Source organism: Apodemus sylvaticus, chromosome 13, assembly GCF_947179515.1.
Source record: "Apodemus sylvaticus chromosome 13, mApoSyl1.1, whole genome shotgun sequence".
Taxonomy (NCBI): domain Eukaryota; kingdom Metazoa; phylum Chordata; class Mammalia; order Rodentia; family Muridae; genus Apodemus; species Apodemus sylvaticus.
In genome coordinates, this window is record NC_067484.1 from 37274279 (window position 1) to 37418457 (window position 144179).

The window sequence follows — 144179 nt, forward strand, 5'->3', positions numbered from 1 at the left end:
ACCTGCCTCAGCCTCCCAGAGTGCTGGGATTATAGGCGTGCACCACCACCGCCCGACTTTTTTTGAGTTAATTTTAATTCAGCCACTTTGCTGAAGTTGTTTAGCAGCTGTAGGAGTTCTCTGGTAGTATTTAAGGGGTCACTTAAGTATACTATCAAATCATTTGCAAATAGTGATATTTTGACTTCCTCCTTTCCAATTTGTATTCCCTTGACCTTTTGTTGTCCAATTGCTCTGGCTAGACCTTCAAGTACTCTATTGAATAGATATGGAGAGAGGCAGCAGCCTTGTCTTGTCCCAGATTTTAATGAGATTGCTTCAAGTTTCTCTCCATTTAGTTTAATGCTGGCTACTGGTTTGCTGCATATTGCTTTTACTATGTCTATGTATAGGCCTTGAATACCTGATCTTTCCAAGGCCTTTTTTTTTTTTTTTTTTTTTTTTACCATGAATGGGTGTTCAATTTTGTTAAATGCTTTCTCAGCATCTAATGAGATGATCACGTGGTTATCTCATTAGATGCTGAGTATAGACTTTTGTTGAGTATAGACTTTTCTTTGAGTTGCTTTATATAATGGATTACATTGATGGATTTCAATATATTGAATTATCCCTGCATCCTGGGATGAAGCCTATGTGCTCATGATGGTTGATTGTTTTGATGTGTTCTTGCATTTGGTTTGGGAGAATTTTATTGAGTATTTTTTGCACTGATATTCATAAGGGAAATTGGTCTGAAGTTCTCCTTCTTTGTTGTGTCTTTGTGTGGTTTAGGTATAAGAGTAATTGTGACTTTATAGAATGAATTGGGAAATGTTTTTTCAGTTTCTATTTTGTAGAATAGTTTGAAGAGTATTGGTATTAGCTTTTCTTTGAAGGTCTGATAGAATTCTGCATTAAAGACATCTGGTCCTGACCTGTTTTTTGTTGGGTGTCTTTTAATGACTGCTCTATTTCCTTTGGGTTATTGGACTATTTAGATGGTTTAACTGATTCTGATTTAACTTTGGTATCTGTTATCTGTCTAGAAAATTGTTTATTTCATCCAGGTTTTCCAGTTTTGTTGAGTATAGACTTTTGTAGTAGGATCTGATGACTTTTTAAAATTTCCTCAGTTTCTGTTGTTATGCCTCCCTCTTCATTTCTGATTTTGTTAATTGGATGTTGTCTCTGTGCCCTCTGGTTAGTCTGGCTAAGAGTTTATCTGTCTTATTGATTTTCTCAAAGAACCAGCTCCTGGTTTTGTTGATTTGTTGTATAGTTCTCTTTGTTTCTACTTGGTTGATTTCAGTCCTAAGTTTGATTATTTCCTGCTGTCTACTTCTCTTGGGTGTATTTGCTTCTTTTTGTTCTAGAGCTTTCCAGTGTGCTGTTAAGCTGCTAGTGTATGTTCTCTCCAGTTTCTTTTTAGAGACATTCAGAGCTATGAGTTTTCCTCTTAGGATTGCTTTCACCGTGTCCCATAAGTTTTGGTATGTTGTATCTTCATTTTCATTAAATTCTAAAATGTCTTTAATTTCTTTCTTATTCTCAGACAAAGTTATCATTGAGTCTGAGTTCCGTGTGTATGTGGGCTTTCTGTTGTTTTTGTTATTATTAAAGACCAGCCTTAACTCATGGTGATCTGATAGAGTGCATGGGATTATTTCAACCTTTTTGTATCTACTGAGGCCTCTTTTTTGTGACCAATTATATGGTCAGTTTTAGAGAAGGTAACATGAGGTGCTGAGAAGAAGGTATATTCTTTTGGATGAAATGTTCTATACATATCTGTTAAATCCATTTGATTCATAACTTCTGTTAGTTTGACGGTGTCTCTGTTTAGTTTGTGTTTCTATGATCTGTTCATTTTTGAAGTGGGTGTTGAAGTCTCCCACTATTATCATCTGAGGTGCAATGTGTGCTTTGAGCTTTAGTAAAGTTTCTTTTATGAATGTGGTTGCCCTTGAATTTGGTGTTTTGAGTATTATATGATGGTAGAAATTTCTTTCCTGTCCCAGTCTATTTGGAGTTCTATAGGCTTCTTGTCTGTTCATGGGTATCTCTTTCTTTAGGTTATGGAAGTTTTCTTCTACAATTTTGTTGAAGATATTTATTGGCCCTATATGTTTGGAGTCTTTGCTCTAGTCTATACCTATAATACTTAGGTTTGGTCTTCACATTGTGTCCTGGATTTTCTGGATGTTTTGGGTTAGGAGCTTTTTGATTTTTGCATTTTCTTTGACTGTTGTGTCAGTATTTTCTATGGTATCTTCTACACCCAAGATTCTCTCTTTTATCTCTTGTATTCTGTTGGTGATGCTTGCATCTGTGATTCCTGATCTCTTTCCTACGTTTTCTATTTCCAGAGTTCTCTCCCTTTGTGATTTCTTTAATATTTCTATTTCCATCTTTAGATCCCGAATGGTTTTGTTCATTTCCTTTACCTGTTTGGTTGTGTTTTCCTGTAATTCTTTAAGGGATTTTTAGTGTTTCTTATTTAAGGGCTTCTACCTCTTCACCCATGTTCTCCTGCATTTCTTTAAGGGAGTTATTTATGTCCTTCTTAAAGTCCTCTCTATTCATCGTGAGATGTGGTTTTAAACCTGAATCTTGTTTGTCTGGTGTGTTGGCAGTATCTAAGACTTGCTGTAGTGGGAGATCTAGTTTCTGATGATGCCAAGAAGACTTGGTTTCTTTTGATTTTGTTCTTATGCTTGTCTCCTGCCGTCTGGTTACCTCTGTTGTTAGTTGCTCTCATTACCTGTGACTGTAGCCTGTGAGCTTGTGGGCCTGGGATCTTAGGTGTTTCCTGGGGGACAAATTCTCTCTAGTTGGGATGTGGGTGTGGAGAGCTGTGTCACAGGGTTAGCTCTGGGTTGCTATGGAGATTGGAAGGATCCTGTTCTTGTCTGTTCCACTGTTCCTGTGCCCTGTGCATTCCTGGCAGGTTCCTGTTTCCTCCAGTTCTTGGAGGAAAAGTGTTGGTCCTACCTGTGTACTTAGCAGTGACAGCATTCCTTGGAGACCATCTCTCTGGGTTGGATTGGGGTACATAGAGCTGTGCCACAGTCTTAACTCTGATCTATTAACTTAGTGAAACTTAAATAAAACATCCTGTCTAACATTCCTGTAATTGTAAGGTTTTCTGATACCAATCTTAAGGAAAAATACATGGAGTTAAAAGAAAACTGATTTCATCCTTATGTTAATTTTTAGTTTTCAAGCATTTTGTTCTTTGTTTGCTTTGCTTCTTTTCTATGCTTAGGTAATCAAGGAAGGTTGTACCCTAAGAAATTGTGTAATCAATGATTAAAGTTTTTAAGGAGATGATATTGTATATAAATAAAGCCTGTGAGAGACACAGATTGTCAGAGTAGGTCAAGCCATACTGAGATGCGCTTCATCTCTGTCCTGTCTCTCATGAAAAGAATCTAAAAGCCATTGTGTGCTTGATTCCTCCCTCGATGCTCTTGCATCGCCATGCTTCTAGTCTTTAGCTCCCTGTGGAGCTGGACTCCAGCAAGTGAAGTCACCTATCCTGCCATGAGGACAAGAGGAGTACCAGGTCTGAGAAGTGGTTATTCCAAGGATGACCACTCTTGAGTTTGGAAGTGCATCCTTCTTCAATAGAGCCTTGAAATAATTGCCCTGCATCACTTAAGACTTAGCAATTCCTCACACAAAGCAGCAAAATGCCTTTGTTTGAATGCATTAATGATAAATGCAGATCTCCCAACTACATGTCAGTGTCTCATTAAAAGATGGTCCACGACAGAAGAATGGAGACAGAAAATGTGGTTCATTTACACAATGGAATACTACTCAGCTATTAAGAATGAGGACATACTGAGTTTTGCAGGCAAATGGATGGAACTAGAAAATATCATCGTGAGTGAGCTAATTCAGACCCAAAAGGACAAGCATGGTATGTTCTCACTGATAAATGGATGTTAAAAAGTACAGAGTACCCAAAATACAGTCCACAGAACTCAAAAGTTCAACAAACTGAAGTGCCAAGTGAGGACACCTCCCACGTGGGAGGAAGAACAAAGCAATCACAAATGGGGAGAGAGGGAGGGATCTTGGAGGGAATGTGGACAGGGGAGAGGGAGTTGAGGGTGGGGGGAAAGGGGAGCATGATCTGGTATTGGCCAAGGGAAAAGGACTGAAGCCCTGAAGGCCAGCAGAAACAAGCAACCTCAGGAGATAGGAGGTTGGGTGGGACCCTCCAGAATTCACCAGAGACCTGAGAGGTGACAGACCCTCAGGACTCAAAGGGAGGGACCTTAGATGAAATGATTGACAGTAGAGAGAGGGAACTTATAGAGCTCGCCTCCAGCAGGAAGACAGGGCATCAAATGAGGGAGAGGGGGGCCATCCTACAGTTACAACTCTGACCCATAATTCTCTGAAAGAATTACAGAAATGGAAATGGAGAGAAGCTTGAGGAAAAGAAAGTCCAGTGACAGACCCAAAGTGGGATCCAGCTCAAGGGGAGGTTACAAGCAGCTGAAAGAGTCAGATGCAGATATTTGCAACCAACCAATGGACAGAAGCAGCTGACCCCTGTTGTTGGATTAGGGAAGGCTGAAAGAAGCTGAGGAGAAGGGCGACTCTGTAGGAAGCAGTTTCATTTAATCAGGACCCCTGAAATCTCTCAAACACTGGACCACCAAACAGGCAACATACAGCTGGTGGTGATATGAGGCCCTCAGTACACATACAATAGAGGACTGCCGGGTCTGTGTTCATTCAGAGATGATGCACCTAACCCTCAAGAGGATGGAGGCCCTAGGGAGTTTAGAGGTCAGGTAGGGTGAGGGGTGGGGATATCTATGTGGAGACAGGGGGGTGGAGAGGAGGTATGGGATATAGAACAGTCAGAGGGTGGACTGGGGTGGGAGTGGGGGGAATAAAATATGGAGTGTGAAAAATAAATAAATAAAATAACAACAACAACAATATTAATAATAATAGTTCTTCCCCTTGGAGTCATTTAACCAAAAGCAAACCCAGTTTTAATTCTCTACTTTCGTCTCCCACTGTCTTCTGTTGCCTCCTCTGTCTTTTGAATGACTCTGAATCTGTGGCTTCCTGTAAATGCTGTCCTGCGAATCTGTCGGTCCCTGTGTGTCTCTGTGTGTGTCCCTAGCAAAAGGCCTTGTACTTTCATTTGTTGACCATCACAAGAAGCATCACATGGGGAAAGAATGGAGGATACATTACAGAAATCTTAATAGAGTTTACAAGGGATTAGTCACTGACTCCACCTGACCCCACAGACCCAGAAACCAAATAGGACTGCAAACATCATTGCTTATCAAGCCACATCTGTATGTTCTCTACAAAGTTTTATAAGGTTGTATTTGACTTATTTGCTGGGTCTAGTATTTACTATTATAACATACAGACACACATGCATTATGCTAGGTCAGTGGCAAGAAAGAGTACATGACTTAAAATTAAAGTTATGCTGTAGCTTAGGTTATAAAAGGTGATTATATGGGAAGTCCAAGGCAAGTAAGATTAGTTGTTGTACTGTTGTCTTTAAGGCATGTTAAGCAAACAGGCTAAGTACACAGAAGAACAGTAGTTCAAAGCTATGAGATCTAAAGTTGAGTTATACAATAATAACTTGACAGCTACAAAGGTTCTGGTCTCTTTGAATGCAAGAATTATTTTTATAACTTACTGTCACACTGCCCTACATTTTACTATAAGCTCGTGTGAGACTAAATCTGAACTACTCAGATTCTTCAATTACAGAAACTGAAGCAGTAATTGTCTATGGTGTTACGTTGGATACCTTGCCACATAGCAGTAGAGAAACCTGTGTTGCTAGTTACTGCTCTGCATCCTGCATCAGAATTACACCATTTTGTTGTTTCTAGTAACAAGAGTTTCTGTTTCCTATAAACCCTAAACTTTTATGGGGTAACAGATAGGAAATGGTATCTTACCACAGCTAGAGTTCTTTCACATGAAGGGCTCTATACAAAGGCAGCTTCCTGTCAGTAAGCATAAATGGCTCCAATGCTCTTCCTGTGGTTCATTTGTGGTTTATGCCTATCACCTAATGGTAAATACACTGAGAAGTGTCACCCAATGAAACGGTATTGGAAGGTGTGTCTCTTTAAGGAGTAGGCACCAAGGAAAGTAATGAGTTCATGAAGCACTACCCATTGCAAGGGATTAAAATAACTCTCCAGAATTAAGTGACTCTCCTGAAAGCAGGTTAGAATGAATCAACGGCACTCTTGTGTACAGTTATTTCCTTTTCTGCCTCTTTTCCATGTTATCATGTTGCAATATGTTGGTGTCATGCTGTTGGACTTGCCAGCCAACTGATATTATAAGCTAAATTAACTTCTCTTTTAAAAATAATGTGCACAGCTGTGGGGACTTTGTTACAGCAATATACAAAAAACCAAACCAAACCAAACCAAACCAAACCAAACCAAAAACCAAAAAACAAACAAACAAGCAAACACAAACCAACTCCCACAGCTCTCCAGAGAGTAAAATCAGAGTGTGGCCCTTTCCTTTGCCTACAACTTCCCTGGTGTCTTATGCAGTGGCTATAAGCAATCAAATATTGATGTGACTGGTACAGATTCACACTCAGCCATTGCTTCTTACCCTCAGTTTTAATTTGGCCTAATTTTAGTCAGCCTCCTGTTCTTGTTATGGGTCAGGGGTCACTCAGGGATCTACCATGATTAAATCCACCTTATTAAATTATACAATTTAACAAGAAGAGGCTTCTTATTAAATACTGGTGCTTGGACTGATGAAGGCCAGGTCTGTACCTGAGAGAGCTCCCCAGATGTAGCAGAGAGCCATATCAGCCCTGGCCTTATAATGGCAAAAAGCACAAGATTAAACGCATCCTGCCTATGTGCAGGCAGGGTCTTAGTTCAACATAAATAACTTATATTTTAACATATGTAACTTGCATTTGTCCCACTCATCTTTTGAGTCAAGAAAGCAAATTTGATTTCCAAAGCACAAGTGAACTTAACCTTAGGACCCATTCTTTTGCAAGAATAGCAATTTTACAGGGTCAGTCTGTTTAAGAATAGTTGTTAATGTCAAGGAAAAAGGGAAATAGGCTGCTGGGGTAGAGCCTGTACAGCTAGGGGCTTACATGTTAGATGCTTTTTGGGTTTTGGTCTCTCAATCTTAGTGAGTTTAAACTTTAAATGGAATGTTAACCATGACATCCTCCTTGTACCTCCAAAGTGAAATATGCAGTCAATAAGATGCATGAACAGCACCCTTCTTCACACTTTATTCTCAGAACCCCTGGATCATAGAAACAATTGCACGCACACACACAGACACACACAGACACACACAGACACACACACACACACACACACACACACACACACACACACACACACACGCATACCTCCTCCTTTAGAACCTGTTGACCATTCTAACTTCTTGTAAGAAGATCTTTTTCTGGTTGATTGCTGCTGTGTTTACAGATCTGAGACTGCAATGTTATTTCTGGTGGAACTACCAGAGCGAAACCCCTCATTTGAAGGCTGGGTTTGTTTTTAGTGTGAGAAACAGAACTCCAAATGGTAAAATGCTACTTATTTGTGCCCCAAATTTCAGGTCCATTTATACACAAATGTTTGTTAAAATTCATTTGTAGGTATAAACATTTTATGTATGCCTGAAAGTTAACTTAAGTTACTCTTTCTTTACCATGGATTTTCTTTGTTCTCTTTTTACTTTATTAGTATTTTTCATTTTCATTTTTGTTTTTTATTGAAAACAAAATATATTTTGTCATACAATATATTCTGATCATGGTTTCCTCTGCTTCAACTCCTCCCATACAGCCCCTTCCCCACCCACCCAAACCCAAATCCACACCCTTTCTTTCTTTCATCAGAAAACAAAAAAGCAATAGCATAAAGACAGAACTGGACAAAACAAACCAATGAGCAAAAGAGCCAAAGGAGAAGCACAGGATACACACACGATACACACACACACACACACACACACACACACACACACACACACACATATTTGCATACACAGAAAGTCTCATAAGGACACAAAATTGGAAACTGTAATATATAAGTAAAAGACATGTAAGGTTAAAAAAAATGCCCAAAGTATTATGAGACTTAAAAAAACCAACCAACCAACCAACCAACCAACCAACCAACCAATCAATCAACAACAAACTCCAAAACCAGCATTGAGTTAATTTTTGTGTTGGCCCTCTACTGCTGGGCATACCCTTAAGTATTGTGTGCATACCCAGTGAGATTCTGTTGGAGAAAAGGAAAATTAATATCTTATTTGAGAGCAGTTGTATTTGAAGACAGCTCCTGGGTTAGGGATGGGGGCTTATGTCTACTCCTCTGGCTTAGACCTATTCAAGCCCTGTGCCTGCTGCCAGTCTCTGTAAGTTCATATATGTGCCAGTCCAGAAGGCATTGTTTCCTCAGTGTCTTCTATCCCCACTCTTTCTTATCTTCCTGCTTCCTCTTCTACAGAGTTCCCTGAGCCCTGGTTGGAAGGTTTGATGGAGATATTGATTTAGAACTGAATGTTCAGCCAGTCTCCTTGTGGGTCTCTGTATTTGTTCCAGTCTGCTGCAGGAGGAAGCTTCTCTGATGCTGGCTGAGTAAGGACCTGATCTGATTGTAACAGAAAGTCACTAGGAGTCATTTCATTGGTATGTTCCTTTAGCAGAACAGTAGTATTTGGTTCCCCCCTAGGTCTGTGGCCTATCTAGTGTAACTATTTTGATTATCTGATATTTATACCAATAAAGACATGGAAAGCCTAAACTGAGGTAAAAACCTGTTAGCCCAGCCAGGTAACTATATACAAAGTATCTATTTATAGGCCTGATTCTACAAATAAACTGGCAGCTCTTTAGGAATCTCTGTCTGTGCCAGTCTTCTGAGCTAGTCCACCTTTTTCTTGAGCTCTTCCAAACCAAAGAGAGCTCCTTAGTGATTTTTCCTAGAACATTGTTCTACCAGTGTCCTTCCAGGTGCTTCTTGGTTGTTCTTGTAAGCCAAAGAGAAGATCCCTCTCTTAATGAAGCTCCTTCCATACAGGGTTAGTACAGGCCAACGTTAGTACAGGCCAAACTGTTTTGCCTTTACAGTGGTTAGCTCAAGACCACCTTTCTGACTTTCCCTTAGGGCACAGAGCAAAGATCACAAGACTTCTCCTAAGCACCTATCCTTAAAATAGGCAGGACTTTTCCAAGCCTTAACATTCTTATGTATGGAGGCTATTAGAGCCATACCCAAACTACATCTCTTCAGGACACTTCTAACTGCATCTGACAAATGCAATATCTACTTAAGTTTTTATGTTTCTCCAAGGTTCCTATGTACAATAATCAAATATCCTGTAACAACATAGTTTTAGGTTCTGGGCCACCTAAGCAGGGCTAGGCAAGGGTTCCATCTCATGGAATGGACCTTAAATCCCCTTTTATTCCACTCCGGCATTTGTATATTCTGCAGGCAGGTCACCATTGTAGATCATAGGACTTGTAGTTGAGTTGGTGTTTAGCTTTTCCCGTTGAAAGCATGCAGAGTACTTTTCAGTACCATCAACACTAGTCCACAGAGGTTAAGGCTGTAGGCAGGAAGCAGCTCAACTTCTTTGTCTTCCATGAGTTGTATTTAGAAACAGGGTGTTGCCCTCTGATTGTGGAGAGCAATCAATAGCCTTAGCAATCTCCTGGATTGTTTGTGAGTTTCCAAGGTGCACCTTGGACCAACAACTTCATTATATGTAATCCATTCCTGGTAGTGAAGGTGCAAGAGATTGCAGTAGTCGTAGGTTTCCATGTCTCTTCAAATGGTTCTTAGTTTTAGACTTTCTTTCCTGTGAAATGTATACTCCATTCTGTGATTTTTTTTTCATTTTTTTCAAAACTCATCTATCTTTCAGTTTTTGTTTTATGCCTATTTTGTTTTTTCTTTGTCTCCCATGATCTGTCTCATACCTTCCCACCATCCCCAGTTTCTTGTTTGCCCCACCAGTTTGCTATCTTTTGTGTCACCTCTGGGCCAGCACAGTTCTCTTCTTTCCACAATTCCTCTCTACTTTTATCTTTTGTCCCTTCTCAAATTTCTTCTTTCCTTCAGTCAGTGAGGGGTCTGTACAGCTTGGGGAGAGGTGAACTTCGAGGCTCAATCGCAGTAGGAACAGACAGATATGAGGAGGCCTAGGCTGCCACCAGGGTCATGTCTGAGTCTGTGGTCCTGCTGCAGCTGGGGTCTGTATGGATTTTTGTGGAGCAAGTTACTACCAAAGGTCGAGTGGATGTCTGTGTTTTGGGCTGCCACCAGAGACCATGTGGATATCTGAGGGCCATGCTTCTGTGGGAGCACATGCTGAGCTGCCTTGCCTGAAAAGCCTCTTGAGCTTGGGATATCTGGGCCCAGGCTGCTGCTTGGGGCCATGTCTGGGTCCATCGGCCTATGGCAGCTGGGGTCTGTGATTATGTCCCAGGCTTGGGTTATCACTGAAGGTGATGAAAATGATCCTGGTCTGTATATTCTGCAGGCAGGTCACCATTGTAGATCATAGGACTTGTACTTGAGTTGGTGTTTAGCTTTTCCCATTGATAGCATGCAGAGTACTTTTCAGTACCATCAACACTAGTCCACAGAGGTGAAGGCTGTAGGTAGGAAGCAGCTCAACTTCTTTGTATTCCATGAGTTGTATTTAGAAACAGGGTGTTGCCCTCTGATTGTGGAGAGCAATCAATAGCCTTAGCAATCTCCTGGGTTGTTTGTGCCATCTGAGGTTCTGTGCTGAGCTGGCTCTGCCTCTCATAGGCCAACCCACATTTTGGAGAGCTGGTCTACCCATTGCCTGGCAGCACAGTAGAACTGGCTATGGTGGTTGGGATATAGGTGAGTCTGCCATGAGAACATGAGAGCAGTAGAGTTGACCTTGCCTCTTGATGGCTGTTGCATTTTGTTACAGTTGGGGCAGTGCTGGAGAACATGCCCTGGTAGTGCAGAGGCAGGAGAGCTGGCAGGATATCTCCAACTCAGCTATCTCCAAAGCCCACATCCAGGGCTTTGAGTTGATCCATCCCAACATCTATCCAATCCATGATCTGCTGGAGTGTCTGAAAGGGCCAGTCCTGCAGATCCAAAGTTGTAGGATCTCCATGACACAGGGGCAACAACATGATATCCTAGAGAAATCCTTGTAAGAAACTAGTATAAATGGCGGAGTGGAAGCCAGAGGCCTCAAACCAGACCAATGGCTCATTGCAACAAAATTTGTAAGTAAAGATATGTGGACAAAATGTATACTGTATGACATGCTATGACACACTGCAGCTTCCACAACAAGATTTATTTATTTTTATTTTACTTTGTTTTCTTTTTAAATTTCAGATAGCTATTTTATTTAGGATATTTTTTACTATCCCACTGTTAAGAATGACTTTTTCACAGAAAATGCAAACCAATCATAACAAAAGTTTATTAGCATGTTAGAATTTTGACTTGCAATTAGAGAATATGAAGGTATTAAAAAGTGTGTATTCAAAGTCCACTCTAAGCACTTATCCAGAACATCCTTCTTTTGACTGTTTGACCCTTATGCTCAGCTTCCCTGGCTAAATGCCAATACTCATATTGCTTATACATAAGTGGAGTTTGTAAAAAAAAAAAAAAAGCCTTTATAGTCATGCTGTTCCCAGAAGCAGTAAAACTGATGCAGTTTAGAATAATAGTATTGTTCCTATACAGAAGGTTAAGTCCCTGGAAATTTTCAGGTGTGTATAGTGGTTTGAAAATCAAATTTAAGAGAAAAGGCATGCGCTTATTTTTTTCCCTAAACATGAGATGTGTTTTGTTATGACTAAGCTTAAAATACCACTGAAGAGAACAGTGGTAGAGCATAGCGTACGAATGGAGGATTCTTGAACCCTAAGAAATCTCCATTGCAAGGGATTTTTCTCAGCTTTTGTTAGTATCCACATACTTCATGTTAAAAGAATAAAATATCTCCCAAAAACATTGAAATCCCTAAAAATGAGAAAGGTTTTAATTGTTCAACACCTATCACTGATAAAATCCGGGTTCATGGAAGGGCTTAGAGGGAGGAGAAAGAAGGGAAAATCATGTAATTACAATCTCAAAAAATTTATAAAAGTAATCAAAGAAGGAAGGAAATAAGAAGTGAAGGAAGGAAGGAAGGAAGGGAGCAAGAAAGGAAAAGAACAAAGGGGGATATCAAAGTTTAATACACAAAACCATGATGCATATTTAGAAAAAGTAATGAAAATAATTACAACGGAAATTGGGAAGTCAATGACAATAAATTTTATAAACTCTGTAATGATAACTACCTCAGAGAATCTGAATGCATGAGCACTATTAAAAAGTCAAGTCTTCTTACACTTAACTCTGTGAACAAAGTAAATGCCACTGATTTAAAATTTATAAAAATAGTAAAATAAAACTTGATCTCTTATCTCTCTTTTGTATAGCCACTGATAGGAGGCTAAGACCAATATTCTCACAAACCCTCCTGGAAACTACTTTCTGCTAATTTCATTTCTGGGAATAGGTATATAAAATTAGTAGTCACTGCTTTGTTACTGCTTTAATGTCCCAATGTGTTAGTTGACATGTCCTAATAATTTGTAAAAACTCTAGAATTTCTGTAAATTAGTTGCAATTCTTACCTTTTTTTTCAAATGTCTGGCTGATTTTTATTTAAGATTTAGGAGAATAAACGAAATTACTCCTTTCCTGTGGGTAGGATTCTGTAAGAGGGTCAATCTCTCAATTAGAATGGGAAGAGTATAAGGGTTAATTCCTTCTCTGTTCATGGGCAGTAGGGTCTCTTCACTAGAGCACTAGAGTCTGTTCCAAGGGTTCGAGAAACCCAGCCATAAACCATATAACATGTGATGATTATTCTTGTCTATTTTTCGGGATCTAGAATCAGCTGTAAGTATGCCTATGAAGGTATTTTCAAAAAGGCTTAACAGAAGAGTGAATGCACACCCTGTGGTGCTGTGAATGACAAATGCCTTGTAAGTCTCAGGCATTTGTAATTTGGTCCCCAGTTGGTGGCTATTTGGGGAAGATTAAAAAATGTGAACTTGTTGAAGGTGGTATGTTATAGGAACAGATTTGAAGCTTTGAAAGCCTCGCTCCATCCTTGGTGTTCTCCCTCCATCCTGCTTATGGTTGAAGATGTGAGCACTCAGCTGCTGCTCCAGCACTACACCTGCCTGTCTCCCTCTGCAATCTCCTCACCATGGTGGTAATGGACTACTATCCCTCTAGAACTATATGCCCCCAAACCATGCCTTGGACATGGTATTTCATCACATCAATAGAAAGTAACCAATACACACCTTAAATGTGGGACACACCATTTAGTGGTCTGGTGTCTTGTACTAATTAAGAAGAAGAAGCAAATCAATCAACAACATTCATCTTTTCTGTTCTTGATGTCCGAACTTATTAGCCATAGCAGACTATCTTCAAACTAAGAGCCAAAACAACAACAACAAAAGGCCTTCTTTTCTTAAATTGTTTCTGTTGAATATTTTGTCACAACAGTGAGAAAAGTAACTTATACATAGGGAGAATCACATGAGACCTGGACCCAGGGAAGAAGCAACAATGTAGTAAATGATAAGATACTTCTTGTTATGCATTTCATAAGGACTTGAGAAACATGGAGAGACTTCTACCTTTTAAGTTTCTTAATTAATACATATCAAATTTTCTCTTTCTTTTCTTTAAATTTCTTTATTGAATATATTCTTCATTTACATTTCAAATGTTAAACCCTTTCCCAGTTTCCCCCCTCCCAGAAAACCCCAACCCATCTTCCCACCCCCTGCCTCCAAGAAGATGCTCCTCCACCCAACCCACTTCCTCCTACCACCCCTCCATTTCCCCACGCTGGGACATCTATTGAGCCTTCATAGGGCCAAGGTCCTCTCCTCCCACTGATGCCTGACTTTTGGCTGGAACCATGTGTACCCCTTGGTTTGATGAGTTAGGCCCAGGGAGCCCTGGGGTGTCTAGTTGACTGACATCGTTGTTCTTCCCATGGGGCTGTAAACCCCTTCAGCTCCTCCAGTCCTCCCTCCAACTCCTCCATTGGGGGCCCCGTGCTCAGTCCAATTCTTGGCTGCTAGCATCTGCCTCTGTATCTGTAAGGTTCTGGCAGGGCCCCACTGGAGACAGTCATAACAAGCTCCTTTTGGTATGCACTTCTGGTTATCCATAATAGTGTTGGGGTTTGGTGACTATTTATAGGATGAATTCCCATGTAGGACAATCTCTGGGTGGCCTTTCCTTCAGTCTCTGCTCCACACTTTGTCTCCATAATTGCTCCTGTGAGTATTTTGTTCCCTTTCTCAGAAAAACCAAAGCACCCTAGCTTGGGTCCTCCTTTTTCTTGAGCTTCCTGGGGTCTGTGCATTATAGCTTGTTTATTTTGAGCTTTTGGGCTAATATCCACTTATCAGTAAGTACATACCATGTGTGTTCTTTTGTGATTGGGTATCTCACTCAGGGTTACACTTTCTAGTTCCATCTATTTGCCTAAGAATTTCATGAATTCATTGTTTTTAATAGCTGTATAGTACTCTATTGTGTATATATACCACAGTTTCTGTATCCGTTCCTCTGTTGAAGGGCATCTGGGTTGTTTCCAGCTTCTGGCTATTATAAATAAGGCTGCTATGAACATAGTGGAGCATGTGTCCTTATTGCATGTTGGAACATCTTCTGGGTATATGCCCAGGAGTGGTATAGCTGGGTCCTCAGGTAGTACTATGTCTAATTTTCTGAGGAACTGCCAAACTGATTTCCAGAGTGGTTTTACCAGCTTGCAATCCCACCAGCAATGGAGAAGTGTTCCTTTTTCCCCACATCCTCTCCAGCATCTGCTGTCCTCTGAGTTTTTCATCTTAACCATTCTGACTGGTGTGAAGTGAAATATCAGGGTTGTTTTGATTTGCATTTCCCTGATGACTAAGGATGCTAAACATTTCTTTCAGCACTTCACGGCCATTCGAGTTTCTTCAGTTGAGAATTCTCTGTTTAGCTCTGTATCCCATTTTTTAATAGGGTTATTTGACTCTCTGGAGTCTAACTTCTTGAGTTCTTTGTATACATTGGATATTAGCCCTCTATCAGGTTTAGGATTGGTAAAGATCTTTTCCCAATCTGTTGGTTGCTCTTTTGTCCTATTGACAGTGTCCTTTGCCTTACAGAAGCGTTGCAGTTTTATGAGGTTCCTTTTGTCAATTCCTGTTCTTAGAGCATAAGCTATTGGTGTTCTGTTCAGGAAATCTTCCCCTGTATCCATGTGCTCCAGACTTTTCCTTACTTTCTCTTCTATTAGATTCTGTGTATCTGCTTTTATGTGGAGGTCCTTGATCCACTTGGACTTGAGTTTAGTACAAGGAGATAAGAATGGATTGATTTTCATTCTTCTGCATGCTAGCCGCCAGTTGAACAAGCACCATTTGTTGAAAAGGTTATCGTTTTTTCATTGGATGATTTTAGCTCCTTTGTCAAAGATCAAGTGACCATAGGTGTGTGAGTTCATTTCTGGGTCTTCAATTTTATTCCACTGATCTACCTGCCTGTCACTGTACCAACATCAGGTAGTTTTTAACACTATTGCTCTGTAGTACTGCTTAAGGATACTGATTCCCCTAGAAGTTCTTTTACTGTTGAGAATAGTTTTAGCTATTATGGGTTTTTTGTTATTCCAGATGAATTTGCGGAATTGCTCTTTCTTTCTTTGTTTCTTTGTTTGTTTGTTTCTTTGTTTGTTTGTTTCTTTCTTTCTTAACACTTTTTCTTTTATTGAATATAGATTTCCCCCCTCAAACAATGTATTCTGATTACAGTTTCCTCTTCCTCTACCCCTCCCAGTTCCTCCCCACCTCCTCTCCCACCCAGTTTTACACCCTTTCTGTCTCTCATTTGAGAACAGGCAACCGTGGAATAATAATAAGATAAAATGCAGTAAGATAGATCAAAAACCAAATCAGAATATGACAAAACAATCAAACAGGAAAAAAGGCCAAAGAAAAAGCACAAGAAACACATACAGACAAAGAGACACACACGCTCACATTCACAGGGATTCTATCAAAAAACACTATATATATATATATATATATATATATATATATATATAAAATTTTATCATACCATGTGTGTATATATATATATTTTAACCTTACACATACACACACACACATACACACATATATATACATATATGTATATATATATATGCAAAGGAACTGTAAGGTTAAAAATAAAAAGAGCCATGATTTAACATAATGAAACAAAGAACCTCCAAAGATACCATTGAGTTCATTTTGTGTTGGCCATCTACTGCTGGACATAGGGTCTTGCCCTTAAGTGTGTTTTGTTTCCCCAGTGAGACTCCCTTGGAGAAAACTAATTTTTCATTTGCAAGTGGCTATCAGTTGGAGATAGCTTCTGGGTTAGGGAAGGGGACGTGTGTCCACTTTCCCTCTCAGGTCTAGGACCCCATCTGGTGCAGATCTGTGCAGGCCCTGTGCATGCTGCCTCCGTCTCTGTGAGTTCACATGGGCACCATCCCTGTTGGGTCTAGAAGGTCTCGATTCCTTGATGTTCTTCATCCCCTCTGTCTTTATAGTCTCTCTGTCTCCTCAAACCAACAAAAATCAAAGCAAACAAGCAAAAAATAAGTGATAAAAATTACCAAAAACAAAACGAAAAGCGCACACAACCCATGGAGTTTGTTTCATGAGCAAGGGTCAGTCCTAGAGTATGGCTGGTAAATCCAGTGACGCTCCATTGGAAAAACCTGATTTTCCTCCTCCCGGTAGGTAGTAATTGCTAATGGCGTCTTGGTTAGTGGCAAGACTTTGTATCTACCTTGTCTGCCTTGGGCTTGTGTAGGTCTTGTGCATGCCTTCACAACCTCTGAGTTTACATGTATGCAGACCCTGTTTAAAAGACCCTGTTTCCTTGGAGTCTCACACCACCTCTGGCTCTTACATTGTTTCTGCCTCTTCTACATAGATCCCTGAGCCCTGAGGGGAGAGAGTTTTTTTTTTTTTTTTTTTTTTTTTGTTTACTTCTTACCTGTCCGTTCTGGTGTGCTTCTAATAATATCAGAATCACCTGGGGCAATGATAGCCCGTTGACATTCTCTGTAGTATTTTCCACACACTGTGCCCAATTCAATATTATTGCCAATGATGGACACCAGTTTTAGCCAACACGGCATAGTACTCTATTTCAGATTTCCTCAAAGCTGGGCAGTTGTTGGTGAGGATAACCAACTTCACTTTGCTTTGTCTGATCATCTTCAGAGTCTGTTTGTACCCGGCGTGTACTGTCTACTTTTCATAACAAGCTGGAGCCTGGAGTTGATCGACTCCAGAGACTTTTTCTCGCCTTCTTTGCGGCCACCAGCCTTAAGTGCTGGACAACCCCCAACCAAGATGGCAGGGGGAGCGAGAAAGGTGAGGGGAGAGATTTGATATGACATCCACTTAAGGCTGAATGCTTCAATGTCTCTCACTCTTCACACATTGCCCAGTCATGAGCCTCTGTTAATTCTCTGATGGGAGCAAGCAAATCACTGATCTTGGGCACAGCAATATTTTATCAGAAATGATTCTATTGCTAGGTTTCTCCAGCAGAATAAGAGGTTTCTCTCTAAGACTCATGACCTATCTAGTGTTTAAGTTCTTGGTCACTTTAGCAGTGTCACATGCATGTTCTATGTCATGGAGGGTCCTTAAATCTAGTCCAAAAGAGATTGGTCACCCCCATAATATTTATGCCAATGTTGCACCAGTATATACCATAGGCAGGTCATGGTTGAAGGTCAGAAGATTTGTAGTTGGGAGATATTGATGACTGATGATTCTCTAGTGGTGTGCTCAGTACTATAAACTCCAGTCAGAAGAGGTGAAGCTTCTAGTCAGGCACCAGCTTGAATTCTCCATGTTTGATGGCATATGTAAGTTGTGTCTTCAGCAATGAGGCAGGCCTCACCAACAGGTTGTGGGGAGCATCAGATAGCCTTGATAATAGTCTGTGATGTTTGGGGGGACTCCTTTGGCCAACAGCTCAACACAATGTAACCTGTACTTGGCATCAGGGGTTTTATGTGGTGTTATAAGACATCTAGTTAGTCATTGTCTCCTGCAATAGAAGGTAACTCCATTTAAATCCTTTTCTTATATGTATGTAAGGAAGCATCTGCAGAAGTAGGCTTCATACAACTTCTCAAAAGCTCTCTAGTATGAGTGGTCCCTCTCTGTATTCCTCTCTTTACCCTGTTCTCCCACCGCCCCCTGTACATTCAAAGCTCCTACTTTCCCCCTTTATCTCTTTATAATTCTATATTCCATTTTTCATTTCTTGGAAGATCGCCTCCTCTTTCTTACCCTCACTAGCTACATAAGCTTGTGGCTATTCTAATTGAAACACATATATCTAAACCTTAGAAGCTAACGTCCACACATAAGAGAAAACATGCACTATTTGTCTTTTGGGGGTCTGGGTTACTTCACTGAGAATGATCAACTCGATCCATTTGCCTGCAAATTCCATTTTACTTAAAAGCTTAATACTTATCCCACTGTGTAAATCTACCACATTTTCACTGTCTATTCATCCGTTGGTGGATATGCAGACTGTTTCTAATCTCTGACTATTATGAATGAAAGCAGTAGTGAACATAGATAAACAAGTGCCACAGAAATAAAACACAGAGTCCTGTCTTAGTTTAGGTGACCATTGCTCTGATGAATAACAGTCAGAAGCAAGCTGGGCAAGAAAGGTCTTCTATGAGTTTTGTTTCCACATTCGTAGATGATCAATGAGTGAAGTCAGAGCAGGAGCTCAAATGGGCAGGAGCTGACACAGGGGCCACTGGGAGTGCTGCTTACTGGCTTGCTTACCATGGCTGCTCAGCCTTCTTTCTTGTAGGACTCAGAACTACCAGCCCAGGAATGACACCACTCACAGTGGGTGGGGCTCTCCCCTTTCAATCACTAATGCCCTAAGGCTGGATATTTATGGAGGCTTATCTTTTTCTTTTTTTCTTTTTTCTTTCTTTTTATTCAGTATATTCTTTATTTACATTTCAAGTGATTTTCCCTTTCCTGGATCCCCCCTCCATGAAAGTCCCATAAGCCCTCTTCCCTCCTCCTGTTCCCCAATCCACCCCTCCCACTTCCCTGTCCTGGAATCCCCTGTCCCTGCTGCACTGAGCTTTTCCAGGACTGGGGGTCACTCCTTCCTTCTTCTTGGGCACCATTTGATATGTGCTTTGTGTCTTGGGAATTCCAGGCTTCTAGGCTAATATCCATTTTTCAGTGAGTGCATACCATGAGTGTTCTTTTGAGACTGGGTTACCTCACTTAGGATGATGTTCTCCAGTTCCATCCATTTGTCTAAGAATTTCATGAATTCATTGTTTCTAATTCCTCCGCTGAGGGACATCTGGGTTCTTTCCAGCTTCTGGCTATTATAAATATGGCTGCTATGAACATAGTGGAGCATGTATTACAGCATCCTTATTACATGCTGGGGAATCCTCTGGGTATATGCCCAGGAGTGGTATAGCGGGGTCCTCTGGAAGTATCATTCCCAGTTTTCTGAGGAACTGCCAGACTGACTTCCAGAGTAGTAGTACCAGCTTGCAACTCCACCAGCAGTGGAGGAGTGTTCCTCTTTCTCCACATCCTTGCCAGCACCTGTTTTCTCCTGACTTTTTGATCTTAGCCATCCTGACTGGTGTGAGGTGAAATCTCAGGGTTATTTTGACTTGCATTTCCCTGATGACTAAGGGTGTTGAACATTTCTTTAGGTGCTTCTCAGCCATTCAATACTCCTCAGGTGAAAATTCTTTGTTTAGTTCTCTACCCCATTTTTTAAGTGGAATATTTGGCTCTCTGGAGTCTACCTTCTTGAGTTCTTTGTATATCTTGGATATAAGCCTTCTGTCGGATGTAGTGTTGGTAAAGATCTTTTCCCAATTTGTTGGTTTCTGTTTTGTCCTTTTGACAGTGTCCTTTGCCTTACAGAAACTTTGTAGTTTTATGAGGTCCCATTTGTCAATTCTTGATCTTAGAGCATAAGCTATTGTTGTTCTGTTGAGGAAAATTTCCGCTGTGCCCATGTCCTCAAGGGTCTTCCCCAGTTTCTTTTCAGCTAGTTTCAGTGTGTCTGGTCTTATGTGGAGGTTCTTGATCCACTTGGACTTGAGCTTAGTACAAGGAGATAAGAATGTATCAATTTGCATTCTTTTGCATGCTGACCATCAGTTGAACCAGTACCATTTGTTGAAGAGGCTTTTTTCCATTGGATGGTTGTAGCTCCTTTATCAAAGATCAAGTGACCATAATTCTGTGGGTTCATTTCTGGATCTTCAATTCTATTCCATTGATCTACTTGCCTGTCACTGTACCAATACCATGCAGTTTTTAACACAGTTGCTCTGTAGTACTGGTTGAGGTCGGAGATACTAATTCCCCCAGTTCTTTTACTGTTGAGAATAATTTTAGCTATCCCAGGTTTTTTGTTATTCCAGATGAATTTGAGAATTGTTTTTTCTAACTCTATGAAGAACTTAGTTGGGATTTTGATGGGGATTGCATTGAATCTGTATATTGCTTTTGGCAAGATGGCCATTTAACTATGTTAACCCTGCCAATCTATGAGCATGGAAGATTTTTTCATTTTCTGAGGTCTTCTTTGATTTCCTTCTTCAGAGACCTGAAGTTCTTGTCGTATAGGTCTTTCACTTTTTTGGTTAGAGTCACCCCAAGATACTTTATGCTGTTTGTGGCTATTGTGAAGGGTGTCATTTCCCTAATTTCTTTCTTGGTCTACTTATCCTTTGAGTATAGAAAAGCTACTGATTTGCTTGAGTTGATTTTGTAACCAGCCACTTTGCTGAAGTTGTTTAACAGCTGTAGTTCTCTGGTAGAGTTTTTTTTTGAGTCACTTAAGTATACTATCATATCATCTGCAAATAGTGATAGTTTGACTTCTTCCTTTCCAATTTGTATCCCTTTGACATCCTTATGTTGTCTAATTGCTCTAGCTAGGACTTCAAGAACTATATTGAAAAGATATGGAGAGAGGGGGCGACTTTGTCTAGTCCCTGATTTTAGTGGGATTGCTTCAAGTTTCTATTTAGTTTCATGTTGGCTACTGTTTTTCTGTATATTGCTTTTACTATGTTTAGGTATGGGCTTTGAATTCCTGTTCTTTCCAAGACTTTAACATGAAAGGATGCTGAATTTTGTCAAATGCTTTTTCAGCATCTAATGAAATGACCACGTGGTTTTTTTCTTTGAGTTTGTTTATGTAGTGGATTTCTGTATATTGAACCATCCCTGCATCCCTGGGATGAAGCCTACTCCATTGTAGTGAATGATGGTTTTGATGTGTTATTGGATTTGGTTAGCAAGAATTTTATTGAGTATTTTTGCATTGATATTCATAAGGGAAATTGGTCTGAAGTTCTCCTTCTTTGTTGGATCTTTGTGTGGTTTTGGTATCAGTGTAATTGTGACTTTGTAGAATGAGTTGGGTAGTGTTCCTTCTGTTTCTATTTTGTGCAATAGTTTGAAGAGTATTGGTTTTAGGCCTTCTTTGAAGGTCTGATAGAATTCTGCACTAAAACCATCTTGTCCTGGGCTTTTTTTGGTTGGAAGAATTTCAATGACCACTTCTATTTCTTGAGGGGTTATGGGACTGTTTAGATGGTCTATCTGATCCTGATTTAATTTTGGTATTTGGTATCTGTCTAGAAAATTGTCCATTTCCTCTAGATTTTCCAGTTGTGTTGAGTGTATGCTTTTGTAGTAGGAGCTAATGATTTTTTTGAATTTCCTCCATTTCTGTTGGTATTTCTCCCTTTTCATTTCTGATTTTGCTAATTTGGATGCTGTCTCTGTGCCCTCTGGTTAATCTAGCTAAGGGTTTATTTATCTTGTTGATTTTCTCAAAGAACTAACTCCTGGTTTTGTTGATTCTTTGTATAGTTCTTTTTGATTTTATTTGGTTGATTTTTTGTATAGTTCTTTTTGCTTCTATTTGGTTGATTTTAGCCCTGAGTTTGATGATTTCCTGCCTTCTACTTCTCTTGGACCTATTATCTTCTTTCTGTTCTAAAGCTTTCAGGTGTGCTGTTAAGCTGAAAGTGTATGCTCTCTCCAGCTTCTTTTTGGAGGCACTCAGATCCAAGAGTTTTCCTCTTAGCACTGCCTTCATTGTGTCCCATAATTTTGGGTATGTTGTGTCTTCATTTTCATTAAATTCTAAAAAGTCTTTCATTTATTTCCTTATTTTTTCCTTGACCAAGGTATCATTGAGTAGAGTAATGTTCAGTTTCCATGTGTATATGGGCTTTCTGTTGTTTTTGTTGCTATTAAAGACCACCTTTATTCCGTAGTGATCTGATAGGAGGCATGGGATTAGCTCAATCTTCTTATATCTGTTGAAGTCTGTTTTGTGACCAATTATATGGTCAATTTTGGAAAAGGTACCATGAGGTGCTGAGAAGAAAGCATATTTTTTGATTTAGGATGAAATGTTCTATAGATATTTATTAAATTCATTTGGTCCAAACCTTCTGTTAGTTTCACTGTTTCTCTGTTTAGTTTGTGTTTTCCTGATCTGTCATTGAGGAGAGTGGGGTGTTGAAGTCACCCACTATTATTGTGTGAGGTACAATGTGTGCTGTAAGCTTTAGTAAAGTTTCTTTTATGAATGTGGGTGCCCTTGCATTTGGAGCATAGATGTTCAGAATTGAGAGTTCTTCTTGGTAGATTTTTCCTTTGATGAATATAAAGTGTCCTTCCATGTCTTTTTTTGATGACTTTTGGTTGAAAGTCTCTTTCATTGGATATTAGAATGGCTACTTTAGCTTGTTTCCTGGGACCATTTGCTTGGAAAATTGTTTTCCAGTTTTATACTCTGAGGTAGTGTTTGTCTTTGACACTGAGATGCATTTCTTATATGCAGCAAAATGTTTGGTCCCGTTTATGTATCCAGTCTGTTAGTCTATGTCTTTTTTATTGGGGAATCGAGTCCATTGATGTTAAGAGATATTAAAGAATAGTGAATGTTGCTTCCTGCTATTTTTGATGTTATTTTTATGTTTGTGTGGTTATCTTCTTTTGGGTTTGTTGAAAGAAAATTAGATTTTTCTTTTTATAGTATGTGGTTTCCCCCTTTTGTTGGTGTTTTCTATTCATTACCCTTCGAAGGGCTGGATTTGTGGAAAGATACTGTGTAAATTTGTTTTTGTCATGGAATTCCTTTGTTTCTCCCTCTATGATAATTGAGAGAGATTTGCTGGATATAGCAGTCTGGGTTGGCATTTGTATTCCCTTAGAGTCTGTATGACATCAGCCCAGGCTCTTCTGGCTGTCATAGTCTCTGGTGAGAAGTCTGGTGTCATTCTGATAGGTCTACATTTATATGTTACTTGACCTTTTTCTCTTACTGATTTTAATATTCTTTCTTTGTTTAGTTCATGAGTTTTAATTATTATGTGATGGGAGGAATTTCTTTTCTGGTCAAATCTATTTGGAGTTCTGTATGCTTCTTATATGTTCATGGGCATCACTTTCTTCAGGTTAGGGAAGTTTTCTTATATAATTTTGTTGAAGACATTTACTGGCTCTTTAAGTTGGAAATCTCCATTCTCTTCTATACCTATAATCCTCAGGTTGGCTCTTCTCATTTTGTCCTGGATTTTCTGGATGTTTTGGGTCAGGAGTTTTTTGCATTTTGCATTTTCTTTGACTGTTGTTGTCTCGACCACCCTTGCCAGCAAGGAATGACGCAATGCAGGAAGATCTTCTTCGAGCAGTTTATTCCCAAGGGGATTAAAAAACACAGACACAGGTCATTCTGCAAGGAGAATGTCCCCGCCCCCCCACCTTTACTGAGAGACCAGCAATATATATACTAGAGGCCAGGGAAGAGAACAGGAAAAATCAATTATAGTTATTGGTCAGGCACCTGGGAAGTCCGGGCAGGATGGCAGGAATCAAGCTAAGCCACGAGATGTTTTGCTCTCAAGAAACCTGTGCAAACAGCTCAGCTAGGGGCGTTGAGCCAAGCTCTCTGGTTCCCAACATGTTGTGTCAATGCTTTCTGTGGTATCTTCTGTGTCTGAGATTCTCTCTTCTATCTCTTGTATTCTGTTTTTGATGCTTGGATCCATGCGACCTGATTTCTTTCCTAGGTTTTCTATTTACCTTTGTGATTTCTTTATTGTTTCTACCTCCATTTTTAGATCCTGGATGGTTTTGTTCAATTCTTTTACCTGTTTGGTTGTGTTTTCCTGTAGTTCTTTAAGGGCTTCTCCCTGTTTACTTGTGTTCTCTATTTCTTTAAGGGAATTATTTATGTCCACCTTGACATCCTCTATCAGCATCATGAGCTGTGATTTTAAATCCAAATCTTGCTTTTCTGGTGTGTTGGGGGTACCCAGGATTTGCTATTGTGGGAGAATTGGGTTCGTATGGTGCCATGTTGACTTGATTTCTGTTAGTAACTTTCCTATGTTTGCCTTTTTCCATCTGGCTATCTCTGGTGTTAGTTGGTCCTGCTATCTCTGGCTGGTGCTTGTCCCTTCTATGTGCCTGCAAGCCTGTCTCAGAACCCCTGGGTGAGCAGCTCTCCCATGGCACAGAGTGCTGTGGCACTGCCCAGCTCCTGGGTACAGGTCAGCCCCTGGTGGATTGTGTCCCACGTGATCTTACACTCGGTTGTTCTCTGTGTTCCTGGTTGCACCCATCTGCTCCATCACATGAGCAAAAATGGCGGCCTCACCTCTTAACATGGGACTCCCTCTAAATGGGGGACTCCCTGCAGGGCAGATGTTTCCTGGCAGGATAGGTGTGCAGATAGCTGTGGCACTACCCATCTCCTGGATACATGTGGAGTCCTGGCTGACTGTGTCCGAAGTGATCTTACACTTGGGTGTTCCCTGCATTCCTGGCTACACCCGCCTGCTTAGTCCCAGGAAGCAGTAGTTTTAAGGCATTGATTTTTAGTCAAAATCTACAAGTAAGTTTGATATGGTCCCTGTTCTGTGTGGCATGTGTACCTGTGTGCTTGTGTGCCTGTATGTATGTTGTATGTGTGTGTGTGTGGTATATTTGCATGTGTGTATGTGTATATAAGTATGGGTGCACAGAAGCCAGAGGAAGATGCTAGGTGTCCTATTACTTCATACTTCACTTTCTTCATTTGAGAGAGTGTCTCTCCCTGAATCTGAGGCTATGTTGGTGGCATGCCAGAAAGCCTTGGCATCGCCCTTGTCTTCACCCTTTCCCATGGAGGCATGTTAGTCTTTTACCTTCTTGCACATTTTCTTTGCACTCACATCCTCATTATTTTGTGTTACTCACTCTAAGCCATTTCTCCAGCCCAGCTTCTGAAATATCTGACAGACATAATGACAACAATAAAATGTTATTATTACCTCAACCATGTGAGGTATTGAGAGAAAAATTACTACAGTAACAAGAATAGTGAGAAGAAGGAAAATGGGAAAGATGCTGAGGTGTGTGATAGGAAAGAGGTGAGGAAGGCTCAGTAGAAAAAAAAATACTTGCCTTTCTGCCTGACATCCTGAGCCTTATTCCAGAACCCACGTGGTGAAAGGAGAGAACCAACTCTATGCATTCTTTGTATCTTCAGACTTTGTTAAACAATGAGAATGCATTGCAAACTTTAGGACTCTTTTGTAAACACATAACTAAGAAATAATAAGCCAGAAATTGAAAGTATCCTGTTTATTAAAAAGTATTCAAGGGAAAAAAAAGAACAGGTAACAAAATAAAAAACAGCAAATTGGCAAACATAGGTATGATCATATCAATACATAAATAAATTGTAAATGGTTTAAGAGGACCAATTAAAATGTCAATTTTATTGAAAGAAAAAATCAGTTTCAAATGACTCTGAGAATCTACCTTAAACCTATCAGAATGGCTAAGAGAAGATACTCAGGACACAGCACATGCTTGAGAGGATGTGGAGTAAAGTGAACACTACTCCATTGCTGGTGGGACTTCAAACTTGTACAGCCACTTTGGAAATCAATTTGGTTGGTTTCTCAGAACATTGAGAATAGTTCTGGATCTTTCTCTCAAGATCCAGCTGTACCACTCCTTGGCATATACCCAAAGGATGCTTCACCATACCACAAGGATACTTGCTTAACTATGTTCAAAGCCATTTATTTGTATTAGCCAGAAACTGCAAACAACCTAGATGTCCCTCAACTGAAGAATGGATGAAGAAAATGTGGTTCATTTACACAATGGAATACTACTCAGCTATTAAAAACAAGGACATCATGAATTTTACAGGCAAAAGGATGGAACTAGAAAATACTATCCTGAGTGAAGTAACCCACACCCCAAAAGATATACATGGTATATATTCACTTCTAAGTAGATATTAGTCATAAAGTACAGGATAACCATGCTCCAATTCACAGACCCAAAGAAGCCACATAATAAGGAGGGCTCAAGGGAGGATGGTTGAATCTTTCTCAGAAGGGGAAGTAAAGTAGATATTGGAGGTGGATGGAGGTGGGGAATTGAGTGGGAGATGGGATGGTGAGGGGAACAGGGTGGGGGTATCAGGTGTAGGGAGAGCAGGGGAGAAAGAAATGAAATATTGGTGGGAAGTGGGGGCATTTCTAGGATGTGCCAGAGACTTGAGATGGGGTTGGGTAGACCTCAAGGAGTCTATGGGGGGAACACTAGGTGAGACTCCTAGCAGTGGGGGATATGGGACCTGAAGTGGTCACCAGTTGTAGTCAGGCAGGGTTCTCAGTGGAGGGATAAGGAACCAAACTGCCCAAAAACCTTCAATCCAAAATGTGTTCTGTCTGCCAGATGTGCAGGGGAAAGATGAAGGGAATGGCTAACCAATGACTGGTTCAAATTGAGACCTATCCCATAGGCAAGAACCTATCCTTGACACTATTAATAATGCTCCGTTATGCTAGCAACAAGGTGGCCAGCATAATTGTCCTCTGAGAGGTTCCACCCAGAAGCCAATGGAAAAAGATGCAGAGACCCACAGTCAAATATTAAATGGAGCTCCAGGAGTCTTATGGAAGACTTGCGGGGAGGATTAAGGGTCTTGAAGGGCATAGGACTCTATAGGAAGACCAAAAGAGACAACCAAGCTGGACCCTTGGGGTTCCCAGGGACTGAACCTTGATCCAAAGAGCTAGTATGGGCTGGACCTAGGCCCCTTGCACATATGGAGCAGATGTGCAGTTTGGTCTTCAAATCTTGTGAGTCCCCCAACAACTTTAGCAGGGGTTGTCCCTGAATCTGTTGCCTGTCTGCCTGTGGATCCTGTTCTCCTAACAAGGCTACCTTGATTGGCCTCAATGGGAGAGGATGCTCCTAGTTCTGCAGTGACTTGGTGTGCTAGAGTTGGGTAATACCCAGGGGGACTTCCTCCTTTCAGAGGAGAAGGGGAGGAGTGTGGGGGGAGGAACTGTGTGTGGGGTGAGCCTGGGAGGGCAAGGGGCAGATATTGGAATGTAAAGTGAATAAATAAATATATGAAAAAAAATGTCTGACTCAAGGGTCTCTAAAGTCAAGTGTTAGCCAGATTCTCTTTAGACATTCTTTTTCAGGAGAGTCCACTTGCTTGTTTCACCATCTTGCCAAGTTCACTGTGGTTTCAGGATGGTGGTTCTTCTATCATCTTCAATCTGTGAGTGCTGTAACTCCCCAACCATCCTTTAGCATTCAAGTCCCATTCAGATACCTTCTTCTGTTTCCTTCTTCTGAAAGTAGTGGAATGCTACAGTTGGGGTTTAAGTGTTCCCGAAGCCAGGTACATTGATGACCAGTCTGGTGCTATTCAGGCATGACAGAACCTTTAAGTAATGGGGCCTAGTAAGAAGGTTTGAGGTCATTAGGGGTGTGCTGTTGAGGGGACATTGGGACTGCTCCATGCCCGTGATCTGATTTTATGTGTTCTCCACTCTGAGGTTTTACTGCAGGTCCACAGCAATGGGGCTGTCTGATCACAGACCACAGACACTGAAACTATAAGCCGAATGTAAACATATTTTCTGTGTATGATGATTAGCTCTGATATTTGTTATAGTAACATTAAGTTAACTAACACAAGGCCTCTTGGTTTATAGTATGATAATCCAAAGTAATTTGCTTATTTTAAGGTAATTGATTAACAAATTTAATTTCATGGTCACCTTAAAGGTTCTTTTTCATTTGATTGAGTATATTAAATAGTTTCACAGCTCAAAAATGTAGGCATAGTTCTTTGAGTATCCCTATCACAAGAGGATAATATAGGAAAATGACCAGTTCATATCTGTCAACAAATTGGACAACTTGATAAAATAAGTAGTTCTTTGAATGGTATCCATTTTCAAAATGTTCCCCCCTGCCCCCAGGGAATAGACTACCTGCACAGCCTTTTGTATAATAAACATATTCACTCCAGGCCCAGATATGTTTGCTCATTAGAGATCTACTTTGGTGTTTAATATTATCTTGGTAAGTCATATATATTTAGACATCTCTCCATGTATTTCTAATTTTCCACTAGAATTGGGACATGACAGAACCTTTAAGTAATAGGGCCTAGTCCCACTACTGGAACATAGATTTTCAAAGTATTTCTCAATGACCTGTCTTTCATTAGTATCTGTTATAATGTTTTCATCTCTAATTTTTATAATTTGTATCTTTTCTATTTCTTTTGGCTATTTTGGCCTAAGAAGGTCTGTCAATTTTCTTTATCATTCTGAAAAAAAAAAACCCAAACATTTTCTTCATTTGTGTCCCCAAACTTTGGTGGATGCATATTTATAATTGTTATGTGTCCTTGATGAATTGATACTTTATTAAGGTCGGTCTTCATTATCTATTCTGACAAATTCTGACTGGAAGTTAATTTTGTCAGATAGCAGAATAGCTAGCTATGCCAGGTTATCTTCAGTTTCTTGCGAGGTTAGGAGATGTGGGGCATGGGGTGGGGTGTGCTCTTAACAGCTAGTTTTTTGTGTACTGGCAGGTTGCAGGCATAAAGTTCAGTATGTAAGGCAAGTGTACACACTGACTTTTGCAGCTGGATTATTCTTATTCTTATTCTGGCTGGGGTTGCTTTTGTTCCACCATCCATGTCTTGCCTAAGTATGTTTGCTTCTGTGAGCTTGTGATCAGGTGAACTCCAAGCTGGTGTTTGCATGACCTTTGGGGTCTCTGTTCACTTAATCTGTTGGGGTGCACTTGGCATTATCACTGAACTTTCCACCCTCTACTGCTGGGCATTTTTTCATTTCTCTTGGTATCCTCAACCTCCTTTGTGCTAGCCCAAGGTATAGAATGTCATGGAACCTCTCTCCAGGCAGGTCTTTGTTCAGTTTATACCATGATTATCACAACATCATTACACTGAGGTGTGTCTGTGCCTTACTAATTGGGTAGGAGAATTAAGCAGGAAAAGGTTTTCTCCTGCAGATATTGTGTATTATTATAGAGGCTGTGTTGGCTTTGGTTCTATTTGGATATCATTGGTGTCTCCACAATTATATAACTGATGACTCTGAGTACTTGATGAATGTGGTAACAAAGTCAGAGGCCCTGATCTGCATGCAGTAGGTCACACAGGGTGATGACATTCCAATAGCCAAAGAGATAAGTACAATTTGTGGTGCCAAGACTGAGGCAATTAAACAGCCTTGGAGGGTGTACTACATGGAAGCAAGGGTGAGGTATGGTTATATTTTGTCTTAACATAGCACCATGCAGCAATCCCTTACATAGGGGAGGGAACTATGTAAGTAGAGGTACCCATGTGAACCAGTGCAATGGTATGTATTCCATTACAACTCCTTGTGGAGCTCAAAACCATTGGTGGCTGCAATATTGCCTTAAAGAAAAAAATGTCTTGACTCTATGGTGCTGATGTGGACAATTTAGGGTCTACTATTTACAATTCCTGAGTTGTGAGATGACTTTCCATATCTAGACAAGTTCAGGCTGAGAATCAAGAGCATTCTATGCAAGGTGCTTTATTCGTTTTCTTGACCTGACTATTGGGAGTTACCATTTTCTATAATTCTCTTTCATGTGCATTGTATTCTACTGCACATTTTGGTGCACATTTACTTCTTAAATGGAGCATAGGTTGTCTGGTGATTCTCATTAGCTATCTTTTTTGGCAAGTACCTCAACTTTATGGCAAAAATACTTTGGAGTAATTGGTGTTTGTGAGTGGCATAGCTTCTAGTAAGAAAGCAAGTCAACCACCAGCATAATTTGCATAGCCGGTTAGGGAGTGATTGTTTTTCCTTTTTAATGTTAATATGTTAATCATATGTTAATAGCCCAAACCCTCAGTGGATCCTGTTGGGAGGAAAGTCTTTGGGAGCATATATGCTTGAACTAGTCCATGAAAATGGAGCCCAAATGATGAGATCATAGGAAGAAGAGACAGGAAATCCTTCTCTGCACACACACTGTGGAAGACCAAGCGAAGTCATTACCAGAAAGGATTTGGTAATTACCTTTCACTGAGGATTTGGCCACATCAGTACCTGGGTCTCAGATATCAGTCATTAGAAGTGTGAGAAGAAACTTCTGTTCTTTAACTCACCTAGTCCATAAGGTTATAGCTGCTCAAACAATTTAAGAAACCATTCTCCACCATGAATAATTTTTCCCTTTATTCTGTGTTTCCCTTTCTGTCTTACTAATACATGTGCTGTTTATTTGTACTTTGTTTTAAGGAAGATAAAATGTAGACTAGGGAATGAACAATGAGATAATCAGCACCTAACAGGAATACTAAGGACAGGTTACTGTGAAACTATGATGGGTTGTTGGGGCTGTCAAGTAGCAACAAATGCCTTTATTCAGAAAGAATTTATTAAATGACTTTTGATATTGATGTGGATAAGAGCAGCCATTTACTATCACAGCATTCGAAACACCAATCATTTTAAGGCAAAGAAATTTCATCATCTCCCCTAGTTCTTGCATTGAATTAGAGAGCTTCTTTAGTATTTTCTCAAGGATTCCTTCTAAACAGGATTTTTGGAAATTCTTGGTCATTATTAAGGCTATTGTGATCTCTAGATTTTTGTTTCTCTCCCCCTTTAATTTAATCATATATTTAATTTTTTCTTAATTTAATTTTCTTTTATAAGTACTTGCCTTATATGTATGTCTGTTTATCACTTGTGTGCCTAGTCTGTGTGGAGGTCAGAAGATGATATGAGATCCCCTGGAAAAGGAATTGCTACTGTGTGGGTTCTGTCAATTGAATCCTGGTCCTCTGCAAGAGCAGCTAGTATTCTTAACCTGTGAACCATCTCTCTTAATCTCTAAGCCATCCCTGTACCCTGCCCCCCTTTTGCCTTTTTCTGGATCGCTAGGGATTGAACTTGAGGCTTCATGAGTGTGAGGCAGGCAAGTATTATACCACTGAGTTACTGCCCCAAACCTTCATTCTTTTTTTTTTTTAAATGAAAAAACTTTTTTTGTGTGTGTATTTCCATGTGTGTGTACAGGCATGACCATGACATGGCATGCATGCAGAGAACAGAGGACAAGATGAGTGTTGGTTTTCACCTTCAACTTGTTTGGGCCAGGGCCTCTAATTCCCTGATACATGTGTTAGGATAACTGGTCTCCATGATCTTCCAAAATGTTACTCTCTCTGCCTCCCATCTCACCATAGAAGTATGTGGATTACAGATGCTTAACTGGCTTCATGTGGGTTCTGGGAATCAGAACTCAGGGCTTCAGACTTGCAAGGTCTACTTTATTGAGCTACCTCTAAAGGTTTCTCCTTTAATTTCTCTATCTAGAGAGTCTACAGTATCAAGTTTAAGGTTATGTGGATCATTATCAAGAAGTCACAGCAGTGTCTTGAGTCAGCTAGTGCCAGTCTTTCCACAGGTAAAACAAAAGCAAAAACAAAAAACAAACCAGAGAGCTATGAAAGCGTGAAAGTGGGCTGCTACTTAGCCCTCTCTCCATATACACAGTAGTTTTCAGCTAGGGAATGATACTACCCACAATGGGAGGGGCTTCCTATCTCAATTAACATAAGCAAAATATTTTCCCAAATGCAAGTACAGAGGTTCATTGTTCATGTGACTCTAGATTTGGTCCAGTTGACAATTAACCACCATAATGCTAATCCTGAACATGGATGTCAATTTTTAATAAACAAACTTAAATATAAACAAAATTATTTGATCTGAGAGTTTACTCAAAGTGAGGAGATATATTTTTTAGGAATCAGCGTATTTATTCATATCTGATTCCTCTTGCTACAGCTAATGTGGATACATTATCACTAACTATGGATAAAGCCTGAATAGCCTGGGCAAACCCAATATATTGTTTCCTAGTTTTCTGTTATTGATTCTGGTTTTTTTGACAGTCACAGAACTTCAGCCTAATTAGGAACCAACTTGTTTCTTAAACATATCTCTTTGAGAAGAGTTTTAGAGTCCTTAGTCACCATGTCAAGGAAATAAAATTTCAGGTAAAATATTTCTCTAAGATAAAGATTTTTGGAAACTAAATACCCATTAGCCAAACAGTACTCCTTATAATATCTTGAAAGCCTTTCTTGTACTGTTTCTTCATCTGTAAGTTTGAACACCTTTGGAGATTTCAACATGTCTTCCACCTGATCCATTGGCATTTTCCAGTCCATAGCCAAACTCTGCAAAGATTCGTCATCCACTCCAAACACAGTGCGGTAGGACTTCATGCTTTTCTCTAGAATCTCCAAGTCACTGTCCAAGATGAAGGTCAGTGAAGGGATGATACTCAGTAGGTCAGCTGCAAAGGCTTCCAGCCAAATCTTCTGTTTCAGAAATTGCTGCTTCTTTTCAATGGCTGAATCTGTAATATTGGGTAAGGAGAGCATAAAATTGTGTCGCTTGTATACAGGGAGGTCACTTATCAGCTTGTCCATCATGATTGGGAAATCATAGTCAGAAAAATTTCTATTAGAGATCAAGAAGATTGGCGGCTCATTCATGTCATTTTCCCTAAAGTTCTTTACACAGTTAAAGCGGATGTCCTGCAGGACTTTTTCTCTGTCAAAGGTTCGAGGTTTGCATTCCTCTTCGTTCCTTAAGTCAGAGTCCACCTTAGTTCTCACGAAGTAGAATTCCTTCTTCATCATGCTGATTGCTTTGGCGAGGTCTATATCATTTTTCTTAAAGCGCGTGGCCGAAATAATAATGAAGAAGTCATACTCATAGAACTTCATTTTCTCCAGGTAAGTTTTTGGTGGGAAATTTGTGGTTCCAATCCCAGGCAGGTCCCAAAAAACCACATTGGGCATATTGGGGTGATTGTATGGTTGTCTCTCCATGGTTGTCTCCACCACCCCAGTTTCAGCTGCACCTTTCTCTTCATGCCCAATGCCTCTCAGGGCATTGATGAAGCTGGACTTCCCTGATCCAGACTCCCCAGTGACAGCAACATTGAGCGGGGTACTATCGATTTCTTTTAATGCATCTCTGATTGCAGAGTTTGCCCCCTGAATGTTCCCTTTTGTCATGCTTAATTCAACTGAAGTGATGATTTCCTGAGAAATGATTTTGTTTCCCGTCTTAAATTTCTTAAAATATTCAGTAAAGCTGGAGGCCAAATCTTGGTGCTCATTCTTAGGCGAAGAGAACAGCTGACCCATGACTTCAAGCAAATAAAGGCACTGGAAGAAAGAATGGAGAACAAAGAGGGTGTGAATGACAAGTCAGATCTTCACGGTAGAAAACTTCATGCACATTGCTACATATACCATTCTTAGTAGTTGTAATTATGCTTTTAAATTCCCTTATGTTTATTTTACACAATTGGGACTTTGACTAACATTACCAATTTTATTTTTCCCACAGCCTGGTGGATTACCACCTTGCTTTTCCCTTCTATGAGGTTGTCTACTCTAGTCTTCACCTAAGAGTGACAGAGTAGGGTCATTCTTTCTGCAGGTAGCTGAGATCATCACATGAGGCTTTGATGGTTTATTCTTTACTGTCTCTTCACAAGTCCATTTTATCTTTCAGGCCCCTCTGTGCTTCTGTGACATGTAGATCACAGCAGCAGAGGCCCCTCCCCTTCCGGCTTCCAGTGTGATTCAGTTGTACCTGCTCACGGGCTTCCTGTCGCCCTGCTTGGGCTGCATGTCTGTAACTGTGTCCATAATACTTATAATCTATGCAATTTAGCCATTGTGAACTGTTCACTTCTTATGGTACTTTAAGGGAAGATACTGCCATACTCTTCTTATTCCTTCCGCTTAGACCTGGTAATAGCCCCTTATACTTTCTGGCTTCTGGTTGTCACACAGTCCCTTATTTATCTGCTCAGGCTATTCAACATTCTGAATTTGCCGTTTTACTGAAGTCTCATCATTTGAACATTTATTAATGGTTCCTACCTGATCTGTAATACACAACACTTTCCCAATAGAGTTGGATTGAAGGCCAATGGCCAAGCCTCTTTCTAAGGTGGAATGGGACCAATCATTGCAAAATGTAATGCATATTTATATGGGGTGTAGTGTCTGCCAGTCCAGTCACTAATGTCACAAAGATATGTTTGGTTTCCTTTGAAGAAACCTAGCTTCCCTTAATAACAGCAGGGGAGCCAGGTAACATTCTATAAGGGACATCACCCATGTCAGCAGATGCTTGGTTCACAGATGGTACAGCCAGGGTATCTGTACATTAAAAATGAACACAGGCAACATATGCAGGAGTTAGGACAAAGAGTAGTCAAGGCTGAGTTGGTTTAAATAATAGTAACTCCTGAAACTTGGATTTGACAATCTGTATTGACACTTGGGCTATACCCAGAGGCTTGGCTTTATGAATATCCCAGAGGGAAAAGGAGGACTGGTAGGTACTGGATCAGATACTATGGAGATAACAGATGTAGAAGGACACATATAACTGTTCTATAGCAGTCAAAACCCCAGGTAGTATTTTAGGTAGCATTCCATGACCTACAGAGTCCTTGAAACCAAGAAGCAGATGCCATGGGCAAAGTATGCACTATCTACCCTTGGATGCCAGTAGACAATGTTCCTAGGGTTCATCCAAAATCTGAGCAGAAGCCTGGCAGTGATGGCAGTCCTTTAATACCAACACTTCAGAGGCAGAGGTAGGCAGATGTGTGAGTTTGAGGCTCGTCTAGTCTGCAGAGTGAGTTCCAGGACAGCCAAAACAACAGAAGCTGAGGAACTGTGTTTTGATAAATAAAAACAACACCCCAAAATTTTGGACACATGACGCTAATGTGAGATGGAAATATGTAAAGCCATTGGCGTTCCTGTAAAATACTTGTGTATTCTGACTGCTGTGCAGTCATGTGAAGTCAGCCCCCATGTATGGATGGTCAGAAAGGACAAGAGCAAGTGTCAATCAGTTACTGACTAAACAAGGCAGGCACCTTCATGGACAGGTGCCATCAGCCATTCAGCACCTTCAAGCCATTCTTTTCTTTATTGTCAGCTAAAATGTTATTGTTGACAGATGAGGATTCCAAGAGGCAGTTCTGTACATCACTTTAAGATGAGCACGCTCAGGGAATGTAATCCGGAAAGTTCACACATTTCTATATTAAGATGTATGCACCCCCTAGATAAAATTCCTATGCTTTGTTTGTTGGGGAGTGAGTTAGAGCTTTGCTTTGGAAATGACTCCTGGACCAGCTTTGCCTGACTCAGGTATGAAGTATTTCTCCATGGAGAAATACTTACTATACGACTTGTTTATTTTGGGTTTGTACTCACTAAGAGGCAGACTCAGTGGATCAGGTTGCATATCTGTGTTACCTAGATAAAAGCTTTTAATTGATGGTTAAATTAAAGAGGCTTGGTTCAGGAAAGACCCTTCTCTACTGCAGGAAATAAAACAGAAGGGAAGCATCTCAGTGACCTGGATTTCAGCTTGCACACAGCCAGGCGGTCCTGAAAGCTTTGTTGTCTCTCTGCCTCTTCAGAAGTTGTTCCAATCTTATCAGTGTTGCAGGACCCTTGAGCCAGCTAACAGTTCTGTGACCAGATGAATCAGGGAAGCGTGCAGAGGCCCAGCCACAGGTATGAGACTGCATCTTGAGCCTGGGTTCTGGAGAACTGAGACGCATTCTCGTCCACACAGGCTCCATGGAGACTAACAGGAGTTCCCTTCATCTGGAATGGGAGGCTGGTCAGGGAAACTTGACTGTGATAGCCCTCAAAGGAGGTCTCAGGAGATTAGAAGCAATTTTGGGTCTAACTTCTAGCAATCTAAAGTGTTAGCAAGGGCCACATTATTTCGTTAAGCAACCACATTTAGGCTGAATTATGATAATTTGAAAATGATAGGTCTCCATGAATAGAATCACCCCTAGATTTTTGTACCCCACACCTGCATAGACTGCTTGAGTGGGAGCACATGCTACAGGCTCTTTATCTGGCACATGGCCCAGAAACTCCCCCTTTTCTCTGGGATCCTAAAAAGGGATTTCCCTCTCTGCCATGTGGGCTTGATCTCAGAGCCTCTGCTGTGCATTGTCTGCCTGTCAATGGCATCCACAATTCCTTCTGTGCCCCAGTATGCTGCTTGAACCCCAGACCTGGCATCTTTCCTGATGGTAAGGAGGTGGAATTTCTCATCCTATAGATCTGCATAAAGGTAAATCTTTTCAGGGTATGTGTGTGTGTGTGTGTGTTTGTGTATGTGTGTGTGTGTGTACTTTTTTTGTCTTATTGATTGGATGGTTTCCTTTTCATGTTCCACATCATCTAGTTATGTGATTTTGCAACTTAGTTCTGTAAACACCAAAGCCAAATTTCAACTGAGTAAAGAAAAGAGTTTGCGGTTAACTACTCTTCTCCGCCCCTACCTCCCAAGCCCACAGTGCCATACCACTTCCTGTTTAGTTATCCTGTTTACAGTAAGGGCTACATGCTAGGATACAAGTTTTCTAATTTTCTTCAACTGAAAGTTAAAACTTTAAAAAAAAAACTTTTAAAGATCGAAGCTTACCTAGAGATATGGGTAAAAAATCAGAAGAGTAGAGGACTTAAAAAAAATCCTGACATGATAAATTTAACAAAAGAATTCTTGTGGTTTTCTTCAAGTGTGTTTGATGTATGTTTTCATGTATGTTTTCATGCATGTGAATGTTGTGTCCTGTCTACATGTATGCTTATGTTCACATACTGCTTACATGGCAACAAATTGCCTTGCAGTGGGCATTAAGCTAAAGTATAACTAGCAGATTAGCTTAAATGCCTTTTAGTTCACATAATTTAAATAAATCTTTGAGAAATAACTTAGATTTGTTGGTAAAAGGTGAGGCTGCCTTCAGAATTGTTAATGTGTATTCTTCCTGGGCTGCTGACCAATTGGGTTAATAATTGTCTCTTAAATGTTATAATGCTCCTTGCTTCCCTGAGACAGATTGCAGCTAGAACTACTATGATTAATTCCGTATAAGATAAAGCTCCTACCCAGAGACAATGGAGGCTCATCTCTGAGCCTGCCCAGCCACAGGACAATAGCATAACCAATAAAACTGAGCACAGACACTGCCTAGAATAGCATCTGAAAAAGATTTGTTTATGTTTCTTAAAGGTTTATAACTGTTTTGAGTTAAAACTTATCTGACTTCTAAGTTAAATGCACATATCTATTTTATTTTGTCCTCTGAGGATATGAGCCGCGTGGCTTCTGGCTTAAGGTATCTATGTGCTCTGTTCTCTGCTTCTTTCCAGAGCCCTGACTGTTGCAGTAGGGGACATAGTCTCATTTTTGATTAGAGCTTCATGGGGCCTGTTCTGATAAATTGGTCTAATTAAACTTATGACCCTGTGATAAAGCAATCATTCAACCTTGCCAGGTCTTTAGGGCAAAAAATACCTTAGTTTTTTTTTTTTTTTTTTTTTTTTTTTTACATCATTATGCTTTACAATATTACAAAATAAAATCAGGATCCAATAAGTAAGAGAAAAAGTGCTTAAACAGTCATAAGTATGTGGTTACATTTTTAAAGAAAATGTTTAAGAAAAGGAATTTTAGCTTGTAAATGGGATTTGTTCTACAAGGATCATTCCAGGGTAAGGGGGTGAAACAAACGAAAAACCCCAAGTCTAATCTGCCATAAATATTTTATAAAAGCTAAAAAAGCCCATGGGTGTGATTAAGTTGGCTATAGCTAAAGGGTTTCAAAAATTCCCAAGGTCACAGGTCACTACACTGAAACAAATCTAAAAATCTAGTCTTGTTCATAGCAAGGAGGCTTCCTGAAGAGACTGATATGCTTTTGGTTTCACTTACAAAAGAAGAATTTAATTAGAATAATATTCATGAGAGCAATGAGTTAGAAACTGTAACTCATTAACTAACAAAATGTAATGTAACTCACAAAATGTAATGAGTTACAAAAACATGAGATTCAACAGTAACTTATGGGACTAGTAGAGAATACATTTTTATTTAATGTTATGGGATTCAATATCTTAATACCTAAATTCATATGTAGCTTTCTTGTAAAATGATCTGAACTTAATGTTTCCTTAAGATAACTATTTGTGTTTTCTCCTGACATGTGACTGCTGACAAGGACAGGCTCTCTGCCCCAGCACCGTTGTTAGCAACACAACAAAGTGCCAAGCAACAGTGGTGACAAAGCCAAAGCTCTCCTCCCCATACTCAGAAAAATGGTGGCCTTACAGAGACATAACACAACATGCTCAGGTGGGGGAGGTGCTAAGCCCCTGGCCTCCTGGCTAGGTAATTCCTACTAAAGTATCCATGAGACTCCATGACTGAGTCCCCTCTGAATTTTGTACCCCAAGCTGGGCAGGTATCCAGGTTATATTCAATCAGCTTTAGATAAAACTAATGGGGGGAGAGGGGCCGATTTAAGCTTTCCTGATAGTTACTGAAATCAATTACTGGGTAATACATTTGGTCAATTACAGAAGCTGACTGGACCCTGACAAAAAATGAAAACAATTAAATCTATCAAGGCAAGCAAGAGCCTGCACACACTGTACATAGCTTGAGTGGAGGGAGAAAGGCATGAAGACAAAAGTTGCTGGAGATCTTTTCACAAATGATTCCCATTCTTTTAGTTTCCATTCTCTGTTCTAACTACACACTGAAGTTTGTCTTGGGTCAGCAAGATGGCTCGGTACTTGTCACTAAGCTGGGTGATCTGAGTTCTAGTCCCAAGACTCACATAGTGGGGAGAGAGAAGTGACTTACACAACTTGTCTTTTGACCTCCACATGCATGCTATACCATGTGAGTGTCCAGCTTCAGTACATGAACACACACACACACACACACACACACACACACGAATAAATAGATGTAATAAAATAGGTAAAATGCATTGTACAATATTCTCAAAGAATTACTAACATGATAAAGAGGAAAATTAACAACAGAAACAATGGTCTTCAATGTCTTTGCGCTGCAACTGAGCACAACAAATGACAGTGATATGAAATATCAATCCTTGCAGAGGGATGCATTTCTTTATTAGCACCCCAGTTCTGTACTAAACCCCATGAAGTTAAAGAGGATTGCCCAGTTAAAAATATCGGCAGCATCTACTACTATTGCGTTGGTAAATGGACCTGTTGTCAAGCTGCCTTCTGCACATTTCTGATTATGCCAGAGGTGAGTGATGTTCTCAGCCTTTCTCACACAAGGGGTTTGTTGCTGTTCTTTGTGTCCCATTTGTTTTCTTTTTTGCAATGGGTAGGACTCTAATGCTCAGTCTCATAACTGGTCAAAGGGCTGAGAATAAGAGACTGTTAAGTGCTCATTCCTAAAGAGAACAGGGAGGGACTTCTATATCAACCCCCTGCTCCTCACTGTAGTCAGAACACATCATGGAAGAGCCATGGACTGGGGCCCCGGCAGTGGTGTGACTTAATGTCTTACTAATGTGATGTGGAATCTGGATGCATGGCAGCTGCGCGAGACTTACTTGAGATTCAATCTGTCAACATTTTAGCATTCATGAGACTAGGGGCACGGGAGGCCTTATCCTTAGCTGAGGAGATAGTAGCTTAACCTAAGATTAATGGCTGGTGGGGGGAGGAAGTGCCATTTTTTTCTCTTTACAGCTGTAAGTAACTAGAAAGCTGCACCAAGAACATGCAAGTGACCATAAAATCAGTGGAGTATCAAACAACAACAACAACAAAAAAGACAAGAGAACAGAGCAGCAGTCACTGGGAAGGGGAAGAGTCCCGGGGAGAATAAGGGCGAGAAAAGAGAAGAACGATGGGGAAGATGATGACAGTATTATAGCCACGTATGAAATCTTCATACAATAAGTAAAAATACTTTAAAGCAAAACAAACAGACAAATCCTAGGATTGCTCCCCGGCAGGTGACAGACAGCAGAAGCAGTGCTCAGAGTGCATCTTTTCTCCAGTCTAGCTTCCACTGGAGTTTAGAGTAAATCTGCTGAACTGGGTGGAGAGACGCAAGAAATCAGTGCTAGGAATAACAGGATCGAGCCACAGCAGTTTTCATAGACTCTGTAGTGACAATTCACAACACATCCTGAACGCTTCCTTTTCAGCTGTTACAGGAAGTAGAGAACAAAGAACTGCCCCCCACCCCAAACTAGTTAAGTTTAAAATAATACTTAGGTCATTCTGTTAGGTCAATCTGAAGAACATCTATAAACAAGTCCTCACTACCTCTATTCGAAGGCCCCTAGCTTCCAAACTGTGGATCCCAGCTCTGAGGCTGTGTCTCCAAATGTCTTGTTACCCACAGGCTCCTTAGGAAAGAGAAGATGATAGGGAACAATGGGATTTGAATGCTGAGTTACCAGAAAATCCTGTGTCCAGTGAATGCACTCACTGCTCCGGAGAGGAATTGTCCTTGGCTGTGCTGGGGTCTCCTTCTGCTTCTTCAGCAGAAACAAGAAAGTTGGGCAGGATTTGTATACTCTTCCTGCTTTTGTCTCCAGTTCAGAGTGTGCTAGCCAATCACGAGGGAGGGTGCAATAACAGGAGAGGAGTGCATCAAGTCTCAGAATACCCTGCATTTCCAAGAACATGAAAGTGAAACTAAATTAGCTTTCATTCTTCTAAAGAGATTCAAATAAGTGGAAACTATGTTATAAACAAAGCTGTATTAACACTGCTTTAACGAGTGACAGTAGCTCCAGGAGCAACTTAAATGCCTAGGTTGGAAGATCCTCCATGGCCCTTAGAATTAATTTCCCTTTCATCCTTGTGCTAGATTGTTTTATGTCAATCTGACACAAGCTAAAGTCTTTGAGAGGAGGGAACCTCAGTTAAAAAAAATGCCTTCCTAAGATCAGGCTGCAGGCAAAGCTGTGGGACATTTTCTTCATGAGTAATTGATGAGGGAGGCTGCAGATCATTGTGGGTGGTGCCATCCTTGGGCTGGTGGTCCTGGAGTCTATAATTAGCAGACTGAGCAATCCAGCAAGTGCACCCCTTCATGACCTCTACTTCAGCTCCTTCTCCAGGTTCCTGCCCTGTTTTCTTTCAATGATTAACAGTGATATAGAAGTACAAATCCAAATAAACTCTTTTCCTTCCCCAGGTGCTTTTGGTGATTCATCTCACACAAAGACATCACAATTTCTGATTCCACAAACACATCCTGAGTTGAAGTGACATAGCATAATTTCAGAGTCCTGGGCAACTGCCAGTTTTAGTTGCTCCCCTGCCCCCCAATTTTGCCCTCTGACTACAATCCTATTTGGCCCTGTGACTATAACCCTATTTTCTGTTATGGTGTCATATTCTTTAGTTGTTAGTACTACTGTAGCAGACTGTAGGGAGAACTGGATCATGGGTGTAGAATTTGGGAATGAGAAGACATTCAGGGTTGGAAAGTCACCGTGGCAGCTCATCAGGACTGCACACATGGAGATCCACACTCCCGTCCCTTTTCTACAGTTCTCCATAAATCCAGGAGTGGGTAGTGTTTATGAACATTTCAGCAAATTCTAACAATTAAGTCATTTGTCCCAAATTACATAGGATGGCATCTTAGGCTTATTACTGCTGTGATGAAACATTAGGAGCATAGAGCCCCGAGGAGGGAAGGGTTAATTGGCTGATACTTCCACATCACTGCTCATCACTGAAGCCAGGACTAGCAGTACAGGAGTATCCCTGCTCACAATGGACTGGGCCCTACCCCACCAATCACTAATTAAGAAAATGGCCCCACGGGGCTTGTCTGCTTATAGCTATGTTTCCTGGAGGAAATTCCTCAACTGAGGTTCTCTCCTCTCAGATAACTATAGCCTGTCAACTATAGTTGACATCAAACTAGCCAGCACAGAGGAAGAATTTTCCATCATTTAAAAATGACTGCCATTCAGTCACTGATTAATTGAAGCTTTCCATATGATAAAACCAACCTTTGTGGATGGAGATTCAGAGAGAAGCAAAGCCTTTACCCAAATTGGTTTTCCTTGCCTCGAATTGAGTGAGAGACAACACCTGTGATTAATGATAGTCCAGTCTGTTGTCTAATGTGTACCTCAAGAAAAATCTCCTGTGTAGATAGCAAGTAAGGTCAGGTTAAAAGCTATGAGCCTGACACTAATAAAAATATATGTTGTGGGCACTGGAGGGATGGCTCCATCATTAAGAACATCATTACTGTTCTTGCAGAGGACCCTGGGGTGTGTTTTCCAGCACCATTATCAGGTGACACAGAACCGTGTGTAACTCCTGTTCCATAGAATCTGATTCTCTCTGGCCTCTGTTGCTGTACCCACATGGTAGTGATAGCCTTACAAAGGTGCATGTGCATGCACACACACACACACACACACACACACACACACACACACGCACGCGCACACACACACACATCACATCACATTTTTATTTGGGGGGCACTGACCCTCAGTGTTTGTAATGGTTCTTTTAACTCAGGATGTGCTAGTGAGGATTATTCTGATAGTACAAGGAGCCCAACAGTCTTTTTTCTGTCCCTTCTCCTCTTCCTCCTTCTTCTGATGGTGTCCAGGGATGAAATGAAGGACCTAGCTCCTGCTGGGAAAAAAATCTTATTTCCCAATTATACCTCCAAACTTTCAGTCATCTCTCACTAGTACATTTGTTGAAAATGCTCTTTCTTTCCACTGGATGATTTTAGCTCCTTTGTCAAAGATTAAGTGATCATAGGTGTGTGGGTTCATTTCTGGGTCTTCAATTCTATTCTGTTAGGCTGCCTTCTGGTCACTGTACCAATACCATGCAGTTTTTATTACTATTGCACTGTAGGATAGCTTGAGGTCAGGGATGGTGATTCTGCCAGAGTTTCTTTTGTTGTTGAGCATAGTTTTCGCTGTCCTAGGTTTTTTTGTTATTCCTGATAAATTTGGAAATTTCTCTTTCTATGAAGAATTGAGTGGGATTTTGATGGGGATTGCATTGAATCTGTAGATTAGGCAAGAAGGCCATTTTTACTATATTAACCCTACCAATCAATGAGCATGGGAGATCTTTGCATCTTCTGAGATCTTCTTTAATTTTTTCTTCAGAGACTTGAAGTTCTTGTCATATAGATCTTTCACTTGCTTGGTTAGAGTCACACCAAGGTATGTAATATTATTTGTGGTTATTGTGAAAGGTGTTATTTTCCTGATTTCTTTCTCAGCCTGTTTATCCTTTGAGTATAGGAAGGCCACTGATTTGTTTGAGTTAATTTTATATCCAGCCACTTTGCTGAAGTTGTTTATCAACTGTAGGAGTTCTCTAGGAGTTCTCTCATTTTTTTGTGGTCACTTAAGTATATGATCATATCATCTGCAAATAGCGATACTATGACTTCTTTCTTTCCAATTTCTGTCCCTTGACCTCCTTTTTGGTCTAAATCCTCTGGCTAGGACTTCAAGTACTATATTGAATAGGTAGGGAGAGAGTGGACAGCCTTGTCTAGTCCCTGATTTTGTGGGATTGCTTCAAGTTTCTCTCCATTTAGTTTGATGTTGGCTTCTTGTTTGCTGTATATTGCTTTTGCTATGTTTAGGTATGGGCTTGAATTCCTCATTTTTCTAAGACTTTAATCATAAGAAGGTGTTGGATTTTGTCAAATGTTTTCTCAGCATCTAATGAAATGATCATATGTTTTTTTTTCCTTTGGGTTTGTTTATGAACAAACATTACATTACATTGATGGATTTCCTTATATTGAACCAACCCTGCATCCCTGGAATGAAACCTACTTGATCATGGCGAATGATCATTTTGATTCATTCTTGGATTTGGTGGCAAGAATTTTATTGAGTATTTTTGCATCAATATTCATGTGGGAAATTGGTCTAAAGTTCTCTTTCTTTGTTGGTTCTTTGTGTGGTTTAGGTTTTAGAGAAATTGTGGCTTCGTAGATAAAATTGGATAGTGTTCCTTCTGTTTCTATTTTGTGGAATAGTTTGAAGAGTATTGGTATTAGGTCTTCTTTGAAAGTCTGATCGAACTCTGCATTAAACCCATCTGGTCCTTGGCTTTTTTTTTTTTTTTTTTTTCGGTTGGGAGACTATTAATGACTGTTTCCATTTCTTTTGGGATTATAGGACTGTTTATATCACTTATCTAATCCTGATTTATCTTTGGTACCTGGTGTCTGTCTAGAAAATTGTCCATTTCTTCCTAGATTTTCTAGTTTTTGTTGAGTATAGGCTTTTGTAGTAGGATCTGATGATTTTTTTTTTTTTTTTTTTTTTTTTTTTTTTTTTGGATTTCCTGAGTATCTGTTGTTATGCCTCCTTTTTTTTCTTTCAATTTTGTTGATTTGGATATTGTCTCTGTGCCTTCTGGTTAGTTTGGCTAGGTGTTTATCTTTCTTGTTTGGAATGAAGTTTTTCTTTTAATATCTTCTGGTTAAAGTTTGAAGTCTCTTTTGTCAGATGTTAGAATAGTGATACCTGCTTGTTTCCTGGTTCCATTTGATTAGAGTACTTTATCCATCCTTTTATCCTAAGGTGGTGACTATCTTTAAAGTTAAGCTGTATTTTTTGTACTAGATAATAGATGGATGGATTTTGCTTCATGATCAATTCAGCTATATATCCTGACTGGAGAATTGAGGCTATTTATTTTTTAAAGTTATTAATGAAATGTAATATGTTTACTGTGGTTATCATGATGTTGATTTTTGTGTGTTCAGTGGTATTTTGTGTGTTTTTTAATTTATTTATTTTCTATATTCTTTGTTTATATTCTAAAAGCTTTCCCCTTTCCAGATTCCTTCCCTCCATATGTCCCATAAGTCCTCTTCTCTCCATCCATTCTCCTATCTTTCCCCCTCCCTTTTTTCTGTCCTGGTACTCCCCTACAATGCTGAATCAAGCCTTTCCAGAATTAAGGTCCTTTTCTTCCTTCTTCATGGGAATCATTTGATATGCTAATTGTATCTTCAGTATTCACAGCTTCAGGGCTAATTAATATCCACTTATCAATGATTGCATTCCATGTGTATTCTTTTGTGATTGTGTTACCTTGCTTAGGATAATATTTTCCAGTTGCATCCATTTGCCTAAAAAATTCATGAATTCATTGTTTTTCATTGCTGAATAGTACTCCATTGTGTATATATACCACATTTTCTGTATCCATTCCTCCATTGAGGGTTATCTGGGTTCTTTCCAGCTTCTGGCTATTATAAATAAGGCTGCTATGAACATAGTGGAGCATGTGTCCTTATTGCATGCTGGGGAGCCCTCTGGGTATATGCCCAGGAGAGGTATAGCAGGGTCCTCCCGAAGTGTCATGTCCAGTTTTCTTAGGAACCGCCAGACTGATTTCCAGAGTGGTTGTACCATCTTACAATCCCACCAGCAGTGAAGGAATGTTCTTCTTTCTCCACATCCTCGCTAACACCTGCTGTCTCCTGAGTTTTTAACTTTAGCCATTCTGACTGGTGTGAGGTAAAATCTCAGGGTTTTTTTGATTTGCATTTCCCTAATGGCTAATGATGTTGAGCATTTCTTAAGGTGCTTCTCAGCCATCCGAATTTCTTCAGGTGAAAATTCTTTGTTTAGGTCTGTACCCCATTTTTAATAGGGTTATTTGGTTCCCTGGGGTCTAACTTCTTGAGTTCTTTGTATATACTGGATATTAGCCCTCTATTGGATGTAGGGTTGGTGAAGATCTTTTCCCAATTTGTTGGTTGCAGTTTTGTCCTTTTGACAGTGTCCTTTGCCTTACAGAAACTTTGTAATTTTAAGAGGTCCCATTTATCAATTCTTGATCTTAGAGCATAAGCTATTGGTGTTCTATTCAGGAACTTTTCCCCTGTGCCTATGTCCTCAAGGATTTTCCCCAGTTTCTTTTCTATTAGTTTCAGTGTGTCTGGTTTTATGTGGAAGTCCTTGATCCACTTGGAGTTGAGCTTAGTACCAGGAGATAAGAATGGATCAATTCCCATTCTCCTTCATGCTGACCTTCAGTTGAAGCAGCACCATTTGTTGAAAAGGCTATCTTTTTTCCACTGGATGTTTTCCACTCCTTTGTTGAAGATCAAGTGACCATAGGTGTGTGGATTCATTTCTGGGTCTTCAATTCTATTCCATTGGTCCACTTGCCTGTTCCTGTGTCAATACCATGCAGTTTCTTACACTATTGCTCTGTAGTATTGCTTGAGGTCTGGGATACTGATTCCCCCAGAAGTTCTTTTACTATTGAGAATAGTTTTAGCTATCCTGGGTTTTTTGTTATTCCAGATAAATTAAAGAATTGCTTTTTCTAACTCTGTAAAGAACTGAGTTGGGATTTTGATGGGGATTGCATTGAATCTGTATATTGCTTTTGGCAAGATGGCCATTTTAACTATATTAATCCTACCAATCCACGAGCGTGGCATATTTTTCCATTTTCTGAGGTCTTCTTTGATTTCCTTCTTCAGAGATCTGAAGTTCTTGTCGTAAAGATCTTTCACTTGTTTGGATAGAGTCACACCAAGATACTTTATATTGTTTGTGGCTATAGTGAAGGGTGTCATTTCCCTAAATTCTATCTCAGCCTGCTTATCCTTTGAGTATAGGAAAGCAACAGATTTGTTTGAGTTGATTTTATAACCTGCCACTTTGCTGAAGTTGTTTATCAGGTGTAGGAGTTCTCTGGTGGATTTATTTTGGTCACTTATGTATACTATCATGTCATCTGCAAATAGTGATAATTTTACTTCTTCCTTTCCAATTTGTATCCCTTTGACCTCCTTATGTTGTCTAATTGCTCTAGCTAGAACTTCAAGTACTATATTGAAAAGATATGGAGAGAGAGGGCAGCCTTGACTAGTCCCTGATTTTAGTGGGATTGCTTCAAGTTTCTCTCCATTTAGTTTGATGTTGGCTTCTTGTTTGCTGTATATTGCTTTAACTATGTTTAGGTATGGGCCTTGAATTCCTGTTCTTTCCAAGACTTTTAACATGAAAGGATGCTGAATTTTGTCAAATGTTGTCTCAGCATCTAATGAAATTATCATATGGTTATTTTCTTTGAGTTTGTTTATGTAGTGGATTGCATTGATGGATTTCTGTATATTGAACCATCCCTGCATCCCTGGGATGAAGCCCCCTTGATCATGGTGGATGATTGTTTTGATGTGTTCTTGATTCAGTTGGCAAGAATTTTATTGAGGATTTTTGCATCTATATCCATAAGGGAAATTGGCCTGAAGTACTCTTTCTTTGTTGGATCTTTGTGTGGTTTTGGTATCAGTGTAATTGTGGCTTCGTAGAACAAGTTTGGTAGTGTTCCTTCTGTTTCTATTTTGTGGAACAGTTTGAAGAGTATTGGTGTTAGGTCTTCTTTGGAGGTCTGATAGAATTCTGCGCTGAAGCCATCTGGTCCAGTGCTTTTTTTTTTTTTTTTTTTTTTTTTTTTTTTTTTTTGATTGGGAGACTTTCTATGATCACTTTTATTTCTTTAGGGTTTATGGGACTGTTTAGATGACCTATTTGGTCCTGGTTTAATTTTGGTGTTTGGTATCTGTTTAGGAAATTGTCCATTTCCTCCAGATTCTCCAGTTGTGTTGAGTATAGGCTTTTGTAGTAGGATCTGATGATTTTTTAAATTTCCTCAGTTTCTTTTGTTATATCTCCCTTTTCATTTCTAATTTTGTTAATCTGGATACTGTCTCTGTGCCCTTTGGTTAGTCTGGCTAAGGATTTATCTATCTTGTTGATTTTCTCAAAGAACCAGCTCCTGGTTTTGCTGATTCTTTGTATGGTTCTCTTAGTTTCTACTTGATTGTTTTAAGCCCTGAGTTTGATGATTTCCTGCCTTCTACTCCTCCTAGGTGAATTCCCTTCTTTTTGCTCCAGGGCTTCCAGGTGTGTCATTAAGCTGCTAGTGTATGCTCTCTCCATTTTCTTTTTGGAGGCACTCAGGGCTATGAGTTTTCCTCTTAGCACTGCTTTCATTGTGTCCCATAGTTTTGGGTATGTTGTGTCTTCATTTTCATTAAATTCTAAAAAGTCTTTGATTTCTTTCTTTATTTCTTCCTTGACCAAGGTATCATTGAGTAGAGTATTGTTTACTTTCCATGTGTATGTGGGCTTTCTGTTGTTTTTGTTGCTATTAAAGACCAGTTTTACTCCATAGTGATCTGATAGGAGGCATGGGATTAATTCGATCTTCTTATATTTGTTGAGGTCTGTCTTGTGATCAATTATATGATCGATTTTGGAGAAGGTACTATGAGGTGCTGAGAAAAAGGTATATTCTTTTGCTTTAGCATAAAATGTTCTATATATATATATGTGTTAAATCTAATTGGTCCAAAGCTTCAATTAGTTTCACTATGTCCCTGTTCAGTTTCTGTTTTCCTGATCGGTCCATTGAGGAAAGTGCAGTGTTGAATTCACCCACAATTATTGTGTTAGGTGCAATGTGTGCTTTGAGCTTTAGTAAAGTTTCTTTTATGAATGAGGGTGCCTTTGCATTTGGAGCATAGATGTTCAGGATTGAGAGTTCTTCTTGGTGTTTTTCCTTTGACCAGCAAGAAGTGTCCCTCAGTGTCTCTTTTGATGACTTTAGGTTGAAAGTCAATTTTATCTGATATTAGAATGGCTATTCCGGCTTGTTTCCTGAGACCATTTGCTTGCAAAATTTTCTTCCAGCCTTTTACTCTAAGGTAGTGTTTATTTTTAACTCTGAGGTGTGTTTCCTGTATGCAGCAAAATGTAGGATCCTGTTTAGGTATCCAGTCTGTTAGTCTATGTCTTTTTATTGGGGAATTGAGTCCATTGATATTAAGAGATATTACGGAATAGTGATTATTGCTTCCTGTCATTTTTGATGTTATCTTTTATATTTGATTGGTTATCTTCTTTTGGGTTTGATGAAAGAAGGTTACTATCTTGCATTTTCCAGGGTGAAGTTTCCCTCCTTGTATTGGTGTTTTCCTCCTATTATCCTTTGTAGGGCTGGGTTTGTGGTAAGATATTGGGTGAACTTGGTTTTGTCATGGAATATCTCGGTTTCTCCATCTATGGTGATTGATTGTTTTGCTGGGTATAGTAGTTTTGGCTGGCATTTGTGTTCTCTTAGAGTCTGCATGAGATCTGCCCAGGATCTTCTAGCTTTCATAGTCTCTGGTGAGAAGTCTGGTGTGATTCTGATAGATCTTCCTTTATATGTTACTTGGCTTCTTTTTCTGCCTTTAATATTCTTTCTTTGTTTAGTACATTTTGGGTTTTGATGATTATGTGACGGGAGGTATTTCTGTTCTGGTCCAGTCTGTTTGGAGTTCTGTAGGCTTCTTGTATATTCATGGGCATCTCTCTCTTTAGATTAGGGAAGTTTTCTTCCATAATTTTATTAAAGATATTTGCTGGCCCTTTAAGTTGTAAATCTTTGCTCTCATCTATGCCTATAATCCTTAGGTTTGGCCTTCTCATTGTGTCCTGGATTTCCTGGATATTTTGGGTTACAAGTTTTTTGCATTTTGCATTTTCTTTGATCGTTTAGTCCATGGTTTCTATGGTATCTTAGGCATCTGAGATGCTTTCTTCTATCTTTTGTATTCTGTTGTTGATATTTGCATATATGGCCCCTGATTTCTTCCCAAGGTTTTCTATCTCCAAAGTTGTCTCTCTTTGTGATTTCTTAGTTGTTTCTACTTCTGTTTTTAGATCCTGGATGTTTTTGCTCAGTTCCTTCACTTGCTTGTTTGTGTTTTCTTGTAATTCTTTGAGAGAATTTTGTGTTTCTTCTTTCGTGACTTCTGCCTGTTGATCAAAGTTCTCCTGTATTTTTTTAAGTGATTTTTGCATTTCCTCTTTATTGGCTACTATCGTTTGACCCATAATCTCCTGAATTTCTTTAAGTGATTTTTGGTTTCCCTTGTAAGTGCGTCTAGCATTTGATCATCTTTCTCCTGAATGTCTTTAAGATATTTATTTATGTCGTTTATGTGTTCCTTTAACAGCTTCATGACCAGTGATTTTAAATCCAAATCTTGCTTTTCTGGAATGTTGGGGTATCCAGAACTTGCTGTTAATGGAGAATTGGGTTCAGATGCTGCCATATTGCCTTGATTTCTGTTAGTAACATTCCTACGTTTTCCTTTTGCCATCTAGATCTCACTGGTGTTAGTTGGTCTTGTTGTCAATGCAGGACTCACCTGTGCAAGCTGCCTCCCTGCAGCAGGCCTCTAGATGCACCGCTAGCTCCCTGCAGTGCTTGGGGACTGGGTTTGTGGTCCTGCCTGCTCTCGATCTAGAGGTGTTGACTGGAAGGCTCCTGCCAGAGGCCTCAGGGATGGATCCTCTTCTCTGCTGGGTCAGAGGGACTCACCTGAGCAAACTGCATCCCTGTGGCTGGCCTCTTGATGCACTGCTGCCCCTCTGTCGGTATTTTGTGTTTTTTTTTTAATTATGGCTTCATGCTTCTTCCCACAGAGCCCCTGCCATTCTCTTTCCTTACTTACCCCTGAATATTGCTTCATTTATTTTCTTTATGTTTGATTTGTTGGATATATATGTTTTTATGTCCATTTTTATTCCATGACTTTTTAAAAATAACTTGATGGAAAGTTTTTCTTTCTTCTTCAATAATGATGGACAGTTTTGCTGGGTATATTAACGTAGGACTTGGAATACATTGTTTCAGATCCTTCTGATTTTCAGTGTTTCCTTTGAGAAACCAGCTGTTATTCCAATAGTTTTCCTTTATATATAACTGGGTTTATTTTCTCTTGGAGCTTAAACTATACTTTCTATGTTTGCATATTTAGTGTTTTAACTATGGTATACTTTCCACCAGCTTTATGTTTGTGCTTTCTCAGGTATCATTCAGGTAAAGTTTGTTCTCCTTAAGTTCCTTTTTCTTAACTTCGTTGAGATGTTTTTAAATATGTGTATGCTTTGTTAAATTCCTTGAATTCTTTGATGAAATTTGTAGTTGTTCTTATGCATGTCCTGAGTTCATCTTGGTAATTCTCATTGGAAAACATTTATACAGAACTGGTAGATTTCAGAGAGAATATACTGGGTTGATCTTTTATATTGTTGGCATTTTTTTGTGATGTGATTAGTCAACAACAACTTTTTTTGTTGTTGTTGTTGTTGTCCTATGTCTGATGTAGATAAGCAGGTTGGGGCAAAAGAGAGGATGTTTGGGCAATTTGAGCCCAGAGGTTGGAAATGGCTTGAGTGGAATGAAGTCAGATGGTCAGAGGGGACTGAGATGGTGTACAGAACATTTCTCCTGGTTTATGTCTGGAGTGTGGAGTAGATTAGGCTGAGTGGAAAGGTTGGATGTGGTGTGGGAGGGTCCTCCATGCAGAATATTAGAAATGGCTACCAGTGCAGGCAAGGGAGGCAAGAATAGGCCAGGGTACTGGATATAGAACCCTGGCTAGATCTGTCAGGTTGGGGAGAAGTTATGGGCTGGGCCATTCAAGGAGACTCACGAAGTTCTCACTGGGCTACACCTGGAGAAATAAGTGGGAAGTCTGGTTGAGTGGAGAGGTTGAATGAGCTGCAAAAGGGACCTGTGGATGGTGGTATGTAGAGCTGGTTCTAGCAGAAGCCTAGGGGTTGGTTGGGGCATAGAGAAAGGTCTTTGTTTCTTTCTCAAGTCTTCTTTCTATAAAGGTATTACAATGTGGAGGAGGAGAGTAAGTCTCTGCAGGGTTGTTGTATCCATTTTTCTTTGTGGGGTTAGTGTACTGGGGTCACACAGGAGGCATTAATCAAGGGAAGCTGTGGTTCTCTACTTGGTGCAGGAGGAGATGAGAGATGAGCAAAATTCCTGAAAAATGTAGATCAGCCTGGTAAAGGGAGGTTTTGGGGTTAGCGTCTGAGGAGTGGCAGCATAGGAAGGTCTCAGCTGGAGAAGCTAGCATTTCTCATATGGTTTAGAAAGTATCTGTGAAATGCAGGCCTCCATATGAACTTTTAAAACCTATCTATCACTGTACTGGCCTTATTCATGCCTCATATTGCTGTTTGATGTCCTTTGGTGCCACCTACAGTAGAGAAATATATAAGCAACTATTGCTTTCTATCTATTGGTAACAAAAATTATAAAAATCTATATTAATATAGACTAACACACAAGGAGGAGGAGCAGGAGAAGGAGGGAGGGAGGGAGAGATAGAGATAGATAGATAGATAGAGAGAGAGAGAGAGAGAGAGAGAGAGAGAGAGAGAGAGAGAGAGTTCATTTTATTACTCTATTTTCCTGATTACATTTTTCTGGTTCTGACAGTTGACTGTTAGAGGCCTGTTTCCCAGGCTCCAGCTTTCACTCTCCCTGGAGAGATTGTGACCTCCCTTATGAGAGGGGATTATCTTCTTTTAATCAGCCACATATACCTGGCCCCAAGTATGTTAGCTGAACAAGTGAGTGTTTTTTGTTTGTTTTGTTTCCAGTTCAACTGTTTATTCTTCCTCCATTGGTAGATAAAACCTAGTGTCCAGAGAAGTGAAGTCATTCTGTTCTAGGGTGCCTTGTTGATCTCCTCCCTGCATCCTAACTGGGCTCTTCTGTCTTCACGTGCCTCACTGCTAACTGACATGGTGGAGTGCCTACTGTTCTCCCATTCTCTATTGTTTTACCATACCATAAGGACTGGGGTCATTATGAAGCAGAAACCATGAAGTGTGAGAATTCTTCAGTGGGAACTGGAACTTGCTGAAGGTTGTCTATGGCATCAGGGAGACTGTCAACATGGTATCCAGGATTCTGGGCAATGTCTTTGGCAAGATGCTGGAAATGGCACTATTATCAGCTTGCTTTGGAATATAGATGGACACTTGGGGATAAAGGGGGAATAAAGGGGAGAACTTGGCTTACATCTGGATGGCACACAACCAGTCATGTGCCTTGTGATTATATGTGATGCTATGGGATCCCTATGGTACCAAAGTTTTCACTTAAACTCAAAAATCATAATTGAAAGAAATTGCAGTTTGACTAGTTTTGTTCACCATAACTGGATTGGAAATACAGGAGACATGGCCAGATTGTTGTGGTTATGAAAGACATTCTATATTGTCTGACTAAGTGGATCCTCAGCTCAGGAGTCGCATGAAAAACCAGCTATGGAAGAATATCCTGGAAAGTGTTCTGAAGGAGCGAGCAGGTGAAGCCTCAGAGTTTCTGATCTTCAGCCTTGAGCCTTTCTTTCAGCACCATCTCCACCTTTCCTTAAGCATCAGCGTTAATATCCTTATTTCACATGTGTGGATAAGAGAAAGCTATCCCAGCACACACTAATCAAATGATGTCATGCAGACATGCATGATTTATTAGGACTGATATCTCATGTTGTCATTGTTAATGATGAACAGTTAGAATAAGGGATGGAGACAGAAAAAAATGAGATGAGGAAAACAAATAGTCTGATGGAGGACAGCATGCATTCCTTCAGTCTGGTGGAGAACAGTATGCATTCCATCAGCGGTACTGTGTGTGTGCCTGGTGGGAGTCCATATCCTTTCTCAGTGACCCAGGATACATCAGATTTTTAAAAAATAATTTCTGTGGTGACCTTCAGACTTGGCTTCTCTCTCTCTTTTTTTTTGCATTCCGTTTTATTCATATCCTCTTGGTTAAAATTGTGTGAAACTCTTGCCTTGCCACTATGGCTGTGAATACTGCCTTCCCACTTTGGTCCTCCAAGCCCCAGCATTCTTACAAGCTTTGAGGCTGGATCCAACCTATGATAGTTACATAACTTACTGGATTCCCATAAATGAGCAGCACAAGCAGCATGGAGGGGAAAGATGTCCTGTGGCATCTTGTGTTCTTTATCATCATTCCCATCACCCAGTCTTCTCTGCACACTGCTAGGAGTGAGACCCTCATGTGGCAATTAGCAGTGTCAGAATTTGCATAGACTCTGTAGTCTGGCAATTGGTTGCCTTCTAATGAGGTCTGCTAGTGAGAGCTCTGTGAATTAGATAGGCAGACACATTAGATGATCATAATTTCTTTCCTAGTTGCCCGACCTATCCACCCTACCAAGGGACTGTATTGTTCACTATGGTCACAATGCAGTGCAGACTGGATAGCTGACTTAATCCTATGACATGCATTTTTCCAGAGTTTGACTTGTGTGATTTTGGGGGGTATTATAGGACTTTTGGATTCTTATATGGGTTAGGAGGCATGAGGAGGCCTTTCTCTCTTATATAATAATACTCAGCATTTTACAATATCCCTTGTCTCTGCACAAGAGATGTCACTGCCATCTCAACTCCAAACTGTGAGAGTCATAAACATCCTCAGGAATTGTTAACTGTCCAAGGGAACCAGACTAACTCAGAAGCATTGTAGAAAGTACTTGTGGGCCTTCACATCGACTATCCTCTTACCACTGGATGTATCGTGTATCTCAGAGTTCTGGTGTCCTCTCTTGAATATCTTTTCTATTACTTTATATTGATAAGATTCCAGAAACCACCCTAAACCTTAGTCAACATCCCAGTATTCACATATTTAGTCTTTGACTTAGCTTTGAGCTAATGGATGCTTTATTCTTCCTCCCAAAGTACTTTGCTTTTATCTTTCTTTTCTTTTAGTCCTTCCCCCTTTTTGACAAATGGACTTACTGCTAGATTTCACTGGCTGCGCATTTCCTTTATAACTCAGAGTGGCCCCAAATTCACTGTCCTCCTTTCTGTGCTTCTCAAGTGCTGGGATTAGAGATGTGAGTCCCCACAACCAGCTTGATCTTTTTTCTTCCCATCTGTGTGCATTTTGTGCTTTTCTGAGCAGTAGGAATGTATTATAATTTTTTTTTAGCTTTTCAAATTGCCCTTTATTTTGTGTATATATATTTTATGAAATAATAGGCACAATAATGATACTTTCATACATAACTATAATATACTTTGATCATATTGACTCTTACAATATACTTTCTTATCTATCTTACTCCCTCCATTTATCTCAAAGTCTGCTTTTTCTTGTCTTTCCCCTTGGATTCTACATTTGAGAAAAATGTGGTACTTTGTTTCTCAGTCTGCTTATTTTCCTTAAAATGACGACCTTCTGTTCCATTTATTTGATTTGCAAGTGACATTATATGATTTTTTAATGAGTAATAAATACTCTGTTATTAATACCACACTTTCTTTATAATATATTTTTTGATGAATGCCCAGCACTAGTGCAAACCACAGAACATAAATTTGGGTATAGTGGTGTACTCTTTTTATCTCAACACTTGGCAGAGCAAATCAATGGGAAGAACAAGGTTTGTTTCTTCTTCTTGAACCATTGTGCTAGTCCATGTGTTAACAATGAGAAATGCCACAGGATATGGGTGTGGGGTTTTGAAGCATTTACCTCCCATAGGTTCATATGAATAAGAATTGGTACCTAATTGGTAGAACTGTTTGAGAATTATTAGGAAGTGTGTCCTCATGGGAGGAGGTATGTTTCTTAGGATGGGCTTTGAGGTTTCAAAAGACTTGTACCATTCCTAGTGTTGTCTCCTGCTTCTGTAGGATGTGCTGTGAGCTCCCACTGTTCCTGTCACATGGCTTTGCTCTGCCATCATGGAATCTAATCCTCTGAAACCATAAGCCCAATCACATGATTTCTTTTAAGAATTGCCCTGGTCATGGTGTTTTGTTGCAGCAGCAGAAAAGTAACCATGACAGTGGGTTTAGGAAGAAAAGAAGGTAAAGATGCCAAATCCAAGCTCATTTAAAAGGGATTTTCTTTAGAGCATGGTGGCATGTGGTTCTAAATGCTAGCACTGAGGTAGAAGGATCATGGGTTTGAGGTAAGCCTGGGGTCCACAGTGACTATAAGACAACCTGAGTTACATTTCAAGACACTGCTTTAGTAAAAGACTAAAACATATTTTCAGTTACTATCAGTTCCTTCTCAAGTGTCACACTCACCTTGAGTGTGAGTTCTATTATATTTTATATGTAGGCACATATGTACCTACATATGCATATTTATGCAAGCATGCATGTATGACACTCAAGGGGTTATGGAATCATTTAGGATGATTTTGTAGCTGTAATTATAATGAAGATTGATCTGTTCTTTTTCTTTCTTTTTTTTTTTAATTGAGTATCTTCTTCATTTACATTGCCAATGGTAAAACCTTTCCCAATTTCCCCCTCCCAAAAGCCCCCCTCCTCCATCCCCCTGCCTCCATATATATGCCCCTCTACCCAACACAGTCCCACCTCCCACCTAACTATCCCCCCATCTGTTTCCCTTTGTTGTGGCTTCTATTGAGCCTTTACCTGACCAAAGACCACTCCTCCCACTGATGCCCAAAAAGGCATTCCTTTGCCACATATTTGGCTAGAACCATGTATACCCCTTGGCTGATGATTCAGTCCCTGGGAGTCTTGGGGTGTCTGGGTGTCCGAAGTCATTGTTTTTCCCATGAGGCTATATACCTCATCAGCTCCTCCCGACAACCCTCCAGATCCTCTGTTGGGGACCCCAAGCTCAGTCCAAGCTTGGTTGCTAGTTTCTGCTTCTGAATTCGTAAGACTCTGGCAGGGCCCCTCTAGAGACAGCCATGGCATGCTTCTTTTGGTACATGCTTTTCATCTTAGTGTCGGGGTTTGCTGACTATTTATAGGATGAATCCCCGGGTAGGGCACTTGCTGGGTGGCCTTTACTTCAGACTCTGCTCCACACATTGCCTCCCTTGTTGCTCCTGTTAGCATTTTGTTCTGTTTCTCAGAGGAACCATAGTTCCCTCACTTAAATCATTGTTCTGGAGCTTCCTGGTTGGGTGAATTGCAACTTGTTTATTTTGAGCTTTTGAACTAGCATCTGCTTATTAGTGAGTGCATACCATGTGCTTTCTTTTGTGACTGGGACACCTTGCTCAGGATGACACTTTCTAGTTCCATCCATTTGCCTAAGAATTTCATGAATTCATTGTTTTTAATAGCTGAATAGTACTCCATTGTGTATATATACCACATTTTCTGTATCCATTCCTCTGTTGAGGGACATCTGGGATCTTTTCAGCGTCTGGCTATTATAAATAAGGCAGCTATGAACATAGTGGAGCGTGTGTCCTTATTACATGTAGGAGCACTTTCTGGATATATGCCCAGGAGTGGTATGGCTGGGTCCACAGGTAGTACTATGTCTAATTTTCTGAGGAATCGCCAAACTGATTTCCAGAGTGGTTTTACAAGCTTGCAATCCCACCAACAATGGAGAAGTGTTCCTCTTTCCCCACATCCTCTCCAGCATCTTCTGTCCTCCAAGTTTTTCAACTTAGCCATTCTGACTGGTGTAAGGTGGAATCTCAGTGTTGTTTTGATTTGCATTTCCCTGATAACTAAGGATGCTGAACATTTCTTTAGGTGCTTTAGAGCCATTTGAGTTTCCTCAGTTGAGAATTCCCTGTTTAGCTCTGTACCCCATTTTAAATAGGGTTATTTGATTCTCTGGAGACTAACTTCTTGAGTTCTTTGTATACATTGGATATTAGCCCTCTATCGGATGTAGGGTTAGTAAAGATCTTTTCCCAATTTGTTGGTTACTGTTTTGTCCAATTGACTATATCCTTTGCCTTCCAGAAGCTTTGCAGTTTTATGAGGTCCCATTTGTCGATTCTTGTTCTTAGAGCATAAGCCATTGGTGTTCTGCTCAGAAACTTTTCCCCTGTGCCCATGTGTTCAAGGTTTGTCCCCATTTTCTCCTCTATAAGCTTCAGAGTGTCTGATTTTATGTGTAAATCTTTGATCCACTTGGACTTGAGCTTTGTACAAGGAGATAAGAATGGATCGATTTGCATTTTTCTGCATGCAGCCCTCCAGTTGATCCAGCACCATTTGTTAAAAATGCCGTCTTTTTTCCACTGGATTTTTTTTTTTTTAGCTCCTTTGTCAAATATCAAGTGACTGTACATGTGTGGGTTTTTTTTCCGGGTCTTCAATTCTATTCCATTGATCTTCCTGCCTGTCTGCATACCAATACCAAACAGTTTTTATGACTATCGCTCTGTAGTAGAGCTTTAGGTCAGGGATGGTGATTCCCCCAGAATATCTTTTGTTGTTGAGAATAGTTTTTGCTCTCCTGGGTTTTTTGTTATTCCAGATGAATTTGAGAATTGCTCTTTCTAGATCTATGAAGAATTGATTTGGGATTTTGATGGGGATTGCAACGAAGCTGTAGATTGCTTTCGGCAAGATGGCCATTTTTACTATATTGATCCTGCCAATCTATGAACATGGGAGATCTTTCCAGTTTCTGAGACTTTCTTCAATTTCTTTCTTCAGAGGCTTAAAGTTCAGGTCATATAGACCCTTCACTTGCTTTGTCAGGGTCACACCTAGGTATGAAATATTATTTGGGACTATTGTAAAGGGTGTCATTTCCCTAATTTCTTTCTCATCTTGTTTATCCTTTGAGTAGAGGAAGGCTACTGATTTGCTTGAGTTAATTTTATGTCCAGCCACTTTGCTGAAGTTGTTTATCAGTTTTAGGAGTTCCTTGGGGTCGCTTAAGTATACTATCATATCATCTGCAAATAGTGACAGCTTGACTTCTTCCTTTCCAATTTGTATTCCCTTTACCTCTTTTTGCTGCCTGATTGCTCTGGCTAGGACTTCAAGTACTATATTGAATAGATAGGGAGAAAGTGGGCAGCCTTGTCTGGTCCCTGATTTTAGTGGGATTGCCTCAAGTTTCTCTCTATCTAGTTTGATGTTGGCTACCTGTTTGCAGTATATTGCTTTCACTATGTTTAGGTATGGGCCTTGGATTCCCGATCTCTCCAAGACTTTTATCATGAAGGGATGCCGAATTTTGTCAAAAGCCTTTTCAGCATCTAATGAAATGGCCATGTGGTTTTTTTCCTTTAGTTTGTTTATGTAGTGAATTATATTCATGGATTTCCGTATGTTGAGCCATCCCTGCATCCCTGGGATGAAGCCTACCTGATGGTGGTGAATTATAGTTCTGATGCATTCTTGGATTCGGTTGGCCAGGATTTTGTTCAGTATTTTTGCATCAATGCTCATGAGGGAGATTGATCTGAAGTTCTCCTTCCTTGTTTGGTCTTTGTTTGGTTTAAGTATAAGTGTGATTGTGGCTTCATAGAATGAGTTGGGTAGTGTTCCTGAGTTTCTATTTCATGGAAAAGTTTGAAGAGTGTTGGTATTAACTCTTCTTTGAAGATCTGATAGAATTCCCTGCTAAACCCATCTGGTCCTGGGCTTTTTTTGATGGGAGACTATTAATAACTGCTTCTATTTCCTCGTGGCTTATGGGACTATTTTGATGGTTTATCTGATCCTGTTTTAACATAGGCACCTGGTATGTATCTAGAAAGTTGTCCATTTCATCCAGGTTTTCCAACTTCGTTGAGTATAAACTCTTGTAGTAGGATCTGATGATTTTTTTGAATTTTCACAGTTTCTGTTGTTATGTCTCCCTTTTCATTTCTGATTTTATTAATTTGGATACTGTCGCTGTATCCCCTGGTTAGTCTGTCTAAGGGTTTATCTATCTTGTTGATTTTTTTCAAAGAACCAGCTCCTTGTTTTGTTGATTCTTCGTATAGCTCTTTTTTGTTTCTGCTTGGTTGATTTCAGATCTAAGTTTGATTATTTCCTGCCATCTACTCCTCTTGGGGTTATTGGCTTCCTTTTGTTCTAGGGCCTTCAAGTGCACTGTCAAGCTGTTGGTGTAAGTTCTCTCCATTCTCTTTTTGGAGACACACAGAGCTATGAGTTTTCCTCTTAGCACTGCTTTCATTGTGTCCCATAAATTTTGGTATGATGTGTCTTTATTTTCATTGAATTCTAAAAAGTCTTTAATCTCTTTATTTCTTCCTTGACCAAGCTATCATTGAGAAGAGCATTGTTCAAAGTCCATGTGTATGTGTGTTTTCCATTGCTTTTGTTTGAGCTTAGGACCAGCCTTAGGCCACGGTGATCTGATAAGATACATGGAATGATTTCAATATTTTTAAATCTGTTGAGGCCTGTTTTGTGACCAATTATATGGTCAATTTTGGAGAAGGTACCATGAGGTGCTGAGAAGAAGGTATATTCTCTTGCTTTAGGGTGGAATGTTCTATAAATATCTGTTAGATCCAGTTGGTCCATAACTTCAGTTAGTTTCACTGTATCTCTGTTTAGTTTCTTGTTCCATGCCTTGTCCATTTTTGACAGTGGGGTATTGAAGTCTCCCACTATTATTGTGTGGGGTGCAATGTGTGCTTTGAGCTTTAGTAAAGTTTCTTTTATGAATGTGGGTGCCCTTACGTTAGGAGCATAGATGTTTAGAATTGAGAGTTCCTCTTGGTAGACTTTTCCTTTGACCAGTATGCAGTGTCCCTCTTTATCTTTTTTGACAACTTTTTGTTGAAAGTCGATTTTATCCAATATAAGAATGGCCACTCCAGCTTGTTTTTTGGGACCATTTGCTTGGAAAATTGTTTTCCACCCTTTGACTCTTAAATAGTGCCTGTCTTTGTCACTGAGGTGGGTTTCTTGTATGCAGCAAAACATTGGGTCCTGTTTACATATCCAGTCCATTAATCTGTGTCTCTTTATAGAGGAGTTGAGACCATTGATATTAAGAGATATTAAGGAAAAGTGATTGTTGCTTACTGTTATCATCTTAGTTAAAATTGACATTCTGGTTGTGTAGCTATCTTCTATTGGGTTTGAGGAAAGATTACCTTATTGATTTTTCTACAGTGTGGTTTGTTGTCTTGTGTTGGTATTTTCCACCCATTATCCTTTGCAGAGCTGGATTTGTGGAAAGATACTGTGTAAATTTGCTTTTGTCATGGAAGCTCTTGTTTTCACCATCTATGGTAATTGAAAGTTTTGCTGGGTATTGTAGTCTCGGCTGACATTTATGTTCTCTTAGGGTCTGTATGATATCTTCCCAGGCTCTTCTGTCTTTTATAGTCTCTGGTGAGAAGTCTGGTGTGATTCTGATAGGTCTGCCTTTATATATTACTTGACCTTTTTCTCTCACTGCTTTCAATATTCTTTCTTTGTTTAGTGCATTTGGTGTTTTGATTATTATGTGACGGAGGAGTTTCTGCTCTGGTCCAATCTATTTGGAGTTCTGTAGGCTTCCTGTATGTTCATGGGCATCTCTTTCTTTAGGTTAGGGAAGTTTTCTTCTATAATTTTGTTGAAGATATTTATTGGGCCTTTAAGATGTAAATCTTTGCTTTCTTCTATTCCTATAATCCTTAGGTTTGGTCTTCTCATTGTGTCCTGGAGTTCTTGGATGTTTTGGGTTACAAGCTCATTGCATTTTGCATTTTCTTTGACTGTTGAGTCAATGATTTCTATAGAATCTTCAGCATCCGAGATTCTTTCTTCTATCTCTTGTATTCTGTTGTTGATGCTTGCATCTATGACTCCTGAATTCTTCCCAAGGTTTTCTATTTTCAGAGATGTCTCACTTTGTGATTTCTTTGTTGATTCTATTTCCAGATTTAGATCCTGGGTATTTTTGTTCAGCTCCTTCACTTGTTTGTTTGTTTTTTCCTGAAATTCTTTAAGGAATTTTTGTGTTACCTCTTTAAGGGCTTCTACCTGTTGATCCATGTTCTCCTGTGTTTATTTTAGGGATTTTTGTAATTCCTTTTTATGGGTTTCTGCATGTTGACCCATGTTCTCCCATAATTCCTTATGGGATTTTTGTATTGTCTCTTTAAGGGCTTCAACCTGTTGACCCATATTCTCTGTATTTCTTTAAGAGCTTTTTGTGTTTCCTCTTTAAGGCCTTCTACCTTTTGATCAATATTCTCTTGTCTTTCTTTAAGGGATTTTTGTGCTTCTGCCTGTTGACCCATGTTCTCTTGTATTTCTTTAAGGAACTTATTTATGTCCTTCTCGAAGTCCTCTATCAGCAATATGAGATGTGATTTCAAATCTGGTTCCTGCTTTTCTGATGTTTTGGGGTATACAGGATTTGCTGTTGTGGGAGAGCTGGGTTCTGATGGTGCCATGTTGCCTTGGTTTCTGGTGGTAATGATCTTGCATTTGCTTTTGTCCATCTCATTATTTCTGGTGTTAGCTGGTCTTGCTGACACTATCTTCTCTATCCTGCGGGTCTGTGTTTCTGTGCTCCTAGGATTCTCTTTCTTTCCAATGCCCCTGCTCCTGTAGGTTCTCTAGAGGGCCTCAGGAAGCAGAGTCCTCTCCGTGCCAGATGTGGTGCAGGGCTCTCACATCTGATGGCAAGAGGTGGTGATGGGGAACTAGGGAGGGGTAGAAGGGGTGGAAGGGGCTAGGCGAACTCTTGGTTGCTGGGTACTGATTCCCTGAGCACAGGGGCTCTGTGACTGTCTGTGTTGGGCACTGATGCTTACCTAATACCCTGCTGCTGTTGGTTCTCTGGAGAGCTTCAGGAAGTGGTGTCCTCTCTGTACCAGGTTTGGCGCAGGTCTCCCACTCCCGAAGGCAAGGGGAAGCAACAGGGGAGGAGGGAGGGGTAGCAGGGGCAGAAGGGGATAGGCGAACTAATATCCTGCCCCTGTCAGTTCTCTAGAGGGTCTCAGGAAGCCGTGTCCTCTCCATGCCAGACATGGTGCAGGGCTCCCACATCTGATGGCAAGGGGACTGTTCTTTTTCTTATTGAGTCTTCTTATCAATATTTTTTCTTATTTAAAGTGAGAATTAGATCAGGTTTCCCACTCATCTTTAAAGATATTACTCTCTGATCCATGATACTTAATAGAAAAATTTGAATTATTCAGATATGACATCTGAGTATTAGTCAAGGTTCTTCAGAGGAATAAAATCAATAGTATGAATATTTAAATATTATGGATATATGTATATATGAATTTATTACATCAGCCTATATTAAAATAGCCCAATTAAGTGATTTCTTTTAAAAATTGCCCTGGTCATGGTGCCCTGAATTATAACTGAATTCCATAGTTGATCAGTCCACAGTGCTGGGTGCCTTATCAGTTCCAATATGGTGCCAAAATCCTGAAAGGTTTGGGAGAGCTTTTGATGTACAATGGAAGTTGGAAACACTTGTTTTTATATCAATGAAGAAGTCAGTAGCAGTGACAGGGAATATCAACTCACAGAAAGAGGGAAGAGCAAAACAGAAAAAGGCAAACCATCTTCCTCCTGCCTTACCCTTTGTATCTGGGCCTCTATAAGAAGCTGCCACCCACAATCAGGATGTGTCTTCCACTATCAATCCAGGCAATCAGCGGATGTCATCAGGTACCTCAGGCTCCCTAGTCACTTAATTCTAACTTGTGGCAACTTGGCAGTAAAAATCAATCATAATAGTCCACGCCTGGCTTTTGTGTGAGGATTAGGATCTGATCCATGGCTCTCATGCTCCTACAACAAACACCCTTATCAACGAAGACATCTTCTTAGTCATTGGCTTTTGATATTTCAACCCTTGTATTTAAATGTTCTTAGACATTGTTTTCCCATTAAGTCTAGTATATTTCTTACCCACCTCCATTCCCACTATCTGGTCTTGTAATTAGTATCTTTCTTGGGCCTGGAGAGATGAGTGAGTGTTGAAGAGTGATTATTGCTTTTGCATAATGCACAAGTTTGGGACCCAGCATGTATAATATGGCTCACAACTACCTGTAACTTCAGGCTCAGGGGATGTCCTCTTCTGGACTCCAGGGGCATATACACATAAATAAAATAAAATAGATGTTTAAAAAGATAATATTTTATTAATATTTTAGAGGCTTTAATTTTCCTAATTATTATATTTTAAAACTTTTTATAATTTTCGTTATTATTTTCATTATTCATTTTGTATATATTTATTGTCTAAGGATTGTCTGTGGGTCACTAATTGGGGCATGGCTTCACTGGTTGCTTTTTATATGCTTTCATAGGGCTGTGGTCATGTGTCAGAGTTAGGTATTCAACTGAGGGTGTTCATGAACTTGTTCTAAGCTTGTTCATATAATGATATGATCTGGGTCTGGAGAACATGGGCTAGAAATCTAGTTGCCTCAATTCCTTATCATAAGGTCTTTGAACAAATGCCAATTTACTTTTTCAATGTTATCAAATAATCCTATAGCAAGATGAAATCAAAACTTTTAAAGTGAATTTAATAAGCTGCATTTAGTCATCTTTGCCCTAGTCACTAATGAAAAACCAGTTGTATCTTCCCATCCTCAAAGGGAAAGAGCGTCACAAAATTGAATGAGTATGGGATCCTGGTGGTATACCTTTAATTCCAGTACTCAGGAGGCAGGTGGATATCTATGAATTCAAGGCTGGCCTGGTCTACAGCATGAGTTCCAGGACTACTGGAGAAATCCCATCTCAAAAAATAATCAAACCAAATCAATCAATCAATCAATCAATCAATCAATCAATCAATCAAGAAACCAACCAACCAACCAACCAACCAAACAAACAAACATATAAGAGTGTGGGGTCACATATAAGAGTCAGACATTGTTGATTATCTTAGAAAGTAGCTTAACACATTGATATAAATTTTTCTTTCTTTTGCTTTTCTTACTAATTTACATCCAAACCTTTGGAAGCAACTACTTCATCTGCCTTCATCACATGTTTTAGTATCATCTTCTCCAATGATAACAGCTGGAAGTCATGATTTTGTTTTTGTAATGACAATTGTCTTAGTTACTTTTTAAATTGCTATGATAAAGTAGCATGGCCAAGTGAACTAATAGAAGAATATGTTTATTTGGGCTTACAGTTTCAGAAGGTCAGTCTGTGACCCTCACGGCAGGGAACAGGCAGATATGCAGACAAGCAGGAGGGCAGGTAGGCAGATGTTGAACTAGAATAATAGCTGAGAGCTTACATGTTGAGACTGAAATCACAAAGGCCTATGGTCATGTCATTATTCAAAATGCATGCATGTAGTATGTAGTTCAACTTCAGAATCCTTATCGTCTTTCATAGTCTCAACATAATTTGTAAGCCCAAAGACCAGAATCTTTTCTGAGACTCAAGACAATCTCTTAATTGTAACCACGTATAAAATAAAAAAGGAGATTACATACTTACAATATATACAGAACATATATTATCATTTCAAAGGGAGGGACAGGAGCATGGTGAGGTAATATTGGATGAACGCAAGACTGGAAGCCAGTAGGACAAACTCCAAATTCTTTAGTTCCCTGACTGGTGTGAAAGATGTCTTAGATGGCTCTGCCTACTACAGCTTTGGTGACTGGAACATACTCCTCTGTCTTGGGCTGGTTCTGCTGCTTGTCTGCAGCTCTCCTTGGCAGACATTCCATGGCCTCACCAACATTCTTGAGTTTCCAATGCTATTTAAGTTTTACTTTCATGGTTTTTCACAATGGACTTTTTGGGTCTCCATTCAGAGACCCTGCCGTACACTTTGTCTCAGTGGCTTTTCTTATCCATGGTGGAAGATTCTACAACTCTTTTACTCCTGTATCCTTCATGGTTTTAAATCCAGAACCATGTAGCTGATACAAGTTTGACTCTTGGCCTGGGGTGGAGCCTGGCCCTCCCCATGTACTAGATTTTCATAAACTTTGATTTGTGTTGCTTTTCAGGATAAAATTCCTTGGGGCATATCCTTTCACCAGTTATACAAGATTAGCTGTATGCAGTCTGAGGGTACCACTCTCTTTTGTCCATTGCAAACTAACGTGGAGGATAGCATGTGCATGCCATTTCCCCATTATAAGTAATTTTTTATTTGAGCAAATTCTTTCAGAAGAGATAGCTGATCCTCACTTGCTTGTCTTATCAACCATTAAAAAATACCATGAAATAGCTACCATAGCCTGGTTATGATGCCATCCACACATGCTAGTTTTAGGCATCACAGTATGAGTTCATTATTTCACCAACCTTTTGGAGGGTATCCCTGTAGTTATTCAGTGGACCCACTTATTAAGGATGCATGATGCCCCATATCATTCAGACAAAGTAGGATACCCTAGAATTCCCTCCAAAGATAACCAACCCACTCCACTCCCAGATGTTTCATCCTTGATTGTCTGAGTTACTACCCTAACATGTAACTGTTCCTATAACACAGTACATGCTGTCCCAAATTGTCCCATATTGGTAGCTTAATCTCTATAGGGATTGCCCATGTGGATATTTTACTTTTACCATCAGATCAACCTCAAATATATGTCCCATCACACTTCTCAAGACTGTGCAACCACTCCTCCCCAAATGAACGTTGATTCTGTTCTTTCTTATACAGGTGCTGATTTAATTGCGTGGCTTTTCCTGGTTAGATGGTTAATTTTAATTACTAACTTTATGAGCTCCAGAATCACCCAGAAGTTGAGCCTCTGGGTATGTTTAGGTGAGATTTTCTTAATTTTGGTAATTGATATGTTTTGGAGAGAATCACAATAAATGGCAGTATCATTTCCTTGGGATGGAATTCTGGACTCTATAAATGGTGACAGTAAACAGAGCATGAATGTTCACTGCTCTCTCTGCTTCTTTACTCCTGAAGCAATTGGACCAGTTACCTCAAAGACTCCCATGCCATGACAGACTGTACTACCAAGCTGTGAACAAAATAAGTCTTTTTCATTATTGTATTGCTTTTCTTGGGATATTGTATCAAAGCAACAGGAAAGTAACAGAGATAGAAATTTGATATCAAACAATGGGGCTGTTGCTGTCATAAACCTAACTATAACAGCAATCTCCTGGTCTTGCACACTACCCTTTTGTTTAATATTGCATTCACTTTGCTCAAAATAGTGCCTAGTTTGTCAGATTTATTTTTATTTATGTGTATCTGTGTGAGTGTATAGTATGTGCATGTTTGTGTATTTATGTGTGTCAAAAGAATCTAGAAGGAGGTGTTAGATCCCTTAGAACTGGAGTTACAGGTGGTTGTATGCTTCCTAATGTGGATGCTTGGATCTGAGCTCTGGTCCTCTAAAGGAACAACAAGTGCTTTTGACTACCAAGCCATCTTTCCAGCCTTAAGCCTTTTACTTTGCTATTTATATCTGGTTTTGTGTCAAAGCTTTGATTGCCTAATAGAATGAATTTGGAATTATTTTTTAATCTTCAATTTTGTGAAAAAAATTGTATTAATATGATTGCAAATACAATTTAGTTTGGGTAAGTTCCCAAGTGAAGATGATTGGGCTTGCCCTTTTTTAGTATTAGGTTTTAAAACATTAAAACATTTAATTATTGTGTGTGAATGAGTGTGTTCAATTGCTTGAATGCATGTGTACACATATGTGTTAATTTGCGTGCCGTGTGTGTGTGCATGTGCATGCGCGCGCGCGCGCGTGTGTGTGTGTGTGTGTGTGTGTGTGTCTGTGTGTGTGTGTGTGTGTGTGTGTGTGAGCATGCACACACTTGTGCTTGTTTCCCTTCTTTTGGTTTTCTGGTCTGGGGATGTTTATTTTCTGTGTTTTTTTGTAGTTTGCCTCCTTGGGTTTGAGTTTTCCTTCTGTTATCTCCTGTAGGGCTGGATTTATTCATATATACTGTTTACATTTGGTTTTGCTATGCAATATCTTGTTTTCTCCATCTATTATGATAAAAAATCATCTATGATGAATGTTGGGTATACTAGTCAGGGATGACATCTGTGGTCCCTTAGAGTTTGCAAGGATCTTCTGGTTTTTAGAGTTTTGGTTGATGTAATTCTGATAGGTCTGCCTTTATACATTAGTTGGACTTTCCCCTTGCATATTCTCTCTTTGCTCTGTATATTTAGCATTTTGATTATTATGCAGCAGGAGGATTTTCTTTTGTGGTCCAATATATTTGGTGTTCTGTATGCTTCTTGTATGTATACAGGCATCTCTTTCTTTAGGTGATGATGCTTTCTTCTGTAATTTTGTTGAAAATATTTTATGTGCCATTGAGCTGAGAATCTCCTTTTTCTATTATTTTTAGGTTTGATCTTTTTATGATGTCCCAGATTTCTTGAATGTTTTGTATCAGAAACTTTTTGGATTTAACATTTTCTTTGGTGTATTTTCATCGTCTGTGCCTAAGATTCTCTCTTCTATCTCTTGTATTCTGTTGGTGATACTTGCATCTTTAGTTCCTGTACTCTTCCCTAAGTTTTCCATCTCTATGATTCCCTGTTTGTGTTTTCTTTATTGCTTCTATTTCCATTTTTATTCCTTGAACAGTTTTATTAATTTCCTTCACGTATTTGATTGTATTTTCCTGTATTTCTTTAAGGGATTTATTAATTTGCTTTCTAGGACTTCTTGGGGAGGAAGGTGAAGCTTTGATCTGACAATAGAACTCAGGGAACATCATGCTGCTCACCTCTGCTGGCTGCGCCCCTGGTGGAACTGAATACTCTTGGGGTTCCCTGCAGGCCTACTTGGGAAGGGAGCCAGAGTCATGGCTTGCCTTGGAACATAGGAAACAAAGTATAGCTCACCTCGGCTGTCTGTGCCCCAGATAGGCCTAGCCTACACATTAATCTCAATGTGTATTATTCTTACAATGTAATATATAGATAAAAGAGGAATATTTACTTAAGGTGCTCTACTTGCATTCATTAATAGGAAAATATATTCATGTATATGTGAAGGAAGCTTGCTTGAATCCACCAAAATCTCATTGCTAGTTGATCTAGGCTTAAACCCAAGGCACTATGGATTCAGTACCAAAGTCTCTGCCACATTCAATTTCTGAGTAAGGAGAATAAAAGGGAATCCTGATCAAAATGTACCAATTGGTCTTTTGTTATTTTTATTTAAAATTTTTTGTTGGTTATTTTATTTATTTACATTTCAAATGTTATCCACCTTCCTGGTTTCCCCTCTGCAGACCTCCTATCCCCTCCTTCTCTGCTGTCCTTCTTAGAGGGTGCTCATCCCCACTCCTGCCTCAACATCCTAGCATTCGATGCTGGGGCATCGAGCCAGCTAGAGTCATGGGACCCTCCATTTGTACCGTTTGGTTAGTGGTTTAGTCTCTGGGAGCTCTGTGGGGTGGGGGTGGGGGGATGGGGTGGCAGGGGAGTGGTTCTGGTTGGTTGATATTGCTACATCCAATAGAGGACCAATGTCTAATATATACAAAGAACTCAAGAAGTTAAACTTCAGAGAACCAAATTATCCTATTAAAAATGGTGTATAGAGCTAAACAAAGAATTCTTAACTGAGTAACCTCGAATGGCTGAGAAGCACCCAAATAAATGTTCAACTTTCTTAGTCATCAGGAAAATGCAAATCAAAATGACCCTGAGATTCCATCTCACACCAGTCAGAATGGCTAAGATCGAAAACTCAGGTGACAGCAGATGCTGGCAAGTATGTGGAGAAAGAGGAACACTCCTCCATTGCTGGTGGTATTGCAAGCAGGTACAACCACTCTGTAAATCAGTTTGATGATTCCTTCGAAAACTGGACCCAACCCAGTTCCCCCTGTGAAAATCCCCTAATACACACCCCCTCCCCTCTTTCACCAATCAACCCACTCCTGCTTTCCTGTCCTAGTATTCCTCTACACTCCTGGGCATATACCCAGAAGATGCTCCAACATAAGAAGGATACATGCTCCTATGTTCATAGAAGCCTCATTTATAGTAGCCAGAACCTGGAAAGAACTCAGATGTCTCTCAACAGAGGAATGGATGCAGAAAATGTGGTATATTTATACAACGGAGTACTACTCAGCTATTAAAACCAATGGCGTCACACAAGACTTTTATACGTTGAAATGCCAGGCTCTGCTATGAGTTTCTAGGATGGAGAGGGTAAGTGGTAGGGGCACAGAGCAGGACTCTGGTTTGACTTTAAATTCTGAGGGTTTCTGGGATGTTCTAGCTCTCTATACTGAAATGCTGATGCTTATTTCTAAAAAGTCCTAAAAACTTTCTTGCTCTTTCTGGGGTAAAAGGCTGCTGGCTTAGGTGATTGACAACTGTAGTTTAACAGCAGGGGATTAAGTAATATGGACTTTGTTCTATCTCTGCAGGTACTGCATGGCTCTAACTTTAGGTCTTCTTGAAGTCACAGGAAGAAAAAGGGGACACTTTGAAAAGTGATTGTAGCATTTATTACTAAGTTCTCAAAAGTTTCCTATGAAAGCTATCTAAGAAAAGGGGAAAGCAGAAAGATTCTAAGAGGGCAAGGGAAATTTTTTCTCTTCATCTCTTTGTTCTTAGTACTTATACATCTTTCAGAATACATGATCACATGTTGAGAAATTCATCACAAGTCTACACATAAAATCAAATCATAAATTTGATTTGTTTACAACAGAGAATGTTTACATGCATATTCATTAGGAATAATTATCTGGCTAAACATCCATCACCTTCGCTGCTCCACAGGTTCACTGAAATTTGAAAACTGTAACTAAGTTATTAGTGAAGTTTTTTTTTGTCTGTTTTTCCAAATTTTTTTATTCGATATATTCTTTATTTACATTTCAAATTATTTCCCTTTTCCTGGATCCCCCCTCCCCGAAAGTCCCATAAGCCCTCTTCCCTCCCCCCTGTTCTGCAGTCTACCCCTTCCCACTTCCCTGCTCTGGTATTGCCCTACACTGCTGCACTGAGCCTTTCCAGGACCAGGGGCCATTCCTTCCTTCTTCTTGGGCATCATTTAATATGTGAATTGTGTCTTGGGTATTACAAACTTCTAGGCTAATATCCGATTATCAGTGAGTGCATACCATGAGTGTTCTTTTGAGACTGGGTTATATAAACCCAGTCAGTATTTTTGTCTTCTGTCCTAGCACCTATAATAAATCATTAGTTCCCTTTTATGACTTTTGGTTAATTATTTTACAACTTCTTGGTGAAAGGCTAATGTATCAATGAAGGGGGCTTAAGAAGAGAGAATGGGGGTTAAGGGAGTGTGGCACGAGGTGTGGGGGAAGGGGGTGCTCAGGCTGGCCCATGTCCAAGCACCTCTTCCCCCTGAGGGACCACATGCACACAGACATGGTATAGAATAGAGTTTATTCAGGGTAGAGGTTGGGAGTTAGTGGTAGAGAAAAGGAGAGAGAGAGAGAGAGAGAGAGAGAGAGAGAGAGAGAGAGAGAGAGAGAGAGAGAGAGAGAAGAGAAGAGATTAGAGAAGTAGAAGCTGGCCATGACCATGTGGAGAGAGGGGGGAGGGAGGAGAGCCCAAGGGGCAGAGAGAGGAGAGTAGGATGGGGGGGAGAGAGTGAGGAGGGGCAAGTAGCCCCTTTTATAGTGGGCCAGGTCTATGGGGTGGGGCATAGGCTATTGCCAGGTAAGTGTGGGGTGGAGCTCAGACAGAATACCAACACTTGGAATGTGCTCTGAGTAGGAGAATGTCTGGCTATTATCTAAGAGGCAATTAACTGGTGACACATGGGAGACTGATGAGTTCTCTTTGCAGTTTTGACTATCAGAAGAGGACCTAATAGCAGTCCCACTATAAAAGAGCTTAATAATCATTGATAAAATTTTATATAAGATCATCATTAAGACTTAAGAAGTTATCCATTTGTATATAGCATCACTACAAGACAGTACATCTTCATAGATCTGCAGAGATCTGCTCAAAAGAGGTGGGCTGATACCTAGTGATTGTTATATATGTTTAATAATAACAGGAAAAGCATATTAATAGCAGGATCTTCATTCTTCTTTTTTTTTTTTTTTGCTTTTCAAAGTCACATATTTTTAAATTTTTTAAATTGGATATTTTCTTTTTTTATTAGATATATTCTTTATTTATATTTCAAATGTTTTTTTCTTTCCTGGTTCCCCCCCCCCCCCCCAAAATCCCCTAACACATCTCCCCTCCTGTGTTTACCAATCAACCCACTCACGCTTCCCTGTCCTGGTATTACCCTATACTTCAGCATCGAGCCTTCTCAATATCAAGGGCCTCTCCTCCCTTTGATGTCCAACAAGGCCATCTCCTGCTGCCTATGTGTCTGTAGCCATGGGTAACACCATGTGAACTATCTGGTTGATGTTTTTGTCCCTGGGAGCTCTGGGGTTACTGGGTGGCTCATATTGTTGTTCTTCCTATGGCACTGCAAACCCCTTCAGTTCCTTGGGTCTTTTCTCTAGCTCCTCCATTGGGGACCCTGTGCTCAGTTCAATGGCTGGCTGAGAATGCTCCTCTCTGTATTTGTCATGCACTGTCAGAGCCTCCCAGGTGACAGCTGTATCAGGTTCTGGTCAGCAAGCACCTGTTGGCATCCACAATAATGTTTCAGTTTTGTAACTGTACATGGGATGGATCCCTAGCATGAACACTCCTCCACTGCTGGTGGGATTGCAGGGATCTTTCTGAAATGAATTCTCTTGGGCCTTGCTTATGAGAGAGAATCTGTCATGGCTTACAATCCAAAGCAGACCATCTCAGGAAGATCACCTGCTAGATATTTGCTTGTCCTATGACAGCTCTTGACAATGCTCAATACCTTCTTACAATATACTTTCTAAGAATTTTTCTAAGTTTTTTTCCATGTCCTTTATATGGATCTTTATATGACTATGATTCTGTCAATAGACATTAGCAATTTTAATATCTGCTTATCATAATGTAGGAGAAGTAATATATGAATTGACAATTTTCAGTATACATGCTTGTTCAATTGATGAGTTCATACCTTTATAATAAACTTATATAACATATTACATTGCTCCACATTTATAATCTTATTTATCATCGCTGCAAAAGTTAGACATTATCACACTAGAAATATTAATCCCCTTGCAGAGTTTTATCTATAAATATTTTCCTCCTAAACTGATCATATTATTCATGCTTCTAGTAATTATTAAGTTGATCAAAAACTAAATGCTATTCTTTAGTCAGTTTATTATACCTGTGGCATGGTATGAGTTATCTGATATAGAGTGTTCTTATTTCTTAATGAAATTAAGCTAGATTTTGTTTAAATTTGGTTTTAGTGTGCAATATCTTGTTTTTTTCATCTACGATGATAAAAAAGTCATGTATGATGAGTGTTGGGTATAGTAGTCTGTGATGACATCTGTGGTATCTTAGAGTTTGCAAGATATCTACCCAGGCTCTTCTGGCTTTTAGAGTCTCTTAAGAAGTTGGGTACCATTCTGATAGGTCTGCCTTTATACATCAGTTGGCCTTTCCCCTTGCATCTTTAAATATTCTTTCTTTGTTCTGCACATCTAACATTTTGATTATTATGTGGCAGGTACCACCCTGAGCACATTGATATAGTCTCTCTCCTGTGTGAATTCTGTGATTTAGGACAAAGTATGACTTCTAGAAAAGGCCGTCCACACTCAGCACATATGTAATGCTTCTCTCCAGTAGCAACTTGCTGATTTCCTGTGATGTGAAATTTCTGAAAGAAAGCCTTCTCACATTCTGCACATACATAGATTTTTTTTCCTTGTGAGAAACCTCTGATGTCCAAAAGGATGTGGCTTCTGACAGAAGGCTTTCCAGGTCTTTGCATTTATAAGGTTTCTCTCCAGTATGTGTCTTATGATGTAGGATAAGCTATGATTTCTGGAATAATGTATTTTTGCATTCAGTACAGTCATGGGTTTTCTTCCCAATATGAGTCAATAGATGCGCAGTGAGTTCTATCTCCTGCTGAAGGCTTCTTCACATTGGGCACATGTGTAGGGTTTCACACCTGTTTGAATTTTTTTATGTATATTGCTGGCTCTCTTCCTGCAGGTCCAGGCAAGAGGAGAGAACCTGGTCCTGCTGGGTTTCCTGGGGGCTGAACAGGATGGAGAGTATCTGGGCTCAGATCCTCTGCTTCTGGAGAGTAATGACTCTGAGGTGGGAGTCTGTCAAATCAGGAACTCATTTTATTGTATTAGTCTCTTTTTTATATAGGGTTGAGGAAAGAGGTGGGGATTTCTGATGGCGTGAGATGGTGTAGGGGGTGGGGAAGGGTGACAGAGGGCATGGGGTGACTGAGAGGGCCAGTAAAGTTATTGGACATCAGCAGTAGCTAGGCAAGGGCAGGTTTAAGCAGGTCATGCTGAGTCACTCTAGTATGAAAGTGACTGACCGAGACAGGTCTCTAAACTCGAGCAAAGGCTCAGGTTCCCTCACTAGGCCTCAGTATCTGGCTGAATAAGGCCCCAAATCTCCCCCTTTCTCTTTTGAGCTGGTCACATGTCTCCTCCCTTAGGTTGTTCCCTGCCTCAGGGTCTTACCTGCCTCTGGATACCATGTATCAAGCTTGCTTGGGGGACTGCTCAATGACCTGTCTTAGGTTGTCTCAGCACATCTGAGATCTTACTCATCATGGGTCAAATGGAGAACTGAGGGAGGTTTCTCATGCTCCAAGGGCCAATCATATGTTGATATTGACTCTCAGGAAGAGAGCCTTTGATAATGGACCTTGACCTGATTAAGCCTTATGGCCTCTAAATGCTGTTGGATGAATTGTGTGACCTTATTAATTAAGCACTGCCCCACTGTGAGAGGCAGAATGAGAAGGAGGAAGAGACAAAGGAGGGGAAGTAGAAAGGGCAGGAAGCCATGGAGGCCAGTCCACAGTGGGTTGTCTTGTCTTGAAACTCTCTCCTTCTCTTCTCTAAGTCTTCTTGGAGCAGATTGTCCAATCCCCCATCAATCTTCTGGAGGATCTTCATTGTCACTGGCAGGGGAATCTTCATTCTTTTTTTTTTCTTTTTCTGATAAGACTGTGGAGGAAGCAGAAGGAGGGGCCTCAGGGCTATGCATTTCCCTGGAGTGAATATTATCATCATCCCTCCATTGGGGCAAGTATTTTATGTCTCTGGTTAGTGTCTAGATTAGTCTTTTTTTCATTTTGGGGGAACACACAGCCAAACCCTCTTCCGGCTGTCAAGAGCAGGTCTGGCCCTCTCTCCAGTCAGTGGGTCTCTTCCCCTGACCTATATGGAGCTATAAGAAATGGAAGAGGTTCAATTTTTTGAATGGGAGATAAATGGGGACTTTCTTTTGAAAAATTTAAAATATTTAAAGTAAATAATGTCTTTTTTCAATTGACGGTGTGGGGTAGAGACTCCTCCTTTTGCTTTTGTTTTTGGAAGCAGCTAGTGTGATAGGTGTGGAGCCCTGGTCTCCCCCTGGATCCAGATGCCTCCACCTGTGCTGTGGGGACAGGTGCTTGTAGGGACAGCTCTAACCGGGAGAAGAAAGGAGCAGGAGAAACGTTATTAAACTTTGTAGATTTCTTCTTTTTCCTCTCTGTCTGGAGGCTTTTTGTTGATAAAGAGTCATGAGGAATTGGTGGGAAGAGGAGACCAAGAAGAGCTTTCTCCACTCTCTCCTCTCCCCCATCAACTTGGAGCTCACCAAGGCTGGGAGGGAAGTGGCTGAGAGCTCACTGGCAGGCTAACTGTAGAGACCAACTCTCAGGTTAAAAGCTGGGGGCTGGTGCGCTGAATATAAAGGCTTTAAGAAGTGATATCTCAATTGGGCCTCCCACCAGTCAGGAGAGGATCATCTCCATCTTGGTATCGGACTCCAGAGATCGGACAGACTGAGGTACACAAACATAATCCGAGGCCAAGACCGCGGGGGTCTGAGCCCGACGGGCGTTGGCCTGCACCCAGGCCCTGGGCTGTTCGGGGGGGCCATCGGGGTGCCAACCCAGCCAGGAGGTTTTTTGCCCGGGCCTGCGCGCGTACTGCCATTTTGCCTGCAGGACGACAGAGAGCTCTGGCGGGCAGACCCGTAACAGGCATAGCCTGAGGCTAACAAAGCAGGAGTCTAGGCCCCAAAAGGCACAGGACTGACCCCAAGAACTGGGCGGCTTGGTGGGCCATCTGTGTGTCAACCCGCCCAGGAGGTTGTTAGCACAGCAGACTCTCCCAGTGCTTTCAGGGAGTGCGGGCGCACACGCCCGCCATCTGGGTCACCTGGCGGACCCAATTAACAGTCATAGCCCTAGGGGAACTTTGCTCGGACCTTGGCCTCCCTGGCATTTGCCTGGACTCAGGGCCTGGGCAGCCAGGCTAACCTTGTGTGCACCAGCCCAGTTGGGGGATCGGCTGCCCAGCGGAGTGACCGGAACACAGGGGAGGTCACAGCAGCATACACCGTCAGCACTCCCTGGGGGTGCACACGGGCTCCATCTGGTCCACAGACAAAATCTGGGGCAAGGCCTCAGGCGGAAGCCCTCAGCTAAACTCTCTCCGCTTCCGGATCCAGATCAGCCTGGGCGGCCGCACCACATCTCCAAGTCCTGCAAGAGGCTAGCAGGACTTCCGGGCGGCCAGCTGGGAGAAGTCGGTGTGCTCCAGTGAATCCAGCGGGCCCCGGCAGGAGCCTTCGGGTGCTTGCTTTGGGATCTGATCAGCCTGGGCAGCAGCACCCTGTCTACAGAGGTGTGCACCAGAGGCCAACGGGGAAGGGGCAGCTTGCACTGGTGAGTCCAGCACTGACAAGACAAACTAACACCAGTGAGAACTAGATGGCAAAAGGCAAATGCAGAAACGTCACTAACAGAAATCAAGGCAATACGGCAACATCTGAACCCAATTCTCCTCTACCAGCAAGTCCTGGATACCCCATCACACCAGTAAAACAAGATTTGGATTTAAAATCACTGGTCATGATGCTGGTACAGGAACACATGAAGGACATACTTAAAGAAATTCAGGAGAAAATGGATCAAAAGTTAGGAGCCCTTGCAAGGGAAACACAAAAATCATTGAAAGAAATCCAGGAGAATACAAAAGCCAACAAGGAGGAAACGCAAAAAACACTTAAAGAAATACAGGAGAACTTTGGTCAACAGGCTGAGGTCATGAAAGAGGAAACACAAAAATCTCTTAAAGAATTACAGGAAAGCACAAACAAGCAAGTGAAGGAGCTAAGCAAAACCATCCAGGATCTAAAATCAGAAGTAGAAACAACTAAGAAAACTCAAAGGGAGACAACTTTGGAGATAGAAAGCCTTGGGAAGAAATCAGGGGACAGAGATGCAAATATCAACAACAGAATACAAGAGATAGAAGAAAGAATCTCAGATGCTGAAGATTCCATAGAAACCATGGACTCAACAGTTAAAGAAAATGCAAAATGCAATAAGCTTGTAACCCAAAATATCCAGGAAATCCAGGACACAATGAGAAGACCAAACCTAAGGATTATAGGCATAGATGAGACTGAAGATTTACAACTTAAAGGGCCAGCAAATATCTTCAATAAAATTATGGAAGAAAACTTCCCTAACCTAAAGAGAGAGATGCCCATGAATATACAAGAAGCCTACAGAACTCCAAACAGACTGGACCAGAACAGAAATACTTCCCGTCACATAATAATCAAAACACCAAATGTTCTAAACAAAGAAAGAATACTAAAGGCAGTAAGAGAAAAAGGCCAAGTAACATATAAAGGAAGACCTATCAGAATCACAGCAGACTTTTCACCTGAGACTATGAAGGCTAGAAGGTCCTGGGCAGATCTCATGCAGACTCTAAGAGAACACAAATGCCAACCAAAACTACTATATCCAGCAAAACTCTCAATCACCATAGATGGAGAAACTAAGATATTTCATGACAAAACCAAGTTTACCCAATATCTATCCACAAACCCAGTCCTAAAAAGGATAATAGGAGGACAACACCAATACAAGGAGGGAAACTTCACCCTGGAAAAAGCAAGATAGTAACCTTTCATCAAACCCAAAAGAAGTTAAGCATTCAAATTTAAAAAATAACGTCAAAAATGATAGGAAGTAACAATCACTATTCCTTAATATCTCTTAACATCAATGGACTTAATGCCCCAATAAAAAGACACAGACTAACTGACTGGATACGTAAACAGGACCCTACATTTTGCTGCTTACAGGAAACACACCTCAGGGTCAAAGACAAACACTACCTTAGAGTAAAAGGCTGGAAGACAATTTTACAAGCAAATGGTCTCAGGAAACAAGCTGGAGTAGCCATTTTAATATCAGATAAAATTGACTTTCAACCCAAAGTCATCAAAAGAGACCCTGAGGGACACTTCTTGCTGGTCAAAGGAAAAATACAAAAAGAAGAACTGTCAATCCTGAACATCTATGCCCCAAATGCAAGGGCACCCTCTTATGTAAAAGAAACTTTATTAAAACTAAAAGCACACATTGCACCTAACACAATAATTGTGGGTGACTTCAACACTGCACTTTCCTCAATGGACCGATCAGGAAAACAAAAACTAAACAGGGACACAATGAAATTAATTGAAGCTTTGGACCAATTAGATTTAACAGATATATATAGAACATTCCATCCTAAAACAAAAGAATATACCTTTTTCTCAGCACCTCATGGTACCTTCTCCAAAATCGACCATATAATTGGTCACAAGACAGACCTCAACAAATATAAGAAGATAGAACTAATCCCATGCCTCCTATCTGATCACTATGGAGTAAAAGTGGTCTTCAATAGCAACAGAAACAACAGAAAACCCACATACACGTGGAAACTGAACAATACTCTACTCAATGATACCTTGGTCAAGGAAGAAATAAAGAAAGAAATTAAAGACTTTTTAGAACACAATGAAAATGAAAACACAACATACCCAAATCTATGGGACACAATGAAAGCAGTGCTAAGAGGAAAACTCATAGCCCTGAGTGCCTCCAAAAAGAAAATGGAGAGAGCATACATTACCAGCTTAATGACACACCTGAAAGCCCTAGAACAAAAAGAAGCTATTTCCCCCAGGAGGAGTAGAAGGCAGGAAATCATCAAACTCAGGGCCGAAATCAATCAAGTAGAAACAAAGAGAACCATACAAAAAATCAACAAAACCAGGAGCTGGTTCTTTGAGAAAATCAACAAGATAGATAAACCCTTAGCCAGACTGACCAAAGGGCACAGAGAAAGTATCCAACTTAACAAACTTAGAAATGAAAAGGGAGATATAACAACGGAAACTGAGGAAATCCAAAAAATCATCAGATCCTACTACAAGAGCCTGTACTCAACACAACTGGAGAATCTGGAGGAAATGGACAATTTCCTTGACAGATACCAAATACCAAAATTAAATCAGGACCAACTAGACCATCTGAACAGTCCCATAATGCCTAAAGAAATAGAAGGAGTCACAGAAAGTCTTCCAACCAAATAAAGCACAGGACCAGATGGCTTCAGTGCAGAATTCTACCAGACCTTCAAAGAAGAGTTAACACCAATACTCTTCAAACTATTCCACAAAATAGAAACAGAAGGAACACTACCCAATTCCTTCTACGAAGCCACAATTACGCTGATACCAAAGCCACACAAAGATCCAACAAAGAAAGAGAACTTCAGACCAATTTCCCTTATGAACATCGATGCAAAAATACTCAATAAAATTCTTGCCAACCGAATCCAAGAACACACCAAAACGATCATCCACCATGATCAAGTAGGCTTTATCCCGGGAATGCAGGGTTGGATCAATATACGGAAATCCATCAATACAATCCACTACATAAACAAACTCAAAGAACAAAACCACATGGTCATTTCATTGGATGCTGAAAAAGCATTTGACAAAATTCAGCATCCTTTCATGCTTAAAGTCTTGGAGAGAACAGGAATTCAAGGCCCATACCTAAACATAGTAAAAGCAATATACAGTAAACCGGTAGCCAGCATCAAACTAAATGGAGAGAAACTTGAAGCAATCCCACTGAAATCAGGGACCAGACAAGGCTGCCCCCTTTCTCCTTATCTTTTCAATATTGTACTTGAGGTACTAGCTCGGGCAATTCGACAACATAAGGAGGCCAAAGGGATACAAATTGGAAAGGAAGAAGTCAAACTATCATTATTTGCAGACGACATGATAGTCTACCTAAGTGACCCAAAAAACTCCACTAGAGAGCTCCTACAGCTGATAAACAACTTCAGCAAAGTGGCAGGTTATAAAATCAACTCAAGCAAATCAGTGGCCTTCCTATACTCAAAGGATAAGCAGGCTGAGAAAGAAATTAGGGAAATGACCCCCTTCACAATAGCCACAAACAGTATAAAGTATCGCAGAAGAATGCGAATTGATCCATCCTTGTCTCCTTGTACTAAGCTCAAATCCAAATGGATCAAGGACCTCCACATAAAGCCAGACACTCTGAAGCTAATAGAAAAGAAACTGGGGAAGACCCTTGAGGACATTGGTACAGGGAGAAAGTTCCTGAACAGAACACCAATAGCGTATGCTCTAAGAGCAAGAATTGACAAATGGGACCTCATAAAATTACAAAGTTTCTGTAAGGCAAAGGACACCATCAAGAGGACAAATCGGCAACCAACGAATTGGGAAAAGATCTTCACCAATCCTACATCAGATAGAGGGCTAATATCCAATATATATAAAGAACTCAAGAAGTTAGACTCCAGAAATCCGAACAACCCTATTAAAAAATGGGGTACAGAGTTAAACAAAGAATTCTCACCTGAAGAACTTCGGATGGCGGAGAAGCATCTTAAAAAATGCTCAACTTCATTAGTCATTAGGGAAATGCAAATCAAAACAACCCTGAGATTTCATCTTACACCAGTCAGAATGGCCAAGATTAAAAATTCAGGAGACAGCAGGTGTTGGAGAGGGTGTGGAGAAAGAGGAACACTCCTCCACTGCTGGTGGGGTTGCAAATTGGTACAACCACTCTGGAAATCAGTCTGGCGGTTCCTCCGAAAACTGGGCACCTCACTTCCAGAAGATCCTGCTATACCACTCCTGGGCATATACCCAGAAGACTCCCCACCATGTAATAAGGATACATGCTCTACTATGTTCATAGCAGCCCTATTTATAATTGCCAGATGCTGGAAAGAACCCAGGTATCCCTCAACAGAAGAGTGGATGCAAAAAATGTGGTATATCTACACAATGGAGTACTATTCAGCTATTAGAAACAATGAATTCATGAAATTCTTAGGCAAATGGATGGAGCTAGAGAACATCATACTAAGTGAGGTAACCCATACTCAAAAGGTGAATCTTGGTATGCACTCACTAATAAGTGGTTATTAACCTAGAAAACTGGAATACCCAAAACATAATCCACACATCAAATGAGGTACAAGAAGAAAGGAGGAGTGGCCCCTGGTTCTGGAAAGACTCAGTGAAACAGTATTCGGCAAAACCAGAATGGGGAAGTCGGAAGGGGTGGGTGGGAGGACAGGGGAAGAGAAGGGGGCTTACGGGACTTTCGGGGAGTGGGGGGCTAGAAAAGGGGAAATCATTTGAAATGTAAATAAATTATATCGAATAAAAAAAAAGGCAAAGAAAAAAAAAAAAGAAGTGATATCTCTGGAAGATTCAAGATAGGAGGCAAATCTTCTATGGGTTTGACCTTCCCAACCTATTTATACACACATGAACACACACACATGTGCAAGTATATATGTGTATACACACATATATACATGAAGTACTGCTTTCCATGAAGTTTCTCCAGCTTTTAACACTAATTATCAAAAGGAAGAAATCATAAAACGTAAAACAGCGAACGAAGGAGAGAAGGGAAGACGAAACAAAAATCATACTATTATTCTTGTGCTAGTATGTTGCACAAACCTGGATTTCTCCAGAAATTAGGACAGGCTGGGTGGGAGGAGGGGGTGTTGGGGAAGGCGATAAGAGAGTTTCTGAGGCCTGAGCTTGGAAGGCCTCTTTATGTTCATCTAACCTGCACTTCTAAGTGGGACCATCCAGTCTCTTGTGGCTGTTGGTGAGGAGAATGGGGTCAGGGACTGGGAGATTTATGCCTGAGTGGATCTGAGTCAGGTCATAGATATTTAGGATTGGTTCCTTCAAAACGCTGTCAACTTCTAGTAACTTCTTTGGGGAATAAAATGCCACCAAGTCTTCTGCCTCACTTGTGATTCGCTCCCTGAAAGAATTGTCCTTGAGCTTCACTTTCTGATTACCTCAAGCGACCTTTGCACATCGCTGCCCATCTGCTGCATGTACCCAAAGGCAGCGGCTGCCAGCCCTGCCAACCACAGCCCGTGGTTAGGCTGGGTACCAGCTGTGTCAGGCAGCCGGCCAATGTGTACTGACATGGTGATGTGCTTCGCAGTGATGCAGTGCACAGCTGTCTTTAGTTACCTCGCGCCAGGTTGCACATCTGGGCCCACAGCTGTGGCGGGAAGGCGCTGCTGTAGCACCATCACTTGTACTCATGTGGGCACTGCTTCCCAGAGCATAGATCCAGTGTTCCAGGCCACACATGCCTGGTGGTGGTGGGGTCTAGAACTGCTCTTCTGTCCCCGCCTTGGCCAATGAGGCCAGGATGGGCCTCTGGGCAGACCAACTGGCCCTGAGTCTCTGGGTTTCAAGGGAGGTGGTCTCAAAGGCAGTGGCCCACTGGAGGACCAGGGGGCGCTGCTACAGAGATCAAGCGGGAGATATAGGGGCTCAGGGTGCAGAGGGGGGTTGGATCCCTAAAAGTACTGCCCCATCATTTATGGGGATATACTTACCTGCAGATGGATTGGCATGTCAGCATACTTCCATCAAGTGTGTGTGTGTGTGTGTGTGTGTGTGTGTATGTGTGTGAGAGTGCTCCTCTCACCAGTCTGCCAGGTCTCTGCTAGCAGGTCCTGGCAAGAGGAGAGAACCAGGTCCAGCCAGGTCTCCTCTGGGCTGAGCAGGATGGTGAGTGTCTCTGCTTAGATCTCTTGCCTCCAGCTGGGAGTCTGACAAAGCAGGGACTCCTTTTATCTCATCTGTTCCTTGTTTATACAGGGTTGAGGAAGGAGGTGGGGATTTTGGGAGGGATGAGATGACCTAGGGGGCAGGGAAGGGTGATGGAGGGTATCGGGTCACTGGCAAAGTTAATAAAGTTATCTGACATCAGTGGTAGCTAGGCTAAGGTAGGCTTAAGCAGGTTGTGCTGAGTCACTCCAGTAGGGAAGAGACTGAGACAGGTCTCTTAACTTGAGCTAAGGCTCAGGCTCCCTCACTAGGCCTCAGTATCTAGCCAAATAAAGCACAACACATAATAAGGTGCGGCTTCTTGCAGAAGGCTTTGCCACATCCAGTGCACTCAGATGTCTTCTCTCCCATGTGAGCTCTGTGATGTATAATAAGCTGGGACTTCAGGGGAAATGCCTTCCACATTCTCTACATAGATAAGGTTTCTCTCTAGCATGAATGCTCTGATGTATAATGAGGGATGATTCCTGAGAGAAGGTTTTCCCACCCTTGGAACAGTCAGAAGATTTCTTCCTAGTTAGAGTTCTCTGATGTACAGTGAGGTGAAACCTCTCACCTGTGTAAATTCTTTGATGCACAGAAAGCTGTAACTTCTGAGCAAAATCTTTTCTACATGTAATCCAGACACAATTTCCCCCCTTAGTTTCTTGATACTGAGTGAGGGGCTGATTATTGCTAAAAATGTTTATATAGTGATTGTTACTGCAGGGTGGCACATTCATGCTGATTTTTTTGAGATCTGAATTAGACACATTGTAGGTAAATGGTTTTCCAGAACATCATTCATCAGGGTTTGTTCTTATATTGTTATTACAATGAAGTAGGTCAATATTTGATTTTAAGCTCTTATAGCTTATATAATATTTATTGTCTTAGCTTTAATACATATGACATTATAGATCACTGGAATGGTTTCCCCAGGGAATTGTATTCATGAGTTGATGTTTTAGTCATTGGCTTACCAACAATGACTATGGCAAGCCGGTAAATGTTTTCTTGATTTTCTTCATGTCTCTCCAGTTGACCATCATCTGGACCAACTTTAACATAAACTCAAGTGACCTGTCTTTTGAAATTCTTTTCAGTATTGTGATTCAGCTCAGTGTCTTATTTTGGAAGGGAACAAACAGTCTTCAGAATGTATGACTGTGGGTTATAAAAGTTACTCTTCCTGTCTAAAAGAAGGAAAGAAAATCATCAAGCCATAGGGAGACAAGGCATCTAAGAAGACAGAACATAATATGAATATGAGCAGTCAGATTCATATCCAGAATAAAAACAGACTCTGCTACTCATGATAAAATATCTACCATATGCATCCTATAAAACTACCAAAAGTCCCCCCCCCTCTGTGTTACTGATCCCATTGTTTTTCTGGATGTTCTCCCATCCAGTAAGTCTACACTGCCCTTATTCAGCACTCAGTTCATTCACAGACCTTATATGTTCTTATTACATTTGATATTTAACTGTGCAAAGTAATGTATTTGGAGGCCTTGCCTCCTGAAGTACAGCCTGTGTCTTTGGAAGGACTTCGCCTTCCAATGCACTCGAAGCCTTTTCTTTTTTTCTTTTTTGATTTTTTATTGGATTATTTTCTTTATTTACATTTCAAATATTATCCCCTTTCCAAGTTTCCCAGTTGGAAACCCCTATCCCATTCCTCCTCCCCCTGCTTCTATGCTGGTGTTTCCCTACCCACCTACCCACTCCTGCCTCCCTGCCCTTGCATTCCCCTACACTGGTTCATGGATCCTTCACATGACCAAGGGCCTCTCCTCCCACTGATGCCTAACAAGGCCACCCTCTGCTACATATGCACCTGGAGCCATGGGTCTATCCATGTGTACTCTTTGGTTGGTGGTTTAGTCCCTGGGAGCTCTGGGTGGTCTGGTTGGTTGATATTGTTGTTCTTTCTATGGGGTTGCAAATCCCTTCATATCCTTCAGTCCTTTCTCTGACTCCTCCACTGGGGACCCATGCACAGTCCAATAGGTGGCTGCAAGCATCCACCTCTGTATTTGTCAGGCTCTGTCAGAGCCTCTCAGGAGACAGCTATATCAGGCTCTGTCAGTATGCACTTAGAGGCATCCACAATAGTGTCTGGGTTTGGTGACTGTATATGGGATGGATCCCAAAGTGGGGCAGTCTCTGGATGGCCTTTCCTTCAGTCTCTGATCCACACTTTATCTCTGTATCTCCTCCTGTAGGTATTTTTCCCCCATTCTAAGAAGGAGCGAAATATCCACACTTTGGTATCCCTTCTTCTTGAGCTTTATGTGGTCTGTGAATTATATCTTGGGTATAAGTAAAATTACTTGATCTGAGAGTTTACTCAAAGTGAGTAGATTGTTTGTAGCTATCAGCTTATTTATACATATTTGATCCCCTTGCTATAAGTAATGTGAATACATAATTATTAAATATGGATAAAGCCTGAATGGCCTGGATAAACTCAGTATATTGTGTTACAATATCATCATCCTATTTTTCTGTTATTGATTCTGATCTTTTGACAGCTACAGGACTCCAGCTTACTTAGAAACCAACTTGTTTCTCACACATATTTCTTTGAGAAGAGTCTTAGAGTCCTCAATCACCATGTCAAGGAAATAAAATTTCAGGTAAAATATTTCTCTAAGATAAAGATTTTTAGAAACTAAATACCCATTAGCCAAACAGAACTCCTCATAATATCTTGATAGCCTTTCTTGTACTGTTTCTTCATCTGTAAGTTTGAACACGTTAGGAGATTTCATCATGCCTTCCAGCTTATCCAGCGGCATTTGCCAGTCCATAGCCAAACTCTGCAAAGATTCGTCATCCACTCCAAACACAGTGCGGTAGAACTTCATGCTTTTCTCCAGAATCTCCAAGTCACTGTCCAAGATGAAGGTCAGTGGAGGGATGATACTCAGTAGTTCAGCTGTAAAGGCTTCCAGCCAAATCCTCTGTTTCAGAAATTGCTGCTTCTTTTCAATGGCTGAATCTGTAATATTGGGTAAGGAGAGCATAAAATTGTGTCTCTTATATGCAGGGAGGTCACTTATCAGCTTGTCCATCAGAATTGGGAAATCATAGTCAGAAAAATTTCTATTAGAGATCAAGAAGATCAGTGGCTCATCCATATAATTCTCCTTAAATTTCCTCACACAGTTAAGGCGGATATCCTGCAGGACTTTTTCTCTGTCAAAGGTTCGAGGTTTGCATTCCTCTTCGTTCCTTAAGTCAGAATCCACCTTGGTTCTCACGAAGTAGAATTCCTTCTTCATCATGCTGATTGCTATGGCGAGGTCTATATCATTTTTCTTAAAGCGCGTGGCTGAAATAATAATGAAGAAGTCATACTCATAGAACTTCATTTTCTCCAGATAAGTTTTTGGTGGGAATTTTGTGGTTCCAATCCCAGGCAGGTCCCAAAAAACCACATTGGGCATATTGGGGTGATTGTATGGGTGTCTCTCCATGGTTGTCTCCACCACCCCAGTTTTAGCCGCACCTTTCTCTTCATGCCTAATGCCTCTCAGGGCATTGATAAAGCTGGACTTCCCTGATCCACACTCCCCAGTGACAGCAACATTGAGTGGGGTACTATCGATTTCTTTTAATGCATCTCTGATTGCAGAGTTTGCCTCCTGAATGTTGCCTTTTGTCATGCTTAATTCAACTGAAGTGATGATTTCCTGAGAAATTATTTTGTTTCCTGTTTTAAATTTCTTAAAATATTCAGTAAAGCTGGAGGCCAAATCTTGGTGCTTATTCTTAGTTGAAGAGGCATGCTGACCCATGATCTCAAGCAAATAAAAGCACTGGAAGAAAGAAGGGAGAACAAAGAGGGTGTGCATGACAATTCAGATCTTCATTGTAGCCAGTTTTAAGCACATTGCTACACGTACCATTCTTAGTTGTTGTCATTATGCATTCAAACTCCTAGCAGACTCTCCCAACACTTTCAGGGAGCACCACCTGACAGAACCAATTGACAGTCATAGCCAGTGGGGAACTTTGCTTGGACATTGGCCTGCCAGGCTTTTGCCTAGACTCAGGGCCTCAGCAGCTAGGCTAGCCTTGTGTGCACCAACCCGGTTGGGAAATAGGCTACCCAGCAGAGTGACCAGCACTCGAAAAGGTCTCGCAGCGGCATAGACCATCAGCACTCGCTGAAGGAGCAAACGGGCACTACCTGGTTCACACAGAAACCTGGGGCAAGGCATGCTAGGGCTGCAAGGACACCCAAGAGGAGGGCAGCACATTAGCAATCTGTAACATGGGAAACCCAGCCATCCAGTGTTGCAGAAATAGCCATATAGCCTCACAGGAGCCACAAATACCAGCCAGATACAAGACCAACTAACACCAGAAATAACAAGATGGCAAAGGGCAAACGCAGGAACGCTACTAACAGAAACCTAGGCAATATAGCAGTGTCTGAACCAAACTCTCCAACATCAGCAAGTCCTGATTACGCAAACACATCAGAAAAACAAGATTTGGATTTAAAATCACTGTTCATGATGCTGCTAGAAGAACACAAAAAGGACATAAATGAATCTCTTAAAGAAATACCGGGGAACATGAATAAGCTAGAAACCTGATTAATGGAAACACAAAAATCACTTAAAGAAATTCAGGAGAATAAGGCTCAGGAGATAGAAGCCAATAAAGAAGAAACACACACACACACACACACAAAAACTTAAAGAAATGCAGGAGAAAGTGAGTCAAACAGCAGAAGTCATGAAAGAGGAAACACAAAAATCTCTTAAAGAATTATAGGAAAACACAAACAAGCAAGTGAAGGAGCTAAGCAAAACCATCCAAGATCTAAAATCAGAAGTAGAAACTTCTAAGAAATTACAAAGGGAGACAACTTTGGAGATAGAAAACCTTGAGAAGAAATCAGGGGCCATAGATGCAAATATCAACAACAGAATACAAGAGATGGAAGAAAGAATCTCAGATGCCGAAGATAACATAGAAACCATTGACTCAACAGTCAAAGAAAATGCAAAATGCAAAAAGCTTGTATCCCAGAACAGCCAGGAAATCCAGGACACAACGAGAAGACCAAACCTAAGGATTATTGGTATAGATGAGAGTGAAGATTTACAGCTGAAAGGGCCAGCAAATATCTTCAACAAAATTATGGGAGAAACAAAAACAGCACCCAAACAATTGGACCCAAGAAGCCAACATGAGATGGAAATATGTAAAGCCATTGGCGGTCTTGTAAAATACTTGTGTATTCTGGCTGCTGTGCAGTCATGTGAAGTCACCCTCCATATATGGATGGTCAGAAAGGACAAGAACAAATGTCAACCTGTTACTGTCTAAACAAGGCAGGCACCTTCATGGACAGATGCCATCATTCAGCAGTTTCAAACTGTCCTTTCCTTTTTTGTCAGCTAAAATATTATTGTTGAAATCGAGGATTCTGAGCGGCAGTTTTGTATATCATTTTAAAATGAGCATGCTCAGGGAATGTAATCCTAAAATGCCCATTATCTGAAAGTTTACACACCTCTATCTGAAGCTGTATGGACCCCCTAAATAAAATTCCTATGCTTCCTTTGTTGGGTAGTGAGTTAGAACTTTGCTTTGGAAATGACTCCTGTACTTGCTTTGTGTGATTCAGGTACAAAGTATTTCTCCATGGAGTCCTATTTAACTTCTTTATTTTGGCTTTGTACTCCCTAAGAGTTGAATTTAGTGGATCAGGTTACACATCTGTGTTACCCAGATGAAAGCTTCCAATTTCTGGTTAAATTAAAGAGGCCTGTTCAGGAAAGACACCTGCCAGAAATAAAACAGGGGATGGAAGTTATCTCAGGGACCTGGGTTTCAGCTCACACACAAGCAGGTGGTTGGTCCTGAGAAAGCTTTGTTGCATCTCTGAATCTTCAAAAGTTGTTCTAATCTTACCAATGTTGCCAGACGTGTGAGCCAGCTAATGACAGGGAGAAAGACCAGATGGATTAGGGAAGCATACAGAGGATCAGCCACTGTCTCAAGTTTGAGACTGCATCTTGAGCCTGGGGTCAGGAGAATTGAGATATTCTTGTCCATACAGGTTCCATGGAGACTAACAGTAGTCCCCTTCATCTGGAATGGGAGGCTGGTCAGGGAAATTGGACTATGAAGGCCTCACAGGTGGTCTCAGGAGATTGGAAGCAATTCTAGGCCTAACTTCTAGCAACCGAAAGTGTTAGACACAGCCGCTTCATTCCATTAAGCAACCACATTTAGGTTGAATTGTGATAATTTCAGGAATGATAGGTCTCTACCGCTAAAATCACCTCTCGATTTTTGTTCCCCACACCTGCATAGACTGCTTGAGTGGGAGCACATGCTACAGGCTCTTTATCTGGCACATGGCCCAGAAGCTCCCCTTTTTCTCTGGGATCCTAAAAAGGGATTTCCCTCTCTGCCATGTGGGCCTGATCTCAGAGCCTCTGCTGTGCATTGTCTGCCTGTCAGTGGCATCCACAATTCCTTCTGTGCCCCAGTATGCTGCTTGAACCCCAGACCTGGCATCTTTCCTGATGGTAAGGAGGTGGAATTTCTCATCCTATAGATCTGCATAAAGGTAAATCTTTTCAGGGTATGTGTGTGTGTGTGTTTGGTGTACTTTGTTTTTTCATATTGATTGGATGGTTTCCTTTTCACGTTTCAGATCATTCAGATATTTGATTTTTCACATCAGTCCTGTAAATACCAAAGTTAAATATTAGCTGAGTAAAGAGAAGATTTTGCATGTTGATTAGTATTCCCTGCCCCAACCCCAAGTCCCCAGTGCAATACCACTTTGTATTTAATTATCTCATTTATGGTAATGCCTACATACTAGGATATAAGTTTTCTAATATTCTTCCACTGAAAGTTAAAACTTTCAAAGAACAGATTTAAGATCGAAGCTTACTTAGAGACATGGAAAAAAATCATCAGCGTAGAAGACTTAAAAAAATCCTAACATGATATCACACATGTGAGAGCTTGCTTCCCAGAAGTTCAGACAAGCCTGTAAGTCCAGGTCACCACTGCTGCTCAGAAGAACCCACCTGGAACCCTAAGGACACAGGAAATAAGGTGCTGCCTGGCACAGGAGACTTTTGAGTTACTGCCTGTGCCCAGAGCTGATCCTGTGCTACAGAGCTACATACACAAATACTGACAAGAGAGAGCTGGTCTTCCAGGAATGCTGACAACCCTGTGAGCCCAGGTAAGACCACCACATCTCTTCAAATTCCTGGCCCAAGAGGGAACCTCCCAGAGCCATCAGGTCACAGAAAACAATGGTCAGCTAGGGACAGGATCCTCTCTGGTTTCTGTCTGCACCCCAGAGCTGACCCTGTACCACAACTCTCCATACCTAGATTCCTCCCTGAGAGAACTGGTCTTCCAGGAGTATTGACACAGAGGCTTGCAGGAGGGACAAGCCACAGTTAGAGACAGCAAGATCAGCTAACGCCAGAGATATCCAGATGGGGAAAGCCAAGGCCAACAACAGAAACAACAGAAACCAAGGCTACTTGGCATCATCAGAACCCAGTTCTCCTACCACAGTGAGCCTTGGTTACCCCAACACACTAGAAAAGCAAGACTCTGATTTAAAATCGCATCTTACGATGATGATAGAGGACTTTAAGAAGGACATAAATAACTCTCTAAAACAAATACAAGAGAGTTTTCTTGGAGTGGATCTTTGAGTCCCCCATCAATCTTTTGGAGGATCTTCATTGTCACTGAGAGGGGAATCTTTGTTCTTTTTTCTTGATTAATCTGTGGAGGAAGCAGAAGAATGGCTCTCAGGGCTGAGAATTTCCCTGGAGTGATTATTATTGTCATCCCCCTGTTGGGGCAAGTATTTTATGTCTCTGGGTGGTATCCAGATTTGTCTTTTTTCAATTTTGGGGGAACATGCAGCCAAACCCTCTTCCAGCTGTCAAGAGTGGGTCTGGCCCTCTCCACACCCCAGTCAGTGGGTCTCTCTATCTGACACATATTGAACTATAGGAAATGGAAGAAGACTTAGAGTAGAGAAGGAGAGAGTTTCAAGACACTATGGACTGGCCTCCACGGCTTCCTAGACTGGCCTCCATGGCCCCCAGAGTATGAGTGACCCTTCACAGCTCTCCATATGACCAATGACAGATAAGATCTCAGATGTCCTGAGACAACCTAAGACAGGTCATGGAACAGACCCCCAAGCAAGCATGGCATATGGAATCCAGAGGTGGGTAAGATCCCCACTGGGGAGAAAACCTAAGACAGGAGCCATGTGACCTGCTCATAAAAAGAAAAAAGGGAGAGGTGTTGGGACTTATTTGGCCAGATACTGAGGCCTAGTGAGGGAGATGAGCCTTTGATCATGTTTAAAGACCTGTCTTGGTCACGTCCATACTGGAATGACTCAGCATGACCTGCTTAACTCTGCCTTTGCCTACCTAACACTGATGTGGAATAACTTTGTTGGCTCTGTCAGTTACCCCATACCCTCCATCACCTTTCCCCTCCCTGTACATCATCTCACCTCAGAAAAAAATACCACCTCCTCTCAGCCTTTTATAAACAAAAGACTGATACAATTAAAAGAGTTCCTGCTTTGACAGAAAAAAATACAACACTGGTAAACAGGTAGAAGACATTAAAGAGGAAACACGAAAATCCCTTAAATAATTACAGGAAAACAGAACCAAAGAGGTGAAGGAATTGAACAAAACCATCCAGAATCTAAAAATGGAAAAAGAAACTATAAAGAAATCACAAAGGGAGACAACAATGGAGATAGAAACCCTAGGAAAGAGATCAGGAGTCATAGATTCAAGCATCATCAACAGAATACAAGAGCTAGAAGAGAGAAACTGAGGTGCAGAAGATACCATAGAATACATTGCCAAAGAAAATGCAAAATGCAAAATGCAAAAGGCTCCTAACCCCAAACACCCAGAAAATCCAGGACACAATGAGAAGACCAAACCTAAGAATAATAGGTATAGAAGAGAGTTAAGATTCCCAACTTAAAGTGCCAGTAAATATCTTCAACAAAATTGTAGAGGAAAACTTCCCTAACCTAAAGAAAGAGATGCCCATGAGCACACAAGAAGCCCACAGAATTCCAAATAGATTGGACCAGAAGAGAAATTCCTCCCATCACATAGTGTTCAAAACACCAAATGCACAAAGGAAGAATGAATATTAAAAGCAGTAAGGGAAAAATGTTAAGTATCATATAAGGCAGACCTATCAGGGTTACACCAGACTTCTCACTAGAGACAATGAAAGCTAGAAGGTCTCATACAGACCCAAAGAGAACACAAATGCCAGACCAGAATACTATACCCAGGAAAACTCTCAACTACCATAGAAGGAGAAAACAAGATATTTCATGACAAAACCAAATTTACATAGTATCTTTCCACAAATCCAACACTACAAAGGATAATTGATGGAAAACTCCAATGCAAAGAAGGAAACTACACCATTGAAAAATCAAGAAAGTAATCTTTTCAACAAACCCAAAAGAAGATAACCACACAAACAAAAAATAACATCAAAAGTAACAGGAAGCAGCAACACTTTTCCTTAATATTTCTTAACATCAATGGACTCAATTCCCCAATAAAAAGATAGAATAACAGACTGGATACATAAACAGGACCTATCATTTTGCTGCATACAGTAAACATACCTCAGTGTAAAAGACAAACACTACCTCAGAATAAAGGGCTGAAAAACAAATTTTCTAAGCCAATGGTACTAAGAAACAAGCAGGAGTAGCCAATTATAATATAAGATAAAATCAAATTTCAACCAAAGTCATCCAAAATGATAAAGATGGACACTTCATATTCAATAAAGGAAAAATCTATGAAGAAGAACTCTCAATCTGAATATCTATGCTCCAAATGCAAGGGCACCCATCTTCATAAAAGAAACTTTACTAAAGCTCAAAGCACACATTGTACCTCACACAATAATAATGGAGGACTTCAACACCCCACTCCCATCAATGGACAGATCATGGAAATAGAAAACAGAGACATAGTGAAACTAACCAAAGTTACGGACCAAATGGTTTGAACAGATATCTATAGACCATTTCATCCTAAATCAAAAGATTATATCTTCTTCTTAGCACCTCTTGGTACCTTCTCAGAAACTAACCATATAATCATTCACAAAACAGACCTCACCAGATATAAGAAGATTGACATAATCCCATGCCTCCTTTTAGATCACTATGTTTTATCGCTGGTCTTTGATAGCAACAAAAACAACAGAATGCCCACATACACGTGGAACAATACTCTACTCAATGACAACAGTCCAGGAAGAAATAAAAAAGAAATTAAAGACTTTTTGGAATTTAGTGAAAAATAACATATCCAAACTTATGGGACACAATGAAAGTAGTGATAACAGGAAAACTCACAGCTCTGGGTGCCTCCTAAAAGAAACTGGAGAGAGGTTACACTAGCAGCTTGACAGCACACCTTAAACCTCTAGAACAAAAAGAAGCAAATAAACCCAAGAGAAGTATATGTCAGGAAAAAAAAATCAAACTCAGAGCTAAAATCAGTCAAGGAGAATCAGAAAGAACTATACAACAAATCAACAAAACCAGGAGCTGGTTCTTTGAGAAAATCAACAAGATAGATAAACCCTTAGCCAGACTAACTAGAGGGTACAGAGTCAGTATTCAAATGAACAAAATCAGCAATGAAAAGGGAGATACTATAACAGAAACTGAGGAAACTAAAAAACTCATCAGATCCTATTACAAAAGACTATACTTAACACAACTGGAAAATCTGCATGAAATGGATGATTTTTCAAGACAAATACAAAATACCAAAGTTAAATCAGGTTCAGAAAAATAATCTAAACAGTTCCATAACCCCTAAAGTAATAGAAGTAGTCATCAAAATTCTTCCAACCAAAAACAGAACAGAACAAAACAAAACAAAACAAAAACAATACCACATGGGTGTAGTACTGAATTCTATCAGACCTTCAAAGAAGACTTAATACCAATACTCTTCCAACTATTCCACAAATTAGAAAAGAAGGAATAGTACCCAATTTGTTCTGTGAAGCCACAATTATACTGATACTAAAACCACACAATGACCAACAAAGAAAGAGATATTCAGACCAATTTCCCTTATGAATATTGATGCAAGAATACTCAATAAAACTTTTGCCAGCCAGGCGGTGGTGGCTCACACCTGTAATCCCAGCACTATGGGAGGCAGAGGCAGGCAGATTTCTTGAATTCGAGGCCAGCCTGGTCTACAGAGTGAGTTCCAGGACAGCCAGGACTATATAGAGAAACCCTGTCTTGAAAAAAGCAAATCAATCAATCAAACAAACAAACAAACAAAAACAAAAACAAAAACAAAAAAAACCAAAAACTTTTGCCAACTCAATTCAAGAACACATGAAAATGATCATTTACCAAGGTCAAGTAGGCTTCATCCCCTGGATACAGGGATGGTTCAATATATGGAAATCCATCAATGCAATCCACTACATAAACCATCTCAAAGAAAAAAAAAACACATGATTTTTCCATTAGATGCTGAAAAAGCATCTGACAAAATTTATCATCCCTTCAGGTTAAAAGTCTTGGAAAACTCTGGTATTCAAATCTATACCTAAACATAATAAAAACAATATACAGCAAAGCAGTAGGCAACATCAAACTAAATGGAGAGAACTTGAAGCAATCCCACTAAAACCAGGGACTATACAAGTCTGCACTCTCTCTCCTTACCTATTCACTATAGGCAAGTTTAAGTTCTTTAAGTTCTAGCCAGAGTATTAGACAACAAAGGAGGTCAAAGATATACAAATTGGAAAGGAATAAGTCAAAACACCACTATTTGCAAATTATTTGATAGTCTACTTAAATGACCCCAAAAACTCCACCAGAGAACTCCTATAGCTGATAAACAATGTCATCAATGTGGCTGGATGTAAAATTAACTCAAACAAACTAGTTGCCTTCCTATACTCAAAGGATAAACAGGCCAAGAAAGAAATTAGGGAAACAACACCATTCATAATAGTCACAAACAATATAAAGTATCTTGGTGTGACTCTAACCAAACAAGTGAAAGATCTGTATGACAAGAACTTTAAGTCTCTGAAGAAGAAATTGAAGACCTCAGAAAATGGAAAGATCTCCCATGCTTGTGAATTGGCAGGATTAGTATAGTAAAAATGGCCATCTTGCCGAAGCAATATAAAGATTCAATGCAATCCCCATCAAATTTCCATCTCAATTCTTTATAGAGTTAGAAAGAGCAATTCTCAAATTCATTTGGAATAACAAAAAACCCAGGACAGCTAAAACTATTCTCAACAATATAAGAACATCTGGGGGAAATCAGCATCCTGGACCTGAAGCTGAACTACAGAACAATAGTGATAAAAACTGCATGATATTGGGACAGTGAAAGGCAGGTAGACCAATGAAATAGAATTGAAGACCTAGATTTGAACCCACAGGCCTATGGTCACTTGATCTTTGACAAAGGAGCTAAAACTACCCAGTGGAAGAAAGAGCATTTTCAACAAGTGGTGCTGGTTCAACTGATGGTCAACATGTAGAAGAATGCAAATTGACCCATTCTTCTTTCGCTGTATGAAGCTCAATTACGAGTGGATCAAAGACCTTCATATAAAACCAGACATACTGAATCTAATAAAGGGAAAGTGGGGAAAAGTCTGGAGCACATGGGCATAGGGCAACATTTCTGGAACAGAACACCAATGGCTTATTCTCTAAGATCAAGAATCAACAAGTGGGACCCCAAAAAATTGTACAGCTTCTGTAAGGCAAAGGACAATAGGACAAAACTGCAACCAACAAATTGGGAAAAGTTATTTACCAACCCTATATTGGTAGAGTGCTAATATCCAATAGGTAGGAAGAACTTAAGAAGTTAGACTGCAGAGAACCAAATAACCCTATTAAAAATTGGAAACAGAGCTAAACATAAAATTCTCAACTGAGGAAACTCCAAGGACTCAGAAACACCTAAAGAAATGTTTAACCTCCTTAGTCATCAGGGAAATGTAAATCAAAATAACCCTGAGGTTCCACCTCACAGCAGTCAGAATGGCTGAGATAAAAAACTCAGGTGACAGCAGATGCTGGCAAGGATGTGCAGAAAGAGGTCCCATGGTAAGGGCAAGAAAGGCTTAGTCTTATTAAGAGAAACAAAGCTTTTTTCTTATACACATGGATTTAATTCATTTAGCATTAAAAGGGTGGAAGCTTTTTCTTTCTTGATAAAATGAATATTGGAGTCTATTTTTCATCCAGAATGAGTGAGCTCTTTCTGCACCAGTGCTTGGTCTTTTGCTCCATATGCATATGTAAGTATGGATGTGTGTGTAAGTATGCAATTGTGATAATGTATGCTTATGTGTGTGTGTAAGTATGAAATTGTGAGATCTTGGCCCAGCTGACTTTGCCTGGAAATATGTATGTTTGAAGGTATGAATGAATTTATGTGAGATTATGCATATTCACCTCTGTAGAAGTTTTTCCTTCAGCAAGTGTTATTCTCTTCTCCTGGTTCAATAGATGTTTATTGCTCCTAACTACCCCCTAGACTGACAAGCAAGAGGCATCTGGACAATAGGGAAAAGGCTCTAGTGACTACTCCTTTACTTAATCTCCTGCTGTTTTAGGATGAGGTGTTAAATGCCTGAGACTGCAGTCTCTCCCTTCAGAGGAACACAGAAACCAGGTCAGCTACATTAGCATAGTAACTTAGACTTGGATAAGTAAACTTTTTATTATACAGCACCCCCCCCCCTCGCAGAAGTTCTTTCCTCCACTGCTGCCTCAAGAAGAACCAAGAAGAAATTAACACCTCTGCTGGGAATGGCTCCCGGCAAGAAATAACTTAGAGTTGGTAAAAAGTGAGACTGTCTTTAACACTATTGCTCTGTAGTAGCATGGTATTGATACAGTGACAGGCAGGTGGATCAATGGAATAGGATTGAAGATCCAGAAATGAACCCACACACCTATGTTCACTTGATCTTCAACAAAGACGCTGAAAGCATCCAGTGGAAAAAAGATAGCCTTTTCAACAAATGGTGCTGGTTCAATTGGAGGTCAACATGCAGAAGAATGGGAATTGATCCATTCTTATCTCCTTGTACTAAGCTCAACTCCAAGTGGATCAAGGACCTCCACATAAAGCCAGACACACTGAAACTAATAGAAAAATAACTGGGGAAGACCCTTGAGGACATCAGTACAGGGGGAAAGTTCCTGAACAGAACACCAATAGCTTATGCTCTAAGATCAAGAATTGACAAATGGGACCTCATAAAATTACAAAGTTTCTGTAAGGCAAAGGACATCGTCAAAAGAACAAATCTGCAACCAACAAATTGGGAAAAGATCTTCACCAACCCTATATCTGACAGAGGGCTAATATCCAATATATACAAAGAAATCAAGAAGTTAGACGCCAGAGAGCCAAATAACCCTATTAAAAAATGGGTTACAGAGCTAAACAAAGAATTTTCACCTGAAGAACTTTGGATGGCTGAGAACCACCTTAGGAAATGTTCAACATCATTAATCACTAGGGAAATGCAAATCAAAACAACCCTGAGATTTCACCTCACACCAGTCAGAATGGCTAAGATTAAAAACTCAGGAGACAACAGGTGTTGGCGAGGATGTGGAGAAGAGGAACACTCCTCCACTGCTGGTGGGATTGCAAGCTTGTACTACTACTCTGGAAATCAGTCTGGTGGTTCCTCAGAAAACTGGGTATGACACTTCTGGAGGACCCTGCTATACCACTCCTGGGCATATACCCAGAGGATTCCCTAGCATGTAATAAGGATACATGTTCCACTTTGTTCATAGCAGCCCTATTTATAATAGCCAGAAGCTGGAACGAACCCAGATGTCCCTCAACAGAGGAATGGATTAAAAAAATGTGGAATATATATATATATATATATATATATATATTATTCCGCCATTAGAAACAATGAATTCTTGAAATTCTTAGACAAATGGACAGAGCTGTAGAATATCATTTTAAGTGATGCAATCCAGTCTCAAAAGAACACTCATGGTATGCACTCACTGATAAGTGGATATTAGCCTAGAAACTTGGAATACCCAGGACACAATCCACATATCAAATGATGTCCAAGAAGAGGGAAGGAGTGGCCCCTGGTTCTGGAAAGGTTCAGTGCAGCAGTGTAGGGGAATAACAGAACAGGGAAGTGAGAAGGGGTGGATGGGGGAACAGGGGGAGGGAAGAGGGGAGGAATATGGGACTTTTGGGGAGGGGGGAATCGTGGAAAGGGGAAATCATTTGAAATGTAAATAAAGAATATATCAGAATTAAAAAAAAGTGAGGCTGTCTTCAGAATTGCTAATGTGTATTTTTCCTGGGATGCTGGCCAATTGGGTTAATACCTAAAGGAGCTGAGGGGGTTTGCAGCCCCATGGAGGGAGCAACAGTGTCAACATGTCAGACCCCTTGGAGCAGAGACTGAAGAAAAAGCCATCCAGAGGCAGCCCATTAATAATATCTTAAATGTTATTATGCTCCTTGCTTCCCTGAGACAGATTGCAACTAGAACTACTATGATTAATTCCGTTTAAGATAAAGTTCCTACCCAGAGACAATGGAGGCTCATCTCTGAGCCTGCCCAGCCACAGGACAATAGCATAACCAATAAAACTGAGCACAGACACTGCCCAGAAAGATATCTACAGAATTGTTTACATTTCTTACAGTTTTTAAAGATTTAGAATAAAACTTATCTGATTTCTAAGTTAAATGCACATATCTATTCTGTTTTGTCCTCCGAGGACATGAGCCATGTGGCTTCTGGCTTAAGATTTCTATGTGCTCTGTTTTCTGCTTCTTTCCAGAGCCCTGACTGTTCCAATAGGGGACACAGTCTCATTTTTGATAAGAGCTTCATGGGGTCTGTTCTGAAAAATTGGTCTAATTTATACTTATGACCATACGATAAAGCAATCATTTCACATCTGCCAGTTCTTTGGGGCAACAAATACCTTAGTTGTTTATTTATATCACCATGCTTAATAATATTACAAAATAAAATCAGGATTCAATAAGTAGGAGAAAAAGTGCTAAAAAGGTCATAAGTATGCAGATACATTTTAAAAGAAAATGTTGAAGAAAAGGAATTTTAACTTGTAAATGGGTTTTTTTTTCTAAAAGGATGGCTCCGGGGTGAGGGGTGAAACAAAACTAAAACCCCAAGTATAATCTGCCACAGTTATTTTGTAAAAGTTAAAAAAGCCCATGGCTAAGTTGCCTATAGCTAAAGGGTTTTAAAAATTCCCAAGGTCACAGGTCACATCACTGAAACAAATCTAAAAATCTCATCTTGCTTAATATTTATGAGGCTATCTGAAGAGATTGATATGCTCTTGGTTTCACTCACACAATTAGAATTTAATTAAAGTAAAATTCATCAGAGCCATAAAGTTAAAGGTAAAGGTTGTGATGAGTTACAAAACCATGGGATTTTACCACAATTCACGGGGCTAGTAGAGAATACATTTTTATTTAATGTTATATGATTCAATATCTTAATACCTTAATTCTTGTGTACCTTTTTTGTAAGATGATCTGAACTTGATGTTTCCTTAATATAACTATTTGCGTTTTCTCCTGACATGTGACTGCTGACAAGGACAGGCCCTCTGCCACAGCACTATTGTTAGCAACACAACAAAGTGCCAAGCAATAGTGGTGACAAAGCCAAAACTCTGCTCCCCATGCTCAGAAAAATAGTGGCCTTATGGAGACATAACACACCATGCTCAGGTGGGGAAGTGCTCAGCCCCTGGCCTCCTGACTAGGTAATTCCTACTAAAGTATCAGGATGACTCCATGAGACTCCATGACTGAGTCCCCTCTGAATTTTGTACCTCAAACTGGGCAGGTATCCATGTTATACTCAATCATCTTTAGATAAAACTAATGGGGCAGGGGCAGATTTAAGCTTTCCTGATAGTTACTGAAATCAATTATTGGGTAATAAATTTGGCCAATTACAGAAGCTGATTGGACCCTGACAAAAATGATTACAATTATATCTATTAGGGCAACCACCAGCCTGGACCTATTCTATTCATCCTGTGGGGAGGAAGCAAGTCATGAAGAGAAAAGTTGCTGGAGACCTTTTCACAAATGATTCCCCTTCTTTTAGTCTCCATCCTCTGTTCTAACTACACACTGAAGTTTGTCTTGGGTCAGCAAGATGGCTCAACAGGTGAGAGTTCTTGTCACTAAACTAGGTTATCTGAGTTCTAGTCAAAAGACTCACATAGTGGGGAGAGAGAAGTGACTTCTACAACTTGTCTTTTGACCTTCATATGCATGCTATACCATGTGAGTGACCAGCCCCAGTATATCAATATGCATAAGCAAATAAATAAATGTGATGAAATAAGTAAAATGCATTGTACAGAATTCTCAAAGAATTTCTAAAATGATAAAGAGGAAAATTAACAACAGAAACAACGGTCTTCAATGTCTTTGCGCTGCATCTGAGCACAACAAATGACAGTGATATGAAATATCAATCCTTGCAGAGGGATGCATTTCTTTATTAGCACCCCAGTTCTGTATTAAACCCCATGAAGTTAAAGAGGATTGCCCAGTTAAAAATATCCGCAGCATCTATTACTATTGCGTTGGTAAATGGTCTTGTTGTCAAGCTGCCTTCTGCACATTTCTGATTATGCCAGAGGTGAGTGATGGTCTCAGCCTTTCTCACACAAGGGGTTTGTTGCTGTTCTTTGTGTCCCATTTGTTTTCTTTTCTGCAATTGGTAGGACTCTAATGCTCAGTCTCATAACTGGTCAAAGGGCTGAGAATAAGAGACTGTTAAGTGCTCATTCCTAAAGAGAACAGGGAGGGACTTCCATATCAACCCCCAGTCCCCTATCATAGTCAGGCTGAGGAAACATCATGGAAGAGCCATGGACTGGAGCCCCGGCAGTGGTGTGACTTAATGTCTTACTAATGTGATGTGGAATCTGGATGCATGGCAGCTGCACGAGACTTATATGAGATCTAACCCATCAACATTTTAGCATTCATGAGATTGGGGAAGGGAGGCCTTATCCTTAGCTGAGGAGATAGTAGCTTAACATAAGAGTAATGGCTGGTGGGGGAGAAGGAGTGCCATTTTTTCTTTTTATAGCTGTAGCAAATAGAAAGTTGTCCATAACCCGGTAAATAACTCTACACCCAGAACATGCAAGTGACCCTAAAATCAGTGGAGTATCAAACAAAAAAGGCAAGAAAACAGAATAGTAGTCATTGGGAAGGGGAAAAGTCCCAGAGAGAATATGGGTGAGAAAAGAGAGGAACCCTGGGGGAAGATGATCAAAGTATTATAGTCATGTATGAAATCTTTGTACAATAAGTAAAAATATTTTAAAGCAAAATCAGCAAACAAATCCTAGGTTTGCTCCCTGGCAGGTGACAGACAGTAGAAGCAGTGCACAGAGTGCATCTTTTCTCCAGTCTAGCTTCTACTGGAGTTTAGAGTAAATCTGCTGAACTGGGTGGAGAGAGGCAAGAAATCAGTGCTAGGAATAACAGGATCAAGACACAACAGTTTTCATAGACTCTGTACGGACAATTCACAACACATCCTGAACGGTTCCTTTTTATCTGTTTTAGGTATTAGAGAACAAAGAAGCACCCCCTCCCCAAACTGGTTAAGTTTAAAGTAATACTTAGTTCATTCCGTTTAGGTCGATCTGAAGAACATCTATAAACAAGTTCTCACTACCTCTATTCGAAGGCCCCTAGCTTCCAAACTGAGGATCCCAGCTCTGAGGCTGTGTCACCAAATGTCTTGTTACCCACAGACTCCTTAGGAAAGAGAAGATGATAGGGAGCAATGGGATCTGAACGCTGAGTTACCAGAAAATCCTGTGTCCAGTGGATGCACTCACTGCTCCGGAGAGGAATTGTCCTTGGCTGAGCTCTAGGCTTGAGGTCTCCTTATGTTTCTTCAGCAGAAACAGGAAAGCTGGGCAGGAATTGCATACTCTTCCTGCTTTTGTCTCCCCTTCAGAGTGCTAGCCAATTAAGGGGTGGGGGTCCAATCTCAGGGGAGAGTGTATCAAGTCTCAGAATACCCTGCATTTCCAAGAACATGAAACTGAAACTAAATTAGTGTTCATTCTTCTAAATATATTCTAATAAGTGGAAACTGTTAAAAACAGAGCTGTATTAACACTGCTTTAGCAAGTGACAGTAGCTCCAGAAGCAACTTAGCTGCCTAGGTTAAGAAAATGCTTTCCTAGGATGGGGTTGCACGCAAGCCTGTGGGACATTTTCCTCATTAGTAATTGACTAGGGAGGGCACACATCGTTGTGGGTGGTGCCATCCTTGGGCTGGTGGTCCTGGAGTCTATAATTAGCAGGCTGAGCAAGCCAGCAAGCAGTACCCCTTCATGACCTCTACTTCAGCTCCTTCTCCAGGTTCCTGTCCTGTCTTCTTTCAATGATGAACAGTGATATAGAAGTACAAATCCATGTAAACTCCTTCCCCCCAAGTTGCTTTTGGTGATTCATCTCATACATAGACATCACAATTAACTTCTGGTTCCACAAACACATTCAGAGTTGAAGTGACATAGCATAATTCCTGGGTCCTTGTCAACTGCCAGTTTTTGTCTTCTCCCTCCCCCAAATTTAGCCCTCTGACTACAATCCTATTTGGCTCTGTGACTATAGCCCTATTTTCTCACTGGTATGGTGTCATATTCTTTAGTTGTTAGCATTACTGTAGTAAGTTGGAGGGAGAACCTGACCATGGGTGTAGAATTTGGGGAGGAGAAGACAGCATTGGAAAGGCAATGTGGCTGAAGATAGGCAGCTCATCAGGACTGCACACATGGGGATCCACACTTCCGTCCCTTTTCTACAATTCTCCATAAATCCAGGAGTGGGTAGTGTTTATTAACATTTCATCAAAAGTAACCGAGACTCTAACAATTAGGTCATTTTCCCAATTCACATAGGATGGCATCTTAGGCTTATTACTGCTGTGATGAAACATTAGGAGCATAGAGCCCCGAGGAGGGAAGGGTTAATTGACTTATACTTCCACATCACTGCTCAGCAATGAAGCCAGGACTAGCAGTACAGGAGTATCCGTGCTCACAATGGACTGGGCCCTACCCCATCAATCACTAATTAAGAAAATGCCCCCCATGGGTTTCTCTGCTTATAACTAGGTTTCCTGGAGGAAATTCCTCAACTGACTCTTTCCTCTCAGATAACTATAGCTTGTGTCAAGTTGACACCAAACTAGCCAGCACAGAGGAAGAATTTTCCATCATTTAAAAATGACTGACATTCAGTCACTGATTAATTGAAGCTTTCCATATTATAAAACCAACCTTTGTGGATGGAGATTCAGAGAGAAGCAAAGCCTTTACCCAAATTGGTTTTCCTTGCCTGGAATCGAGTGAGGGACAACATCTGTGATTAATGATAGTCCAGTCTGTTGTCTAATGTGTACCTCAAGAAAAATCTCCTGTGTAGATAGCAAGTAAGGTCAGGTTATGAGCCTGACACTAACAAAAATATATGTTGTGAGCACTGGAGAGATGGCTCCATCATTAAGAACATCATTACTGTTTTTGCAGAGGACCTTGGGGTGTGTTTTCCAGCACCATTATCAGGTGACTCAGAACCATGTGTAACTCCAGTTCCATAGAATCTGATTCTCTCTGGCCTCTGCTGCTGTCCCCACATGGTGGTGATAGACTTACAAAGGTGTGCCCCCCATTTTTATTTGTGATACACTGAACCTCAGTGTTTGTAATGGTTCTTTTAACTCAAGATGTTCTAGTGAGGATTATTCTGATAGTATGAGGAGCTCAGCTGTCTGTTTTCTGTCCTTTCTCCTCTTTCTCCTTCTGATGGTGTCCAGGGATGAAATGAAGGACCTGGTCCCTGATGGGAAAAATATTTTACTTCCCAGTTATACCTCCAAACTTTCAGTCATCTCTCAGTGGTCCTATAGCCCATATAAGGAAGACGGCTTGTCATAGTTAGGGGTTCTATTGCTGTGAATAGATGCCATGCCCATGGGAACTCTATAAGGAAACATTTAACTGGTGCTGGTTTACAGTTCAGGGATTTAGTTTATCATGGTCATGGGTGGGAAACATGGTGAAAGGGACTTGCAGGCAGACATGGTGCTTGAGAGGTAGCTGAGACTTCTACATCTGGATTAGTAGGTGGCACTAAGAGAGGAAGGAGATACTGCTGGCTTGAGCATCTGAAACCTTAAAGCTCACTCCCCAGTGACACACTTTCTCCAACAAGGTCACACCTTCAACAATGCCACTCCATGAGTCTATGGGCGCCATTTTCATTCAGATGACTAAATTGGCAATAGTCACCAAATGAGAGTGGATGTGGAGCATTTTTCTCTCTGGGTCTGTGTTACATCATTCAATATGACCTTTTCCAGTTCCATCCATTTACCTGCAGTGTTCATGATTTCATTTTTCTTCAGAGATCTATAGTATTCCACAGTGTATACACAACACCATTTCATCATCCACTAATTAGTTGAAAGAGATTCATGTTGTTTCCATTTCCTAGCTATTGTGAATACAGCAGCAGTGAGCATGACTGAGCAAGCATTGGTGGAACAGGATGCTGAGTCCTTTGGGCATATGCCTAAGAGTGGTATTGCTGGATTATGTGATTATTTTTATTTTTGAGAATTCCCCACACTGGTTTCCAGAGTGGTGTCACCAGTTTGCAATCCCACCAGCAGTAGATGTGGGTCCTGCCTTTTCTACACCCACCTCCAGCATTTTCCTCTTGTTTTGTTCATTTGCTGTTCTTATTGGGTAAATGGAACTTTTAATGTTTTGATTTGCATTTCCCTACTTACTATGGATGATGAACCTTTTTTGAAGTATTTCTTGGCCTTTGTATGTTTGATTGTTTGCTTTTTCTTCTTTTGGGAACTCTTTGTTCAGATACTAGGCTGAGTTTTTAATTGAGCCATATTTTTTAAACTTGTCTTTGAGTTCTCAATATATGATGGATATTAATCCTTTGTTAGAAGTTTTGCTGATGAAGATTTTCCCCCACACTGTATGGTTCTTCCTCATCTGTTGATTTTTTTCTTTAGACACACACAGCCTTTTAGTTTTACGAAGTACCACTTACGAACCTTTGGTCTTTATGAAGCAGAGACTGTGAAGTGTGAGAATACACTGGGAATTGGAACTTGTTAAAGGTTGTCTATGGCATCAGGAAGACTCTGAACATAGTATCCGGGGTTCTTTGACGATATGCTGGAAATGACACTACCACTATCATCAGCTTGCTTTGGAATGCAGGTGGACATGGGGAGAACTTGGCTTCCATCTGGATGGTACACAACCCATCATGTACCTGCTGATTTTATGTGATGCTATGGGATCTCTATGGCACAAAAGTTTTTACTTTACTCTAAAATCCTAATGGAAAGGAATTGCAGTTCGACTAGTTTTGTTCGCCCTAATTGGATTGGAAATACAGGAGACATGGCCAGATTGTTGTGGTTATGAAAGACATTCTATATTGCCTGGCTAAGCTGGATCCTCAGCCAAGGAGTCCCATGAAAAACCAGCTATGGAAGAATATCCTGGAAAGTGTTCTGAAGGAGCAAGCAGGTGAAGCCTCAGTGTTTTTATCTTTGGCCTTGAGCCTTTCTTTCATGACCATCTCTACCTTTTCCTTAAGCATTGATGCTAATATCCTTATTTTACGTTTGTGAATAAGAGAAAGCCATGCCAACACACACTAATCAAATGATGTCATTCAGACATGCATGATTTATTAGGACTGATATCTCATGTTGTCATTGTTAATGATGTACAGTTAGAATAAGGGATGGAGACAGAAAGAATGAGATGAGGAAAACAGTCTGATGGAGAACAGCATGCATTCCTTCAGTCTGGTGGAGAACAGTATGCATTCCATCAGCGGTACTGTGTGTGTGCCTGGTGGGAGTCCATATCCTTCCTCAGTGACCCTGGATTCATTGCATTTTTTAAAAATAATTTCTGTGGTTTCCTTAAGTATTGGCTCTTCTGGACTCTAGGGGCATCTGTATACACATACACACATAAATCAAATAAAATAGATGTTTAAAAAGGTAATATTTTATTAATATTTTTGAGGCTTTAATTTTCCTAATTATTATATTTTAAAACTTTTTATAATTTTCTTTATTATTTTTTCATTATTGATTTTGTATATATTTATTGTCTAACGGCTGTCTGTGGGTCACTAATTGGGACATGGCTTCACTGGTTGCTCCTTTTTTTTTTTTTTTTTTTGTTTCAGCAAGGCAGATCAACTTTACTTGGGGTGATTCAAGGCTTACATAATGTAGTGACAAATTAGTTAAACTACTTTGGCTCCCGGCAATCTCAAGGGCATACCAACCTAAGAGCTCTCTGGATTCACAAATGAAAAACACGCACACACCAGATTAATTTTGATATGCCTTAACTAGCTCAATGACAGAGTTCTCCCAAAACTCCCCACAGCCAGCAAACATTCTTCTCCAGTATTCCTGGCATAACATCTCCTAAATCCATATTTGACCTTTGCTTCCGTGGCTCCTTCTGGGCGGTCTCCTGTCATTGCTGCCCAAGATGCTTCTGGGCTGCCCTTCCAGGGACCAATTTCTTTCTTTTTTTCTTTTTCTTTTTTTGTTTTTTTTACATTTTTTTATTCGATATATTTTTTATTTACATTTCAAATGATTTCCCCCTTTCTAGCCCCCCACTCCCCGAAAGTCCCGCAAGCCCCCCTCTCTCCCCTTGTCCTCCCACCCACCCCTTCCCACTTCCCCGCTCTGGTTTTGCTGAATACTGCTTCACTGAGTCTTTCCAGAACAGGGGGCCACTCTTCCTTTCCTCTTGTACCTCATTTGATGTGTGGATTATGTCCTGGGCATTCCAGTTTTCTAGGTTAATATCCACTTATCAGTGAGTGCACACCATGATTCACCTTTTGAGTCAGGGTTACCTCACTTAGTATGACGTTCTCCAGCTCCATCCATTTGCCTAAGAATTTCATGAATTCATCGTTTCTAATGGCTGAATAGTACTCCATTGTATAGATACACCACACCTTTTGCATCCACTCCTCCGTTGAGGGACACCTGGGTTCCCTCCAGCATCTGGCAACCATAAATAGGGCTGCTATGAACATAGTAGAGCATGTATCCCCATTACATGGTGGGGAATCCTCTTGTTCTGTACATTTAGCATTTTGATTATTATGTGGCAGGAGAATTTCTTTTTCTGGGCCAAGATATTTGGTGTTCTGTATGCTTCTTGTATGTATTATAAGCATCTCTTTCTTTAGGTGATGATGTTTTCTTCTATAATTTTGTTGAAAATATTTTCTGCGCCATTGAGCTGGGAGTCTTCTATTTCCCTTAGTATTTGGGGTTTAAAACATTAAAACATTTAATTATTGCGTGTGAATGAGTGTGTGCATTTGTATGCATGCATGTATGCTTGTGCATGTGTGTGTGTGTATCTGTGCATGCGCGTGGGAGTCCACCTGTGCTTGTTTCCTTCTTTTGGTTTTTCTGCTGTGAGCTTATTTATTTTCTGTGTTTTCGTGGGTGTAGTCTGCCTCCTTGGGTTTGAATTTTTCTTCTAGTATCTTTTATAGGGCTGGATTTGTAAATAGATACAGTTTAAATTGGTTTTGCTATACAATATCTTGTTTTCTCTATTTATGATGATTAAATAGCCATCTATGATCATTGCTTGATATAGTAGTCTAGGATGACACCTGTGGTATCTTACAGTTTGCAAGATATCTGCTTAGGCTCTTCTGACTTTCAGAGTCTCTGGTGAGAAGTTGAGTACAATTCTGAGAAGTTTGCCTTTATACATTACTTGGCCTTTTCCACTTGCATGTTTTAATATTCTTTTCTTGTTCTGTACATTTAGCATTTTGATTATTATGTGGCAGGAGAATTTCTTTTTCTGGGCCAAGATATTTGGTGTTCTGTATGCTTCTTGTATGTATTATAAGCATCTCTTTCTTTAGGTGATGATGTTTTCTTCTATAATTTTGTTGAAAATATTTTCTGCGCCATTGAGCTGGGAGTCTTCTATTTCCATATTTTCAGGTTTGATCTTTTTATGGTGTCCCAGATTTCTTGAATGTTTTCTGTCAGAAACTTTTTGGATTTAAAATTTTCTTTGACTGGTGTATTTTCATCTTCTATGCCTAAGATTCTCCCTACTATCTCTTGTATTCTGTTATGATGCTTGCATCTGTAGTTCCTGTTCTCTTCCTGAAGTTTTCCATCTCCAGGATTCCCTCAGTTTGTTTTCTTTATTGCTTCTATTTCCATTTTCATTCCTTGTACAGTTTTATTATTTTCCTTCACCTGTTTGATTGTATTTTCCTGTATTTCTTTAAGGGATTTACTCATTTGCTTGACAGGACGCCTTGGGGAGGCAGGTGGAGCTTGGATCTGACAATAGAGCTCAGGGAACACTGCACTGCTCACCTCTGCTGGCTGTGCCCCAGGTGGAACTGAATACTCTTGGGGTTCCCTGCAGGCCTTCTTGGGAAGGACAGCAGAGTCATGGGCTTGCCTGTGGAGCACAGAGAACAAAGTATAGCTCACCTCTGGTGGCTGTGCCCCAGGTGGGCTCAGCCTACCCATTAATCTTAATGTGTATTATTCTTACAATATAATATATAAATAAAAGTGGAATTTTACTGAAGATGCTGTACTTGTGTTCATTTATAAGAAAAGATATTCATGTATACGTAAAGAAAGCTTGCTCGAATCCACAAAAATCTCATTACTAGTTGGCTTAAACACAATATACTATGAATTCAGAACCAAAGTCTCTGCCACATTAAATATCTGAGTGAGGAGAATAAAAGGGTAGCCTGATCAAAATGCACAATTTTTAAGACTTGGTTAAAGTTGCTTAAATTACATGCTTGAAATGGAAGATATATCAACTTTAATTGAAATTAAAATATATCAACTTTATTTACTCTACTTGGCCCATTGTACTATCTTCACAAAAGACTTTTTAATTTTTATTTTAAAATGTTTATTGATTATTTTATTTATTTACATTTCAAATGTTATTTCCCTTCCTGGTTTCCCCTCTGCAAACCCACTATCCAGTCCCCCTTTCAACCTGCTTCTGTGAGGGTGCTCTCCCCCTCTCTTGCCTTACCGCCCTAGCATTTCCCTATGCTGGAGCATCCAGCCTTCACAGAACCAATGTGCTCCTCTCCCATTGATGCCAGATAAGGCCATCCTCTGCTACATATTCAGCTGGAGCCATGGATCCTTCCATGTGTACTCTTTGGTGGGTGGTTTAGTCCTTGGGAGCTCTGGGGTGTCTGGTTTGTTGATAGTGTTACATCCAATAGAGGGCTAATATCCAATACATGCAAAGAACTCAAGAAGTTAGACTCCAGAGAACCAAATCTTGAATGACTGAAAAGCACCTAAAGAAATGTTCAACATTCTTAGTGATCAGAGAAATGCAAATCAAAATGATCCTGAGATTCCACCTCACACCAATCACAATGGCTAAGATCAAAACCTCAGGTCACAATACATGTTGGAGAGGATGTGGAGAAAGGAACACTCCTCCTTTGTTGGTGGGATTGCAAAATGGTACAACCACTTTGGAAATCAGTTTGGAGGTTCCTCAGAAAATTGGGAATAGATCTACCTGAAGACTCAGCTATACCACTCTTGGGGATATAATCAGTGGATGTACCACCATGCCACAGGCACACATAGTCCACTATGTTCATAGCAGCCTTATTTGTGATAGATAGAGCCTAGAATCAACCTAGATGTCCCACGACAGAATAATGGATACAGAAAATGTGGTTCATTTATACAATAGAATACCACTCAGCTTTTAAGAACAAGGACTTAAAAGCAAGTTGTTTTGTAAGCAACTCAGACTCAAAAGGAGAGGCATGGTATGTACTCACTAATAAGTGGATATTAGCAAAAAAAAAAAAAAAAAAAAAAGGGACAGAATACCTAAGATACAGTCCACAGAACTCAAAAAGGTCAACAAGCTGAAGTGCCCAAGTGAGGATGCCTCAGTCCCACTTGGGAGGGAGAAGAAAGAAATCACAAATGGGGAGGGAGGGAGGAAACTAGAAGGGAAAGTAGAGGGGGAACTTAGAGGGAGAGGAGAACCAGATCTGGTACTGTGTGAAGGAAAAGAACTGAAGCTCTGAGGGCCAGAATTTAGGAGTTTTAGGGGAACTTCCAGAATACACCAGAGACCTGGGAGGTGAGAGACTCTCAGGACTCAAAGGATGCCTTAGATGAAATGTCTGACAGTAGAGAGAGGGAACTTACAGAGCTCACCTCCAGCAGGAAAACAGGTCATCAAATGAGGGAGAGGGGGTCCATTCCACAGTCACAACTCTGACCCTTAAATGTTCTTGTGTGAAAGAATTACAGGAATTGAAATGGAGAGGAGTCTGAGGAAAAGAAGGTCCAGCGACAGGCCCAAAGTGGAATCCAGCTCATGGGGAGGACCCATGCTAGGTCCCACACTATTACTGAGGCTATAGTGTCCTCACAAAAAGGGACCTAGCATGACCACACTCCGGAAGACCTAATAAGCAGCTGAAAGAGTCACATTCAGATATTTGTACCCAACTAATGGGAAGAAGTAGTTGACCCCTATTATTGAATTAGGGAAGGCTGAAAGAAGCTGAGGAGAAGGGATACCCTGTAGGAGGGTCAGCAGTCTTAATTAATCTGGACCCCTGAGATCTCTCAAACACTGGACCACCAAACAGGCAGCATACACCAGCTGATATGAGGCCTCCAACACACATATAGTAGAGGACTGCCAGATCTGTGTTTATTAAGAGATGATGCACTTAATCATCAAGAGACTGGGGGCCCTAGGGACGTCAGGTGAACTGGGAGGTGGGGACATCCATGTGGATAGCAGGGTGTGGGGAGGAGGTATGGGATGTGGAACAGTCTGAGGGTAGACCGGGACAGTGGATAAAATATGTGTGTAAAATAATAAATAAATAAATAAATAAATAAATAAATTTGAAAAACGGGGTACAGAGCTAAACAAAGAATTCTTAAGTGAGGAAGATCAAATGACTGAGAAGCATCTAAATAAATGTTCAACATCCTTAGTCATCAGGAAAAGGCAAATCAAAACAATCCTGGGTTCTACCTCACACCAGTCAGAATGGCTAAGATCAAACCCTCAGGTCATAGAAGATGCTGGCCAGGATGTGGAGAAAGGGGAACACTTGTCCATTATTGGTGGGATTGCAAGTTGCTACAACCACTCTGGAAATTAGTTTGGCAGTTCCTCAGAAAACTGGACATAGCACTACGTGAGGATGCAGCTATACCACTCCTGGGCCTATACCCAGAAGATGCTTCAACATGTCCAACATAAGGACACATGCTCAACTATGTTCATAGCAGCCTTATTTATAATAGCCAGAAGCTGGAAACAACCCAGATGCCCTTCAACAGAGAAATGGATATGGAAATGTGGTTCATTTACACAATGGAATACTACTCAGCTATTAAAAACACAAGACTCTTAGAGCTTGAAATGCCATGCTTTTCCAGGAGCTTTTCAGACTGGACAGGGTAGTTAGTGGCAGGGGCACAGAGTAGGACTCTGGTGTGACTTTAAAGTCTGAGGGTCTCTGGATGTTCTAGCTCTCTAACTATACTGAAATGCTGATGATAACTTCTGAAAAGTCCTAAAAACTTTCTTGCTGTTTCTGAGGTTAAAAGGCTGCTGACTTAGGTGATTGACACCTGTAGCCTAACAGAAGGGGATTAAGTAATGTTCTATCTCAGCGGGAACTGCAGGGCTCTAACTCTGGCCTGCAAGTAGGAAGTTGCAGGAAGAAAAAGAGACACTTTGACAGGCGATTATAGCATTTATTACTAAGTTGTAAAAAGTTTTCTATGAAAGCTATCTAAGAAAAAGGGAAAGCAGAAAGATCCTAAGCAGAGCAAAGGAAGTTTTTTTTCTCTTCATCTCTTTGTCCTCAGTACTTACACATGTTTCAGGATACATGGCCACATGTTAAGAAGTTCATCACAAGTTCACACATAAAATCAAATCAATAATTGAAATAGAAGTTTACAACAGAGAATGTTTACATGCATATCCATTAGGAGTAATTATCTGGCTAAACATCCATCACCTGTTGCAGCTCTACAGGTTCAAAGTTGAAAACTGTAACTAAGTTATTAGTGAAGTTTTGTATAGAAAAACCCAACCAATATTTTGTCTTCTGTCCTAGCACCTATAATAAATCATTAGTTCACATTTTATGGTCTTTGTTTAATTGTTTTACAACCTTTTGGAATGTGCTATGAGTAGAAGAAAGTCTGCTTACTATCTAAGAGGCAATTAACTGCTGACACATGGGAGACTGATAGAATTCTCATTGCAGTTTTGACTGTAAGAAAAGTATCTACTAATTAGCAGTCCCACTGTAAAAGAGTCTAATAATCACTGATATAATTTTAGGAATTCTTATAAGATCATCATTAAGACTTAAGAAGTCATCTCTTTGTCTATATAGCACCACTACAAGACAGTACATCTTTGTAGATTTGCTTAAACGGGGTCAGCTAATACCTAGTGATTGTTATATATGTTGAATAATAACAGGAAAACATATTTATAGTAGGGATCACTCCTAAATGAATTCTCTTGGGCCTTACCTACAAGAGAGAATCTGTCATGGCTTAAAATCTAAAGTAGACCATCTCAGGAAGATCACCTGCTAGTTACTAGCTTGTCCTATGATAGCTCCTGACAATGCTTAATTCTTTCTTACAATATAGTTTCTAAGAAGTTTTCTATGCTTTTCTCCATGTCCTTTATATGATTCTTTATATGATTATGATTATGCCAACAGACATTAGCAATTTTAATGTCTGCCTATCATAATGTAGAAGTAATATATAAATTGGCAATTTTCAATATACATGCTTGTTCAACTAAGGAGCTTATAACTTTATAAAACTTACATATTAAAATGCTCAACATTTATAATCTTATTTACCATTGCTGAAAAAATTATACCTTATCACATTAGAAATATTAATTACCTTGCAGAGTTTGATCTATATATACGGTCCCTAAACTGACCGTATCATTCGTGTTTCTAGTAATTATTAAGGTTGATCAAAATCTAAACATTATTCTGTAGTCAGTTTATTATGCCTTTGACATGGTATGAATTATCTGATATAGAGTTCTGATTTCTTAATGAAATTTAGATAGTGCTTAAATTTGGTTTTGCAGTGCAATATCCTGTTTTTTCCATCTATGATGATTAAAAAATTATCTATGATGATTGCTGGGTATAGTAGTCTGGGCTTATATCTGTAGTCTCAGAGTTTGCAAGATATCTTCTCAGGCTCTTCTGGCTTTTAGAGGATCTGTTCAGAAGCTGGGTGTAATTCTGATAGGTCTGCCTTTATATATTACTTGGCCTTTCCCCCTTGCATCTTTTAATATCCTTTCTTTGTTCTGTACATTTAGTGTTTTGATTATTATGTGGCAGGTACCACACTGAGCACATTGAGATGGATTCTCTCCTGTGTGAGTTCTTTGATTTAGGACAAAGTATGACTTCTAGAAAAGGTCCTCCACACTCAGTGTATATATAATGCTTCTCTCCAGTAGGAATTTTCTGATTTCCTGTGATGTGGGACTTCTGAAAGAAAGCCTTCTCACATTCTGCACACACATAGTTTTTTTCCCTTGTGAGAATCCTCTGATGTCCAAAAGGATGTGACTTCTGACAGAAGACTTTTCCACAGTCATTGTGTTTATAGGGTTTCTCTCCAGTGTGTATCCTGTGATATATGATGAACTGCGATTTCTTAAATAATGTATTTTTATATTCAGTACGGACATGGGGCTTCTCCCCAGTATGAGTCAATGGATGTGCCGTGGGTTCTGTCTTCTTGCTGAAGGATTCTTAACATTGGGCACATGTGTAGGGCTTCACACCTGTTTGAATCTTTTTATGTATAATAAGGTGTGGAGCTTTCTGCAGAAGGCTTTGCCACATTCAGTGCACTCAGATGTCTTTTCTCCAGTATGAGCTCTGTGATGTATAATAAGCTGGGACTTCTGGGGAAATGCCTTCCACATTCTCTACATAGATAAGATTTCTCTCTAGCATGAATGCTCTGATGTATAATGAGGGATGGTTCCTGAGAGAAGGCTTTCCCATACTCTGAACAGTCAGGAGATTTCTTTCTAATAAGAGTTCTCTGATGTACAATGAGGTGAAACCTCTCACCTGTGTGGATTCTTTAATGTACAGAAAGTTGTAACTTTTAAGCAAAATCCTTACCACACATAATTCAGACACAATTTCCCCCTTAGTTTCTTGATACTGAGGGGCTGATTATTGCTGAAAATGTTTATAGAGTGATTGTTACCAGAGGGTGGTACCTTCTTGTTAATTTTTTCAAGATTTTAATTAGACACATTGTAGCTGAAAGGTTTTCCACAATACCATTCATCAGGGTTTGTTCTTACGTTATTCTTATTACAATGAAGGATGTCGATACTTGATTTTAAGCTATTAATTATATCATATTTATTGTCTTTGCTTTGGTACATATGACACTATAGACCACTGGAATATTATCTCCAGTAAATTGTATTCATGAGTTGATGTCTTAATCATCGTCTTGCCATCAATGATCATGACAAGTCTATAAAGGTTTTCTTGATTTTCTTCACATTTCTGCAGTTGGCCATCATCAGGACCAACTTTAAAATGGAGTCATGTGAACTACTCATTTTAGTATCTTATTTTTGGAAGGGAACAATCCCCAGAATGTATGGCTGGGAGTTGTGAAAGTTATTCTTCCTGTCTAAAAGAAGAAAAGAAAATCATAAAATCATAGGGAATAATTATAAAGTAATTGGGACAATCCCATAGTTAATGACCTCAGAAAACAAAGGTGAAGTAAGGCATATAAGAAGACAGAACATAATATGAATATGAATCGTTGTCAGATTCATATCAAGAAAAAGCATAGACTCCACTTCTATGATAAAATATCTACCATATGCATTATATAAAACTAGCAAAAGTCCCCCACCAAACATGTGTTTCTGATACCATGGTTTGTACAGATGCTCTCCCAAGCAGTTAGTCTACACTGCCCTTCTTCAACACTGAAGTTATTTATAGACCTTATACTTTCTTACTGCATTGATATTTAACTGTGCAAAGTCATGTATTTGGAAGCCTTGCCTCCTGATGAACAGCCTGTGTTCTTGGAAGGACTTTGCCTTCCATTGCCCTTAAAACCTTTTCTAATCATAGACAACTATGAGTGAACAAGTAATGACTCCACTAAGAGTCCCACAATTACTCTCAATTGTTTGTTGAATGTTTCCCACTTTTTTTTCTGAATGGTTTCTGAGTTCTCAGAATACAAGCAAAGAATAGTAGATTTCAACAAGGACAAACAAATGGCCAAGGCACCAATCAGTTGACCAAGGTACCAGTCAGTTAAAAAAAAATAAAACAAACAGATATTTAACTTTCCTTGTTCATATTCATAATTTTCATTTGGATAGACCCAGTCTGGTAGGACTCTATGGTCTATAGATCTTATCCTGTTTCAGCTTGGAAATAATTTCTGGTTTGGAAACGATAACATTAAATCATGAAGATATTGTATTTACTGAGCAAAAGGAAGAAGAGAATTTGTAGTTTCATTTAGCCTACAACAAATTTATCCAGTTAGCACTCGACAAAATAATGGCTTCCATTTGGAAGATATGAAGTTCATAAGAGTCAGCATATATTCCAGAAACTACCAAATCACAGCAACTGATAATGAAAATCACTTAATTGGACAACTCTGAGTTATGTGGGGAAAACATCTTTATCAATTGAGACTAGGTGACCATAGTTCTCCAGCATCACATCCTTCTGCAGCAGTGGTACTCAGTCTTCCTAATGCAGCAACCCTTTAATGCAGTTCTTCATGTCATGGTGACTCCCATCTATAAAATTATTTTTGTTGCTACTTCATAAGTGTAGCTGTTCTACTGTTATAATAATAACTTAAATATCTGTCTTATTGATAGTCTTAGATGATCCCACGACTCACAGGTTGAGAACCGCTGGTAAAAAGATTCTTTGACTAGAGTCCAGATGCTTCCCTTCTTCCTGGGTGAAATCCAAATCCATGTCCTTGAATGATGATAATCGCTGTACTAGCACATTACTTATTCACACCTATTTTCACATCCTAAGTTTTGAGAGATAAAATATAAAGTACTAGGATATTGAATGCAGGTGGTATACAAGAGGAAGAAAAATAATGGAGCAAGAAGGATTATGTGTAGTGGGGTATTTTGCAGAGAGGTAGGGAATAAAACTTAACATTGAAGACATTTGAAAAATAATATGGAAGCTCACTACTCTAGAAGCTTTTTATAATATATAACATATAATAATATATAATATAGAAATATGTAACATATATAAATATATATAATGTGTACATGTATATATATATGTGTGTATACACACACATACATACACATATAGTTTAAACAGTTATCCTATAATGAGGCAAAAATACCCATCATAGACACCATAGATTATCAAATAAAAAGCCCAATACCAGGAGTAGGTTGCCTCTTTTGGAATTATTGGCCAATGGGTTACCATGAAACCTTGTAATTACACACTATTGCTCTTAATCTTGGGTATCCTCCTGAACATGATGATAAGACCACATTGATGATGACACCATATTTTAGGGTCACAGAACATGAAGAAACCAAGCTGGCACTGACCAGAAGCTTCATCCCTACTGTGTAGCTTCCACAGTACTGGAAGGTTCTCTACAGAAAAGTAAACATCAATCTTTTATTATTATTATTTTCTATATTCTTTGTTTACATTCCAAATGATTTCCCCCTTCCCGGTTCCCCCCTCCCCATAAGTCCCATAGGCCTTCTTCCCTCTGCCCATTCCCCAATCAACCCCCTCCCACTTCTCTGTCTGTGTAATCCCCTACATTGCTGCATCAAGCCTTTCCAGGACCAGGGACCTCTCCTTCCTTCTTCTTGGGAATCATTTGATATGTGAATTGTGTTTTGGGTATTCAGAGTTTCTGAGCTAATATCCACTTATTAGTAACTGCATTCCATGTGTGTTCTTTTGTGATTGGGTTACCTCACTTAGGATGATATTTTCCAGTTCCAACCATTTGCCTAAGAATTTCATGAATTCAAAAACAATTTCATGTTTTTAATTGCTGAGTAGTATTCAACACCAGGTACACAGAGATATCTGGAGTTTAACATTGCTCAGGACACAGCCCACCAGGCTTTTGCCTGCGTCCAAGGCCTGGGCAGCTCTGTGGGTCACCTGTGTGCCATCCCTGTCATGGGACATTTGCCCTGCAGAGTGATCGGCACATGGAAGGGTCCCTTCAGCCTCTGCCATCTTCACTCCCTGATGGACCAGACAGGCAGTAAACATCAATCTTAACCAGCAGTGAATTCTTTGAGTTAAAATAATGACTAGTCTGACAAGAAATGCCTATGGTGCCATAGTGGAATAAATGTCATGGGGTAGCCATTTCTGACTGGATGTAGCGTCTGTTCCATAAGACAGAACCCATGTCTTACACTGTCATCCAGGTCAAGAACCTGCAGCCTGACAGGCCCATAGCTCCTAGGGGAGAACTTACTACTATTATTCTTCTAAGTGGAAATAGTATTAAACTTAATCCTAATGACTTATTGCTAAACACATAGATTAGTGTACCCTCAAGCCTTATAAGAGAAGCTTCATTTTTGTAGTAGGTGGTGACCAGAGACCCATCACTGCTCAATGTGAAGATAATAAGAAAGTATAGAATGTTCAACTTAATTAGGACATCTCAAGTCCTTTTCTTTTGGCTCAGGGATCATTGAAGAAGAGAGTATAGAAAGATTATGAAAATCAGAAGCTGTAGCTGGCTACAGCAAAGCTGTTTTCTGGACACAGCAGGACTAGTGCACATAAAAACTCACAGGCATTGTGACAGTATTCACAAGACCTGTTCAGGATCAAAGGCTGACAAAATCCAAACACGGAGAGGGGGACACTGATCACAAAGTTATCCCCTTGTTAACTGAGGAACTACTGACAATGGATAACTGTTGGGAGAAGGAAAGTCAGTTGTTTGGATGTGGCTCCTGGAAAATTGGCCACGTTCCATTGAATGACTCTGCACTCAGGAGTATATAAGCAGCAAAAATTAGACTCAATGGGTTAAAAAAAGAGACACAGGAAATTGGGGATGGGAATAGGAGGTAAGTTTGGATCTGGGAGGCAATAGTGGGAAAATGGATGGTGAATATGATCAAAATACTTTGTATGAAATTCTCAAAGAATTAATAAATAATAATAACAAAATAAAACAACATAAAGCCCCACCTTAAGCAAAATAGCTAGGCAGGACAGGAAAATGGAAGCAATAAATTATAAAATGCCTATGTGGTAAAAATAAATTATGGCAGTCATATACAAATAACCCAGAAGGAGATGCAATAATTTATGGAAACAACCAACATAACAGGACAGTCACGAGGAGTACAATGACATGGCAACTCTATATTTAAAACATATGCTGAATTCCTAATGTCCTTAGCATGTCAGCATGTCACCTTTCTTGGAAAAAAGGTCATTTTGCATACAGCTAGTGCTACGAAGTCCATAGGATGGACCATAATTCAATGGACTTCATGTTCTTGTAAGAAGAGGAAGTGTAACCAATTGACAGATGTGCACTGAGTGAAGACGATGTGTCAAGGAAAGATCCTTAAAGCAGCCTTTTGTCACAGCATCAGAAGAAACTGATCACAATTTTTTGACCATAAGCATCCAGACCTGTAAGACAATACATTTCTGTTGGTATTTTGTATGGCAGTTCTACCCATAGTCTATACCATACACAATATCTAAGAAGATGGGAATCCATCTTTATAGCACTCAATTGTTAAACAAGGACTCCCAGTAAGCAATTTTAAGATTTGAAGATGATGATTCTGTATTAAGACCTAACATATACCTTATAAACAGCACCCTTGGGTTAGTTCTAAGGATGCTTTCTACTCAGGTCTCAAAATAATTCTATAAAGACTATAATTTCCATTTTTATATATGAGAAATCAGTAATAAATGAGTAAGTCATAAGGACATGTTACACATCTATTATAATAAACAAAGGAAAATTTTATATATGATTAGGGAACATACACCAAACATCCACAAAAGCTTTTATACTGAAAGTTAAATTAAAAAAAGTTATATAACAAAACACTTAACCATGCTATTGTTTTTCAAAAAGAAATGTAGAAGACGGGAAGATGTTAAACATTGGATTTTCTTTAGTGATTCTATTTCTACTTTTGACTTGAACTTTTTACCTCATTTCATTAAAAAAATCTGTTTATGTTTTTATAGACTTCATTAACGGATATCTCTTTAAGGTCCTTGAACATATTCCCCATCTTTTGCTTCAGCTATATTGTGTTTCTCCAGGCCTCCTTTGTGGTAAGGTTACTGGATTCTGGTGGAAAGAAATTGTCCTAGTTGTTACTGATTGTGTTTTTATTCTGGTATCTACACATTTGTGTTTGGGATGATTGCAATTCTAGGTGTTTATATCTGTTCTTATCTTTGCTGTGTGGTTATTTTTCTTGATTTATGTTGTCTTCTCTGGATCTTAGAAGAGTGTTGTGGCTCTGGGTGGCCTAGTATGGAGTGCTTCTGTGTCCCTGCCAGGTGTGTCTACTGGGGATTCCTAGTAGAATGGATTTCTAGGTATTGGGGGCTAAGATGCTATTCTTGGTTGTCAACTTAACTACATTTGAGGTTAGCTAGGGGCCAGGTGGCTGGATATATTTGTGAGGCTTTTTTTTTTTTTTTTTTTTGTTGTTGTTGTTAAATCATTTGAGGTGAGAAGATACACGTTTAGTTCAGATGTTTGAAAGTAGACCTTTAATATTGGTCACATTGTTTGGTGGCACCCTTTAAAGGACATGAAAGAAAGAAGCTTTTGCCTTTGCCTGCTTGCCCTCACTCTCACTAGCAAGCTCATCACTTAACTGGCATTAGAGTCTACTTTTTTTGATGCTGGTGTATACTGAAGACCAGCTGAAAGGTACAACCTTGTGGACCAAGCAACTATTGGATTCTCAGACTTTCTGTTGATAACCATTATTGGACTATCTTGCCCACAGCTGGCAATCTACTCTAATAAATTGTATGCACACACATATGCTTGTGAACACACACACACATATGAATACATATGTGTTCTGTTTGTTCCTCTATGACTAATACAGGGGCTGTCATGAAGGAATGGGGAAGGGCTAGAAGCTCTCAAGGTTCATTTCTTAAGAGGATAAAATTTTTCATGCAAAATATATAGAGAATATTTTTAATAAAATCACACAAAAAATTTCCCACATCTGGGGAAAGAGAATCCTATGCAGATATAAGAGACACACAGAACACCAGACAGAAAGGACCAAGTAAAGAAAGTTTTCACATTATAGTATAGTTAAAATATTAAATGTACAGAACAGAGAAAGTATATTGAAAGCTGCAAAAGAGAAGGGCGGGCCAAATCACATACAAATGCTCGTCCATCAATATAACTTATAACTTTTCAAAATTCAAACCATGAAAACAAGAAGGGTATATGCCTTGCAGTTTGAAAGATCATATTTGACAACATTTACATTCGTGATACTTGTATACTAAATTATGCTTCATACATGTTAAAATTGATGTTTCTATTATAATTTATTATTACATATTTCTAACAACAATGTGTATGTTTGAACACTATAGAAGTAATATCTTCCTATGCTGTTCTTCCTGAATATATTTAATGGCCTATGGTCTTTCTTTGCTATGTGAGAGTCTATTTTCAAAAGCTCAGGTACCAGAGGCCATGTGTTGCATTTCTTATCAGAGGTCACCGATCTGAAACACAGGATACAGCTCTCAGGATGTGCTCCATTTCATATCATTGTTTTCTTCTTGAAGACAACAATGTTGTGATGTGATGACTAATCTTGGCTGACAACTTGGCTACCTCTGGAATCAACTAAAAACCACTTGAATTGGAAAGGCCCACTCTAAATCCAAGCCACACCTTCTGGTGGCAGCCCACAAAAAGGCGACAAGCAAGAAGGAAGCTTTTGCTTTTTGCCTGCTTGTCCTCACTCTCATAGGGACAAGTTCATCTATCCTGTTGCTGACTTATTCCATTGCTGGTGTTAGAACTAACATTTTTGGGGTTCCAACACAGACTTAAGGTTATCAGATCTTTAGGATTTCCTCTAAGGCTGTAGCACCAGATTGGAACTGCTGAGACACCCAGTCTTGTAGACTAAACAACTCCCAGATTCTGATCTTTTCTGAAAGGAGACAACCATTGTTGGACTAGTTAAAGAAAAGCTTGTAAGCCACTCTATGAGACCCACTTTATATTAACACACACACACACACACACACACACACACACACACACACAACTCACTAATGATTATCTACTTTTAGAGAATGCTGATTAATAGTGTCGATTTCTTTAATGATCTATTTGTATTTTTCTTTATGTTAGAAGGAATATGATTTCTTCTTTGTTAATAGAATCAAGTGTGTTTGGACAACCTATCCTATGTAGGCATGGGGAACTTTGCTATGCATGTTAGGGAGGAGTGACCTTTGCTTTTTGTGAATGTTCTGTGAAGTCACAGTGACAAATCAAGAGAACGACCCAATTTCCTTCTTCATACTAACTAGTGTGATTATGCCTTGTCTTAAAGGGATGAACAATAACTGAAAACCATTTTCCATTTAGTGATATATTAGTACTTTTCACCTTGAAAGGAAATGTTTTCTTTTGTGAGATTCAATTATGAAAAAAATTACTGAAAGCAAAATTTCCCTAAAATCCTCGCACTGAGAATAAATTGGATCACAGAATAGCTTCACACTCTTAAAGACCCTTCTTTGTAAATGCCTCTTATCAGAGAGCAATAGTGGTAGTTTAAATATAGAAGTTTAAAAAAAACCAGTCTTCACTTAGTGTAATAACAATATCAACAAGGGACCACAGAATCAACGAGATTTTGTCAAATCCTTCTAATTTCTAAATTGTTTCTCCCCTGGAAGCCTTCAGAAGTAAATAAAGTCAGTTTAGTCATTAACTATGGAAATTATCATCCCAGATACTGACAAAGGAGAGTGCAGCCTTTGATTATTTGCTGTCTCACAGAGCTGTTTCCTCAACTCTTCTAAGGAAGAAGTAAAATAAAATGTTCTTTTAAGTTACAATGATGCTATAGGATAAATATTTATGAAGTGCTTTTATGGAGAACAATGAAAGATGCTATGAAGTGCCAGCTGCTGACATTTTAAAAATTACACTCAGCATCTAAATCAGAAAGATTAAGTAATGTTGGCACGACAACTCTTCTCATCCCACTAAGTGGCTTTTGTGAGGTGTTGATTGGTATGCTCTTAATACATATGCGCTTAGCTATTAACGGCTACATTAGTTTGGGCAGAAAACAATGCTCATTACACAGCTATCTAAAGAAGACACAGCTTGAAAGGATTGTTACATGGCTTTCTAAATTTTGTAAGTTCAAATATTCTAAGTTCAATTTAATGGTATACAGACCTTTATATTACTCTTTGTCTTATTTAGGGTTACTATTGCTGTGTTGAAATACCATGACCAAAAGCAATTTGGGGAGGAATGGGTTTATTTGGCTTACATACCTAGAATCATGGTCCACCGAAGGAAGACTTGGCAGGAACTCAAACCCAGGAGGAACCTTGAGGCAGGAACTGGTGCAGAGGCCGTGGATGATTGCTGCTTACTGGCTTGCTCCTCATGGCTTGCTCATTAAACTTTCTTTTAAGAACCAGGACTACCAGCTCAGTGGCACCACTCACAATTGATTGGGCCCCTCCATATCAATAACTAATTAAGAAAATGCCCTACACATAGTGGAGCATGTATCCTTATTACATGCTGGGGAATCCTCTGGGTATATACCCAGGAGTGGTATAGCAGGATCTTCCGGAAGTGTCATGCCCAGTTTTCGGAGGAACCACCAGACTGATTTCCAGAGTGGTTGTACCAATTTGCAACCCCACCAGCAGTGGAGGAGTGTTCCTCTTTCTCCACATCTTTGCCAACACCTGCTGTCTCCTGAATTTTTAATCTTAGCCATTCTGACTGGTGTAAGGTGAAATCTCGGGGTTGTTTTGATTTGCATTTCCCTAATGACTAATGAAGATGCTTCTCCGCCATCTGAAGTTCTTCAGGTGAGAATTCTTTGTTTAACTCTGTACCCCATTTTTTAATAGGGTTGTTTGGTTTTCTGGAGTCTAACTTCTTGAGTTCTTTGTATATATTGAATATTAGCCCTCTATCTGATGTAGGGTTGGTGAAGATCTTTTCCCAATTTGTTGGTTGCTGATTTGTCCTTTTGATGGTGTCCTTTGCCTTACAGAAACTTTGTAATTTTATGAGGTCCCATTTGTCAATTCTTGCTCTTAGAGCATAAGCTATTGGTGGTCTGTTCAGAAACTTTCCCCCTGTACCGATGTCCTCAAGGGTCTTCCCCAGTTTCTTTTCAATTAGTTTCAGAGTGTCTGGCTTTATGTGTAGGTCCTTGATCCATTTGGATTTGAGCTTAGTACAAGAAGACAAGGATGGATCAATTCATATTCTTCTGCATGCTGACCTCCAGTTGAACCAGCACCGTTTGTTGAAAAGGCTATTTTTTTTCCATTGGATGTTTTCAGCCCCTTTGTCGAGGATCAAGTGACCATAGGTGTGTGGGTTCATTTCTGCATCTTTAATCCAGTTCCATTGATCCACCTGCCTGTCACTGTACCAATACCATGCAGTTTTAAACACTATTGCTCTGTAGTATTGTTTGCAGCCCTATTTATAATAGCCAGAAGCTGGAAAGAACCCAGGTATTCCTCAACAGAAGAATGGATGCAAAAAATGTGGTATATATACACAATGGGGTACTATTCAGCCATTAGAAACAATGAATTCATGAAATTCTTAGGCAAATGGATGGAGCTGGAGAACATCATACTAAGTGAGGTAACCCAGTCTCAAAAGATCAATCATGGTATGCACTCACTAATAAGTGGATATTAACCTAGAAAACTGGAATACACAAAACATAATCCACACATCAAATGAGGTACAAGAATGACCCGTCCAGCAGGTCCAGTTATTCCAGGGTTTCAAAGAGGCACTACCTGAGGGTCAAAAATGGGGGGAGTGAGAATGGGGGGCCGAGCATGCTAACAAAATCAGAGTCAATCTGGGTTGTGTCAAGGCCTCATTTAATGTTGGGGAAATGAACGGGTTTTAAGGCTTACAGAGAAGGAATTGACCTTCACACAAGAGCAAAGAAGGGAGGGGCGGGGACACCCCTAGTGATGGAAGCAGGAAGCGAGGAGGTCATCCAAGTGGGGACACCCAGAGTTAATGCTGGCAGGAACATTCCGCAGTTAGGGCAGGAACATCTTGTGGTATTCTCAGGAATCTTCTCACACGATAGCTCAAGGGGAAGGCTCTAGTTAATTGTTCTTCCTTCTTGGCAGCCGCCACCTTAGGGCTGTGAGTAAGCATAAGTCCGAATAGCTCAGGACCGCTTCCCACACAAGAAGAACGGAGGAGTGGCCCCTTGTTCTGGAAAGACTCAGTGTAGCAGTATAGGGCAAAACCAGAACAGGGAAGTGGGAAGGGGTGGGTGGAAGAACAGGGGGAGGGAAGGGGGCTTATGGGACTTTCGGGGAGTGGGGAGCCAGAAAAGAGGAAATCATTTGAAATGTAAATAAAAAATATATCGAATAAAAAAAAAGAAAATGCCCAATAGAGTTGCCTTCAGCCAGATCTTACAGAGGCATTTTCTCAAAGGAAGCTTCCTACTTTCTAGTGATTTTACCTTGTATCAAATTGTCATAAAAGCTAGCTGACATACTCTTCTAGGATGCATGTTGGTTTTATGCTAGTACCATTCTTGTTTTTTATAATTTAATATTAAATTTAGACTAAATTTAAGGTATTTGAACCTGCCAAAGGAAATTGATTTAATTTTAGTTTTTATCATATCAAGAGAGAGATAGATAAATAGACAGACAGACAGATAGACAGAGTACATGCCATGCATGGTGTTGTGTATGGCTATCAGAAAGCAACTTGTAGGAGTCTATTCTCTGTCTATAATTTAGGTTTCTGGAATTGAACTCATATCATCAGGATTAATTGGTAAGTTCCTTTATTTCCTGGGCCATCTCCCAATCCTTAAATTAAATTAGAAGCAATTCATTATCAAGCTACATATATGTGTTAAAGACTGGAAATAAGTTACTCTCCTTATCAATCCATTGATAATGACTTGCTCCTATTCAATACATCCTGGAACACAACCTGGCAACTATGGACAATAAACCCATTCAGACTAGACTGGTTGTGTGTGTATGCACAACAAGGTAAGATTGTGTTCTCAAGTTAGTTTTTAGGATTCTCTGGTTACAGTCTTATGCAGCTGTAGGTCAGGTGCATATAATTAAGTCAGGTGCATTATGGGAAGGGACATGAGTAGTGCACACAGATTTATATAATCCAAGCCTGTCAGTCAAAATAGAGACACACTCAAATTGTGCCCTCCTTAACCAAACTCCTTTGTCTCTTTAGCCCCATAAAAGAAAGCCCAAACAGCAATCAATTTCTTGAATACCCCCTTTTTTTGTGGCTTACTATGTGTATTGCTTCTAATCTTCACTATTGCACTGAATAGTTTTTTAATAGTTTTCTTACTACTTTGGACTTCAATATAGGCTTTTTATTTCATTCTTATACAAGAGGCCAAGAATCTGGAGAGCTCTCCCCAGACCCCAACCATTTCTAACAGTTGCAGCAAAATAAAAATGTCATCTCCCAGCCTGTTTTGAGTTTGTTCAGACAAAACTGATTCTCCTGCAGCAGCCATTGATTGGCTGTAGCTTTTTTTTTGGGAGTAGAGTCTTGTGAAATTTTCCCTCTCCACATTGGCAGGCTATCTGGTGCTGTCATTATGCAGGCCTTGTTTTAGGTGATAAAAGAGAAAAGTGTACCACTATTCTGTAATCGTAATTGTGGTGTTAAATATTGACTGTTGACTTTATTGGACTTAACTACAAGACACAGCCTCTGGGTAGATCTGGAAGGCTATTTTTCTGAAAGATTAGCTCAAGCAGAGGGAGGCTGGTGAGAAGATCCTTTCTGAGAATGGGTGGCACCTTCCATTGGTGGCCATTTATAAAGGAGCCTGAGGAAAAGCAGCTTGCTTGGCTTGCCTTTGCTTCTTGTTGGTAAGGGTTCTGTTCCACTGTTGCTTCTGCTGCTGCTGGTGCTAGTGCTGTTGTTGCTGCTGCCGCCACCCAACCACCCACCTCATCATCATTCCCTGCATTAGCACTCACCATGTTTGGTTTTCCAGCACGAACTAAAGACCACTGGCTTTCCAGGAATCTTCAAGGCATTCAGACCTGATGGCATCTCTACCAGGTTCTCAGTCTCTCCAGTGTGAGACAGCCATTGCTAGATAAATCTGTATCATGTAAGCGAATTGAACAAATTCTTCTCATAATACATATGATTTTATCTGTTCTCTTCCTCTAGAGGACTCTAACATAGCAATTGATGCTAATTGTGTCTTCCAAGGTCTGTTACAGTGAAGGAAAGTTCAGTTGCAGCCTTGACCTTTCCCTTCCTAGCACTCTTCCCAGTCTCCAGACTGTTGGGATCAAACAAAAGAGACTTATCCTAAGTGCCGCCATTTTGTTTTTAGACTCCATTTTGGTCATAAGGTGAAATTAAGTTCAGGCATTCAGTCTCTAGGGGAGCTTTCCAGATGGCTAGCCAATTTCTTCTTTCTTTTTCTTTTGTTCCCCCAAAGCATAAAGATTATTTCTAACCATGAAAGAACAAATGATTCTGATTGGTGGAAAATTGTAACTGTAATGTACAGATATTTGTGGCTTTCAAGCTTAAAATCTCTGTAACATTCTGGCTCAGATCACAGTTTAGCTTCTGAGTCTGTTCTGTGGCCCTGATTGATCAGTAGTGGATTGATTATAATAAACTTTTGTCATCTGCTTAAATACTTTCTAAGATGAATGTTCCAGGACAGAGCCAGTTCCTAAGTCTTTTCTGTGCTGTGCTATGCTGTGCTGTGCTGGTCAGTTTTTACTGCCTAATTCAAATAAATATCTTGCTTTTTGAGTACTCTTATGCTTGCTTGAGTTGTTTTGTATTTTGAACCCTAAAAAGACATTGTTACTTTCTAGCCTTCAAAATCCCAAACTGTCAGAAGCACATTCTTTTCTTATGAAACCATCTATATATACCTTCTTACCATAGGTTAGCTTTCTTTGTCTACCTGATCTCAGTCACCTGACCATAGATAGCTGTTTTATTTTTGGATTGTTTTGTTTGTTTTAGGTTTTCCTTAGCCTTAAGGCAGCCATGAATATACTTGATATGGTCTTTGCAGTGAGTTCATTCATGCTTTTTGAAGGCCATCATGGTAATATTACTCAATTACACTTCCATTTTATTTTATTATTTTAGTTTAGTTTAGTTTATTTAAAACTTTTATTTTTTTTTTTATTTTTAGGTTTTTTTTAAAGACAGGGTTTTTCGTGTAGCCTTTACTATTCTAGAACTAGTTCCATGGACCAGGCTGACCTCGAACTCACAGGGATCCATCTGCCTCTGCTTCATGAATGCTGGGATTAGTGTGCACCACGACTGCCCAGTGCATTTCCAGTGCATTGAAGTCTGAATGGCAGGTGCTGAACACATATGGGAGGGGCAAGGTGGAGAGAGGGTTTCAAGGAAGCACATAAGAGCAACTCTAGAAGAACACACAGTATTATAAACAATACTGGCCATGAATCTGAATAAGCCATCAGGCCTTCCATGACATGAAAAGAATGTAGGCCTCCAGAGTCCAGCTGTGTTTCTTCAAAGTGCTTGCTGTCTGCCTCATCTTTTCCCTGTGTAGTTACAGGAAGTTTTACTTTGTGAGGCAATTTGCCTTATCTTTCTTGTAATTTAAGAATGCCCAAAGTACTGTATTAGTGACTTTTCTCATTACTGTAAGAAAACACTCGACAAAAGTAACTTAAAGACTTACAAGCTGGGTCTATTGTGTCAGGGAAAGCTCAGCTGCAGGACCCTGGGGCTGGTGGTCACCCTGTGTTCACTTCCAGGAATCAGAGAAAGATGAATGGCTGTCCTGCATTAGCTTTCTTCTGTTTTGTTTAGTCTGACATGCCAGTCCATCGGATGGTTTATCCGTGTCTATGATGAACCTTCCTACTTCAGTTAAGCCTCTCTCGAAACATCTTCATAGGCATGTGACTCCTGTGAGATTCTAAATCCTCTCAACCTGACCATCTCAGCCATCACACACATGGCTTTCAAATCTCTGTTTGGACTGTTGCCATACTTGTCACAGACTATTTCTAGACTCCTCTTCTCCTTTACTAGTTCAGTAATCAAAGAGTTTACATACCCCTGAGATCCTGGGATCTTATATCTCTCAAATTTCTTGTATTTTAAAGGACTGCTACTAAATGAATAAGCAAACTCCTCAATAGATTGTAGTAAGACTTGTAGTTGCTTATGCAACTTGCCCAAGTTAATTTATTTGTCATTAATTCCTCTATGATTTTTATTTCTCATGAATCATTCTGGTCAGTTTATAAATCCAGCTCCTCCCATCTGAATGAGACCATTCCTCTTGAGCCTCTGATTCCTGCAATTCCCACTTCCTGTTTCTCTGCAAATGGAAAGGCTTTTCTGTGGTCGAGGTTTCAATTCTCTATTTATTCTCCCACAATCCCGTCCTGATACATGATTTCACATTGTCCCATTACTGTGCTGTGCATAAAGGCATCAGTAGCTTCCACATCGCGGTTGACTCCAGTGATTAATTTTCTGTCTGTATCACAGTTGACTCCACAGGAGCCCTTGACAGAGTTGGCCACACTCGCCAGTCTGACACAAATCACTCTCTTGGCTTCGGCAAAACACAGTTTCCTTGCTTTATTTCCTGCTGTGTCAGATGAACGGATTTCTCCCTTTCTTCAAAAGGCTTTGAATAGTTTTTATTTCTCTCTTCTGGTGAAGAAAGGATGGAGTTAAAGTGTGGTGAAAATGCTGTGTGAATTAATTTAGTTTATTCAAGCAGTATGTAAGCATGAACAGTAGAACATGAGCTCTCCTTATTCTTGAACTGTGTCTATGAACTGGGCTGTCCTATCACTTACCACAGCTCTATAAATATGTGAAAAGCTCCTTTAATGCCTGCACAGCAGGACCACACAGTTCTCCCTGCCTTTGTGTGAGTTTAACATAATTTATAGAGGGCATCGATCTTTAGATTGTTTCTATTTTTTTTCTTGCAATGTAGTGCTGCTATGACTGATCTTATAAAGGCAGCTTATATAAGTTTTTCTATTTCCATGCTTGTGAATTCATCTACTTTTAAAATTTAGGCTGTTGTTGAACACTGTGCAGCACTACAGCCAGTGTTTGCCCAGCTCTCCCTCTCATTTGTCAGCTTGCACATAGAAGGCAGCAAAACATTTCAGTTGCTTGATGTGCTCATTCCTAGCTGAGATTACAATAGGAGAGCTTCTCCTTTCTTGATTCTGGCTCAAAGCTGCAAGCCAGCATCTTGTTAATTGTTTATTTAGTGTTACATCTTCCTCTGTTTTGTAGGTGAGGAAATTTGGCTTACCTACAATGCCTTCAAGGCCTCATTCTGAAGTACTGCATAGTTATGTTTATTACAGAAGGACTGGCAACTCTTATGGAGAAAACAGTTATGTTAGATGAGTCTGGCTCAGGCATGAGGTACAGTGTGTTGGTGGTGAGTTCAGTGTTAACAAAGCAATATTCAATGTTAAATACACCATGTTGTGAAGTAGAAACAGCTTTAAAAGGGTTATGTGTCTATTAACCAACTGATGCAAGTACCACAGTCAAAAGCTTATAGAACGCTACTTTTGTGCTTTTGCTAGAAGATATAACTCAACATCCACTAACCCTGTGTTTCTGCTGACTTCACAGACTAGTAATTACTACAAATAATGAGGATCACTGTATTGGTAATTTTGGTATGAACACTTGGCTTCTGAGGAGTCTGAAATAATAATGTAGCCAACAATGAATGGTTACTTATTCAGGCATAATGAATAGTAAGGAGTTCAAAACTTTGATAAGATGTGTGTTATTTTTTTATTTTTATTTTCTAAATTCTTTGTTTACATTCCAAATGCTTTCCCCTTTCCCGGTTCCCCCCTCCCCATATGTCCCAAAAGCCCTCTTCTCTACACCCATTCTCCAATCACCTTCCTCCTTTTTCTCTGTCCTGGTATTCCCCTACAATGCTGGATCAAGCTTTTCCAGGATCAGGTTCCTCTCCTTACTTCTTCATGGGAGTCATTTGATATGCTAATTGTCTCTTGGGTATTCAGAGCTTCTGGGCTAATTAAAATCCACTTATCAGAAAAAAGATAGCCTTTTCAACAAATGGTGCTGGTTCAACTGGAGGTCAGCATGCAGAAGAATGCGAATTGATCCATCCTTGTCTTCTTGTACTAAGCTCAAATCTAAATGGATCAAGGACCTCCACATAAAGCCAGACACTCTGAAGCTAATAGAAAAGAAACTGGGGAAGACCCTTGAGGACATCTGTATAGGGAGAAAGTTTCTGAACAGAACACCAATAGCATATGCTCTAAGATCAAGAATTGACAAATGGGACCTCATAAAATTACAAAGTTTCTGTAAGGCAAAGGACACCATCAAGAGGACAAATCGGCAACCAACAAATTGGGAAAAGATCTTCACCAATCCTACATCAGATAGAGGGCTAATATCCAATATATATAAAGAACTCAAGAAGTTAGAGTCCAGAAAACCAAACAACCCTATTAAAAATGGGGTACAGAGTTAAACAAAGAATTCTCACCTGAAGAACTTCGGATGGCAGAGAAACACCTTAAAAAATGCTCAACTTCATTAGTCATTAGGGAAATGCAAATCAAAACAACCCTGAGATTTCACCTTACACCAGTCAGAATGGCTAAGATTAAAAATTCAGGAGACAGCAGGTGTTGGCGAGGATGTGGAGAAAGAGGAACACTCCTCCAGTGCTGGTGGAGTTGCAAATTGGTACAACCACTCTGGAAATCAGTCTGGCGGTTCCTCTGAAAACTGGGCACCTCACTTCCAGAAGATCCTGCTATACCACTCCTGGGCATATACCCAGAGGATTCCCCACCATGTAATAAGGATACATGCTCTACTATGTTCATAGCAGCCCTATTTATAATTGCCAGATGCTGGAAAGAACCCAGGTATCCCTCAACAGAAGAGTGGATGCAAAAAATGTGGTATATCTACACAATGGAGTACTATTCAGCCATTAGAAACAATGAATTCATGAAATTCTTAGGCAAATGGATGGAGCTAGAGAACATCATACTAAGTGAGGTAACCCAGACTCAAAAGGTGAATCATGGTATGCACTCACTAATAAGTGGATATTAACCTAGAAAACTGGAATAATAGTTTTATTATCTGTTCAGAAACTTTCTCCCTATACAGATGTCCTCAAGGGTCTTCCCCAGTTTCTTTTCTATTAGCTTCAGAGTGTCTGGCTTTATGTGGAGGTCCTTGATCCATTTAGATTTGAGCTTAGTACAAGAAGACAAGGATGGATAAACAAAACATAATCCACACATCAAATGAGGTACAAGAAGAAAGGAGGAGTGGCCCCTTGTTCTGGAAAGACTCAGTGAAGCAGTATAGAGCAAAATCACAACAGGGCAGTGGGAAGGGTTTGGTGGGAAAACAGGGGGAGGGAAGGGGACTTATGGGACTTTCGGGGAGTAGGGGTCCAGAAAAGGGGAAATCATTTGAAATGTAAATAAATATATCAATAAATTAAAAAAAATCCACTTATCAGTAACTGCATTCCATGTGTATTCTTTTGTGATTGGGTTACCTCACTTAGGATGGTATTTTTCAGTTCCAACCATTTGCCTGAAAATTTCATGAATTCATTGTTTTTAATTGCTGAGCAGTATTTCATTGTATAAATATACCACATTTTCTGTATCCATTCCTCCATTGAGGGATATCTGGGTTCTTTCCAGCTTCTGGCTATTATAAATAAGGCTGCTATGATCATAGTGGAGCATGTGTTCTTATTGCTTGCTGGGGAATCTTCTGGGTATATGCCCAGGAGAGGTATAGCAGGGTCCTCCGGAAGTGTCATGTCCAGTTTTCTGAGGAAAAGCCAGATTGATTTCTAGAGTGGTTGTACCATCTTGCAATCCCACCAGCAGTGGAGGAGTGTTCCTCTTTCTCCACATCCTCTCCAACACCTGCTGTCTCCTGAGTTTTTAACTTTAGCCATTCTGACTGGTGTGAGGTGAAATCTCAGGGTTGTTTTGATTTGCATTTCCCTAATGTCTAATGATGTTGAGCATTTCTTAAGGTGCTTCTCGGCCATCCAAAGTTCTTCAGGTGAAAATTCTTTGTTTAGATCTGTACACCATTTTTAATAGGGTTATTTGGTTCCCTGGGGTCTAACTTCTTGAGTTCTTTGCATATATTGAATATTAGCCCACTATTGGTTGTAGGGTTGGTGAAGATCTTTTCCTAATTTGTTGGTTGCGGTTTTGTCCTTTTGACAGTGTCCTTTACCTTACAGAAACTTTGCAATTTTGACCTCCTATTTGTCAATTCTTGATCTTAGAGCATAAACTATTGGTGTTCTGTTCAGGAACTTTTCCCTTGTTCCCATGTCCTCAAGGGTTTTCCCCAGTTTCTTTTCTATTAGTTTCAGTGTGTCTGGCTTTACATGGAGGTTCTTGATCCACTTGGAGTTGAGTTTAGTACAAGGAGATAAGAATGGATCAATTTGCATTCTTCTGCATGCTGACCTCCAATTGAACCAGCACAATTTGTTGAAAAGGCTATCTTTTTTCCACTGGATGTTTTTGGCTCCTTTGTTGAAGATCAAGTGACCATAGGTGTGTGATTCATTTCTGGGTCTTCAATTCTATTCCATTGGTCCACTTCTCTGTCACTGTGCCAATACCATGCAGTTTTTAACACTATTGCTCTGTAATATTGCTTGAGGTCTGGGATACTGATTCCTCCAGAAGTTCTTTTACTGTTCAGAATAGTTTTAGCTATCCTGGGTTTTTTTGTTATTCCAGATGAATTTGAGAATTGCTCTTTCTAACTCTAAGAAGAACTGAGTTGGGATTTTGATGGGGATTGCGTTGAATCTGTATATTGCTTTTGGCAAGATGGCCATTTTAACTATATTAATCTTGCCAATCCATGAGCATGGAAGATTTTTCCATTTTCTGAGGTCTTCTTTGATTTTCTTCTTCAGAGTCCTGAAGCTCTTCTCATAAAGATCTTTTATTTGTTTGGTTAGAGTCACACCAAGATGCTTTATATTGTTTGTGGCTATTGCGAAGGGTGTCATTTCCCTAACTTCTTTCTCAGCCTTTTTATCCTTTGAGTATAGGAAGGCAACTGATTTGCTTGAGTTGATTTTATAACCAGCCACTTTACTGAAGTTGTTAATCAGCTGTAGTAGTTCTTTGGTGGGTTTTTTTTTTTTTTTGGTCACTTAAGTATACTATCATATCATCTTCAAATAGTGATAATTTGTCTACTTCCTTTCTAATTTGAATCCCTTTGACCTCCTTATGTTGTCTAATTGCTCTAGATAAAAATTTAAGTACTAAATTGAAAAGATATGGAGAGAGAGGGCAGCTTTGTCTAGTCCCTGATTTTAGTGGGAGTGCTTCAAGTTTCTCTCCATTTAGTTTGATGTTGGCTACCGGTTTGCTGTATATTGCTTTAACTATGTTTAGGTATGGGCCTTGAATTCCTGTTCTTTCCAAGACTTTTAGCATTAAAGGATGTTGAATTTTGTCAAATGCTTTTTCAGCATCTAATGAAATGATCATGTGGTTTTTTTCTTTGAGTTTGTTTATATAGTGAATAGCATTGATGGATTTTCATATATTGAACCATCCCTGCATCCCTGGGATGAAGCCTACTTGATCATGGTGGATGATCGTTTTGATGTGTTCTTGGATTCGGTTGGCAAGAATTTTATTGAGTATTTTTGCATTGATATTCATAAGGGAAATTGGCCTGAAGTTCTCTTTCTTTGTTGGATCTTTGTGTGGTTTTGGTATCAGTGTAATTGTGGCTTTGTAGAACGAGTTGGGTAGTGTTCCTTCTGTTTCTATTTGGTAGAATAGTTTGAAGAGTATTGGTGTTAAGTCTTCTTTGAAGATCTAATAGAATTCTGCACTAAAACCTGTGCTTTTTTTGGTTGGAAGGCTATCTATGACCCCTTCTATTTCTTTAGGGGTTATGGGTCTGTTTAGATGATCTATTTGATCCTGATTTAATTTTGGTATTTGGTATCTGTCTAAGAAATTGTCCATTTCCTCCAGATTCTCCAGTTGTGTTGAATACAGGCTTTTGTAGTAGGATCTGGTAATTTTTTGAATTTCCTCAGTTTCTGTTGTTATAACTTCCTTTTCATTTCTAATTTTGTTAATCTGGATACTGTCTCTGTGCCCTTTGGTTAGTCTGGCTAAGGGTTTATCTATCTTGTTGATTTTTTTCAAAGAACCAGCTCCTGGGTTTGGTGATTGTTTGTATGCTCCTCTTAGTTTCTACTTGATTGATTTCAGCCCTGAGTTTGATGATTTCTTGTCTTCTTCTCCTCCTGTGTGAATTAGCTTCTTTTTGTTCCAGGGCTTTCAGTTGTGCCATTAAGCTTCTAGTGTATGCTGTCTTCAATTTCTTTTTGGAGGCACTCAGAGCTATGAGTTTTCCTCTTAGCACTGCTTTCATTGTGTCCCATAAATTTGGGTATGTTGTGCCTTCATTTTTGTTAAATTCTAAAAAGTCTTTGATTTTTTTTTTTATTTCTTCCTTGACCAAGGTATCATTGAGTAGAGTATTGTTCAGTTTCCATGTGTATGTGGGCTTTCTGTTGATTTTGTTGCTATTGAAGACCACTTTTACTCCATAGTGATCTGATAGGAGGCATGGGATTATTTAGATCTTCTTATATTTATTGAGGTCTGTCTTGTGACCAAGTATATGATCAATTTTGGAGAAGTTACAATGAGGTGCTGAGAAAAAGGTATATATATATTTTTGCTTTGGGATGAAAAGTTCTAAATATATCTGTTAAATCCAATTGGTCCAAAGCTTCAATTAGTTTCACTGTGTCCCTGTTTAGTTTCTGTTTTCCTGATTGGTCCATTGAGGAGAGTGGGGTATTGAAGTCACCCACAATTATGTTCCTTTTCTCCAGGCATAGAATAAGTATTTAGAATGTGGTTGGGAATTATTTGGGAAAGTGTTAGGGGTAGGTTTTTCTCTAGGGCCCATGACCTCACCTCACCAGTCACAGGTGGTTGATGAGGTATACAGTTCCAGGAGGGAACTACCTCCTGTTGAGTGGGCCTTAAGCCAACAAATGCCACTAGTGCATGCTTGGAGATAGCTTGTCATGCAGGTGGTTATGGGTCACAAGGTTTACTTCTGGGTAAGACTATCATTTGCATTTCTCCCTGGCAACAGCATAGCACCTTCAGGTACTATCAAGCTAACCTCAAAGGTCCTTATGCCATTTCCAGCTGGGCTCTTCTAAGTCCTCTGTCTGAAGTGCCTGGTCTTTGACAATACAGTCTTACCTTCAAGTTTCAGGAGACAAGGGTAACAACAATAGCTTATATTGTCTATAGAATATCTTGGATTACTCTTACCAACAATTTGAAAGGAGGTTTCCAATGCTTGGCACTGGTCTTTGTTAGATAGTTTATAGATCCTCTGGGTGGACATTATCACTCCATGTGGAAAAACTTCATTTAATTATGTACATTCATATACACATCTATATTAAAAATATACTTTTAACTAAACAAAATGTTTCCCCATTTTTCAAACATCCTTATTGATATTTATCGTTCCTTTCTCTCCCTTTTCCCCAGCTTCCCATCTACCCAGTCACAGTTTCCCTCTTTTCCCTACTCCCTCATTTATATATAGCACCTGTGTCCAACTATTTCTTTTTCTAGAGCTCTTGTTCCACTCCCCCTTCAGCCATGGTACTTTTACATTTTCTTGATTTTTTTCAACTATTCTGTGTTATATATTCACATAGAATGATTGGGAGCCATAATCTACAAATGGCAGAAGATGAGGTGCTTGTCTTTCTGGGTCTAGGTTACCTCATTCACAGTAATATTTGCCACTTTTAATGGATCCCAGATGTTTTGTTGTGGTGTATTTTCATTTGGATGTTGTACAGGTATTTTCCCCCCAGTTTTTATTTCTTTTTTAAACCAATCACCATTAAGTAATACATTTGTGGTCTAATTCCCATATGTTTGCATGATTTATTGTAGATTTGTTTGTGTTAGCTTTTGTTTTATTACAATATGCTTAAATAGAATACATAGAGTTATTTCAGATTTTAGGAAATTGTAAAGATATGTTTTGTGTTTCAGTATGTGGTCTATTTTAGAGAAATTTCTGTGAGCTGCTGAGTAGAAAGTATATTCTTTAGTGTTTAGGTAGAGTATTCTGTAGATTTTTTTTAGGTTAAATGATACATGATCTCATTTAATTCTGATGTTTGTCTGTTTTATTTTTTGTTTTGTTTTGTTTTGTTTATGTTTTGTTGTCCAGATGACCTATCTATGGACACACAGGCAATGAATTTACTTACTGTTACAGAATTGAACTTAATATGCATTTAAGTACTATACTACACTTTTTATAAAGTTGGGTGCACCAGAGTTTAGTGTATATATATATTTGGAATTGTAATGTTAAAAGTAAATTTAGAAGAATCCTCCATGTTATTTTCTAAGTGTCTTTGAGTTTCATTTCTTAGTACTTAAACATTTGATTTACTCAGAAATGGTTGAGGGATTTTAGCTGTTTAAATAACCACTTAAAATCCAATGTTTATTAGTTGGGTTAAGTCATTCTACAATGTATACACTCATGAGAACCTGTTGTTTACTCTAACCATTGGAGGTCAGGGACCCTCAAAAAAGAGTTAGGGGAAAGATTGAAGGAGCAGAAGGGGATAGCAACGAAGAACAACAATATCAACTAACCTGGACCCCGCACAGCTCCCAGGGACTAAGCCATCAATAAAAGAATACATAGCAGAGGCCTCAGTAGGAATGGATGTACTTAACCCTGTAAGGACTTGATGCCTCTGGGAAGGGGGATGTTGGGGGTATGAGGTGGGAGTTTGGGAGCATCCTCTTAGAGGCAAAGAGGAAGGGGGAATGGGGTGAAGAACTCTGGGAGTAGGAATCAGGAAAGGGGGTTGACATCTGGAATGTAAATAAGTAAAACAATTTAGTAAAAAAGAAAGAAATAAAGAAAGAAAACACTTTTTATTATTTGAAATACTATTTGTTATCAGATATTGTTTCCATAAATAGACATATGTAGTATTTTTTGTTCAGAATCTCTAATTTGGGAAAGAATGCCTGCTTAGAAAAGACAGTGTTGAGGAGAAACATACTAATATGTTTATATCAGTTGAAGTAGAGTCAAGCCTTGGTGGCCATAGGCCTGGCATCTCAACAACTCAGAACATCCATTTAGGAGGAACTCAAGTTCATGGCTAGTCTAGAAAACCTAGTGAGAAAAAAAATGCAGAAAGGGGGCTGGAGATGTGCATCAAAGACCTAGGACTTGCCTAGATATTTGAGGTCTTAGATTCCATACCAGAAACCCAACAATAAATAAGTAAATGACAAAATAAAGTAAAATCAAGTGGAATGTGAGTAATGGAAGTAATTGGATTGGTCTGTATTGTTTTCCAAATGTTTTAATATGTCATTTCTATGGCAGATTTTAAAACTACTATGCAATTATGATCAGATAATGATTCATTCACAGTTTAGGGTTCATCATAGAAAAGAAAACTGGGCATACATTAAATTTCCTGATGTGGATTTTTTTAAGTTCTTGGCATGTTGTCACTTCTAACAGGTCAGCAGATAATGATATGCTTCAACATGACACCATTATTGGGACATGCAGTGTGACTGACTGCAGTGGATTCACTTTCCCAGTTAAATCTCACACCATTTGGAAATACATTGTTAATTCTTCAAAAAAAACCTACTTTAACCTACAAGGCAAATAATAATCCACTAAATATAACAAACCACACACATCCCTATAATTGTGCAAATTAATGGTTGCATACACAGAGAACTCCACCATGGTCAAGAAACCCTAATTATTTATTCCGCAAGCCTTTCTAAAACCAAGTACTCAGGAGAGGAGGGACCACAGAGTGGAGATGCTAAGCACTAAGTACTTATCTTGCTGACAACCATCCAATTTTAGAAATAATTGTCTCCCTCTATTCAGTTTTCTGTGTGTCATTAAAGGCTCACAGTTCTTAAATAGCAATGTGGCATTATTCTTGAAGGACCTTCTACAGTTACCCTTCCCACTCCTCAAATCAAAGCACTAAACCACAAAGGACACAGTGAGAAGTGAAATCTTAGGATTTTACCAAGTGGCCTCCTTAGGACTGAGGCTAGGTAATATTGTAACTCATATTTTGCTGAGTAGCTATAGTTTTTGAGATGCCTTGATGTTTCCATATACTTAATGATCCCTCTTTTTACCATTAAATATAGCAGAATCAATGGCAAATCGCCAGGCTCAGTGGTCTTGGGCAATGCATTAGCTGGTGATTGAGTCATTGGCCAGATTGGTTTAACAACTCCTATTTTGGAAATGTGAATTCATACAGTAGTTCTTGGTGTCTCTTAAAGATGATTTTCATAGGGCTGGGAAGATGGCTTGTGGTTAAGAGCGCCTCTCACTCTTCCATAGGAACAGAGTTCAGTTCCTAGTACCCACACTGAATGGCTAATAACTCCAGCTCCAGGGAATCCTTCTTTATGTCTCTGAGGATACTGCACTCATGTGCTGCTACCTGCCCCACATATACACATAACTTAAAGTAAAAAAAATATTAATGAGCTATTTATTTACTTGTGTGTGTGTGTCTGTGAGTATATGTGCTAAGGAGGGTGTCTGATGTCCACTTCTGTTGGTTTTGACCTATAAGTTTGAAAAAGCTTCTCTTCCTGAACCTGGGACTTGCATACTCTTAGCCAGGTTGGCAGTCAACAGGTCTCAGGAATCCTCCTGTCTCTGCCTCTCTTGGAGTCCAGGTGTGAGTAGGATGACTGGCTTATCACATGGATATTGGTATCCTAAGCCTTGTCTTCTATGCAGCAGGTAGTTTTGTTGTTTGCTTTCTGTAGCAGGTTTGATGATGCTAACCCTTACAGAGAAATGAGCTTATTGGGTTTTTGTCCAACCAAATTCATGTTTGTGCCCTGTAGAGAGGGTCAACTGGAGGGGTGTCAGTGACTGGTTCAGAGAACATTCATGGAATCTGTTTAATGGCCAAGAGACTAGCTTTCAAATTTTCTAACCTTCAGATGGAGAAATGTCATGTTTTCTGTAAATCTTTCTGAATCCCTTCTGACAAACTGAACTTACTATGATTTTTGGTAAAGGATAATTTGATGCAGTTGAAGGCTGTGTGCTCTATGTACTTAAAATCTATCTATCTATCTATCTATCTATCTATCTATCTATCTATCTATCTATCTATCTATGTATCTATCTATGTATCTATCTATGTATCTATCTATCTATCTATCTATCTATCTATCTATCTATCTATCTATCTACCTACCTACCTACCTATCATCTATAATGTTACAGCTATATGCTACTGTATAGCATACTACTTCAAAATATGGTGGCTCTTAGGCTCTTAAACATGGTGTTTTTCTTACAGTTCCATGAATGGATTGTGCTTTGTGGCTACTTTTTCACGTAATCTTTCTGGCAGTTGGAGGCAGATGGTGAGCAGACTTGGGCCAGGAGGGGTTCAAATAAGATGGGCATTTGAGCCATGGTTTCTTCTCAAATGAGTCCTCACTGGGGTGGCTGGAATTGTTGGCCATTTGCCAGGAGAACCTCTTGCTGTGCATCAATGAAATCAAAGGTCATGACTCAATCAATGTTAGGATTTCAATCCTACCTCCTAGTTTTGTTAACTAAAACCAAAACTTACTCCTTGGATATTGCATATCTTCAAGCAATCTGAAAGGTAAGCACCCTACGAATGTCATCTCATGTTATTTAGATTGGCCTATGCAAGGTTAACCAACAGTGCAAGCCCAAGCTTTTGGCATAATGCTGTTCAGTGTTTGCAGGTTTATGGGTTTTTTTTTTTTTGTAAGAAATGGACAACAAAAAATATATATGCTGCAGGTGAATATTCCTTAAGAATCCCATCCTCAAACTTCATGTTCTAATTTTCCCTCTGTATACTATTGTAGCTATGAAGAACTTACATTTTGTGTTAACCTTTTGATCCATTTTCATTAAGTTTTTCTTTCATGAGGGCAGGAATGGTGTCCTGTTTCTAGCTCTGTGTGCTTTGAGACATGTTTGATTTGTTCTTGCAGTGTTGTTCAAACAGAGTACCCTATGTTTTTCACTGTAATTTTTTTCTTTATGAAACAGACACTTGTTACCCAGTGGTGGGGGACTAAACAGCTAGATAGATATATGCACATTGCATTATGACACAGTGTGGATTTGGCCTCACGGCTGGCTTTGATAATCTAGACGAAGGAGTTTTGTGCGAGCCATGCTGCATGAGTCACCTTAGTCTGGCCATGTTGCCTTTTCTCTTTCTTGTTTTGATGTGATACCCAGCACATACAACTTCAGTGCCTGGAGTGTTTTAAGTCCTTTAAAATAAAATGGTATCTGCATTTCCAAATATTGCCAGGTGGGGGAGCCCTGCTGTAAGAAATAGTTATCAAAAGAATTAAACTAAAGGATTCCCTCCCTCCACCCCTTTTCCCTTTCTTTACTCGTTCATCTGTGGAATTCTTAACAGACGGGGAGAATTTTGTTTAAAAAATGGAAAATTAAAACAAATTTGCAAACATAGCTTGTGTTGTGCCAAAGATTTGCTAGTTTTCTGTTTTCCAGCCAACATTTGATTAGTCACTATGTCAGTGAACTGTTACAGTGAAACAGCAATTTCTTTTGTTGTTTTAGAGACCAGGCCTCACCATGTGGCCTTGGCTGTCCTAGAATTCACTATATACATTAGGTTGGCTTCAAATTTACAGGGATCCACCTGCTGCTACCTCCTGAGTATTGGGATTAAAGGCATGTGTCATCCCATTTAGGTTTTAAAATGGGAATATTTTAAAAGACCCTTACAGGTAAGGCATCTATAGTACATAAATAGTTATTTCTTTAACTAAAAATAGATTTTTCTCACATATGTATATGTATATATGTATATATTTGTTCTTTTTTGATGTATGTATGTGTGTGTGTGTGTGTGTGTGTGTGTGTGTGTGTGTGTGAGAGAGAGAGAGAGAGAGAGAGAGAGAGAGAGAGAGAGAGAGAACACATGGAACACATGTGGAGGTCTGAGGACAACTTGTAGGAATTGGTTCTCTCCTTTTACCATGTGGGGCTAGGGGTATTAATTTAGTTTCTCAGATTGACAACAGGTGCTTTTATCCAGTGAGCCAACATTATTGATTGATTGATTGATAAGGTCTCTATGTAGCATTCAGGCTAGCTTTTAACTCCTGAATATATAGCTCAGGCTAGCCTTATACTGTGGTCTTTGTGCTTCAGCCTCTTCAAGTTTTGAATTATAGACGTCTGTCTCTGTGCCCAGTCATATTGTGCCTTTTATAAACATAGTTTTAACATTTTTCTTCCTCTAGCTCATGTGAAAATGGCTGTAGATTTTGTCGTAGGTGATCAAAGCATGGTCAGGTTCTTTAAGTGCAATGTCTCTTGGCCCCTAGCTCAGGATGGGACTGAGTTCTGTCCCCTCTTCATTTAGTAATGAGCCCTTGTGTCCTTGAGATCTTGCATTGTTAAAGTTGTTGATCTGTTTTACAAAACTCAAAAATCCTGGGTCCATAAAGTAAGGTTTCTCCGACAATCTGTCATTTGTTTCCAGGTCTGTGCAAAGCACAGGAAAAGTACATCCAGCACAGTTTCAAATACAGATAAGAGACTGTGAGCCACTAAGTAGGCAACCGAGGCAATTAGCAGCAGAGGGAGGGCTCTCGCCTGGAGTGCACAGTTGTAGTTAAATGCTATTGGGCCTCCGAAAGCGCTGAAGCACACCACCAGCACCTTTCCCAGGAAAGTGACAAAAGGTTCCAAAGCAGTTAACAGACGTGAGATGACTTGAATTCATGGATATGATTTTGTGCACATCTTTTGCTGAGGTACAAAAACCTGTCCCAAATTTGGCAGCTAAGGTGTATGCATTCTGGTTGAGATGGTACAGATATCTGGTGAGACACCAAAGCCCACAGGAATTGCATCTGAATTCACTTCTTGACCAAGTACTGCACTGCTGAGATCAGGTAGGTCTGAGCCACAAATACACATCGGGAGATGGTGGAGAGAGGGTAAGGAGTTTGGCTCTGATGGGAGGGCTGTTTCCATTTGTGGGCCTATGCCACAGAATATATCTTGATTATAGTTACCCCTCCCTCTACTCCTTCCAGTTCTTCCCCATCTCCCCACACATCCAGATCCACTCCCTTTCTGATCTCTTCTTGGAAAACAACAGGCTTCTAAGGAACAATCAGAACAAAATAAGATAAAGCAAAACTCAAACATCTTGGAATAGTATAAAACAAACAGAAAGAAAAGAGCCCAAGAAAAGGCACACGGAACCATATAGACATGGAGAAACACTTGTTCACATATTTTGGAATCCCATAAAAACACTAAACTGGAAACCATTATATATAAGCAAAGGACCTATAGGATAAAAAGAAAGACAACAATACAAATAAAAACAAGGCAAGACAAAACAAAACCTTACATGACATTATGAGACAAGGAACCTCCAAAGATGCCACTGAGTTTCTTTTCTGCTGTCCACCTATTGTTGGACATGCAGTCTATTATTCAGAATTGTTTGTTTCTCCAGTGAGAATCCTTTGGAGGAAACAAAAATTTCTTTTTTTAATTGAAAACAGATTTTTTTCTCATACCATATATCCTGAATATAGTTTCCCCTCCCTCCACTCCTCCCAGTTCCTCCCCACATCACCTCTCCTCTGGATCCACTCCCTTTCTGTTACATTAGAATAGGGCAGACTTCTAAGAGATAAATGCCAAAAATAACAAATTAAAATGTAATATGATGCAGCAAAAACCATCATATCAAAGTCAGACATGTCCACTCAACATGAGGAAAAGCGTTCCAAGAACGAGCACAAGAGTCAGAGATCCATTCTCACACACAGGAGTCCGATAAAGACACTAAGGTGATAGCTAAAATATGTATGCAGAGGACCTGATAACGATCCACAGAGGCCCCATGCTTGCTTCTCCAGTCTCATGTATATCTTGCTTAGCTGACTCAGAGGGCCATATTCTCCTGGTGTTATCCATGATCTCTGACTCTCACACTTCCTACCTCCTGTTCCATAGGATTCTTTAAGCTCCAAAGGGGGGAATTTATTGGAGACCTCCAAATTAGACTGTCCATATGACGTCTGGCTGTGGGTCTTTGCATCAGTTTCCATATGTAGCAGGAGGTAGCCT

The 144179-nt window shown here is 39.9% G+C and overlaps 1 protein-coding gene across 4 annotated transcripts; it reads right to left on the reverse strand.

The window, feature by feature from the left end:
- Nucleotides 1-30955: 30955 nt before the first annotated feature.
- Nucleotides 30956-102240, reverse strand: LOC127664063 (interferon-inducible GTPase 1-like). 4 transcript variants are annotated; one of them, XM_052155948.1, is made up of 3 exons: nt 102131-102240; nt 86396-86965; nt 30956-33218 (listed from the first exon to the last, which is right to left on the reverse strand). In XM_052155948.1, exons 2-3 carry the CDS (start codon nt 86942-86944, stop codon nt 32514-32516), a joined length of 1254 nt encoding a protein of 417 aa, XP_052011908.1. In that variant the 5' UTR covers nt 86945-86965; nt 102131-102240; the 3' UTR covers nt 30956-32513. The 4 variants fall into 4 exon arrangements, with proteins under 4 accessions (XP_052011908.1, XP_052011906.1, XP_052011905.1 ...); XM_052155946.1 differs by lacking the exon at nt 86396-86965 and having other exon boundaries at nt 30956-33788; nt 102131-102206; XM_052155945.1 differs by lacking the exons at nt 86396-86965; nt 102131-102240 and adding an exon at nt 40925-41075 and having other exon boundaries at nt 30956-33788.
- Nucleotides 102241-144179: the final 41939 nt, after the last annotated feature.

What these genes read in the sequence shown, in the direction of transcription:
- LOC127664063 (XM_052155948.1), bottom strand. Translation starts at nt 86,944, where the DNA reads ATGGGTCAGCATGCCTCTTCAACTAAGAATAAGCACCAAGATTTGGCC. An exon ending in TCTACTTCGTGAGAACCAAG is followed by an intron (nt 33,219 to 86,395) that starts GTGGATTCTGAC and finishes GTGAGAACTAAG; the next exon opens with GTGGACTCTGACTTAAGGAA.